The following is a 136,749-nucleotide window of genomic DNA, read 5'->3' as shown; positions in this document are numbered from 1 at the left end:
ATGTTCTGACAGGTTTGTGTCCACAATGATGGTAAAAGTCGTTTCAGAGCCAGGAAAACTTTTCTGACTGTCCTCCATACAGTTGTCTTACTCTGGATCTCCGACATCATATAAAAACTTTCATTTGCAAAGAACCGCAGCGCAACACACAATATCTGCTGGATGTGAGAGCATGACTGGTTGGTAATGTAAATGTAAGGACGGATTAGGTTGTTTATGTAGATTATGGACTTGAAACGATTATGAAACGGTACCGCTCAAACCGATAATTGTCCGGAAATGCGAGAACATTTATGCTCGGTCTGATAACAATCTACCGACGAATATTTAATGATCTGTGCAGTAATGCTGCTCCTTTATCCACTGGATCGTTAATAAAAGCTGTTCTACGCCAAAACTCGCTCGCTTACTGACTGAATGAATGAGGAAATGAAACAGCGTGTGGCTGAAAGAGGGCGGAGACGGAGAGAAACTGGAGGTTTTCTCAGATAAACCTGCTGGTGACCAGGTTAGAGTCATAGAGTCTGTTACTGCGGTAACTGACCGAGAGTTGAAGTTACCCCTCTTTGTGAAACAGGCTAGAGTTACCCCTCTGTCTCAGGGTTAAGTTACCTCGCTTCGTGAAACGGAAAACTCTGAGTTTCCCTCATTTTAGGGTTAACAAACTCAGAGTTTTCAGTAAATCTGCTTCGTGAAACAGGCCCGTGGTGTGTCTGTTCCAGTCCTCACCTGATTGAGCCAAACCCGTGATCTAGTAACTCAGCTGCACTAAATGTGCCCCACTTCCATTCAAACGGGTCGTGTGGAGCTCCAGCAGCATGATTCTGGGTTTTGGTTTTGGTGTTGAATGCCCATTTGATTGGTTTGCGTGACAATAAACCATTTTTAGTCGCCACACCATCGCTGTCTCTTGGTTTTGTTGCGACTTTTGGAGCTGAGTTGTTACGTCGTTCAGAACATGACCAAAAATGTCAGACGTTAGTATGTCTTCCAAAATATGAAAATAAATGTCGTAGTTTAATATGTCGTCCAAAATATGATATTTTGGTCACATTTCGGACGACATACTAAACCAGGGGTCGGCAACCCGCGGCTCTTTCATCCCTCTGTTGTGGCTCCCTGTAACTTTGGAAAATAAATAATCAGCAGGCTATTTAATTAAAAATTCTTTTATTTTAGATTGTTAGTTTTAAAAATTTAATTCTAAATTTGAAGATTATGGTGATCTTGAAACATCAAAATAAAACGTCCTAATTTTTGTCTGTTAAAATACGCGTCCCAGCCGTCGATCTCTGACACTCACCGGCCTGCAGGTATTCATTTGGAGTCCTGTTGATCTTCAGATCCCAGTGTTTGCTCTGCATTCATTCAGCAGCAGCGGGCCACCATTCCTAAATCCTAGCCATCGCTCCTTCAAATTTCTTTCTTTTTCTTAATGTTGCAAATACACCACCGCCGCACGTCTCCGCCTTCACAGCAGAGTCCTGCATTGTGTCGGGTACTCATGAGTACGAAGGCAAACTATGGATAACTGTCTTGCTCAGTATCTACTCTTTGATATGTCAGGTTAATATGACGTTACTAGCAAGAGATCGATTTCATGTCCAGCATCCAGGCAGCAGGTCAGAGAGTCAGAGGAGTGTCGTCTTGGAAAATAGGACAGCGACTTACCGGAGAAAAGTTATTAGCTTAAGATAAATGGATTTTACAAGTTAAATAGACATTCGCAAAATATTGATTTCCAGCTAACATTACGTAACATATGAGGTCCAGGAGTAAATATTAGTGGTAGGACGCAATTAAAAAAATGAATCTATCTAATTAGAGGCTTTGTAATTAATTAATCACGGCTGATTAACAAGGACATAGAGGTAAAAAAGTGATATATGCAGTGTTGTCTTCATTTTAAATGCCAAAAGGATTTTGCGGCTCCCGGTGTTTTCTTTTCTGTGGGAAACTGGTCGAAATGGCTCTTTGAGTGTTAAAGGTTGCTGACCCCTGCTCTAAACTATGACTTTTTTTCCATATTTTGGACGACATACTAAACTATGACGTTTTTGTAATATTGTGGACGACATACTAAACTATGACGTTTTTGTAATATTTTGGACAACAAACTAAACTGTGAAGTTTTTGTCACATTTTGGAGGACAAACTAAAAAATTTTTATTATTTTTTGAGCATTTTCTAGGCTTTATTGGTTAGGGCAGATAAAGAAAAAGATTAAATGGGGAGAAGAGTCTGTCGAAGACGTGCAGCATAAGTCCGCAAGCAGGAATCGAACCCGGGCCACTGCGTCGGAGAAGACCATGTATACGTGGTTTACTTACTTAACCCATTGAGCTATACAGGCGCATGGATGACCTGCTTAACGATGATGTTCTTGTTATATTTTGGACAACATACTAAACTATGACGTTTTTGTCCACATTTTGGACGACATACTAAACTATGATGTTTTTGTCAAATTTTGGACAAAATTTTGTCAAATTTTGGACGACATACTAAACTATGACGTTTAGTATGTCAAAAACTATGACGTTTTTGTCCTATTTTGGACGACATACTAAACTATGATGTTTTTGTCATCATGTGGACAAATGTCATAGTAAACTATGACACATAGTTTACTATGACGTTTTTGTCACATTTTGGACGACATACTAAACTATGACATTTTTGTCACATTTTGGACGACATACTAAACTATGACGTTTTTGTCATATTTTGGACGACATACTAAACTATGACATTTTTGTCATATTTTGGAAGACATACTAAACTATGACGTTTTTGCCACATTTTGGACGACATACTAAACTATGACGTTTTTGTCATATTTTGGACGACATACTAAACTATGACGTTTTTGCCACATTTTGGACGACATACTAAACTATGACGTTTTTGTCATATTTTGGAAGACATACTAAACTATGACGTTTTTGCCACATTTTGGACGACATACTAAACTATGACGTTTTTGTCACATTTTGGACGACATACTAAACTATGACGTTTTTGTCCTGTTTTGGACGACATACTAAACTATGACGTTTTTGTCCTATTTTGGACGACATACTAAACTATGACGTTTTTGTCACATTTTGGACGACATACTAAACTATGACGTTTTTGTCACATTTTGGACGACATACTAAACTATGACGTTTTTGTCACATTTTGGACGACATACTAAACTATGACGTTTTAGTCATATTTTGGACGACATACTAAACTATGACGTTTTAGTCATATTTTGAACGACATACTAAACTATGACATTTTTGTCCTGTTTTGGACGACATACTAAACTATGACTTTTTGTCCACATTTTGGACGACATACTAAACTATGACGTTTTTGTCACATTTTGGACGACATACTAAACTATGACTTTTTGTCCACATTTTGGACGACATACTAAACTATGACATTTTTGTCCTATTTTGGACGACATACTAAACTATGACTTTTTGTCCACATTTTGGACGACATACTAAACTATGACGTTTTTGTCACATTTTGGACGACATACTAAACTATGACTTTTTGTCCACATTTTGGACGACATACTAAACTATGACATTTTTGTCCTATTTTGGACGACATACTAAACTATGACTTTTTGTCCACATTTTGGACGACATACTAAACTATGACGTTTTTGTCACATTTTGGACGACATACTAAACTATGACGTTTTTGTCATATTTTGGACGACATACTAAACTATGACGTTTTTGTCACATTTTGGACGACATACTAAACTATGACGTTTTAGTCATATTTTGAACGACATACTAAACTATGACATTTTTGTCCTGTTTTGGACGACATACTAAACTATGACTTTTTGTCCACATTTTGGACGACATACTAAACTATGACATTTTTGTCCTATTTTGGACGACATACTAAACTATGACTTTTTGTCCACATTTTGGACGACATACTAAACTATGACGTTTTTGTCACATTTTGGACGACATACTAAACTATGACATTTTTGTCCACATTTTGGACGACATACTAAACTATGACGTTTTTGTCACATTTTGGACGACATACTAACCTATGACGTTTTTGTCCACATTTTGGACGACATACTAAACTATGACGTTTTTGTCCACATTTTGGACGACATACTAACCTATGACGTTTTTGTCCACATTTTGGACGACATACTAAACTATGACATTTTTGTCCTGTTTTGGACGACATACTAAACTATGACGTTTTTGTCCTATTTTGGACGACATACTAAACTATGACATTTTTGTCACATTTTGGACGACATACTAAACGATGACGTTTTTGTCATATTTTGGACAACATACTAAACTATGACGTTTTTGTCATATTTTGGACGACATACTAAACTATGACGTTATTGTCATATTTTGGACGACATACTAAACTATGACGTTTTTGTCCTATTTTGGACGACATACTAAACTATGATGTTTTTGTCATATTTTGGACGACATACTAAACTATGACGTTTTTGTCACATTTTGGACGACATACTAAACTATGACATTTTTGTCATATTTTGGACGACATACTAAACTATGACGTTTTTGTCATATTTTGGACGACATACTAAACTATGACGTTTTTGCCACATTTTGGACGACATACTAAACTATGACGTTTTTGTCATATTTTGGACGACATACTAAACTATGACGTTTTTGTCATATTTTGGACGACATACTAAACTATGACGTTTTTGTCATATTGTGGACGACATACTGAACTATGACGTTTTTGTCACATTTTGGACGACATACTAAACTATGACGTTTTTGTCCTATTTTGAACGACATACTAAACTATGACGTTTTTGTCACATTTTGGACGACATACTAAACTATGACGTTTTTGTCACATTTTGGACGACATACTAAACTATGACGTTTTTGTTATATTTTGAACGAGATACTAAACTATGACATTTTTGTCCTGTTTTGGACGACATACTAAACTATGACTTTTTGTCCACATTTTGGACGACATACTAAACTATGACATTTTTGTCCTATTTTGGACGACATACTAAACTATGACTTTTTGTCCACATTTTGGACGACATACTAAACTATGACGTTTTTGTCACATTTTGGACGACATACTAAACTATGATGTTTTTGTCATATTTTGGACGACATACTAAACTATGACGTTTTTGTCACATTTTGGACGACATACTAAACTATGACGTTTTTGTCACATTTTGGACGACATACTAAACTATGACGTTTTAGTCATATTTTGAACGACATACTAAACTATGACATTTTTGTCACATTTTGGACGACATACTAAACTATGACTTTTTGTCCACATTTTGGACGACATACTAAACTATGACATTTTTGTCCTATTTTGGACGACATACTAAACTATGACTTTTTGTCCACATTTTGGACGACATACTAAACTATGACGTTTTTGTCACATTTTGGACGACATACTAAACTATGACATTTTTGTCATATTTTGGACGACATACTAAACTATGACGTTTTTGTCATATTTTGGACGACATACTAAACTATGACGTTTTTGTCATATTTTGGACGACATACTAAACTATGACGTTTTTGTCACATTTTGGACGACATACTAAACTATGACGTTTTTGTCACATTTTGGACGACATACTAAACTATGACGTTTTAGTCATATTTTGAACGACATACTAAACTATGACATTTTTGTCCTGTTTTGGACGACATACTAAACTATGACATTTTTGTCCTATTTTGGACGACATACTAAACTATGACTTTTTGTCCACATTTTTGACGACATACTAAACTATGACTTTTTGTCCACATTTTGGACGACATACTAAACTATGACGTTTTTGTCACATTTTGGACGACATACTAAACTATGACATTTTTGTCATATTTTGGACGACATACTAAACTATGACGTTTTTGTCACATTTTGGACGACATACTAAACTATGACGTTTTTGTCACATTTTGGACGACATACTAAACTATGACGTTTTTGTCATATTTTGGACGACATACTAAACTATGACGTTTTTGTCACATTTTGGACGACATACTAAACTATGACGTTTTTGTCATATTGTGGACGACATGCTAAACTATGACGTTTTTGTCACATTTTGGACGACATACTAAACTATGACGTTTTTGTCATATTGTGGACGACATACTAAACTATGACGTTTTTGTCAAATTTTGGACGACATACTAAACTATGACGTTTTTGTCATATTTTGGACAACAAACTAAACTGTGAAGTTTTTGTCACATTTTGGAGGACAAACTAAATTTTTTTTTATTATTTTCTGAGCATTTTCTCGGCTTTATTGGTCGTTAGGGCAGATATAGAAGAAGATTGAATGGGGAGAGGAGTCTGGCGAAGACGTGCAGCATACGTCCGCAAGCAGGAATCGAAACCGGGCCACTGCGTCGGAGAACACCATGTATACGTGGTTTACTTACTTAACCCATTGAGCTATACAGGCTCATGGATGACCTACTTAACGATGATGTTCTTGTTATATTTTGGACGACATACTAAACTATGACGTTTTTGTCCACATTTTGGACGACATACTAAACTATGACGTTTTGGTCATATTTTGGACAACATACTAAACTATGACGTTTTGGTCATATTTTGGACGACATACTAAACTATGACGTTTTTGCCACATTTTGGACGACATACTAAACTATTACGTTTTTGTCATATTTTGGACGACATACTAAACTATGATGTTTTTGCCACATTTTGGACGACATACTAAACTATTACGTTTTTGTCATATTTTGGACGACATACTAAACTATGATGTTTTTGCCACATTTTGGACGACATACTAAACTATGACGTTTTTGTCATATTTTGGACGACATACTAAACTATGACGTTTTTGTCACATTTTGGACGACATACTAAACTATGACGTTTTTGTCACATTTTGGACGACATACTAAACTATGACGTTTTTGTCATATTGTGGACGACATGCTAAACTATGACGTTTTTGTCACATTTTGGACGACATACTAAACTATGACGTTTTTGTCATATTGTGGACGACATACTAAACTATGACGTTTTTGTCAAATTTTGGACGACATACTAAACTGTGACGTTTTTGTCATATTTTGGACAACAAACTAAACTGTGAAGTTTTTGTCACATTTTGGAGGACAAACTAAATTTTTTTTATTATTTTCTGAGCATTTTCTCGGCTTTATTGGTCGTTAGGGCAGATACAGAAAAAGATTGAATGGGGAGAGGAGTCTGGCGAAGACGTGCAGCATAAGTCCGCAAGCAGGAATCGAAACCGGGCCACTGCGTCGGAGAACACCATGTATACGTGGTTTACTTACTTAACCCATTGAGCTATACAGGCTCATGGATGACCTACTTAACGATGATGTTCTTGTTATATTTTGGACGACATACTAAACTATGACGTTTTTGTCCACATTTTGGACGACATACTAAACTATGACGTTTTGGTCATATTTTGGACGACATACTAAACTATGACGTTTTTGTCACATTTTGGACGACATACTAAACTATGACGTTTTTGTCATATTGTGGACGACATGCTAAACTATGACGTTTTTGTCACATTTTGGACGACATACTAAACTATGACGTTTTTGTCATATTGTGGACGACATACTAAACTATGAAGTTTTTGTCCACATTTTGGACGACATACTAAACTATGACGTTTTGGTCATATTTTGGACAACATACTAAACTATGACGTTTTGGTCATATTTTGGACAACATACTAAACTATGACGTTTTTGTCATATTGTGGACGACATACTAAACTATGACGTTTTGGTCATATTTTGGACGACATACTATACTATGACATTTTTGTCACATTTTGGACGACATACTAAACTATGACATTTTTGTCACATTTTGGACGACATGCTAAATTATGACGTTTTTGTCATATTGTGGACGACATACTAAACTATGACGTTTTTGCCACATTTTGGACGACATACTAAACTATGACGTTTTTGTCATATTGTGGACGACATACTAAACTATGACGTCTTTGTCACATTTTGGACGACATACTAAACTATGACATTTTTGTCACATTTTGGACGACATACTAAACTATGACGTTTTTGTGACATTTTGGACGACATACTAAACTATGATGTTTTTGTCATATTTTGGACGACATACTAAACTATGACGTTTTTGTCACATTTTGAACGACATACTAAACTATGACTTTTTGTCCACATTTTGGACGACATACTAAACTATGACGTTTTTGTCACATTGTGGACGACATCTTAAACTATGACGTTTTTGTCACATTTTGGACGACATACTAAACTATGACGTTTTTGTCACATTTTGGACAACATACTAAATTATGACGTTTTTGTCATATTGTGGACGACATACTAAACTATGACATTTTTGTCCTATTTTGGACGACATACTAAACTATGACTTTTTGTCCACATTTTGGACGACATACTAAACTATGACGTTTTTGTCACATTTTGGACGACATACTAAACTATGACATTTTTGTCATATTTTGGACGACATACTAAACTATGACGTTTTTGTCATATTTTGGACGACATACTAAACTATGACGTTTTTGTCATATTTTGGACGACATACTAAACTATGACGTTTTTGTCACATTTTGGACGACATACTAAACTATGACGTTTTTGTCACATTTTGGACGACATACTAAACTATGACGTTTTAGTCATATTTTGAACGACATACTAAACTATGACATTTTTGTCCTGTTTTGGACGACATACTAAACTATGACATTTTTGTCCTATTTTGGACGACATACTAAACTATGACTTTTTGTCCACATTTTTGACGACATACTAAACTATGACTTTTTGTCCACATTTTGGACGACATACTAAACTATGACGTTTTTGTCACATTTTGGACGACATACTAAACTATGACATTTTTGTCATATTTTGGACGACATACTAAACTATGACGTTTTTGTCACATTTTGGACGACATACTAAACTATGACGTTTTTGTCACATTTTGGACGACATACTAAACTATGACGTTTTAGTCATATTTTGAACGACATACTAAACTATGACATTTTTGTCCTGTTTTGGACGACATACTAAACTATGACATTTTTGTCCTATTTTGGACGACATACTAAACTATGACTTTTTGTCCACATTTTGGACGACATACTAAACTATGACGTTTTTGTCACATTTTGGACGACATACTAAACTATGACATTTTTGTCATATTTTGGACGACATACTAAACTATGACGTTTTTGTCATATTTTGGACGACATACTAAACTATGACGTTTTTGTCATATTTTGGACGACATACTAAACTATGACGTTTTTGTCACATTTTGGACGACATACTAAACTATGACGTTTTTGTCACATTTTGGACGACATACTAAACTATGACGTTTTAGTCATATTTTGAACGACATACTAAACTATGACATTTTTGTCCTGTTTTGGACGACATACTAAACTATGACATTTTTGTCCTATTTTGGACGACATACTAAACTATGACTTTTTGTCCACATTTTTGACGACATACTAAACTATGACGTTTTTGTCACATTTTGGACGACATACTAAACTATGACGTTTTTGTCACATTTTGGACGACATACTAAACTATGACGTTTTTGTCACATTTTGGACGACATACTAAACTATGACATTTTTGTCCACATTTTGGACGACATACTAACCTATGACGTTTTTGTCCACATTTTGGATGACATACTAAACTATGACGTTTTTGTCCACATTTTGGACGACATACTAACCTATGACGTTTTTGTTCACATTTTGGACGACATACTAAACTATGACGTATTTGTCACATTTTGGACGACATACTAAACTATGACGTTTTTGTCCACATTTTGGACGACATACTAAACTATGACATTTTTGTCCTGTTTTGGACGACATACTAAACTATGACGTTTTTATCCTATTTTGGACGACATACTAAACTGTGACGTTTTTGTCACATTTTGGACGACATGCTAAACTATGTTTTTGTCACATTTTGGACGACATGCTAAACTATGTTTTTGTCACATTTTGGACGACATACTAAACTATGACGTCTTTGTCATATTTTGGAGGACAAACTAAATTATGACGTTTTTGTCATATTGTGGACGACATTCTAAACTATGACATTTTTGTCACATTTTGGACGAAATACTAAACTATGACGTTTTTGTCACATTTTGGACGACATACTAAACTATGATGTTTTTGTCATATTTTGGACGACATACTAAACTATGATGTTTTTGTCACATTTTGGACGACATGCTAAATTATGACGTTTTTGTCACATTTTGGACGACATACTAAACTATGACGTTTTTGTCATATTGTGGACGACATACTAAACTATGACGTTTTTGTCAAATTTTGGACGACATACTAAACTGTGACGTTTTTGTCACATTTTGGACGACATGCTAAACTATGTTTTTGTCACATTTTGGACGACATGCTAAACTATGTTTTTGTCACATTTTGGACGACATACTAAACTATGACGTCTTTGTCATATTTTGGACGACATACTAAATTATGACGTTTTTGTCATATTGTGGACGACATACTAAACTATGACGTTTTTGTCACATTTTGGACGACATACGAAACTATGACGTTTTTGTCACATTTTGGACGACATACTAAATTATGACGTTTTTGTCATATTGTGGACGACATACTGAACTATTACGTTTTTGTCATATTTTGGACGACATACTAAACTATGATGTTTTTGCCACATTTTGGACGACATACTAAACTATGACGTTTTTGTCATATTTTGGACAACATACTAAACTATTACGTTTTTGTCATATTTTGGACGACATACTAAACTATGATGTTGTTGCCACATTTTGGACGACATACTAAACTATGACGTTTTTGTCATATTTTGGACGACATACTAAACTATGATGTTTTTGCCACATTTTGGACGACATACTAAACTATGACGTTTTTGTCATATTTTGGACGACATACTAAACTATGATGTTTTTGCCACATTTTGGACGACATACTAAACTATTACGTTTTTGTCATATTTTGGACGACATACTAAACTATGATGTTTTTGCCACATTTTGGACGACATACTAAACTATGACGTTTTTGTCATATTTTGGACGACATACTAAACTATGACGTTTTTGTCACATTTTGGACGACATACTAAACTATGACATTTTTGTCACATTTTGGACGACATACTAAACTATGACGTTTTTGTCATATTGTGGACGACATTCTAAACTATGACATTTTTGTCACATTTTGGACGAAATACTAAACTATGACGTTTTTGTCACATTTTGGACGACATACTAAACTATGACGTTTATGTCATATTTTGGACGACATACTAAACTATGATGTTTTTGTCACATTGTGGACGACATACTAAACTATGACGTTTTTGTCACATTTTGGACGACATACTAAACTATGACGTTTTTGTCACATTTTGGACGACATACTAAAGTATGACGTTTTTGTCATATTGTGGACGACATACTAAACTATGATGTTTTTGCCACATTTTGGACGACATACTAAACTATTACGTTTTTGTCATATTTTGGACGACATACTAAACTATGATGTTTTTGCCACATTTTGGACGACATACTAAACTATGACGTTTTTGTCATCTTTTGGACGACATACTAAACTATGACGTTTTTGTCACATTTTGGACGACATACTAAACTATGACATTTTTGTCACATTTTGGACGACATACTAAACTATGACGTTTTTGTCATATTGTGGACGACATTCTAAACTATGACATTTTTGTCACATTTTGGACGAAATACTAAACTATGACGTTTTTGTCACATTTTGGACGACATACTAAACTATGACGTTTTTGTCATATTTTGGACGACATACTAAACTATGATGTTTTTGTCACATTGTGGACGACATACTAAACTATGACGTTTTTGTCACATTTTGGACGACATACTAAACTATGACGTTTTTGTCACATTTTGGACGACATACTAAATTATGACGTTTTTGTCATATTGTGGACGACATACTAAACTATTACGTTTTTGTCATATTTTGGACGACATACTAAACTATGATGTTTTTGCCACATTTTGGACGACATACTAAACTATGACGTTTTTGTCATATTTTGGACGACATACTAAACTATTACGTTTTTGTCATATTTTGGACGACATACTAAACTATGATGTTGTCGCCACATTTTGGACGACATACTAAACTATGACGTTTTTGTCATATTTTGGACGACATACTAAACTATGATGTTTTTGCCACATTTTGGACGACATACTAAACTATGACGTTTTTGTCATATTTTGGACGACATACTAAACTATTACGTTTTTGTCATATTTTGGACGACATACTAAACTATGATGTTTTTGCCACATTTTGGACGACATACTAAACTATGACGTTTTTGTCATATTTTGGACGACATACTAAACTATGACGTTTTTGTCACATTTTGGACGACATACTAAACTATGACGTTTTTGTCACATTTTGGACGACATACTAAACTATGACGTTTTTGTCATATTGTGGACGACATGCTAAACTATGACGTTTTTGTCACATTTTGGACGACATACTAAACTATGACGTTTTTGTCATATTGTGGACGACATACTAAACTATGACGTTTTTGTCAAATTTTGGACGACATACTAAACTATGACGTTTTTGTCATATTTTGGACAACAAACTAAACTGTGAAGTTTTTGTCACATTTTGGAGGACAAACTAAATTTTTTTTATTATTTTCTGAGCATTTTCTCGGCTTTATTGGTCGTTAGGGCAGATATAGAAGAAGATTGAATGGGGAGAGGAGTCTGGCGAAGACGTGCAGCATACGTCCGCAAGCAGGAATCGAAACCGGGCCACTGCGTCGGAGAACACCATGTATACGTGGTTTACTTACTTAACCCATTGAGCTATACAGGCTCATGGATGACCTACTTAACGATGATGTTCTTGTTATATTTTGGACGACATACTAAACTATGACGTTTTTGTCCACATTTTGGACGACATACTAAACTATGACGTTTTGGTCATATTTTGGACAACATACTAAACTATGACGTTTTGGTCATATTTTGGACGACATACTAAACTATGACGTTTTTGCCACATTTTGGACGACATACTAAACTATTACGTTTTTGTCATATTTTGGACGACATACTAAACTATGATGTTTTTGCCACATTTTGGACGACATACTAAACTATTACGTTTTTGTCATATTTTGGACGACATACTAAACTATGATGTTTTTGCCACATTTTGGACGACATACTAAACTATGACGTTTTTGTCATATTTTGGACGACATACTAAACTATGACGTTTTTGTCACATTTTGGACGACATACTAAACTATGACGTTTTTGTCACATTTTGGACGACATACTAAACTATGACGTTTTTGTCATATTGTGGACGACATGCTAAACTATGACGTTTTTGTCACATTTTGGACGACATACTAAACTATGACGTTTTTGTCATATTGTGGACGACATACTAAACTATGACGTTTTTGTCAAATTTTGGACGACATACTAAACTGTGACGTTTTTGTCATATTTTGGACAACAAACTAAACTGTGAAGTTTTTGTCACATTTTGGAGGACAAACTAAATTTTTTTTTATTATTTTCTGAGCATTTTCTCGGCTTTATTGGTCGTTAGGGCAGATACAGAAAAAGATTGAATGGGGAGAGGAGTCTGGCGAAGACGTGCAGCATAAGTCCGCAAGCAGGAATCGAAACCGGGCCACTGCGTCGGAGAACACCATGTATACGTGGTTTACTTACTTAACCCATTGAGCTATACAGGCTCATGGATGACCTACTTAACGATGATGTTCTTGTTATATTTTGGACGACATACTAAACTATGACGTTTTTGTCCACATTTTGGACGACATACTAAACTATGACGTTTTGGTCATATTTTGGACAACATACTAAACTATGACGTTTTGGTCATATTTTGGACGACATACTAAACTATGACGTTTTTGTCACATTTTGGACGACATACTAAACTATGACGTTTTTGTCACATTTTGGACGACATACTAAACTATGACGTTTTTGTCATATTGTGGACGACATGCTAAACTATGACGTTTTTGTCACATTTTGGACGACATACTAAACTATGACGTTTTTGTCATATTGTGGACGACATACTAAACTATGAAGTTTTTGTCCACATTTTGGACGACATACTAAACTATGACGTTTTGGTCATATTTTGGACAACATACTAAACTATGACGTTTTGGTCATATTTTGGACAACATACTAAACTATGACGTTTTTGTCATATTGTGGACGACATACTAAACTATGACGTTTTGGTCATATTTTGGACGACATACTATACTATGACATTTTTGTCACATTTTGGACGACATACTAAACTATGACATTTTTGTCACATTTTGGACGACATGCTAAATTATGACGTTTTTGTCATATTGTGGACGACATACTAAACTATGACGTTTTTGCCACATTTTGGACGACATACTAAACTATGACGTTTTTGTCATATTGTGGACGACATACTAAACTATGACGTCTTTGTCACATTTTGGACGACATACTAAACTATGACATTTTTGTCACATTTTGGACGACATACTAAACTATGACGTTTTTGTGACATTTTGGACGACATACTAAACTATGATGTTTTTGTCATATTTTGGACGACATACTAAACTATGACGTTTTTGTCACATTTTGGACGACATACTAAACTATGACTTTTTGTCCACATTTTGGACGACATACTAAACTATGACGTTTTTGTCACATTGTGGACGACATCTTAAACTATGACGTTTTTGTCACATTTTGGACGACATACTAAACTATGACGTTTTTGTCACATTTTGGACAACATACTAAATTATGACGTTTTTGTCATATTGTGGACGACATACTAAACTATTACGTTTTTGTCATATTTTGGACGACATACTAAACTATGATGTTTTTGCCACATTTTGGACGACATACTAAACTATGACATGTTTGTCATATTTTGGACGACATACTAAACTATGACGTTTTTGTCATATTTTGGACGACATACTAAACTATGACGTTTTTGTCATATTTTGGACGACATACTAAACTATGACGTTTTTGTCACATTTTGGACGACATACTAAACTATGACGTTTTTGTCACATTTTGGACGACATACTAAATTATGACGTTTTTGTCATATTGTGGACGACATACTAAACTATGACATTTTGTCCACATTTTGGACGACATACTAAACTATGACGTTTTTGTCACATTGTGGACGACATACTAAACTGTGACGTTTTTGTCACATTTTGGACGACATGCTAAACTATGTTTTTGTCACATTTTGGACGACATACTAAACTATGACGTCTTTGTCACATTTTGGACGACATGCTAAACTATGACGTTTTTGTCATATTTTGGACGACATACTAAACTATGACGTTTTTGTCACATTTTGGACGACATACTAAACTATGACGTTTTTGTCACATATTGTGGACGACATACTCAACGATGACATTTTGGTCACATTTTGGACGACATACTAAACTATGACGTTTTTGTCACATTTTGGACGACATACTAAACTATGACGTTTATGTCATATTTTGGACGACATACTAAACTATGATGTTTTTGTCATATTGAGGACGACATACTAAACTATGACGTTTTTGTCACATTTTGGACGACATACTAAACTATGACGTTTTTGTCACATTTTGGACGACATACTAAATTATGACGTTTTTGTCATATTGTGGACGACATTCTAAACTATGACATTTTTGTCACATTTTGGACGAAATACTAAACTATGACGTTTTTGTCACATTTTGGACGACATACTAAACTATGACGTTTTTGTCATATTTTGGACGACATACTAAACTATGATGTTTTTGTCACATTGTGGACGACATACTAAACTATGACGTTTTTGTCACATTTTGGACGACATACTAAACTATGACGTTTTTGTCAGATTTTGGACGACATACTAAATTATGACGTTTTTGTCATATTGTGGACGACATACTAAACTATTACGTTTTTGTCATATTTTGGACGACATACTAAACTATGATGTTTTTGCCACATTTTGGACGACATACTAAACTATTACGTTTTTGTAATATTTTGGACGACATACTAAACTATGATGTTGTTTCCACATTTTGGACGACATACTAAACTATGACGTTTTTGTCATATTTTGGACGACATACTAAACTATGATGTTTTTGCCACATTTTGGACGACATACTAAACTATGACGTTTTTGTCATATTTTGGACGACATACTAAACTATTACGTTTTTGTCATATTTTGGACGACATACTAAACTATGATGTTTTGCCACATTTTGGACGACATACTAAACTATTACGTTTTTGTCATATTTTGGACGACATACTAAACTATGACGTTTTTGTCACATTGTGGACGACATACTAAACTATGACGTTTTTGTCACATTTTGGACGACATACTAAACTATGACGTTTTTGTCATATTTTGGACGACATGCTAAACTATGACGTTTTTGTCACATTTTGGACGACATACTAAACTATGACGTTTTTGTCATATTGTGGACGACATACTAAACTATGACGTTTTTGTCAAATTTTGGACGACATACTAAACTATGACGTTTTTGTCATATTTTGGACAACAAACTAAACTGTGAAGTTTTTGTCACATTTTGGAGGACAAACTAAAATTTTTTTATTATTTTCTGAGCATTTTCTCGGCTTTATTGGTCGTTAGGGCAGATATAGAATAAGATTGAATGGGGAGAAGAGTCTGGCGAAGACGTGCAGCATAAGTCCGCAAGCAGGAATCGAACCCGGGCCAGTGCGTCGGAGAACACCATGTATACGTGGTTTACTTACTTAACCCATTGAGCTATACAGGCGCATGGATGACCTACTTAACGATGATGTTCTTGTTATATTTTGGACAACATACTAAACTATGACGTTTTTGTCCACATTTTGGACGACATACTAAACTATGACGTTTTTGTCCACATTTTGGACAACATACTAAACTATGACGTTTTTGTCCACATTTTGGACGACATACTAAACTATGACGTTTTTGTCCACATTTTGGACGACATGCTAAACTATGACGTCTTTGTCACATTTTGGACGACATGCTAAACTATGACGTTTTAGTCATTTTTTGAACGACATACTAAACTATGACGTTTTTGTCCACATTTTGGACGACATACTAAACTATGACGTTTTTGTCCACATTTTGGACGACATGCTAAACTATGACGTTTTTGTCCACATTTTGGACGACATGCTAAACTATGACGTCTTTGTCATATTTTGGACGACATACTAAACTATGACGTTTTTGTCATATTTTGGATGACATACTAAAATATGACGTTTTTGTCCACATTTTGGACGACATACTAAACTATGACGTTTTTGTCATATTTTGGATGACATACTAAAATATGACGTTTTTGTCCACATTTTGGACGACATGCTAAACTATGACGTTTATGTCATATTTTGGACGACATACTAAACTATGATGTTTTTTTCACATTTTGGATGACATACTAAACTATGACGTTTTTGTCACATTTTGGACGACATACTAAACTATGACGTTTTTGTCATATTTTGAACGACATACTAAACTATGACGTTTTTGTCATATTGTGGACGACATACTAAACTATGACGTTTTTGTAAAATTTTGGACAACAAACTAAACTATGATGTTTTTGTCACATTTTGGAGGACAAACTAAAAAAAAATTTATTATTTTTTGAGCATTTTCTTGGCTTTATTGGTTAGGGCAGATATAGAAAAAGATTAAATGGGGAGAGGAGTCTGGCGAAGACGTGCAGCATAAGTCCGCAAGCAGGAATCGAAACCGGGCCACTGCGTCGGAGAACACCATGTATACGTGGTTTACTTACTTAACCCATTGAGCTATACAGGCTCATGGATGACCTACTTAACGATGATGTTCTTGTTATATTTTGGACGACATACTAAACTATGACGTTTTTGTCCACATTTTGGACGACATACTAAACTATGACGTTTTGGTCATATTTTGGACAACATACTAAACTATTACGTTTTTGTCATATTTTGGACGACATACTAAACTATGACGTTTTTGTCCACATTTTGGACGACATACTAAACTATGACGTTTTGGTCATATTTTGGACAACATACTAAACTATGACGTTTTGGTCATATTTTGGACAACATACTAAACTATGACGTTTTTGTCATATTGTGGACGACATACTAAACTATGACGTTTTTGCCACATTTTGGACGACATACTAAACTATGACGTTTTTGTCATATTGTGGACGACATACTAAACTATGACGTCTTTGTCACATTTTGGACGACATACTAAACTATGACATTTTTGTCACATTTTGGACGACATACTAAACTATGACGTTTTTGTGACATTTTGGACGACATACTAAACTATGACGTTTTTGTCATATTTTGGACGACATACTAAACTATGATGTTTTTGTCACATTTTGGACGACATACTAAACTATGACATTTTTGTCATATTTTGAACGACATACTAAACTATGACGTTTTTGTCACATTTTGGACGACATACTAAACTATGACATTTTTGTCATATTTTGAACGACATACTAAACTATGACGTTTTTGCCACATTTTGGACGACATACTAAACTATGACGTTTTTGTCATATTGTGGACGACATACTAAACTATGACGTCTTTGTCACATTTTGGACGACATACTAAACTATGACGTTTTTGTCATATTTTGGACGACATACTAAACTATGACGTTTTTGTCAAATTTTGGACGACATACTAAACTATGACGTTTTTGTCAAATTTTGGACGACATACTAAACTATGACGTTTTTGTCATATTTTGGACAACAAACTAAACTGTGAAGTTTTTGTCACATTTTGGAGGACAAACTAAATTTTTTTTTATTATTTTCTGAGCATTTTCTCGGCTTTATTGGTCGTTTGGGCAGATATAGAATAAGATTGAATGGGGAGAAGAGTCTGGCGAAGACGTGCAGCATAAGTCCGCAAGCAGGAATCGAACCCGGGCCAGTGCGTCGGAGAACACCATGTATACGTGGTTTACTTACTTAACCCATTGAGCTATACAGGCACATGGATGACCTACTTAACGATGATGTTCTTGTTATATTTTGGACAACATACTAAACTATGACGTTTTTGTCCACATTTTGGACGACATACTAAACTATGACGTTTTTGTCCACATTTTGGACAACATACTAAACTATGACGTTTTTGTCCACATTTTGGACGACATACTAAACTATGACGTTTTTGTCCACATTTTGGACGACATACTAAACTATGACGTCTTTGTCACATTTTGGACGACATGCTAAACTATGACGTTTTAGTCATATTTTGAACGACATACTAAACTATGACGTTTTTGTCATATTTTGGATGACATACTAAAATATGACGTTTTTGTCCACATTTTGGACGACATACTAAACTATGACGTTTTTGTCATATTTTGGATGACATACTAAAATATGACGTTTTTGTCCACATTTTGGACGACATGCTAAACTATGACGTTTATGTCATATTTTGGACGACATACTAAACTATGACGTTTTTGTGACATTTTGGACGACATACTAAACTATGACGTTTTTGTCATATTTTGGACGACATACTAAACTATGACGTTTTTGTCATATTGTGGACGACATACTAAACTATGACGTTTTTGTCATATTGTGGACGACATACTAAACTATGACGTTTTTGTCACATTTTGGACGACATACTAAACTATGACGTTTTTGTCATATTGTGGACGACATACTAAACTATGACGTTTTTGTAAAATTTTGGACAACAAACTAAACTATGATGTTTTTGTCACATTTTGGAGGACAAACTAAAAAAAAAATTTATTATTTTTTGAGCATTTTCTAGGCTTTATTGGTTAGGGCAGATATAGAAAAAGATTAAATGGGGAGAGGAGTCTGGCGAAGACGTGCAGCATAAGTCCGCAAGCAGGAATCGAAACCGGGCCACTGCGTCGGAGAACACCATGTATACGTGGTTTACTTACTTAACCCATTGAGCTATACAGGCTCATGGATGACCTACTTAACGATGATGTTCTTGTTATATTTTGGACGACATACTAAACTATGACGTTTTTGTCCACATTTTGGACGACATACTAAACTATGACGTTTTTGTCATATTTTGGACGACATACTAAACTATGATGTTTTTTTCACATTTTGGATGACATACTAAACTATGACATTTTTGTCACATTTTGGACGACATACTAAACTATGACGTTTTTGTCATATTTTGAACGACATACTAAACTATGACGTTTTTGTCATATTGTGGACGACATACTAAACTATGACGTTTTTGTCACATTTTGGACGACATACTAAACTATGACGTTTTTGTCATATTGTGGACGACATACTAAACTATGACGTTTTTGTAAAATTTTGGACAACAAACTAAACTATGACGTTTTTGTCACATTTTGGAGGACAAACTAAAAAAAAATTTATTATTTTTTGAGCATTTTCTAGGCTTTATTGGTTAGGGCAGATATAGAAAAAGATTAAATGGGGAGAGGAGTCTGGCGAAGACGTGCAGCATAAGTCCGCAAGCAGGAATCGAACCCGGGCCACTGCGTCGGAGAAGACCATGTATACGTGGTTTACTTACTTAACCCATTGAGCTATACAGGCTCATGGATGACCTACTTAACGATGATGTTCTTGTTATATTTTGGACGACATACTAAACTGACGTTTTTGTCCACATTTTGGACGACATACTAAACTATGACGTTTTGGTCATATTTTGGACAACATACTAAACTATTACGTTTTTGTCATATTTTGGACGACATACTAAACTATGACGTTTTTGTCCACATTTTGGACGACATACTAAACTATGACGTTTTGGTCATATTTTGGACAACATACTAAACTATGACGTTTTTGTCATATTGTGGACAACATACTAAACTATGACGTTTTTGCCACATTTTGGACGACATACTAAACTATGACGTTTTTGTCATATTGTGGACGACATACTAAACTATGACGTTTTTGCCACATTTTGGACGACATACTAAACTATGACGTTTTTGTCATATTGTGGACGACATACTAAACTATGACGTCTTTGTCACATTTTGGACGACATACTAAACTATGACATTTTTGTCACATTTTGGACGACATACTAAACTATGACGTTTTTGTGACATTTTGGACGACATACTAAACTATGACGTTTTTGTCATATTGTGGACGACATACTAAACTATGACGTCTTTGTCACATTTTGGACGACATACTAAACTATGACATTTTTGTCACATTTTGGACGACATACTAAACTATGACGTTTTTGTGACATTTTGGACGACATACTAAACTATGATGTTTTTGTCACATTTTGGACGACATACTAAACTATGACATTTTTGTCATATTTTGAACGACATACTAAACTATGACGTTTTTGTCATATTGTGGACGACATACTAAACTATGACGTTTTTGTCACATTTTGGACGACATACTAAACTATGACGTTTTTGTCATATTTTGGACGACATACTAAACTATGACGTTTTTGTCATATTTTGGACAACAAACTAAACTATGACATTTTTGTCATATTGTGGACGACATACTAAACTATGACGTTTTTGTCACATTTTGGACGACATACTAAACTATGACGTTTTTGTCATATTTTGAACGACATACTAAACTATGACGTTTTTGTCATATTTTGGACGACATACTAAACTATGACGTTTTTGTCATATTGTGGACGACATACTAAACTATGACGTTTTTGTCACATTTTGGACGACATACTAAACTATGACGTTTTTGTCATATTTTGGACAACAAACTAAACTATGACATTTTTGTCATATTTTGAACGACATACTAAACTATGACGTTTTTGTCATATTTTGAACGACATACTAAACTATGACGTTTTTGTCATATTTTGAACGACATACTAAACTATGATGTTTTTGTCATATTGTGGACGACATACTAAACTATGACGTTTTTGTCATATTTTGAACGACATACTAAACTATGACGTTTTTGTCATATTTTGAACGACATACTAAACTATGATGTTTTTGTCATATTGTGGACGACATACTAAACTATGACGTTTTTGTCACATTTTGGACGACATACTAAACTATGACGTTTTTGTCATATTTTGAACGACATACTAAACTATGACGTTTTTGTCATATTTTGGACGACATACTAAACTATGACGTTTTTGTCATATTGTGGACGACATACTAAACTATGACGTTTTTGTCACATTTTGGACGACATACTAAACTATGACGTTTTTGTCATATTTTGGACAACAAACTAAACTATGACATTTTTGTCATATTTTGAACGACATACTAAACTATGACGTTTTTGTCATATTGTGGACGACATACTAAACTCTGACGTTTTTGTCATATTGTGGACGACATACTAAACTATGACGTTTTTGTCACATTTTGGACGACATACTAAACTCTGACGTTTTTGTCATATTTTGGACAACAAACTAAACTATGATGTTTTTGTCACATTTTGGAGGACAAACTAAAAAAAATTATTATTATTTTTTGAGCATTTTCTAGGCTTTATTGGTTAGGGCAGATATAGAAAAAGATTAAATGGGGAGAAGAGTCTGTCAAAGACGTGCAGCATAAGTCCGCAAGCAGGAATCGAACCCGGGCCACTGCGTCGGAGAACACCATGTATACGTGGTTTACTTACTTAACCCATTGAGCTATACAGGCGCATGGATGACCTACTTAACGATGATGTTCTTGTTATATTTTGGACAACATACTAAACTATGACGTTTTTGTCCACATTTTGGGCGACATACTAAACTCCGGCCTGGCCCGAATAGTGATATTCAAATGTCACTTCTTTTGATTTTACATTCATTTTTATATTTTTATATGAATTCATGGTTTCAGATCATTATTACACATTGAGAGGTTATTGTTTTTGTGTATGTGCATATATGTATATTTGTATGTATGCAGGCTATGTACTGCATGTGTCTCCTCGGTTTTTAGAGACTCTTGTGACAGTTCTGGTGTGAGTGTGAGGTAGATATTTGTGTTTTTTGCATTATTTATATGAAAAGAGGACTTTCTGTCACTGTTTGACAATAGGCAACTAAGCACAACTCACTCTTTGCTGTGTTGTTACCTTATGAATTTTTATGAAAAATTGTCCAAATTAACTTGAAACTAGCCCAAAATGTCCAGAAACTTGCCTCGACTGAATGATATTCTGGTCCAGCCCTTACTCAGCTATGACGTTTTTGTCACATTGTGGACGACATACTAAACTATGACTTTTTTTTCCCATATTTTGAACAACAGACTAAACTATGATGTTTTTGTCACATTTGTAAGACAATGACTAGTAAGAAGGGGAACCATGTCTGGGGCTGGTCTCTGACGCTTGCGACCCTTTGCTGCGTGTCTTCACCCAACTCTTCTCCCCATTTCCTGTCTCTCTCTATCTCTCCTTTCCAATTAAGCCTCAAAAAGGCAGAAAAAAATATTTTAAAAAAATTAGCAAGTCGTCCAAAATGTGACAAAAACGTCATAATTTAGTACGTCATCTGTGTGCCTTCATAGCTCAATGGGTGAAGCAGGGGAACCATGTCTCGGGGCTGGTCTCTGATGCTGTGGCCCAGGTTCAATTCCTGCTCGTGGACCTTGTCTCATGGCTTCTCCCCGTTTCCTGTCTTTTTCTCTCTCTGTCCTATCCAATAAAGCCAAGAAAAGGCAAAAAAAAATTCAGTATGTCATTCAAAATGTGACGATAACTTCACATTTTACTATGTCGTCCAAAATATGACAATAACTTCATAGTTTAGAATGTCGTCCAAAATGTGACAAAAATGTCATAGTTTAGTATGTGGTCTAAAATATAAAAACATCATTGTTTAGTCTTCTTCTTCTTTTCCTTTCGGCTTTTCCCTTCAGGGGTCACCACAGCGAATCAATTGCCTCCATCTAACCCTGTCTGCTGCATCCTCTTCTCTCACACCAACTACCTTCATGTCCTCTTTAACCACATCCATAAACCTCCTCTTTGGTCTTCCTCTAGGCCTCCTGCCTGGCAGTGGGAAACTCTGCATCCTTCTACCAATATATTCACTCTCTCTCCTCTGGACATGTCTGAACCATCTCAGTCTGGCCTCTCTGACTTTATCTCCAAAGCCTCTAACATGTGCTGTCCCTCTGATGTTCTCATTCCTGATCCTATCCATCCTGGTCACTCCCAAAGAGAACCTCAGCATCTTCTTGTTTTGTGTGGTCTAAAATGTCATAAAACATCATAATTTAGTGTGTTTGAAATGTGGACAACATCATAGTTGTTGAGTGTTTTTTTTTTAGATAGAAGACAGACAACTTCTGTCCAATTAAGTTGTTTATTTTAAAAAATGTCAGCGTCTCAAAGTAATCTTGTACAAGGACCTTTTGTGTTTGTACCATCCTCCCAGAAAAGGACAAAGTCTGCTATGAACAGAGCATTTTATTCTGTATGGTGAAATGTGAATGTTTATAAAACATATCATTCAAATATTGAAATGTGGTTGGCTAAAGGTGGGGATAACCATGGTATAGAAGACTTTGTTCTCTCATTTGTTGGGGCACACCATCCATCCAACCTCGAGGAGCTGCACCCTGTGAAAAGAACCCTCCTGTAAACTTTTCCCACTTTCTACCAGTTGTACCTTTGTTAGCGTCGATGTGATGCAACTACTGGTGGCGTCTCATATGGAGGATTATCACGGTTTCCACCCTTAAACGACCTTGAGTTAGCAGTTTCAGTAAAATTAATTGTTACATCATGAGATAGCAGGAATGTGTTGTGTATCAAGGCCATAGCTCTGTCTTTGTTAGCTCTGTGTGTATACGTGCAGAAGAAAAAGCATTTTTAGTTAGCGGTTGTAACTTTCCAGCCTGACCTGTCTGTGTCCACCAGCTCCCAGGAACCCTCTGGTTGCTGCGTCCTTCCTCCGTCTTCAAGTGTCGGAACTCACCTGGTTTGTCTCCTCTGTCTTCAGGACGTCTTTCCACCCCTGTTCCTCTTTCTGTTGGTTCGAGCTAAGTCACATCACGAGCATTCCTGACTCGCCAGTCGTCCTCCAGCTTTCTGTTGTTTAGTTCCTGAAATTTGTTGTGAGCTTAAGTCACTCTTAGTGTAATTTCTGGCTCCCCAGCTCGAGTTATTTTTTTGTATGTAGTACTTTTTGTAGTTTTCACGCTGCAGCATAAACATGTAATTTCTGTGTAATTTCTGTTTTCCAGTTTAGTCTGGTTGTGCAGTTCACTAAACTTGTTAGTATTCCTCGAATTAAATTTTACATTTTGTTATTTACCGTTGTGCTCTCCTGCCTCGGTTTTACCTGTAGTGGGTCAGTCTTATTCTGTGGTTGTGTATACCTCCAGCCCTCTAGGGGAACTACTGAGTTCTTTAAGTGTTCTGAGTCGTGAGTATTCCACGTCATTTCTGGTCGCAGTCTTCCAGTTTGATTTGTGGTTTTCTCTAACCTGAAGTTTGTGTAATAAATGTCTTTTTGTGAACTCATTTATCTTCCTCATCCCTGCGTTTCAGCCTCACTGAAACCGTAACACATAGTTCAGTACATGCACATGCATAACACAAAGGTCATTTTATTAAAGATTTCATCCATCGGAAATGATACGTCACCTGAGCATCCTTGGAGGAGGACTGCTTTTCTAGTTCTACATGGAACATGAACAGCATGTTAGCATGACCCGTTGATGACGTGTGTCATTCTCTGTTTTGTCATTTTGTCTTGTTTTTGTCGTTTTGTGTCTAGTTTTTGTCATTTTATTTTGTATCGCATTTTTGTCATCTGTCTTGCTTTTGTTGTTCCATCTCATTTTTGTGTTTTCTGTCTTGCTTTTGTCTTGTCTTTTGTGTCCAGTTTTGGTCGTTTTGTCTCGTTTTTCATCAGACGGTGTGTGGAGGTTCTCGTCATCAGGTCCTGGTCGTCGTAGGAGCTTGAGGAGAAACCAACCAGACTTCTGGAAGATGTTTCTAGAAACCGTTTCATCAGATGACAGAAGTATGAAATGATCAGTGTGTGTCGCTACGTTCAGCAGCAACAACCTTCAGTGTGAATGAACTTAAACAGAAAGACGACACAGCGCCACCACCTGGATGCAAAAGTCATATCCACAAACAGTTTTATTAAATATCTCTCTTCTACCTTAAATACATCAACTCTGATTCAGTTTCACTTTGCTGTATTTTGAGGTAGAATCTTTTTTTGTACAAACTATTTCCTATTGATCTTCAGTTATTGATTAGTGGGATCAAACACTGATCCATCTTCCTCTATTTTTAACTTCACTCTAGTGCAGTGAAATAAAACTACATCGTCATCATCATCACACAACGAGACGCACAACCACAGTAGAGCCCTAAACGTCACGTAGCACCACGATTAGAGAGAAAGTCGTATGAAATGTTTGGTCAGAGTTTGTGAAAAAGGCACATACTGACAACGAAACACCGCTACATCACACAGCTACACCCCCACACACAACTACGACTACGACACACACAACCTCCTCGGGTTCACACCAACGCATCTCAATGTACAAGAAGACCAGCAGAACAAACTGACGGGTTAGTCCCTCAGAGCTGGACTGAAGATCCAGGAGAGTGCAGCATCACAGGAGGAGGATCCAGGTGGAGGTTCCAGGAGGTTCCAGGTCTCACTGACATTTCCAGACGAACAGACTGCAGAGGAAACAGCAGAAGTTCAGTTAAAGAACCTGAAGACTCATCTTCCACAGTTGTTTAACATCTGCTGCTCTGAGGCTCCAACTCTTTGTTTTTATGAATCGTTTTATCTGATTCTGTCCAAATTGTCAAAACACCGAAATAATAAATGTTCTTTCGTAAAAAACTAAGGAATCATCCCATTGCAGAACCTGGTAGAACATTTCATCATGTTGCTTGCAGGTTGATGCAGGTTTGATGAAGGGTTTATCTCACCTGCAGTCACTGCCGCCGGCGCTAATCACATATTTATCATCACAGGAGAAGCGAATGTTGGTCACATGAGCAGAGTGACCGAAGTAGCGCTTGTGTTTGGCCTGCAGACGACCAGAAGGAGGCGACAGAGATCAGTTTGGACTCTAAGCTGCAGGACTCAGGTTTATCAGACAGGAAGTTCACTTACGAATTTGTCGCTGCACGGGAAGTCAAAGAGCTTGATGAGGCCGAAGTCATCTCCGGTCACCAGGTTGAGGCCGGCGTGGGAAACACAAGCACAGTTCACGTCGGCTTTCTCAGCGTTACGAGGCCAAACACCGAGAACCTCATCACCAAGGATGCTAGAACACGAAACAACACAGTCAGTAACCCATGTTCCCAAAACCCCAGGAAGTTCCACAACATGTTCCAGACTCAGGGAACCAAGAGCCCTGCAGTACGTCCATGGTTCACGGAGTCCCATTGTTCTACAGTTAATCTGAGGAGTTCTCTAGTTTCCCTGTGATCTATGATTGGTTCCTAAAGGTCTACATGTTCCCTTAGCTGCTCTGTGTATCCTAAGTTTGAGAAAATGTTCCACGGGTTCTACATTTAGTTCGCTAATATTTGAAGCCAAAGTTTAGAGGTCAATAAGTTCATCCTCTAAGTTCTCAGGCTAGTTCCTGAGTCTCCAAAGTTAGTTCCTCTGTTGTCCTGATTCTCTCTAGTTATTTTTTTACCCTTTGTGGTCATGTTCTAACTGGACTGTCACATGGGGATCTTCCCGGTCAACAGATAGAATATCTGAAATATTCAGTGTCGGGTTACGGTTATGTCTTACCTGGTCCAGGAAGCCCAGGTGATCCTTTCAATGGCGGTCAGCTCCGTGACGATCTTCCCTGAGGGAACTTCGTGGACCTGACGGGTGTAGGTGCTGGTGGAGACCTGCCACAAAAACAAAGGACAACTTAACCTCCTATTAGAGACTTAAAGGTCACAACAATGAGGCCACTGAGAATCAGGACATGTTTCAAACCTGAATGTGTTTGCTGTCAGCAGAAAAGTCAATCTGGATGACGAAGCCGGGGATGTCCTTACAGTAACCAATCCGATTGAGAGATGGTCCGAGGGAAAGGTCGTAGAAGTCCACAGCACTTTCAACTGAACCCACCGCCAAGAAGCGGTTGTCTGGACTGAACCTGGACCACAGAAATCCACAACAACATGAGTGGACTGAAGGACAACCCATAGATGTTAGCGGGTGGCGACCTACCGAATGTCCTGGATGGCCACGCTGCGATCTCTCTTCTTTCCCCACACGGTGAGCGAGTTGACCAGCAGGACGATGAACTCTCCGTTCTCCATGCCGATGGAAACCATTTCTCCGTTGGGACTGTAGGACGTACACTTGGCAGGATGACCCAGACTCACCTTGTTCAGGAGTTTCTAGTGCAGAAAGATGACAGGAATGTTGCATCACTGCAGCCTGAAGCTGATCAGGTCTGAAACATGGAGTACGTCCTACCTTATCAGCCAGGTCCCAGATCCTGATGGTCCCGTCGTCGCTGGCCGAGATGAAGACGTCTTTGAAAGGGTGAGTTGCTAGACCCCAGATCCCCCCCTGGGTGTGTCCATTGATCATGGTGTTGGAGGCGGCGTTCTTCTCTCCAACCTCTATGATCTCCCCGTCTTTGGTTCCCACCAGGATTTTACCCTGGATCAGAGACACAGAACTGTTCCACTGCAGAGAACTAAGAAACTATGAGGAACCTCAGACCTGCCACTGTTAACAGGAGAACATGGAGGCAGCTAAACAAACTGCACTCAACCAGCCAATACCAACAAATTAAAAGCATTGCTACCAGACTGGTAGCAGTTAATCTGAATTGAGCTGGCAGCTAACTGAGGCTCTGATTTGTCGAATGATGTGAATGGTCAATGAAAATGCAATTCAGTGGTCAGAAGTTGTGATTCTGGTGCAGAAGCTGCTCAGATTTGACCATCGACTGTCTTATTATTGGTTTCGTAGAACTTGAGAGTTCAACTCCAACCTTCCCTCTGCAGACGGATCGGACGTTCTCCACCGGCTGGCCAGTTTCCAGCTGGAACGCTCTGCAGCGCTTCATCTCCTGGTCCCAGAGCTTCACAGCGCCCCCCTCTTTAGTCCTGTCAGACACCAACAAACATCCTCATTTTGTTTTTAGAATTAAAATTCCAAAATACTCCAAGACTGGTGGAACCCCAAAATGGATCAGTCTAAACCCTGGTTCTTACCTATGGATAGGTAACAACAGGCCCTGCAGCCAAATTATTAAAGACAGAGGATCAACCAGATGTAGAATATGTTCCATGGGGTCTACACTAAGCTTGGTTCTACTGTATTAGTTTCTTTGACTCCAAACAGCCATGAGTTGACCTGGTGTTATTATCTAGTGGAGGAATCTGGGGAATTATTCCCAAAGGCTGACATTAAAACAAACCTCCCTGGATGAGCTTTTATTGGTGACCCTTGTGATAATATGTGAACTACTCACGGTCGCTCTTTGCCCCCGGTAACGATGAGTCCGTCCCTCAGGGTGGTGTACATGGTGAACACCGGGCCGCTGTGGGCCTTCGCCACGACTCGCACCAGGAAGTGCTCCCTCCAGACATACACGTCTCCATTGATCGCACCGGTGAAGGTCAGGTTATTCTGGAGGACATAAACACAGATTTAGTGCAACTCTATTAAATTCATTCGAAAGTTGTGTTTTGGAGTTTAAAATCAGATTTCCTTACAGCACCAAATGCGACAGACAACATGGTCTGCATGCGGCCGTCCTCCACCGAGCCAATCACTCCTTTCTTGTACAGGAGCGAACCTCCAACCAGAGTCCAGAACTTGATGTGTTTGATTCCCACTGACACAAACTGGGTATCAGAGTCTGGTCTGAACTCCACGACAAAGATCCGCTCAGCGTGGCCACCTTTACTGGTCACCTTGGTGCCTGGCAGAGAGGTAAGAGGTCACCTTCCAAATATAAGTAATGTATGGTAAATGGATTGGCTTTGGTTTGGTCAGCAGGTCCTTGATATTGATACCTGCATCTTTTCATCCAGTTTAAGATTCTAAAAGCATTCCTGCTCTGAATTACTACACCATCATTAGACAGGTACAGATCTAGATCAATAAATGTTAAGGAGAGACCAGGGAACCTGTTCAAGAAATGCTTCTCAGCTCATTACATAATTGAAAATTTCGTTTGTCAGAAGTTTTTGGTACCTTCCTGCCACCTCCACACCGTGATGGTGTGTTCAGGCTCCACCCCCACAGACAGGAGCAGCTTCCCTGTAGCGCTGAAGTTGACGTAGCCGACACCCTTAGCATGGGAACAACGCAGGATGGACAGTGTCTGCTTGGTCATGGCATCCCACACATGGATGGAAGGAGCAAGGCCTGCAAGAAGAGACCGACACCATAGGAACCACAATAACCGAAGAACAGAGGCAGCACAGAGCTCAGGAGTTGGGGAACTGCGGAACCTTGGAGCTGAAAAACTGACGTACCGACCAAGGAGTTGAGGCTTTAAACAGCATAGGACCTAAAGAGTCCAGGAACTGTGGTCCCTAAAGCATGAAGGTAGCCCAGGCACCTAAGAACCAGAGGAGCATGGAACTGTGGTGCTGAGTAGGCATGGGCCGGTATGAGATTCAGACGGTATGATAACCTTAGGCAAAAATATCACGGTTTCACGGTATTATGATTGCAGCTCTAAAATGTTAGAGAGTAAACTAGCTGTTGTTATCCATCTTAGCAATAAAGATTGATGAAAGAAAAAAGTTGTGGATAACTTTTTTTTTTTTTTTTACTAAGGCAGATATGGTAACTAGCATGCTAAGATAAATCCTTAGCAAGCTAGTTACCATATCTGCCTCAGTTAAAATATAAAAAAAGTTACTAAAAGATAGAGATGAAGAAAAGATAAGATATGGTAGTTACCATATCTGCCTCGGTAACAAGCTCATTTCACTAATGTCAGACGCTAATACGCTCGTTCATTTCAAGACAGCACCTTTAATTTAGCATACAGCGATGGGTGGTGCTCCCGTAGATGCGCTGTCATATTCGATGTATTGCCTCCTCGGGCTGCCACTGTCCTCAAGCATGTTTTGCACGTCGGGCGACCTTCTTCCTCCAAGCCGTGGCCGTCTGGCTTTTTACGGTAGCCGAAGTATTCCCAAACAGCCGACTTAGTCCGCTTGGACGGCGGAAAAAGTTCAGGGGGTTCGCCTCCTTCAGCCATCGCACAGCCTGCAGAGCTGCCTGCTTGTCACTCACAACAAACGCAGGTGAGCGGGGGAGGGGCGCTTTAGGCTGCAGCTTCACACAGCGTGAGGGACCTCTACTTTCTCCCTGATGAGACGTCACAGTAAAAAAACGCTCATACCGCAGGAATGGTATGACGGAAAATTTTAGTGGTTTTGAAACCTTGACTTTTTCATACCGTGGTATACCTTAAAACCGGTAACCGGCCCATGCCTAGTGCTGAGTGAGCTATGTCTTTAACATTCTATCAACTGCAAGCCGAGAACCTTAATCATAGAAGTGGCCACAAAAATAAAGAACCTTTGGCCTAAGAAACCGAAGAAAGAGGCTATGAAGATCTGTGGACCTGTGGAACCGAAGACCTAATGCATTCAGGGAACCAAGGCACTAAAATTTCGTTCAACCAAGGACCTTTGCTTCTAGACACTGACGAGTCAAGGCTCAAAGTCAATAAGGTAGAAGAAAGACTGGGAATGACAGAACCAAAGCAGCTGAGAACCCCAGCATCAGTAGGCCAAGTAGTAACAGGTTCAGGGAATTGTGATACTGAGGATCAAAGGCACTAAGGCAGTCAAATAGGCCACAGTCTGTTGGAAACAAAGGTAATAAAGTGGCCAAGGAACCAAGGAATCAGAACACCAAGGACTCAAGACACGACAGGACCAAGCAAAGTAGGAATCACAGTATCAGGAAGTAAAACAACAGATTTTTACCACGACCTGTAGAACAAACATGCAAGGGAAGGAATTATGAGATCTAACAAAAAAAAACAACTCGGATCTAAGGTAGCCAAGGAATCACAAAGAACAGGGAAGAAATAAAAAGGGAAACACAAAATCAAGGAATCAAGGTAGAAAAACACCAAAGAATGGAGAAACCAATGGAATGAGGAGCATCACAACCTTGAATACGAGGTGGACTGGAGCCAGGAAGTGCAGATGCTGAGTATCAGGTGGAACAAACCCAGATTCAGCAGTTCAGGAGGGACATAGGCAGGTAGAGGACCAGTCACTAAACCTTATTCGACTTAAGGATCATTCGGTACTTCCATTTTGTTAAAGAGTAAGCGGAAACTGCCAGTGACATGCTGATTCGACAGAGCAGGACTGGTAAGTGACTGCGAGTTAGATTCAGAGTCGTGAAAGTTCAACTGCGTCTTTTTTAAACCTATTTTCACACTTTAACAGCAACCGTTATTAACACCTTCAGCCATGATCACAAAGGATGTCCTTCTAAAGTCAAACTCACCCAAACGCCCAAAACACTGAGAACAGTCGACTGAAGAGAGACAATAACATTGAAAAGTACAACCCAGACGTCCATCCATCTTCTTCTTCTTCACACTGTGGACCTGATGATTGCAGACTAAGCAGGTCTTTGTAGATGTTCTTCTCTTCAGCAGTGTTTTCTGGAGGCGAGGCATTCCCAGGGAAGATGAGATATGTATTCCTTTCAGAGGTCTGGATCTACCCCGGTTCTCCTCTCAGCAGAAAACCTCCAAAGGAAGGAGGATCCTGATTCGGTGATAAACCACCTCAATGGTTCTACAGCAACGTTGACCTCCACTTTGATGGTCCATTTCATGCCCAACATCACTCTAGTAATCTAGACTAAAAGGTCAGGGTCACCAACATCATGAGGACTCATTATGAGCATCTACAGGAAAGTTCTTGAAGAATGTGCAGTGAAAGTGTTGGACAGACCCCTGGATATCCAGAGCGATCTCCACAGCATGGTTTGCATTTCTTTAAACCAATCACAGTAATCAGTTATGGTGGGTAGCCCAGGATGCAGCAGCAGTGTCCCAGGGAAATTCTCATGGTGGGACATTAGCATGGGACAGTTCTCTGAAACCTTTATGCTGAAGTTCACATCCAGAGAGTCAGACCAGACAGACCCATGTGATCATGACTGTGGAGGTTAATGTAACAGGGTCCAGGTCCAGCAGATAAAGATGCTCATGCCTGCTGATCATGCCCTGATGTCCAAGCATAAACAGTAGATAGGAAGCTTCTGAAGCAGCCTCTGAATCACAGTCTTACCAGGAGCAGCACAGACACATAAGACTAGCTTGGCTAGTCTAACATGCTGGTAAGAGGTGCTAAGCAAGGCTTTGCTCTCAGTTCAACTTGCTTCAGTTGAAATCTGCTATAATCACCCTAATATGGAGACATCTGAAAACACTGTTTCTGGAGGCTTTAGGTCCACACTAAAGTCTGGTTGTCAGGTCTGATGGCTGGAAAAAGATGTGATGCAGTTCTTCTAAAACACCTGATGGAGGTTGGTCATTCACTTCCTCATTAGTCTTTGTCATGGTGCCTGTTGCTGCTAAACTCCCACAATGCTCTCTGTTTTAACTGTAGTCTGAGTGACGCCTCCTCTGGTCTCTACAGGATTAAAAAGGAAAAGGCTCCACCTGGTGGAACAACCAGGAACTACAGCTGATCTACATTTACTGACACCATGGAGAGAAAACTGGTTTTATACAGTATATCCTACCCTCTAATACTACATTTACCCTCTAATGCTATTTTTACCCTCTCGTACTACAGTTACCCTTTAATACCATATTTCAGTGTCCTGGTCCAGTCATGACCTCATTAGGAGCGACGTATCTTGTGTCTATTAGAGAATCTGGTTATTGCCAATGGTTTATTTTTTTACCAGTTAGTAAACAAGCCATGTGGACGACAGATATTTTAAACAATATAACATTTTGAGCTAAGACTTGACATCACATGAGTAGTTTGTGGACCATTTGAAAGTTGTTTCTGGCTTTTAAGTTTACGGCTGATAGATGTTATTGTGGTGACTTTTTTTAAAGACAGCATGTCTCTGAAACCTGCCCTTTAGAAGGTCACACAAATACAGCTTTTAAGTTATTATTATGTGGAATAAGACTTTTAAAAAAGCTGCTGTTCGTAATAAATCCCAGAGCCGCCATCCCCGGGCTCTAGTGCTGATCAGTGGAGACTTCAACCACGCCTCCCTCTCTGCCTTTCTCCCAACTTTCACACAGTATGTCACGTGTCACACACGGGGCGACTAGACACTGGACTTACTGTATGTGAACGTGAAAGGCGCCTACACCGCTGCCCCCTCCCCCCACTGGGCCGCTCGGACCACAACCTGGTTCATCTGCTCCCCCACTACACACCCAAGGTGAGAAGAGGACCTGTGCAGAAGAGAACTGTGCAGGCATGGACAGATGAGGCCAGTGAGAGACTCAGAGACTGTTTCCAGACCACAGACTGGAGCTGCTCTACAGTCCTCATGGAGACGACATCGATGGCCTCACGCATTGCATCACAGATTACATCAACTTCTGCGTGGACAGCACTGTGCCAACTCGGACGGTACGGTGCTTCTCCAACAACCACCCCTGGGTCACCCCTGAGCTCAAAGCCCTCCTGAACCAGAAGAAACGGGCTTTCATCTCAGGGGACAGAGAGGAGCAGAAGAGAGTGCAGCGTGAGCTCCAGTGGCGGATCAGAAGGGCCAAGAAGGACTATGGGAAGAGGCTGGAGGAGAAGCTGGTTCAGAACAACGCGCGGGACGTGTGGAGAGGACTTAAGAACATTTCTGGACATGGACAGAGTGCCAGAGGGACAGCTGATGGAGACCAGCGCAGGGCGGACGAGCTGAACTGTTACTTTAACAGATTTGACTCTCCCCCCACCCCCTCTGCCCCCTTCCTGCTCCCCCCTCTTCACACATCCCCAGCCCAGCAGACCCTCCCCTTCCTGCGACACCTTCACCGGCCCCCAACTCACCCACACGGACTACTCCCACCCCCTGCAGCCCACCTCACTCCCCCCCTCACTCCCCCCTCTCCTTCACACCGGACCAGGTGAGGAGAGAGCTGAGGCGACTGAAGCAGAGGAAATCTGCTGGACCAGACGGCATCAGTCCCAGGCTGCTGAGGACCTGCGTGGACCAGCTCTGTGAGGTCCTCTGCCACCTCTACAACCTGAGCCTCAGCCTGGAGCGGGTCCCCGTCCTGTGGAAAACCTCCTGCGTGGTCCCAGTCCCTAAAACAGCTCACACCAAGGAACTGGCCCACTACAGACCTGTCGCCCTCACCTCCCACCTCATGAAGACCATGGAGAGGCTCCTCCTCCACTACCTCCGCTCAGTGGTGAGCTCCGACCTGGACCCGCTGCAGTTTGCCTACAGGCCCAACATGGGGGTAGAAGACATCTACCTGCTGCAGCGAGCGCTCACTCACCTGGAGAGCACCGGCAGCGCTGTGAGAGTCATGTTCTTTGACTTCTCCAGCGCCTTCAACACCATCAGGCCGGCGCTGCTGAGGGGGAAGCTGGTGGACGTGGGAGTTGATGGACATCTCGCTGCCTGGACCACTGACTACCTCACTGACCGTCCACAGTACGTGCGGCTGCGCGGCTGTGAGTCAGAGGTGGTAGTCTGCAGCACGGGGGCGCCCCAGGGCACCGTCCTCTCACCCTTCCTCTTCACCATCTACACCTCGGACTTCACCTACAACACGGACAGCTGCCATCTCCAGAAGTTCTCCGATGACTCCGCCATTGTGGGCCGTGTGTCCGAGGGGAACGAGCTGGAGTATCGGTCGGTCATCATGGACTTTGTGGACTGGTGTGAGCGCAACCACCTGTGCCTCAACACCAGTAAGACGAAGGAGATGGTGGTCGACTTCAGGAGAAGGACACTCCCACATCCACCAGTGAACATCCAGGGGCAGGACATTGAAACAGTGGACAGTTTCAAGTACCTGGGTGTTCACCTCAACAATAAACTGGACTGGTCCCACAACACCGATGCTCTGTACAAGAAGGGCCAGAGTCGCCTCCACCTTCTGAGGAGGCTGAGGTCCTTCGGAGTGTGCAGACCTCTACTAAGGACTTTCTACGACACTGTGGTAGCCTCTGCTTTCCTCTACGCTGTCGTCTGCTGGGCCCCGGGCAGCACAGAGCGGGACATGAAGAGACTGAACAAGCTGACCAAGAGGGCCAGCTCTGTCCTGGGCTGCCCACTGGACTCTGTGATGGATGTGGGTGAGAGGAGGATGTTGACCAAGCTCTCATCCATCATGGACAACAGCTCCCACCCACTGCACCGGACTGTAGTGGAGCTGAGCAGCTCCTTTAGCACGAGACTCAGACACCCTCAGTGCAAGAAGGAGCGCTACCGCAGGTCCTTCATCCCCACTGCCATCAGACTGTATAACACTACTGTGTAGTTGTTATTATGTGCAATATCTTATTTTATAACAATGTATATAAGAAAAGTTTTCTATCCTTAGATGTGTATATTTTTACTATTTTACCATTTCTTACTATCTTTATTATCTTGTACTTGCGCCTTTCGTGACTTTTGCACCCCTCTGTTTGTTCCTAAGAGCTCTGTAACAGTAAATTTCTCCTTTGTGAGATCAAGAAAGTCTATCTTATCTTATCTTATCTTATCTTAAAGTAAAGTGGTTCAGTGCGGATGTTCTAAACAAAGTGTTTTCATCTGAGTCCATGTTAGTGCAGTCATGGCCTCGGTGTGCCGGGGTGGGGGTGGGGGGCAACAGACAGAAGAACCAGATCAGACCTATGACTAATACTCACCGGACACTTCAGCCTCTGCACACCAACGACAGCAAACAACACCAACAGGTTAAACACATGGAAGCCGACAGAACGGCGGTGAATGGATCAGTGATGAGCGATGATGAGCTCAGACTCACCTGGCAGGTCAGTGACGTCACCTGTGGGTGAGGTGAGGCGGTGACAATGAGAAGGCAGTGGAAAAGAAAAGAGATGTGATGGACAAAAAGCAGCCAGTCATGCATGAGAACAACCTGGTGATCAGTTAAATCGGTTAGAACAGCTGAGTGTTGGCATGGACAGCGTCCTGCTGAACAGTTCAGGTTAAACAACAGATGAAGAGCAGCTTTCCTCAAGGCTGGCTGGGTCCTAACCAGAGGAAAGTTTATCTTGGATTGTCTTTTTAGTTTTTGGTCTTTCTATATCTGTCTGCTGTAGTTTTTTTGGTCTTTGTTCTTGTTTTTAATAACTTTGTGTCTTTTTTGAAGGTTTGTCATTCACACCAACAACTCTGTTGACCGATATAGTAAAACTAGTCTAGACTTTAACAACTAGTTCTGTGACTTCTACAGCTAGTTAGAGACCTCTACAACCAGTCCTCAGATCTTCTTTAAAATGGTGTCAGTTAGTTTGGAGCAACTACCAGTAAGTGTTCAGTAAACGTTCAGAAACGTTAAATAAGTTAGACCTTGCAGTCATCATCAGTTTGGTCCAATCCAAAGTTGTGGAAACCCAAGGGTGTTCAAAGGTAGTCAGTTCCTCCAGTTGCCAAAAATAATAAATGAATGGAAGGAACCAATCAACCAGAACACCTGGAGAGTACTGACCAAAGAGTGACATCTTTAAGAAAGTCCACATGAAATCAGAACTTCTGACTGTTTGAATGAAACAAACAAACTGATGCACTTTTTCCAGAAGGAGGAGCTTTAGCTGGACCTGGTGATGAGGGTTCTGCTACAGTTCTGGTCAGAGACTCACCAATCTGTCCGGTGGCAATGATGTTCTGGTATTTGGGGTGCTGGTTGACGGTCAGACAGAGGATGTCATCGGTGTGTTCCAGATAGAAACTCTGAGTTCCTGTCAAGGCGGAGAGCAGAATGGAGTCAACATCAGCAGGTGGTTGGAAGGTGGGAGTAAGAGCTCTACTGACCGGCAGACAGGTTCTGGATGACCACGGCGGCGGCGGTGTGGAAGATTATGTCAGCGCCATCATTGAGGTAATGCAGGTTGTTGCGACAGTCAAAGCCTCGGTAGCCGAAGACGTGCTCCAACACCAGCTCCTGACAGCAAACACCAACAGTTTGACAGTCATCAGAAGTCTGACGTCGACAGACTGATGCTAACCGGATGTCTTGTACTGACCTCCACCACCTTCTTCTTCTTGGTCACGTTGTTCTTCAGTAGTTTGTCGGGCAGCGGTGCAGCTCGGCTCACAGGAGGCCTGAACAGGATGACCAACATTATAGACGAACTGTGTCTGAGCTCACGTAAGTGAAATATTGACTCCACGGTACCTCTCCTCCACAGGAAGCTCTTTGTGCTGCTGGTGAGGTTTGGTTCCTGACATGTTCCTGATGCTGGCTGAATAGATCTTGGTGACGTAGTCCACCGCCTTCTCCCGAGCGACGTCACTGTCGTACCCTGAAAACGCAGCAAGTCACAAATCATCCTGAATCCAGACCACTACTCGTCCTCAGACCGCTACAACTAGTCCTCAGGCCTATGCAATTAGTCCTCAGATCTCTACAACTAGTCCTCAGACCTCTACAACTAGTCCTCAGGCCTATGCAACTAGTCCTCAGGCCTATGCAACTAGTCCTCAGATCTCTACAACTAGTCCTCAGACCTCTACAACTAGTCCTCAGACCTCTACAACTAGTCCTCAGATCTCTACAACTAGTCCTCAGGCCTATGCAACTAGTTGCTCTACTAGTTTACATCCCCCTCTGGTCTACACTTGCTGATTGGAGGGTGTTACCTCCATCCTCCTCGGTGTCGTCGTCTGACTCCTCACTGTCCACAGCTTTGCTTTCTTTGTGGCCTGGTGCTTCTCTGGTCCAGATCATCAGCGCCGTGTCAGCTCCGCCCACCGACAGCAGCATTGAGTCGTCATTGGACCAGCGGACATTGGTCACATTGGTGCTGTGACCCACATACTTCTTAAATTTGGCGAACTGGCCCTGAGTTTAAACAGAAAAGAGTCAGAACGAGAAACTAAAAAGGGATTTGAACACATTTCAGTCGCAACTCTGTCCGGTCTCACCCTGGACGGGAAGCTGAACAGCTTTAGGAAGCCGAAGTCGTCTCCGGTGGCGAGCAGTTTGCGATCTTTGGTGAGCGAGGCGGCGTTGACGAAGCTGAGTGTCGGCCATATTCCTTCGCAGGTCGGACCCAGAACAGACGTCCAGCTGGCCCAGTCCAGCTTTTCAAACTAAACACAGAAACACCATGATGATTCAGACATGTTTACATAAAAGAACTCAAACTGACAACTTTCAGAGTGTTTCTGACCTCCGCCATGCTGATGTTCTGTTTGCGTCCCCGCGGAGCTTCAAAGAACAGCTGCTCCTTAGCCCCAGTATTCACCTGCAGCAGTTTACCTGTACAGCAAACAGAAGGAAGAGTCTGGAGGCGTAGACTGGATAAAACTAAGACTAAAACTAAACTAACGTTAGCATGCTGATCATGCTACATGCCAGATACTTATTTTGATTTGTTTTGACTAGATGTCATATTTAGCCTTTCAGCTTACTAACAGTTTAGCAAACATGATAGCATGACTGGCTAAAATTTCACCTGTAATATAAAGGTATGTTATGTATGATGTTGTTGGCTCAGATAATTTCAGCAAAAGATGCTACCATTTCACACAAAATTATTTACCATTTATTTCTAAACACGCTAACATGCTAAGGTTCATAGGACATGAGGTCTAGATGTTCATAGAGGTCTAGGTGTTCATAGAGGTCTAGGTGTTCATAGAGGTCTAGGTGTCCATAGAGGTCTAGGTGTTCACAGAGGTCTAGGTGTTCATAGAGGTCTAGGTGTTCATAGAGGTCTAGGTGTCCATAGAGGTCTAGGTGTTCATAGAGGTCTAGGTGTTCATAGAGGTCTAGGTGTCCATAGAGGTCTAGGTGTCCATAGAGGTCTGGATGTTCATAGAGGTCTACGTGTTCATAGAGGTCTGGGTGTTCATAGAGGTCTAGGTGTTCATAGAGGTCTAACTGTTCATAGAGGTCTACGTGTTCATAGAGGTCTGGATGTTCATAGAGGTCTGGGTGTTCATAGAGGTCTAGGTGTTCATAGAGGTCTAGGTGTTCATAGAGGTCTACGTGTTCATAGAGGTCTAGGTGTTCATAGAGGTCTACGTGTTCATAGAGGTCTGGATGTTCATAGAGGTCTGGGTGTTCATAGAGGTCTGGGTGTTCATAGAGGTCTGGATGTTCATAGAGGTCTACGTGTTCATAGAGGTCTAGATGTTCATAGAGGTCTAGGTGTTCATAGAGGTCTAGATGTTCATTGAAGTCTTGGTGTTCATATATTTTCTAAACTAATCTTTTAGATCTTGTAAATCAAAGTGAGGAATGAACTTGTGTACTGTAACTGAAATTTACAGAATCTAACTACCTCCTAAATACATTTTATTCTTGTAAAATGATGAACAGGTGAGCTGCACCTTTTCCAGGGAGCACATGTTCGTACTTATTGCAGACAGTTAAGGCCAAAATGCTTCATATCCAAGTCAACTTTAGATTTCAGTGAGTTCAGGTGAGTGTTCACCTCTGGAGTCCCAGTCGACGTGGGTGATGCAGCTCCCAGCTCCTTTACAGATGCCGACTCTCTTACTGGTCAGGACGTTGTAGATGTCTACAAAGGAGTCATGTGAGGCCACGGCCAGGTACTTCCCTGCATCTGAAACAAGCACCTGACCAATCAACAACATGCCAGTCACGGCCACCATGCGCTGCACCCGTCTGTGTGTTGAGTTCAGGTACCTTGGGAGAAGCGAATGTCTGAGATGAGCTCTCTGCGGTGGTGGAAGGTCACCATGTCCTCCAGCGTGTCAGCGTTAACCACTAAGAAGCTGCCATCGTTCAGACCAACTGCCAGAGCTTTACCATCTGGAGAGAAGGCGCAGCACCGCCCACCTGATAGGCAGCACACAGGTAGTGTAGGTAACACACAGGTAACACACAGGTAACGCACAGGTAACGCACAGGTAACGCACAGGTAACGCACAGGTAGTGTAGGTAACACACAGGTAGTGTAGGTAACGCACAGGTGTGTAAGTATATAAAGGGGTTTTATCAGCTCATCTCACCTTTCTTGAGCTTGCGGACGGCGACCATGCGGTGATTGGCCGACAGCTCCCAGATCTTCAGAGTTTTGTCGTCACTGACGGTGGCGCAGACGGGCAGCAGAGGGTGAGCTGCCAAACCCCACACCTCACCCTCCATGTGACCCTGAACACAGCACACACAGGTCAACGTTTACCTGCAGGTGAACACTTCTACACACCTGTTGGTCTGGGACTCAGGACTGTGCAGATAGTTGGCAGTAGGGATGCCGGAATATGGTGACTACAAGCAGCAGATAGCTTTGTGGGAGTTTAACTAGCAACGGGGACCATCACAAAGACTTCTGTGGTAGTTAATGACCTGAGATGTTCCACCTTTTAATTGTAGGCTTGAATGTTCTCTGATGGACCTCTGACCTGAACCAGCAGCGTCATCGGACCACTCTTATCGATCTCGAGGATTTCTCCGTTCTTGGTTCCGAGCAGGATGTGGCCGTGTCCTAGAGTGATGGCTCTGATGGACGGGTTGTCCTCCAGCAGCAGACCTGACCACAAACAGACCAATCAGACACCAGGCGGCGAAGGAAACGTAAAGTCTGAGCGAACACAAAGCAGGAAGTGACCTTTAGAGGACGGAGACAGGGCGGCTCTTTTGATGGCGTACGTCTTCAGACATCTCTCGAACATGTCGTCCCACAGCTCCACGATCCCGTCCTTCCCCCCCGTCACGAAGCCCTGGACAGTCAACGCAGCACAAGGAGGAAAAAAAACTTCATCAATGACGCAGGAACCTTGTTTGCACCTGGCTCGGGTCTAGATGTTGGTGTTTCTGACCGTAATATTTTACCCCAAAACATAATTTTTCTTGTGATTTTACAACTTAATCTCATAATTTAGCTCTTTTAAATCAAAGTGAGGAATGAACTTGTGTATTGTAACTGATCTATAAAGAATCTAACATTAGAACAACCTCCTAAATACATTTTATTCTTGTAAAATGATGAACAGGTCACCTTGTCCAGGGAGCACATGGCGAACACCGGCCCATCGTGGGCCTTGATGGTCTTGATGAGCGTCGTGTCTCTCCAAATGTAAACGTCTCCATTGGTGGCACCGGAGAACACCAGGTCCTCCGATCTGCCGTAACACGCCGACATCATCGTCTCCTGCTTCCCCAGGTTCCCGAAAATCCCCCGTTTGAACGTCAGACCGCCCCCTGCAGGACGAGACCGCACATGACCTGATCAGCCAACAGGAAATCTGCTCCGACATTTAGTTACATTTCTTATTCAAGAAGCAGATCTTGATTGATATAGTGCTAATAATGATGTTTTAAACACCTGAGCTCTGGTTGGAGGTCATCAACCTCCACGTGAGTCTTTGTCATTGTGCCCATTGCTGCTAAACTCATCCAGGTCCTGTTGATCGTAGGAGCTTCAGAAGAAACCAACTGGACTTCTCTGGAAGACGTTTCAACAAACATCTTCCAGAGAAGTCCAGTTGGTTTCTACTGAAGCTCTTACAATTAAAAGGTGGAACATCTCAGGTCATTAACCTCCACAGAAGGCTTTGTCATGGTGCCCGTTGCTAGCTAAACTCAGAGGAAAACACAAAAGTATTTCGCGTTTTTTTCACTTCAGAATAATTTTCTTGTGATCAGAAAAAGAAAAAAATCAATCAAACATTGACCTAAGATCAGTTCCACTGCAAGTCACTTGTCCATCAGGTGTGTTTCAGGTAAACAGGAATGAGGGTGTACCTGAGTGCTGCCAGAACTTGATGTGTTTCATCCCCACAGTCACCAGTTTGTCCATCCTGAAGGGGTTACTCTTCACCACGAAGATCTTCTCCTTATGACCCCTGAACACAGAAGGAAGAACCTTCTGACTGATGGATCATGTTTAGATGTTGCTATCATCTGTGTATCCAGGTGTACGTACCTGGCCTTGGCTAGTCTCTCTCCTTTCTTCCAGTCCCAGATGATGATGGAGTGAAATTCATCGATTCCCACCGAGATCAAATTCTTGCCATCCGCTTAAGAACACAGATACAGGAGGAGGGTTAAGGATAATAAACGGTGATCTGGTGAGTCCACAAACGAGGTCTACCAAAGATGGTTAACGGTTTAGAAGGACTAGTTAAGGATAACAAACGGTGACGTAAGGATTACAGATGATGACTTATGGTTTCCTCTCAGAGATTTAGTGATAACAAATGGCGCCTGCTTGATTGACATATGGTGATTCTGACAGAACAAATGCCAATTTAATGATTAATGGTCATAATTTAGGGACAACAAACAGTGATCTATGAAAATACATGAGTGAGTCACAGACAAAAGCTGATCTAAGGTGTACAAGTGATGACAGAGGGATAACAAATGGTGCTTTAGAGGCTAAAAAGGACAATTTAAGGATTACTGGTGATGAATACAAACGAGTGATTCTGGGATAACCAATGTTTTAGGGATTACAGGTGAGGATTTACGGATAACCAATGTTGTTCTAAAGGATATCAGGTGAGGACTTAGGGATAACTAATGTTGTTTTAAAGGATATAAGGTGAAGATTTGGGGATAACCAATGGTGACTTGGGTACCTGTAAACTCCAGAGAACAGACCCCTCTGCTGTGGTGTCCTTTGAGCAGCGACAGACACTTCAGGGTCTGCATGTCCCAGACGTGAATGGCCGGGTCTCTGCCCACCTGAACACAGAGCAGCCAATCAGAAACGCTCTCAGGCAACCCGTCACTAGTGTGCCGCGCTCTGATTGGCCGACCGTACCTGAGCGGAGGCCACGTAATCTTTGAGTGGATGGACGGCGAGGCTGAGGATGTCGTCGTCGTGGCCGAGGTAAAACCTCTGACTGTGCTGCAGCCGGTTGTAGACGACGGCGACGGCGGCAACGTGGTACACCACCTCACCTGTCTGACTGTAGAACAGGTTGTTACGGCAGTCGAAGCCCCGGTACCTGGAAAACACAGGTGGACACGAGAATGAGCTTGGTCAAACAGGGTTCAAACATCCCAGTTTAATCTCCAGAGGACCAGTAAAACCGCAGCATAATAACCAATAAATAACCACAACTCCCAATGGTTCCTTTGTTTTAGTGTAAAAAAATACATTAAAGGAATTATCTTTTCACTCAACTTTATGAACAACCTGAAATTTATAAAGAAAAATAACAGCAACCTTCATCCTCAGTTTATCATTTCCTCATTACAACTTCCAGTTCACAGAGAGTCTACAAAGGAACACATTTAGTCACCTAGAACTGAAGTATATACGATCTACTTTAAAAAAGACAAGAAACAACAAAAACAAGACAAACTACTACAAAAATTAAACACAAAACAACAAAAATGTGACAAACGACACGAAATAAAACAAAACGAGATGCAAAACAAAAAAACGACAAACTATCACAAAATTAAACAAAATGACAAAAATGAGAAAAACGATATGAAACAAAACAGAAAAAAAGACAAAAAAGTTACAACGTGGCAAAAATGGATAAACGATAAGTAAAAGACACAAAACAATGAAAAAACAAGACAAAACGTCAATAACAAGACGCAAAATGACAAAAAAGAGACCAAGGCCAAAAACCAAACCAAAGAAGAGATGAAAGTGATCAGTGTTAGTGGTTTAGGGTTTGGTTTTTACCCATGAACAAACTGCAGACGGAGGCCTTCATCGGGAGCTTTTTGCCGCTTCAGGGAGCCAATCAACTTCTTCCTGAGCTGCGGCAGGTCCTCCTTGTACACCTGCAGACAGACACAGGTGAGTCAGACAGCGGGTAAGACAGGTAATCTGGTGACGGTGTCTGTTTCCTGGTCACCTGGCGCTCGTAGCTGGTCTGAGCTTCCTGCTCGATGTCCGAATCCAGCTCTGGGACGTCCGACACGTCCGAGTCCGACTCGCCACTGTTGGAGTCGGCATAACCCTCTGGACAAACAGAATATCTCACTGAGTGACAAACGGAGGTTTAAGAAGAGATTCAGAAGATAAACTAAACAGAACATCTCACTGAGTGTCTGGATTAACACCTGGAGATTTAAAGATCACACATGGACCAGTAGGAACTTGTCTGTGGTTCAGTGGTAGACCTCTACGTTACCTTGGAGAAGCGGTTCCAGGACTCCGTTCATGACTCCTTCAGGCAGGAACCTCCACTGGAAGACAGCGTGGTCGGCGCCGCCGGTGCTGACGACCCACTGCAGATCATTGGACCAGCGAACGTTGGTCACGTGGGCGGAGTGGCCGATGTACTTCTTAAATTTGGCTCCTGTTGGAGGAAGACGATCATCAGCAGCCGTTAGAAGACAAGTCAGGATCATCTGGTTCCTCAGGGGGAAATCAATCTGTTCCAACACCCGGAAGGAGCTAAAGCTGTCCTAAAGCTCAAAGAATCTGAGCTAAACTCAGGCCCTGGTTCTTCAGATGAGTTCCTGCAGTACTAAGAATGTTCTGGACCACTGACCTTTCTTCAAGCAGGGGAACCTGAACAGTTTGACGAGGCCGAGGTCGTCTCCAGTCACCAGCACGGCGCTGCTGTAGTTGGCGTCCACCGAGTTTACTGAGGTGACGGTCGAGTATTTGGGCCAGATGCCGTTCACCTCCGGCCCGACAACACCTGTCCAGGTCATCCAGTGGATCCCCTTCGCCTCCTCCTTGGGAACCAGTTTCCCCGCTGCACAAACACCAAGAAGGCAGGTAAGTTCCACTGCTTGACAGGTGATTTCCATAACTAGACAGCTGAGTATGAAGACTAGACAGGTAACAAGTCCAGTTGTAATTCTGTATGGATAAGTCCCAAGTCGCTGCACAGTGGAGTAGTGGTTAGCACTTTCGCCTTGCAGCAAGAAGATCCCCGGTTCAAATCCCGGCCTGGGCCTGGGATCTTTCTGCATGGAGTTTGCATGTTCTCCCTGTGCATGCGTGGGTTTTCTCCGGGTACTCCGGCTTCCTCCCACAGTCCAAAAACATGCTGAGGTTAATTGGTTACTCTAAATTGTCCGTAGGTGTGAGTGTGATTGTGTGTCTGTATATGTAGCCCTGTGACAGACTGGTGACCTGTCCAGGGTGTCCCCTGCCTTCACCGAGTCAGCTGGGATAGACTCCAGCACCCCCCATGACCCTAGTGAGGATAAAGCGGTGTATAGAGAATGGATGGATGGATGGATAAGTCTTCACTAAAGGCAGGTAAGCTCCAAATCTTGTCCCAGGTCAAGTCCCCATTCTAGACAGGTAACAAGTTTCAGGTCTGGTCTCTAGTCTGTACAGGTCAGTCAAAGGACTAGTCTAAAGTCTAGTCCCAGGTGCAGACAGGTGCACCCTCTGCCCGGTACCTGGCATCCGGTAGAAGAGTCTTTCTCCGGCTCCATCGTTGGTCTGCAGGAAGCGGCTGTCGACGGACCAGTCCAGGTGAGTGATGAAGGAGGCAGAGCGACTGCACTCCCCCACCTTCTTGTAGCGCTGAGCCACGGCGTAGACATCCACCAGCCCGTCGTTAGATCCCACTGCCAGGTAGGAACCGTCCGGAGAGAACTTCAGCTCGTGGATCACCTCCTTCCTGTCCTTGATGTGGACGACCTCCGTCATGTCCCTGCAGAGAAGATCGATTACCTCCAGGTACTGAGAGCATCTACAGGGTAAATCTGGAAATGATGGACTGGTCGTTGGAGTTCCTCAGAACCCGAGAACATTTAATGTAACATTTATACGCCTCGCCATATGTCTGCGGAGGTTCTCTGTCATCCAGGTCCTTGTAATCATAGAATAATCTTTCTAGAAGCTTCTCCCATCTCCTCATCCTGTAGATGTTTTTCTATCTCCATGTTTCCTCTCCAGACTTTTCCTCGCTACTCATTGGTCGCTTTGGTTGTTTTGTGTCTAGTTTTGGCCGTTTTGTGTTTCATTTTTGCCATTTTGCTTGTCATTTTGGAGGCTTTGTGTCTGGTTTTGGTGGCTTTGAGTCTCGTTTTGGTGGTTTTGTGTCTCGTTTTGGTGGTTTTGTGTCTCGTTTTGGTGGTTTTGCATGTCATTTTGGTCGTTTTGTGTCTCGTTTTGGTGGTTTTGAGTTTTGTTTTGGTGGTTTTGTGTCTCGTTTTGATGGTTTTGTGTCTCATTATGGTGGTTTTGAGTCTCGTTTTGGTGGTTTTGTGTCTCGTTTTGGTGGTTTTGCGTCTCGTTTTGGTGGTTTTGCGTGTCATTTTGGTCGTTTTGTGTCTCGTTTTGGTGGTTTTGAGTCTTGTTTTGGTGGTTTTGTGTCTCGTTTTGATGGTTTTGTGTCTCGTTTTGGTCGTTTTTTGTCGTTTTGGTGGTTTTGAGTCTCGTTTTGGTGGCTTTTTATCTCGTTTTGGTGGTTTTGAGTCTCGTTTTGGTGGCTTTGTGTCTCGTTTTGGTGGCTTTGTGTCTCATTTTGGTGGTTTTGAGTCTCGTTTTGGTGGCTTTGTGTCTCGTTTTGGTCATTTTGAGTCTCGTTTTGGTGGTTTTGCGTGTCATTTTGGTGGTTTTGTGTCTCGTTTTGGTGGTTTTGTGTCTCGTTTTGGTGGTTTTGCATGTCATTTTGGTCGTTTTGTGTCTCGTTTTGGTGGTTTTGAGTCTTGTTTTGGTGGTTTTGTGTCTCGTTTTGATGGTTTTGTGTCTCATTATGGTGGTTTTGAGTCTCGTTTTGGTGGTTTTGTGTCTCGTTTTGGTGGTTTTGCGTCTCGTTTTGGTGGTTTTGCGTGTCATTTTGGTCGTTTTGTGTCTCGTTTTGGTGGTTTTGAGTCTTGTTTTGGTGGTTTTGTGTCTCGTTTTGATGGTTTTGTGTCTCGTTTTGGTCGTTTTTTGTCGTTTTGGTGGTTTTGAGTCTCGTTTTGGTGGCTTTGTGTCTCGTTTTGGTGGCTTTGTGTCTCGTTTTGGTGGCTTTGTGTCTCATTTTGGTGGTTTTGAGTCTCGTTTTGGTGGCTTTGTGTCTCGTTTTGGTCGTTTTGAGTCTCGTTTTGGTGGTTTTGTGTGTCATTTTGGTCGTTTTGTGTCTCGTTTTGGTGGTTTTGTGTCTCGTTTTGGTGGCTTTGTGTCTCATTTTGGTGGTTTTGAGTCTCGTTTTGGTGGTTTTGAGTCTTGTTTTGGTGGTTTTGTGTCTCGTTTTGATGGTTTTGTGTCTCGTTATGGTGGTTTTGAGTCTCGTTTTGGTGGTTTTGTGTCTCGTTTTGGTGGTTTTGCGTGTCATTTTGTGTCTCGTTTTGGTGGTTTTGAGTCTTGTTTTGGTGGTTTTGTGTCTCGTTTTGATGGTTTTGTGTCTCGTTTTGGTCGTTTTTTGTCGTTTTGGTGGTTTTGAGTCTCGTTTTGGTGGCTTTTTATCTCGTTTTGGTGGTTTTGAGTCTCGTTTTGGTGGCTTTGTGTCTCGTTTTGGTGGCTTTGTGTCTCATTTTGGTGGTTTTGAGTCTCGTTTTGGTGGCTTTGTGTCTCGTTTTGGTCGTTTTGAGTCTCGTTTTGTGTCTGTCTGAGCTCCATTAATGGTTTGTTCCACAGGACTTTCCCAGTCCTTGTCTCTGTAATCTTTCTGACAATGCTGCAGTAAGGTTTTGAGAGACGAAGTGTCTTGTTGCTGACTTTATGTTAATCAGAGGCGTCAAGTTTTGACTCGACCTCTGGAAACTCCTGACAACCTGTTAAACATGTTCCTGAAGCTGTTTTAACCCAACTAAAGGTGAAGCTGACTTCTAGTCTCAGAGTTAGTGTCTAGAATCCACATGAACAGGTGAAAACAGGCCAGATGCACTGAAGTTTTTACCGATAATTTAAAACGCTTGTTGAAAATGAGCCTCCTGCTTTAGCAGCTCACGGATCTACTGTCAGGCCAGTCCTCTGGTCGAACCAACCAGCTGTCTGGTCATCCTGAGGAAGGTCACCTGACTCGCAGCACTGTGAAGGAACCGTCCTTCATGCCCAGAGCCAGCTGAGAGCCATCGTTGTTGAAGGAAACACTTCGGACCGACTCCTCCATGTTACAGCGAGCCAGCAGGGTGTGGTCAGGTAGACTCCACAGCCTGAGGGGACAGGAGAGACAGACAGGTGAGGACCACAGACAGGTGAGACAGACAGGTGAGGTGTTGGTGGTTCAGACCGACCTGACGGAGCGGTCGTCGCTCCCGGTAACGGCGACCGGCTGTTTGGGGTGTAGGTCCAGCGCCCACAGCTCCCCCTCGCTGTGACCCTGCATCAGCAGAACCGGTTTGTCCCGGTCCCGGACCATCACCTCGAAGATCTCGCTGTCCTGAGTCCCAGCCAGAATACGGTCGGCCTTCCAGCAGACGCTGCGGATCGACAGACCTGAAACACACGGAGATAGGGGCGCAACGGATCAAAAAACTCTCGGTTCAGATCGTATCACTGTTTTAAGTCACAGATTGGATCAGCAAAAAAAAAAGACACAATCTTCTCACTGAAGTGGGTGCATGATGGGATCTAACGTGGTTCAAGCGTGTTCAGCATGTTTAACCCTCGCTACCCTAAAAACGCTCTGGAGCGTTTTCTTGTTGCGCCGCTGTAATCAAAACAAAGCAGGAAAATGAAGCGTCGGCGAGTCTCTCTTTAATCGTGTGCTGAAATTGCAGATTTTGAACTTTCTACCAGTTTTTGAATCATGTTGATTGGCCAAGTAAAACCAGAGATATGATCAATAATAAACGCCACATTTTTTACCGAACTTCACCGGAGCTATTTCCAGCGTCTTTTATGCGCGGCGAAACTTTGAACTTTGGACTCAGCGGAGAGTCCTCTCTGCTGAAAGCATCCGGCAGAAACACAGACCTTTGGAGTTATGCTTGGTGTAGGAAGGAAAATGTGGACCAGATTTTCACAAACCTGGAGTTCTCTGGAGTAAAAACTGGATTTCCCCAAAGGCGACTGAGAAACTTGGAGCTGAGTGACAGAGACGCTCTGACGGGGAGCGGCTGCACAGACACGCCCACAGACACGCCCACAGACACGCCCACAGACACGCCCCCAGTCTCTGTGTTCATAGTAAGAGAGTGGAATGTTCTAGAAATACACAGAGGAGAGATGGCCAAAGTGCGGATTTGGAACTTTCTATCTTTTTTTTTAGTCAGGGGATAGTTATAACTCTTTGGGAGAGCAGCACGTCCTTCACTGGCTTTGGCCACAGATCACTCTCTGCTCGACACCAAAGATGCACAGAAAATGAAGATTTTGTTTCAGATGTAATATATTACTACTACTAATAATAATAATAATGATAATAATAAAACAATAATAATAACAATAATTATAATAAAAATAGATTAATAATAATAAAACAATAACAACAACAATAACAATAATAATAACATTCATAATAAACATATTCTAGCAATGGAGAACACCAGGACTCTGGATTCTCCCCATGGTCCTAAAGCCTGTTTCTATTGTTTTTGTCATTGGATAGATTGTGGTGAACAGAAAAAGCTTTTTGGAATGGTACAAATTCATTTATTTAAAATTTTATTGTGACTCCTCATGATTTTGTAAATAGTTGTGCAAAAACACCTAAAAAATTCCTGCATTTTAGTGCAAACAGTGGTATATAACTGTGTTAACTGCTAAATTTGTACATTATTTTATGACAAACAATTTATATTTACATTATAAGTTCTGAAAAAGATTCATTACACATGTTTATGGTGTCCACAGCAAAAAAAATCTAACTTTTTTCTGCTCGGATTTTGTATTTTTTCTGCTATTTTAGGTCAAGTGTGTCCATACATTATATCAAAATGTATAAATAATTATAGAATCACACAGGTGAGGTTGTGCTGAAAAAAAGATACCAAGCAAAGCAAAATCAACAGCTTTTAAGGTGAAATATAAAGGGCCCTAAGGGTTAAACCCCGTGTTTTGCACCACAGAATATGGCCTCATGTCTGCAGCTGTAAACACCCCAACAGCTTCTGTAACAGCTTTAGCCCGGTGAGATTCTGCAGCAAGAGGCCGTTTAAATGCCGCGGTGATCAGGTTGTTTAGCAGCCTTCATCTTGGCTCCTGTCACTGACACATCCAGGTGATGTCGCTTCATATGGCTGGTCACGCTCGATGTGTTTCCTCTCATACGGCTTTCTCTGCCACAGTGCCTACACACCGTTATAGTTTTGTCCACCACCTTTCTTCCATCATCACTGTATTTTACAGGAAACCAAAATGCTCCCATACGGGCGACTTAAATGACGCAGAAGGTTTTTCAAGTTCCTCTGCTCCTCTGCTAGCCATGACTTCCACTGCACTCAGCTAGTGTGGATTAAACATGCGCTCTCCACGTGATCACGTACAACTTTTTTTCATCAACCAGTCCGTGGACCACGTGGAGAGCGATCCATACGATCAACGATGATCCGTTGCACCACTACACGGAGATACACCTGAACGAGACACATCTGAGGGGTTGCAGGTGTGTCTCATTTTAGTCATTTTCTGCCTTGTTTTTGTTGTTTTGTGTCTCATTTTAGTCAGTTTGTGTCTTATTTAAGTAGTTTTGTGTCTCATTTTTGTTGCTTTGTCTCTCATTTTAGTAATTTTGTGTCTGGTTTTTGTCGTTTGTGTCTCCTTTTGTCACTGCCTGTTTCGTTTTCGTCATTCTGTGTCTTGTTTTGGTCATGTTGTGTCTTGTTTTAGTCGTTTTGTGTCTTGCTTTTGTCGTTTGTGTCTCCTGTTTGTCGCCGTCTGTTTCGTTTTCGTCATTCTGTGTCTTGCTTTGCTCGTTCTGTCATGTGACGCTACCTTTGTATCCCTGCTCGGCCTCTCTCAGGTCGATCTTGGTGATGGGTTTGAAGTCAACGTCCCAGAGTCGGATGCAGCCGTCTCGTCCTCCGGTGGCGAATCCTTCCTCGCAGGCGTGCATGCTGAAGATCCCGGCCTGGAAATACATTTCCCATCATGCTCCTTTGCTGTCCAGGACTGAACCTTCTAAAGCTTTTTTCTTTAAGCTTGTGTCTACCTTCATTCACTTCATACATTAATTTTACATCCTTTACTTCTTTTAATTGAAGTTTAAACATTCTGTTATGTAAAATGAACAGTCCTACAACTCCCACAATGCATCAGTACCCCATGAGCAGCCTGCACAGTCCTGATCAGAGTGATTCCTTTCCAGACGTAGACATCTCCGTTCAGAGCTCCGGAGTACGTCAGCTCCTCTTTGGCCACAGAAACACACAGGATGGTCTGGAGGTCGCCCGTCTTCCCGAAGATTCCTCTCTTTGGCGTCAGAGCGTTTCCACACAGAGTCCAGAACTGCACAAACACAACGACAGCATCACCTGACCAGGTAGCTCCACCCTCTGGACTTAACGGTTAGGAAGAGATGGTAGGAGCTTCAGGACAAACATCTTCCTCAACCTCCAGTCAGTTTCTCCTGAAGCTCCTGCCATCACCAGGACCTGACGACTGAGAACCTCAAGAGAAGTGTAAGCAACAAACAACAAACACAAGACACAAAACAACAAAAACGAGACACGAAACAACAAAAATGAGACACGAAAAAACAAAAACGAGACACGAGAAAACAAAAACGAGACACGATAAAACAAAAACGAGACACGAAACAACAAAAACGAGACACGAAACAACAAAAACGAGACACGAAACAACAAAAACGAGACACGAAACAACAAAAACGAGACACGAAACAATAAAAACGAGGCACGAAACAACAAAAACGAGACACGAAAAAACAAAAACGAGACACGAAAAAACAAAAACGAGACACGAAACAACAAAAACGAGACACGATAAAACAAAAACGAGACACGAAACAACAAAAACGAGACACGAAACAACAAAAACGAGACACGAAACAACAAAAACGAGACACGAAAAAACAAAAACGAGACACAATACAACAAAGACAGACACAATACAACAAAAACGAGACACGAAACAACAAAAACGAGACACGAAAAACAAAAACGAGACACAAAACAACAAAAACGAGACACAATACAACAAAGACAGACACAATACAACAAAAACGAGACCCAAATTGACAGAAATGAGACTGCAGCTGGTTTCTCCTGAAGCTCCTCATCCTGCAGATGTTCTTCTATCTCCATTTATCCTCTCTACTCTGCTCATCATCTGCAGATGTTCCTCCATACTGGATCTCCAACTACCTGCTCCTCTGTTCTCTGTTTCTGGTGGTTTTATTTTATTGGTTTTACTCTTAAATTAATTTTTAACAAGTTTTAGAACATTTAGAATCATTTTTTAACAATTCTGCACAGATTTATGCCATTTTAGACCATTGTCAATGTAATTTTTGCACTTTTTTTGCACAGCTTTAAGTCATTTTGGACAAATTTTTATGTTTTTTTAAACTACTGCAGACAAGTTTATGTCCTTTTTGACTTTTTCCAAGTTCATTTGTGCAAGTTTATGTAATTTCAGGCAGTTTTTGAGTTATTTTTAAACATTTTACATGAATTTTGCACAGATTTATGTCATAGTTTGTCTCATGTTTGGACCATTATTGTCTCTAAATCAGAAACAGATGAAGAACAAAGCCGTCACCAAGCCGTCGCACAGAGCTCAGCAGGTGACATCACAGGTCACCTGACACTGGAGGCGGTCTCACCTTGATGTGTTTGACTCCACAGCTGACCAGCCGGCTGGCCTGGAACGGATCCCAGCAGACGTCAAAGATCTGAGAGGACACAGAGAGTGAGAGGCTGCTGCAGAGCTCCACATACCTGCACAGGTGAGCCCATCGGCGGCCTTACTCTGTCCGAGTGTCCGGTCGCCGTGGCGAGGACTCGTCCTCTCCTCCAATCCCAAACGCACAGCGTGTTCTTGGCGTCCAGGCCGACCGAGGCCAGTCGCTATGGCAACAGAAACAAAACGGTTAGTTTCCCAGGTGTAGCTCCGCCCACCGTGTTTTCTGCTGTCCCGGTCTCACCTGTCCGTCAGAGTCGAAGGCCAGACAAGCGACTCCGTGGGTGTGGACGTCCCTCAGGATGGACACCGTCTGCATGGCGTAGGTGTCCCAGATACAGATGAACGGGTCCTTACCCACCTGACCCGTCGCCACCTGGATCTTATCTGGATGGATGGCCAGGCTGGCAGACAGACAGGTAAGAGACAGACAGACAGGTTAGAGACAGACAGAAAGGTTAGAGACAGACAGGTTAGAGACAGACAGACAGGTAAGAGACAGACAGACAGGTAAGAGACAGACAGAAAGGTTAGAGACAGACAGACAGGTAAGAGACAGACAGACAGGTAAGAGACAGACAGACAGGTAAGAGACAGACAGGTTAGAGACAGACAGGTTAGAGACAGACAGACAGGTAAGAGACAGACAGACAGGTTAGAGACAGACAGACAGGTAAGAGACAGACAGACAGGTTGGAGACAGACAGAAAGGTTGGAGACAGACAGAAAGGTAAGAGACAGACAGACAGGTAAGAGACAGACAGAAAGGTTAGAGACAGACAGACAGGTTAGAGACAGACAGACAGGTAAGAGACAGACAGACAGGTTAGAGACAGACAGACAGGTAAGAGACAGACAGACAGGTAAGAGACAGACAGAAAGGTTAGAGACAGACAGACAGGTTAGAGACAGACAGAAAGGTAAGAGACAGACAGACAGGTAAGAGACAGACAGGTAAGAGACAGACAGGTTAGAGACAGACAGGTTAGAGACAGACAGACAGGTTGGAGACAGACAGAAAGGTTGGAGACAGACAGACAGGTTGGAGACAGACAGACAGGTTGGAGACAGACAGACAGGTAAGAGACAGACAGACAGGTAAGAGACAGACAGACAGGTTAGAGACAGACAGACAGGTAAGAGACAGACAGAAAGGTAAGAGACAGACAGACAGGTTAGAGACAGACAGAAAGGTAAGAGACAGACAGACAGGTTAGAGACAGACAGGTTAGAGACAGACAGACAGGTAAGAGACAGACAGACAGGTAAGAGACAGACAGACAGGTAAGAGACAGACAGACAGGTTAGAGACAGACAGACAGGTTAGAGACAGACAGAAAGGTTAAGAGACAGACAGACAGGTAAGAGACAGACAGGTTAGAGACAGACAGGTTAGAGACAGACAGACAGGTAAGAGACAGACAGACAGGTTGGAGACAGACAGAAAGGTTGGAGACAGACAGACAGGTTAGAGACAGACAGACAGGTAAGAGACAGACAGGTTAGAGACAGACAGGTTAGAGACAGACAGACAGGTAAGAGACAGACAGACAGGTTAGAGACAGACAGACAGGTTAGAGACAGACAGACAGGTAAGAGACAGACAGGTTAGAGACAGACAGACAGGTAAGAGACAGACAGACAGGTTAGAGACAGACAGAAAGGTTAGAGACAGACAGACAGGTAAGAGACAGACAGGTTAGAGACAGACAGAAAGGTTAGAGACAGACAGACAGGTAAGAGACAGACAGACAGGTTAGAGACAGACAGACAGGTAAGAGACAGACAGACAGGTTAGAGACAGACAGAAAGGTTAGAGACAGACAGACAGGTAAGAGACAGACAGACAGGTTAGAGACAGACAGAAAGGTTAGAGACAGACAGACAGGTAAGAGACAGACAGGTTAGAGACAGACAGACAGGTTGGAGACAGACAGACAGGTTAGAGACAGACAGACAGGTTAGAGACAGACAGACAGGTAAGAGACAGACAGAAAGGTTAGAGACAGACAGACAGGTAAGAGACAGACAGACAGGTAAGAGACAGACAGACAGGTTAGAGACAGACAGACAGGTAAGAGACAGACAGGTTAGAGACAGACAGACAGGTTGGAGACAGACAGGTTAGAGACAGACAGGTTAGAGACAGACAGACGGGTTAGAGACAGACAGGTAAGAGACAGACAGACAGGTTAGAGACAGACAGACAGGTAAGAGACAGACAGACAGGTAAGAGACAGACAGACAGGTAAGAGACAGACAGGTTAGAGACAGACAGACAGGTTGGAGACAGACAGAAAGGTTAGAGACAGACAGAAAGGTTAGAGACAGACAGACAGGTAAGAGACAGACAGACAGGTAAGAGACAGACAGACAGGTTAGAGACAGACAGACAGGTAAGAGACAGACAGAAAGGTAAGAGACAGACAGACAGGTTAGAGACAGACAGACAGGTAAGAGACAGACAGAAAGGTTAGAGACAGACAGACAGGTTAGAGACAGACAGACAGGTTGGAGACAGACAGAAAGGTTGGAGACAGACAGACAGGTAAGAGACAGACAGACAGGTAAGAGACAGACAGACAGGTTAGAGACAGACAGAAAGGTTAGAGACAGACAGACAGGTAAGAGACAGACAGGTTAGAGACAGACAGACAGGTTGGAGACAGACAGAAAGGTTAGAGACAGACAGAAAGGTTAGAGACAGACAGACAGGTAAGAGACAGACAGAAAGGTTAGAGACAGACAGACAGGTTAGAGACAGACAGACAGGTTGGAGACAGACAGAAAGGTTGGAGACAGACAGACAGGTAAGAGACAGACAGACAGGTAAGAGACAGACAGACAGGTTAGAGACAGACAGAAAGGTTAGAGACAGACAGACAGGTAAGAGACAGACAGGTTAGAGACAGACAGACAGGTTGGAGACAGACAGACAGGTTAGAGACAGACAGACAGGTTAGAGACAGACAGACAGGTAAGAGACAGACAGACAGGTTAGAGACAGACAGACAGGTTAGAGACAGACAGACAGGTAAGAGACAGACAGACAGGTTAGAGACAGACAGACAGGTAAGAGACAGACAGGTTAGAGACGGACAGACGGGTTAGAGACGGACAGACGGGTTAGAGACGGACAGACGGGTTAGAGACAGACAGACAGGTAAGAGACAGACAGACAGGTTAGAGACAGACAGACAGGTAAGAGACAGACAGACAGGTTAGAGACAGACAGGTTAGAGACAGACAGGTTAGACACAGACAGACGGGTTAGAGACAGACAGGTTAGAGACAGACAGACGGGTTAGAGACAGACAGACAGGTAAGAGACAGACAGAAAGGTTAGAGACAGACAGGTTAGAGACAGACAGGTTAGAGACAGACAGGTAAGAGACAGACAGGTTAGAGACAGACAGGTTAGAGACAGACAGACGGGTTAGAGACGGACAGACGGGTTAGAGACAGACAGACAGGTTAGAGACAGACAGACAGGTAAGAGACAGACAGAAAGGTTAGAGACAGACAGACAGGTAAGAGACAGACAGACAGGTTAGAGACAGACAGACAGGTTAGAGACAGACAGACAGGTAAGAGACAGACAGGTTAGAGACGGACAGACGGGTTAGAGACGGACAGACGGGTTAGAGACAGACAGACAGGTTAGAGACAGACAGACAGGTAAGAGACAGACAGACAGGTTAGAGACGGACAGACAGGTTAGAGACAGACAGACAGGTAAGAGACAGACAGGTTAGAGACGGACAGACGGGTTAGAGACGGACAGACGGGTTAGAGACAGACAGACAGGTTAGAGACAGACAGACAGGTAAGAGACAGACAGAAAGGTTAGAGACAGACAGACAGGTAAGAGACAGACAGACAGGTTAGAGACAGACAGACAGGTTAGAGACAGACAGACAGGTAAGAGACAGACAGACAGGTAAGAGACAGACAGGTTAGAGACGGACAGACGGGTTAGAGACGGACAGACGGGTTAGAGACAGACAGACAGGTTAGAGACAGACAGACAGGTAAGAGACAGACAGAAAGGTTAGAGACAGACAGACAGGTTAGAGACAGACAGACAGGTTAGAGACAGACAGACAGGTAAGAGACAGACAGACAGGTTAGAGACAGACTGACAGGTAAGAGACAGACAGGTTAGAGACGGACAGACGGGTTAGAGACGGACAGACGGGTTAGAGACGGACAGACGGGTTAGAGACAGACAGACAGGTAAGAGACAGACAGACAGGTTAGAGACAGACAGGTTAGAGACAGACAGGTTAGAGACAGACAGACGGGTTAGAGACAGACAGGTTAGAGACAGACAGACGGGTTAGAGACAGACAGACAGGTAAGAGACAGACAGAAAGGTTAGAGACAGACAGGTTAGAGACAGACAGGTAAGAGACAGACAGGTTAGAGACAGACAGGTTAGAGACAGACAGGTAAGAGACAGACAGACGGGTTAGAGACAGACAGACAGGTTAGAGACAGACAGACAGGTAAGAGACAGACAGACAGGTAAGAGACAGACAGACAGGTTAGAGACAGACAGACAGGTAAGAGACAGACAGAAAGGTTAGAGACAGACAGACAGGTAAGAGACAGACAGAAAGGTAAGAGACAGACAGACAGGTTAGAGACAGACAGACAGGTAAGAGACAGACAGAAAGGTTAGAGACAGACAGACAGGTTAGAGACAGACAGACAGGTTGGAGACAGACAGAAAGGTTGGAGACAGACAGACAGGTAAGAGACAGACAGACAGGTAAGAGACAGACAGACAGGTTAGAGACAGACAGAAAGGTTAGAGACAGACAGACAGGTAAGAGACAGACAGGTTAGAGACAGACAGACAGGTTGGAGACAGACAGAAAGGTTAGAGACAGACAGAAAGGTTAGAGACAGACAGACAGGTAAGAGACAGACAGAAAGGTTAGAGACAGACAGACAGGTTAGAGACAGACAGACAGGTTGGAGACAGACAGAAAGGTTGGAGACAGACAGACAGGTAAGAGACAGACAGACAGGTAAGAGACAGACAGACAGGTTAGAGACAGACAGAAAGGTTAGAGACAGACAGACAGGTAAGAGACAGACAGGTTAGAGACAGACAGACAGGTTGGAGACAGACAGACAGGTTAGAGACAGACAGACAGGTTAGAGACAGACAGACAGGTAAGAGACAGACAGACAGGTTAGAGACAGACAGACAGGTTAGAGACAGACAGACAGGTAAGAGACAGACAGACAGGTTAGAGACAGACAGACAGGTAAGAGACAGACAGGTTAGAGACGGACAGACGGGTTAGAGACGGACAGACGGGTTAGAGACGGACAGACGGGTTAGAGACAGACAGACAGGTAAGAGACAGACAGACAGGTTAGAGACAGACAGACAGGTAAGAGACAGACAGACAGGTTAGAGACAGACAGGTTAGAGACAGACAGGTTAGACACAGACAGACGGGTTAGAGACAGACAGGTTAGAGACAGACAGACGGGTTAGAGACAGACAGACAGGTAAGAGACAGACAGAAAGGTTAGAGACAGACAGGTTAGAGACAGACAGGTAAGAGACAGACAGGTTAGAGACAGACAGGTTAGAGACAGACAGACGGGTTAGAGACGGACAGACGGGTTAGAGACAGACAGACAGGTTAGAGACAGACAGACAGGTAAGAGACAGACAGAAAGGTTAGAGACAGACAGACAGGTAAGAGACAGACAGACAGGTTAGAGACAGACAGACAGGTTAGAGACAGACAGACAGGTAAGAGACAGACAGGTTAGAGACGGACAGACGGGTTAGAGACGGACAGACGGGTTAGAGACAGACAGACAGGTTAGAGACAGACAGACAGGTAAGAGACAGACAGACAGGTTAGAGACGGACAGACAGGTTAGAGACAGACAGACAGGTAAGAGACAGACAGGTTAGAGACGGACAGACGGGTTAGAGACGGACAGACGGGTTAGAGACAGACAGACAGGTTAGAGACAGACAGACAGGTAAGAGACAGACAGAAAGGTTAGAGACAGACAGACAGGTAAGAGACAGACAGACAGGTTAGAGACAGACAGACAGGTTAGAGACAGACAGACAGGTAAGAGACAGACAGACAGGTAAGAGACAGACAGGTTAGAGACGGACAGACGGGTTAGAGACGGACAGACGGGTTAGAGACAGACAGACAGGTTAGAGACAGACAGACAGGTAAGAGACAGACAGAAAGGTTAGAGACAGACAGACAGGTTAGAGACAGACAGACAGGTTAGAGACAGACAGACAGGTAAGAGACAGACAGACAGGTTAGAGACAGACTGACAGGTAAGAGACAGACAGGTTAGAGACGGACAGACGGGTTAGAGACGGACAGACGGGTTAGAGACGGACAGACGGGTTAGAGACAGACAGACAGGTAAGAGACAGACAGACAGGTTAGAGACAGACAGGTTAGAGACAGACAGGTTAGAGACAGACAGACGGGTTAGAGACAGACAGGTTAGAGACAGACAGACGGGTTAGAGACAGACAGACAGGTAAGAGACAGACAGAAAGGTTAGAGACAGACAGGTTAGAGACAGACAGGTAAGAGACAGACAGGTTAGAGACAGACAGGTTAGAGACAGACAGGTAAGAGACAGACAGACGGGTTAGAGACAGACAGACAGGTTAGAGACAGACAGACAGGTAAGAGACAGACAGACAGGTAAGAGACAGACAGACAGGTTAGAGACAGACAGACAGGTAAGAGACAGACAGAAAGGTTAGAGACAGACAGACAGGTAAGAGACAGACAGACAGGTTAGAGACAGACAGACAGGTTAGAGACAGACAGACAGGTAAGAGACAGACAGGTTAGAGACGGACAGACGGGTTAGAGACGGACAGACGGGTTAGAGACGGACAGACGGGTTAGAGACAGACAGACAGGTAAGAGACAGACAGACAGGTTAGAGACAGACAGACAGGTAAGAGACAGACAGACAGGTTAGAGACAGACAGGTTAGAGACAGACAGGTAAGAGACAGACAGGTTAGAGACAGACAGGTTAGAGACAGACAGGTAAGAGACAGACAGACGGGTTAGAGACAGACAGACAGGTTAGAGACAGACAGAAAGGTTAGAGACAGACAGGTTAGAGACAGACAGACAGGTAAGAGACAGACAGGTTAGAGACAGACAGGTTAGAGACAGACAGACAGGTTAGAGACAGACAGACAGGTAAGAGACAGACAGAAAGGTTAGAGACAGACAGGTTAGAGACAGACAGGTTAGAGACAGACAGGTAAGAGACAGACAGGTTAGAGACAGACGGGTTAGAGACAGACAGACAGGTAAGAGACAGACAGACAGGTTAGAGACAGAAAGGTTGGAGACAGACAGACAGGTAAGAGACAGACAGACAGGTTGGAGACAGACAGACAGGTAAGAGACAGACAGACAGGTTAGAGACAGAAAGGTTGGAGACAGACAGACAGGTAAGAGACAGACAGACAGGTTAGAGACAGACAGACAGGTAAGAGACAGACAGACAGGTTAGAGACGGACAGACGGGTTAGAGACGGACAGACGGGTTAGAGACAGACAGACAGGTAAGAGACAGACAGACAGGTTAGAGACAGACAGACAGGTAAGAGACAGACAGACAGGTTAGAGACAGACAGGTTAGAGACAGACAGGTAAGAGACAGACAGGTTAGAGACAGACAGGTTAGAGACAGACAGGTTAGAGACAGACAGACGGGTTAGAGACAGACAGACAGGTTAGAGACAGACAGAAAGGTTAGAGACAGACAGGTTAGAGACAGACAGACAGGTAAGAGACAGACAGGTTAGAGACAGACAGGTAAGAGACAGACAGACGGGTTAGAGACAGACAGACAGGTTAGAGACAGACAGACAGGTAAGAGACAGACAGAAAGGTTAGAGACAGACAGGTTAGAGACAGACAGGTTAGAGACAGACAGGTAAGAGACAGACAGACGGGTTAGAGACAGACAGACAGGTAAGAGACAGACAGAAAGGTTAGAGACAGACAGACAGGTAAGAGACAGACAGACAGGTAAGAGACAGACAGGTTAGAGACAGACAGGTAAGAGACAGACAGACGGGTTAGAGACAGACAGACAGGTAACAGACAGACAGAAAGGTTAGAGACAGACAGGTTAGAGACAGACAGGTTAGAGACAGACAGGTAAGAGACAGACAGGTTAGAGACAGACGGGTTAGAGACAGACAGACAGGTAAGAGACAGACAGACAGGTTAGAGACAGACAGACAGGTAAGAGACAGACAAACAGGTTAGAGACAGACAGACGGGTAAGAGACAGACAGGTAAGAGACAGACAGACGGGTTAGAGACAGACAGACAGGTAAGAGACAGACAGACAGGTTAGAGACAGACAGACAGGTTAGAGACAGACAGACAGGTTAGAGACAGACAGGTTAGAGACAGACAGACAGGTAAGAGACAGATAGGTTAGAGACAGACAGACAGGTTGGAGACAGACAGGTAAGAGACAGACAGACAGGTTAGAGACAGAAAGGTTGGAGACAGACAGACAGGTAAGAGACAGACAGACAGGTTAGAGACAGACAGACAGGTAAGAGACAGACAGACAGGTAAGAGACAGACAAACAGGTTAGAGACAGACAGACGGGTAAGAGACAGACAGGTAAGAGACAGACAGACGGGTTAGAGACAGACAGACAGGTAAGAGACAGACAGACAGGTTAGAGACAGACAGACAGGTTAGAGACAGACAGGTAGGTAAGAGACAGATAGGTTAGAGACAGACAGACAGGTTGGAGACAGACAGACAGGTAAGAGACAGACAGACAGGTTAGAGACAGAAAGGTTGGAGACAGACAGACAGGTAAGAGACAGACAGACAGGTAAGAGACAGACAGACAGGTTAGAGACAGACAGACAGGTTAGAGACAGACAGACAGGTTAGAGACAGACAGACAGGTAAGAGACAGAAAGGTTGGAGACAGACAGACAGGTAAGAGACAGACAGACAGGTAAGAGACAGACAGAAAGGTTAGAGACAGACAGACAGGTAAGAGACAGACAGACAGGTAAGAGACAGACAGACAGGTAAGAGACAGACAGGTTAGAGACAGACAGGTTAGAGACAGACAGACAGGTAAGAGACAGACAGGTTAGAGACGGACAGACGGGTTAGAGACGGACAGACGGGTTAGAGACAGACAGACAGGTTAGAGACAGACAGACAGGTAAGAGACAGACAGACAGGTTAGAGACAGACAGACAGGTTAGAGACAGACAGACAGGTAAGAGACAGACAGAAAGGTTAGAGACAGACAGACAGGTAAGAGACAGACAGACAGGTTAGAGACGGACAGACGGGTTAGAGACAGACAGACAGGTAAGAGACAGACAGACAGGTTAGAGACAGACAGACAGGTAAGAGACAGACAGACAGGTTAGAGACAGACAGGTTAGAGACAGACAGGTTAGAGACAGACAGACGGGTTAGAGACAGACAGGTTAGAGACAGACAGACGGGTTAGAGACAGACAGACAGGTAAGAGACAGACAGAAAGGTTAGAGACAGACAGGTTAGAGACAGACAGGTTAGAGACAGACAGGTAAGAGACAGACAGGTTAGAGACAGACAGGTTAGAGACAGACAGGTAAGAGACAGACAGACGGGTTAGAGACAGACAGACAGGTTAGAGACAGACAGAAAGGTTAGAGACAGACAGGTTAGAGACAGACAGACAGGTAAGAGACAGACAGGTTAGAGACAGACAGGTAAGAGACAGACAGACGGGTTAGAGACAGACAGACAGGTTAGAGACAGACAGACAGGTAAGAGACAGACAGAAAGGTTAGAGACAGACAGGTTAGAGACAGACAGGTTAGAGACAGACAGGTAAGAGACAGACAGGTTAGAGACAGACAGGTTAGAGACAGACGGGTTAGAGACAGACAGACAGGTTAGAGACAGACAGACAGGTTAGAGACAGACAGAAAGGTTAGAGACAGACAGGTTAGAGACAGACAGACAGGTAAGAGACAGACAGACAGGTTAGAGACAGACAGACAGGTAAGAGACAGACAGGTTAGAGACAGACAGGTAAGAGACAGACAGACGGGTTAGAGACAGACAGACAGGTTAGAGACAGACAGACAGGTAAGAGACAGACAGACAGGTTAGAGACAGACAGACAGGTAAGAGACAGACAAACAGGTTAGAGACAGACAGACGGGTAAGAGACAGACAGGTAAGAGACAGACAGACGGGTTAGAGACAGACAGACAGGTAAGAGACAGACAGACAGGTTAGAGACAGACAGACAGGTAAGAGACAGACAGACGGGTTAGAGACAGACAGACAGGTAAGAGACAGACAGACAGGTTAGAGACAGACAGACAGGTAAGAGACAGACAGGTAAGAGACAGACAGACGGGTTAGAGACAGACAGACAGGTAAGAGACAGACAGGTAAGAGACAGACAGACGGGTTAGAGACAGACAGACAGGTAAGAGACAGACAGACAGGTTAGAGACAGACAGACAGGTAAGAGACAGACAGACGGGTTAGAGACAGACAGACAGGTAAGAGACAGACAAACAGGTTAGAGACAGACAGACAGGTAAGAGACAGACAGGTAAGAGACAGACAGACGGGTTAGAGACAGACAGACAGGTAAGAGACAGACAGACAGGTTAGAGACAGACAGACAGGTAAGAGACAGACAGACGGGTTAGAGACAGACAGACAGGTAAGAGACAGACAGACAGGTTAGAGACAGACAGACAGGTTAGAGACAGACAGACGGGTTAGAGACAGACAGACAGGTTAGAGACAGACAGACGGGTTAGAGACGGACAGACAGACGGGTTAGATACAGACGCTCCATGATAATAACAGCACTAACAGTAATACATCTTCCTGCCACCAGAGGCAGCGCTGAGCATGCTCAGACCCCTGCATGTGATTGGTGGACAGTTCTGAACCAGCAGAAACTGTACCTGCTGTGTCATCACTGTGACCTCATCAGTCAGGGTGACCTCACAGCGACAGCTGCTGACACAGACGCATGCTGCGCTGTGATTGGCTGACGGACAGCTGCGTCTGACACGTACTGACGAACACGCATTTATGTTCAGCAGCACGCCTCGGGCTTGGTGTGAAGAAACACCGAAGGACTGACGGTTTTTCATTGCTGTTTATGAGTAAACAAAGACTCTGATTGGATCCACATCTGTTCACCTTGAAAGCAGCAGAACCAATCAGAGCCTAGAACAGTGGTCGGCAACTGGCGGCCCGTGGGACAAAACTGGCCCGTCAGCAATAATATCTGGCCCGCCAGATGATTTTGAAAATTTGATTTGGCACAGAGCCAAGCCAGTCCGTCACCGCAACACGAAACTCTCGTGGTCGGCTGCTGCCGGGCATTTCCGCGTTTGTGCTACTGGTCGGACACGGTTGTAGCCAGATTTCACTGAGCAACAGTGTGTGCAAAATATGTGTGTGTCTCGGGATTCATTTTTAATACATCTATGATCAGAACTGAGACGTGTGTCCCAAGCAGCAGCGATCAGCTGCAGAAGCTCCACTGCTAGCGGTATCGCCCCCCCCGCTAGCGGAATCGGAGCTGTTCGATTGTTTACAAACATTTTGGCCCGAAGCCAAGTCTACTTGCCGACCCCTGGCCTAGAGGCTCTGAACAGGTCCCAGTCAGGTTTAGAGAGTTCTACTTTGTGCCTGTATGAGGGAACCAGCTGGACCATGACGTGGTCCGAGTGTCCCAGTGCATCCTGGGACAGTAGACCTGCTGACTGTAGTGTAACTGATCCAAAACGTTGTCCTCTCTGGGTTGGGGATACCTTGGTTAAAGTCACCAAGGACAACACCTAAACAGACTGGGGATGAGGATAGGGCTGCACCAAACGACGCGTCGACGAGTCGTCTGAGAACGATACGTCATCAAAAGCGGAAGTGAGCGCGCAATGCACCAGAAATTCCCTTCCTTCACAGATGAACGTCGCCTCGGCATCGTGCATATATTATGTATGCACGCTGCAGCGCGGATGTCCGCGTTCTATCGTAAACATGGATGTCAGCGTTTACTATACAGCTGTATCTAAACGCGGACGTCCGCGCTGCAGCGTGCATACATAATACATGCACGATGCCGCGCCGACGTTCATCCGTGTTCCGCGCTCCGGTCGGAAGGGAATTTCTGGTGCATTGCGCGCTCACTTCTGCTTTTGATGACGTATCGTGCTCAGACGACTTGTCGACGCGTCGTTTGGTGCAGCCCTAGATGTGGACTCCACCCCGTATCTGGTCCTTGAACCTTCATGTTGGCCTGTAAGCACCGACCGGTGAGAATGAGGCGAACTCAGCGGAGTCAAAAGGTTTGCAGCTGATAGAATAAAGACTCCAGATCTATAGAGCAGTGTTTCTGGACCAGAACACTTCACAAAGTCCAAGAACCAAACAAGATACTGGCACATAGAGGTCACATGACCGATCTTTGACTTGACAAGCCGATGTCGGTTGCAAACTTTCTCTGTAATTACGAAAACAGTTCAGCAAAAAGTATTTCTAAAAGCATTTGAAGAGAAATAAGCAGCCGAATCTGTCCTGGTTTTAGTTCACCGGCAGCTAGTTTAGATGTTTGACCAAAGTGTCACGATGTGTCGGATCTCGGCACGCTACATCAAATTTCCACAAAATAGGCTTAAATGTGAACGATCGCGAGATTCTTAGAAATGAATCTGAGAAACAAAGATCTGTTTCCTGTTTATTTTTCATTTCTCTGTTGATGATTCTTATAAACTCGATCCTGAACGTTCTCTGTAAAACTAACTGATTGGCAGTTGTTGACCAGATCAATAGCTAATCTATCAGACTTGTTTGGGCCGACGTCAAGCCCCGCCCACTCACCTGATGATGTCATCGTTGTGTCCCAGGTAAAACTTCTGAGTATGTTCCCGGGTGTTGTAGACCACGCCCACTCCGGCCACAAAGTACACCAGCTCCTTGCCGGCCGTGTAGAACAGGTTGTTACGGCACTGATGTCCTCGGTAGCCGTGGATCCACTCCAGCCTCAGCTGGCAGCGCGGCGCCGTTTTATCCGACATGGCGGCTCACAGTCCGCTCAGTCCGCCGCCGTAGTCCCTCTAACAGGCCAGCAGCCGACTACACTTCCCATAATTCCAGACTACAGCCTCAGCGCCGCTAGCTAACATTAGCTGAGGAGCAGGAAGTTCATGGAGCTGCCTCAGGAAGGGAATGAATTTAGTTTTAACTCGGCCTCGTCGTCATATAAGCAGCTTTTTGTAGATTTGTTGAATATTACAGCTTCTAATGACGATATCTGATGAATATTTTAGTTTCTAGTCTTTTAGAAAATTCCTGCACGGTTTAAAAAGCTTCAGTAATAAATGTTAATGATTAGAAATATACGTAATATTTGTGATTTTACAGATCTTCATTTAAATTTTAGTTTAGAAAAACAGAGTTTTAGAAGCGGATAAAAACATAAACCCAATAAACTATCAGATGTTTTAGTTTGTATTTGTTTATAAAGTTAGGTGCAGTTTTAAAATTTATTTCTAATTTACTTTGTAGTTTTACACAAACATGTTTTTTAATTTTATTACTGTAAAAATATACTTTATGGCAGAAATGTGATTTAAAGTTAATTTTAAGTTTCTGTGAAATTAGTAAATTTTACAATAGATAAATAAGTAAATGACTGAAACTCTGTAAATGAAAACAATAATGTCATTATTTTAATTTAATTATTTAAATGCATTTTTCTGACCGAACCTGCAGGTCCGCAGATAAGATGACGGTTTCTAGGACCAGGACCAGGACCAGGACCAGGACCAGGACCCTCCTTGTGTCGGTCCGTAGGGTCAGCCTACAGCCTCCAGTCCGGTAATAAAATACCGGATTTATCTCCAGCAGCGGAGGACGGAGGCTGAAATCTCAGAAATCCCTCCGCCGTCTGTTCGCGGTTTCAGGCTGAAATCCGGAGATTACGGCCGCGGATTTGCAGTTGTCGCTTCGTAGCCAGAACCGGACGAACACCCGACCGTCCGACACCGACCCGTAGCTGCAGCGGCAGGCCGGTGGACGCACACCCGCTGCGGCTCCGCGGCTCTAAAACCGCCCGGAGAAGCCCGAAAAACGGTGCAGAAAAGACGGAATATTAACGGAATAAGGATCACCGAGGGAGTCAAGATGGCGGAAATGACCGGAGCACTTCCTCCGGAGACCTTCACAATAAAACTTCTACCGCTTTAAAGTCCGGCACCGATGAACGGATTGAAACCAGCTTTAACCTCTTTAATGAGGAAAGTTTGTCTCAAAAACAGACATGAAAGTCTTCTTCATCATCACAATAAACGCTACATATGTTTAATCTGTTAAAATCCATTGAAATAAATTTTTAAAAAGACCAAAACTAAAAGTTATTTGTTCCCTTGTTGTGCTGTAGAACAATAACAGTTCCTATTTTGATAATTGATTTATCATAGATGGGAACCAGTGGGGCCCCTTTCCTCATGTTTTAGTAGCACTCATCTTAATAGTAACCTGATTAGTTTTATCTTAAAGGCCATGATCACCACTTCCTGTCTCAGTCGCACTCACCCCCGCGCGCTTGTCGCCGCTGTCAAAGCGGCTGCGCAAACTGAGCTGTTGCGCCGCGGTGCACGCTGGGGGCTGTAGTGTGATCCTCTCTGACTAACAACTGATTTCTTTGTCTCACATATATATACATATAGCTGGGAGTCTATCCCAGCTGACTCAGGTGAAGGCAGGGGACACCCTGGACAGGTCACCAGTCTGTCACAGGGCTACATATATGTCTTATTTCGGGACCGAAACTACGTTGAAATGAGTGGCCGTTTGGTATTAACTCACAACTATTTTATTCAGAAGACTGCACATGTTAGATAGCCAGCTTCGCGTAACAAAACATATCCCACAAGGCACTGTGGATACACACGTGATGCAAACAACCAATCACAACGTCCCAGGGGTGCTGCATTCAAGATCATTATCACTGGTCGTTAATGTGCACTAAATCATCAGTGAATATTACATCCCCCTTTTTCTCAAAAACGCTACAACATTAAGTAAACAAGTAAACAGAATCTAACAGTCTAAATCCTTATGTCCTGTAACCTATTAGGTGGCTAAATACTGCAGCTTAATAAACTCATTCCAACAGATGCTTTCAAGCTATGATTACTCTGTAAATGCACTTGAACATGACATTCTCAGAATATTCGGTAGCAAATATGACAACCAGGACATTGTAACATTTACCATTATGGTTTCTGAACATTGTTAACATTGCAGTTACAGGTCCATAACTGTTCGGGGTCTGACTTCCCGTCCCGAACGGGTTCTGTATGGGGTTGCATGGGATCTGTCCTCTGTTGGACTGTCCAGTGTCTGTGTGTGTTGCTGAATGTCGGTGTGTGTATTTTGTGTCCCTTCAGTGTCCATCAGGTGTTGTCTGTTGCGGCGATACTCGCAACCATCTTCTGTGCGCACGTGGTATGACCTCTCTGTGTCAGCAGGTTTTATGATGACTGCAGGTTTCCAGCGGCCATATTCCTGCATTCTCACATTCTGTCCTGCACGTAGCTGCTTCAATGGCTTGGATGCTCTGTCGTAGTATCTTTTTTGGGACTGCTGCTGTAGGACTCGGTGTTGGTGTATCATCTTATGATTGATAACTTCAGGCTGAAGTTGTTGGTGGGTGTTTGGGAGGATAGATCTTAGTCTGCGACTCATTAGAAGCTGTGCTGGTGATCTGAAGTTGTCAATAGGTGTATTCCTGTACTCCAACAAACCCAAATAGAAGTCCTTTTGATCTTTTTTGCTCTTTTCCAGGAGCTGTTTTGCTATTTGCACGTACTTCTCAGCAAGGCCATTGCTTCGTGGATAGTATGGGCTTGTAGTAGTGTGGGTGAAACCCCAGGTGCGTGCAAATGCTGAAAACTCTCCGGATGCATATTGAGGTCCATTATCTGAAACGAGAGTCTCTGGTATGCCGTGTCTGGCGAAAGTTGCTTTCAGTTTCTGTATGATGGCATGTGATGTTGTGCTACTGAGTTTGTCAATCTCGACATACCTGCTGTAGTAGTCAACTGTCACCATGTAGTCTTCATGGTTCCAAGTGAATAGATCTGATGCGATGACTTGCCATGGCCTGTCTGGAATAGTGTGGTTGATCATAGGCTCTCTCGTGTTAGCAGGTTGTTGTTCGAGGCAGGTGGAGCATCTTTTAACCATGTCCTCGATTTGTTTGTTCATCCCAGGCCAGAACAGTATGTCGCGAGCTCTTTGTTTGCATTTTTCCATGCCCATGTGTCCTGTGTGAATGCGTGATAACATTTCTGCACGTAGTGAAGCAGGAATGACGATCTTCTCACCTTTGAACACTATGCCATTTATCACAGACAGCTCATCTCTGTGATTCCAGAAGTCTGTTATGCTGTGAGGACATTTTTTCCTCTGCTCAGGCCATCCGTCTCGTATCACCTGTTGTAATGCTAAAAGCTGTGCATCCTTTCCAGTTTCCTCTTTGATTTCTGTGAGCCTGGTGTCACTGACTGGCAGGCTGCTGTATACAGTATGTACCTGAATGTCCATTCCCTCACTGAGGCTGTTATCCTGGTCTGATAGTGACTTTCTTGATAGTGTGTCTGCGACAGGAATTTCTTTACCAGGTTTGTGGGTGATGGTGAAACTGTATCTTTGGAGTTGCAGGATCATTCGTTGGAGCCTTGGGGGCGCTGCTGCAAGTGGTTTCTGGATGATGAACTCAAGTGGCTTGTGATCACTCTCCACTATGACGTGCTGGCCATAGACATAATGATGGAAACGCTTGAAGCCAAATAGGATAGCATATAGTTCTTTCTCTATCTGTGCATAGTTGATTTCACTGTCATTAAGTGATTTTGAGGCGTAGCTGATGGGCTTTCCATCCTGTAACAGGACTGCACCTAACCCATACTTTGATGCATCCACTTGCAGTTTCAGTGGTTTTGCTGGGTCAAAATATGCCAAAACAGGTCCTGGTTCCTGTGTGATGAGCTCTTTCATTTTCCTGAATGCTTCATCATGCTGTGCATCCCAAAGAAACTCGCTAGACTCCTTGAGTAGTTGTCTCAGGGGTACATTTATGTCTGAAAGGCAGGGTGCAAACTTTGACAGGTAATTAACCATTCCTAAAATGGTTTCAAGCTCACCTTTGTCCCTAGGTGGCTCCATCTCTCTGATGGCTTTGAGCTTGTCCGGATCTGGCTTGATGCCATCACCTGTGAGACGATGACCAAAGTAGCTAACCTCTGCAGCACAGATGGTGCTCTTTTCTGGGTTAAGTTTGACACCTCGCTCTCTAGTGCGTTGCAGCATAGCACGGAGATTCGTATCATGTTCAGCTTTTGTTTTTCCATAAATTAAGATGTCGTCAACAATGGCTGTGACCCCTTCAAGCCCTTCATATGTCTCATCAATCTTTCTTTGAAACTCATCCTGTGCTGAAATAAGGCCAAAAGGTAACCTCAGGAATCTGTAACGTCCAAAGATGCTGTTAAAGGTTGTCAGTTTTGATGATTCCTCTGTAAGCTTAATGGCCCAATAACCGGATCTGGCATCCATGACAGAAAAGTAGCGGGCTCCTGCTAGCTTGGCTGTGATGTCATCAAAGGTTGGCAGAGGATAATGCGGGCGCTTGATCGCTTTATTCAAGTCTCTGGGGTCAAGGCACACTCTCAGTTTTCCTGTGCGCGGCTTTTCTGCTGCCACCATGGAGTTAACCCATTCAGTAGGTTCTGTGACTTTTGCAATAATCTGTTGCTTCTCCATGCTTTGTAGTTCTTCTTTAAGGCTTTTGCGTAGTGCATGAGGGACTCGTCTGGGTGCATGTATGACAGGTGTCGCCTTGGGGTCAAGGTGGATGGTGCATTCTCCAGGAAACAGTCCTATACCTGTGAATACGTCGGCAAATTCGTCCATGATGCTTGTCGCAGGTGTCTGTGATACGGACATCACCAGCTGGATGAGACCAAAGTCCAGACATGCTTTTAGGCCTAGCACCGGGGGTGCTTGTGTGTCAACAATGTGCATTTTGAGCTTTAATGTTGTGTTCTTGTATTTACATTTAAGGTAGCATTTGCCCTTTACAGCTAGGCGTTCTCCTCCGTAGCCAAAGAGCGGATGTCTGACAGGCTGCAGTGGCTGTATTCTTTCTAGTGTATTAAACACATGTGTGGGAATGACATTGGCAGAAGAGCCTGTATCTAACTTGAAGGTAACTGTTGCTTTGTTGGGGCCAACTTGTAGGTCTGCAAAAGCTTGTTCATTTTTACTGGTTTGCCTATTTTGTTTTATGGCATCAATGTATAGCTCACTGCTATCTGGATCAGTCTGCATTTCTTCTTTATGGATTGTATGCACATCTTTATTCTGTTTAGAGCGACACACCTTTGCAAAGTGGTTCCATTTTCCACATCCTTTGCATTGTTTTCCTTTTGCCGGACAATTTTCGGCGCTGCCATGGGCTCTGTTCCCGCAATAGTCACACCCTTTAGAGCGCTCGCTGATTCCTCGTGGCCTGTTGTCAGTAGCTGTATTTCTCCATTTAAACTGACGATCGTTCCGAGCAGGATTCTTCGATGACTGTCGTCTAACTGCATGCACAGTCTCTTCTCGGTGGCTGCTGGCGCTGCTCGCTATAGTTTTTAGCTGGGCCTTGGCTATCTCGTGTGACCGGGCTATGTCCACCGCTTTCTCGAGCGTGAGGTCAGAGCCAATGTTTAGCAGTTTCTCTCTCACAGCAGGTGAATGTATACCAAAGACAATGCGGTCCCTGATCATTTCTTCACTGTTAGCGTATGCACAGTCTTTCACAAGCAGTCTCAAATCTGTCACAAACTGTTCAAAAGGTTCATTAGCCCCTTGTATTTTCTCATGGAACTTGTCGCGGGCAAATATCACATTGGCCTTCGGCATCACGTAAGCCTCATATTTTTCATAGTATGTCTTAAGAGATATCGCTTCATCTTCAGTAAGCGACCACGTGTTATAAATGTCTCTACCTTTTTCTCCGACCCAAAGAAGGAGATAGCTGCATTTTTCCTCTTCACTCTTCCTCTTGAGCGGTCCGGAAAACATGAGGTCCACATGTAACTTGAATTTGCGCCATGCTTCGGGCAGGTTGCTGGCGTCCCAGTTCAATGTGGGTGGCGGAACGCCGGTAAAGTCCATGCTTCGCGTCGGGTTCGGCAAGGTCTGTTTATTCTGACACCATGTCTTATTTCGGGACCGAAACTACGTTGAAATGAGTGGCCGTTTGGTATTAACTCACAACTATTTTATTCAGAAGACTGCACATGTTAGATAGCCAGCTTCGCGTAACAAAACATATCCCACAAGGCACTGTGGATACACACGTGATGCAAACAACCAATCACAACGTCCCAGGGGTGCTGCATTCAAGATCATTATCACTGGTCGTTAATGTGCACTAAATCATCAGTGAATATTACAATATACAGACACACAATCACACTCACATTCACACCTACGGACAATTTAGAGTAACCAATTAACCTCAGCTGCACAGTGCTGTAGTGGTTAGCACTGTCGCCTTGCAGCTAGAAGATCCTGGTTCAAATCCCGGCCTGGGATCTTTCTGCATGGAGTTTGCATGTTCTCCCTGTGCATGCGTGGGTTTTCTCCGGGTACTCCGGCTTCCTCCCACAGTCCAAAAACATGCTGAGGTTAATTGGTTACTCTAAATTGTCCGTAGGTGTGAATGTGAGTGTGATTGTGTGTCTGTATATGTAGCCCTGTGACAGACTGGTGACCTGTCCAGGGTGTCCCCTGCCTTCGCCCGAGTCAGCTGGGATAGACTCCAGCACCCCCCATGACCCTAGTGAAGATAAAGCGGTGTATAGAGGATGGATGGAAGGATAGATCTTCGTCCCATAGACATACATAGAAAGGCTAGATGGCTGATGGGACTTTCGCCGGTGTCGTCAGCGGTCGGCCATCTTACCTCGGGGGACTGTTCTGGAGCGCTCTATAGTAGTGGATGGAAGGTGAGCGACCTACACACACAAAAACACACTTAACTTGCTGAATTCTTGACGGATTTACAAACGGTTTGGTTTATTAAAAACCTTAATAACGTGGCTATGATTCAGGCTGTGCAGACCTGTTGAAATTGCAGTTTTTCTTTTCGAAAATCGCTGCATAGTTGTGTGTTTGTTACAGCCATTTACAAGGCTGCAATCTGGGAGTTTCAATTATTATACAGGTTTCCGTGAGACCAACAATAATTTTGTGACAACAACATATTTTGTCTAAATGACAATTTGTGTGGATGCAGTTGGGCATTAGCTAGCAAAGAAACAAGAGGTTGTGAATGAGACATGTGAGCCACTTGGACTATTACAAAGTAACCTGGACTTAATTCTATACAGGTGGGAAAGACATAATTACTCCTTCGTTTTAACATGATTCCCAAGCTGTTTCATTAGTGAAATATATCCTAGATTTAGATTCATTGTGATACAGTAACTGGCTGGCTTTGTGTTTGCAAAAATACCCCCCTACAGTGCAGGATGCTACACTGTTGTGCAGCATATGGATGCTCAAAAGAACGTTCCTTCAAAACAAGAGCCTGTGGAATCACCTTTCACTGAAGAGAAATGACCTGAGGGACATATTTAGGATAATTGTTACTGACTTAGTGGATTTGTACTTTCATAATACAAGTTATTTTGACCCTGACGTTTTAGAAATGTTTGTTTACATAATAATCATTGAATATTTCTTTTAACATATTACTGTTATTTCGGTTTTCATAACGGCATTCAAGCATGAATTACCCCAACAATATCATCATTTAGCTCAGTATTTTTGTCCTTACATTAATGTTAAAGGTAAGAAGGGTGTAAAATGTTGTCAATAATTCATATATCTTGGGTATCTTCTCATGTTTTTAAGGTTTCCCCAAAAGGCAGAGAAGAGGAGGAACTTGCTCTAAGGTTTTGACTGTTTATTTGGAGTGAATGCTGCATGATTTAGTGTTACTGTTGGTTTGGAGTGAATGTTGAATTGTTTTGTAATTGTGCGCACCTGTTAATAAAAGAAACCTTGATGTCATGTTACTGAATGTGTTTATTTAAAATGTATAATAAAATATATGTAGGGGAGAACAGGTAAGATGAACCAACCATCCCCTTGATCTTTAAAACTACACAGGAGTTGTCACGAGACCCTAAAATAAGAACACAAACATCATTTCCAGCTGGCTGTGGAATTCTTTGACTTTTGTGGTATAATTATTTTTATGCTAAACCAAATGGACCCAGGTCTAAACTTATACATTATGCATGTTAGTGATATTCAATGTATAGAACTATGTGAATCATTTAGCAAAAGATCATTCTGAATCATTAAATTAATTAGGTTTTATCAAAACGATGGCCATGGGGCAAGATGAACCAAAAGCTTTGGGGTAAATGGAACCAATATGAATCATAATTCATATAATGTACATTATTTGTTCAGTTTAAGTTTAAAATATCATGTGGGTCAACTTACCCCTTTATATTTGATATATGGATTAATTAGAAATATAAAATATCAAACTATTAAACGTTTAACATAAACACTGACGATTTAATTTCACTGTGTGTGTGTGTGTGTGTGTGCAGCTATGGCAGCTAATGCTCTACTAGCTACTTGTTTAATTTAATATGAAAGTCCATGGTTATAATTATCCGTAAATATGCAATAACATAACGACATCTCTGGCGTTTATAACAAATCAAACCGTTTAAAAATCGGTTGAAAATTGAGCAAGCTATGATTAATTAAATAGTACATTCTCCACAGGCATTAATGTTATCAGTGATCCAGCAGCCCCTAGGAAAGATGGCCGCCGCGTAGTGACGTCAGCCCTCATTGGCTCACAGCGTCTGGAAGCTAGCTAGCCTTTCTATGTATATCTATGCTTCGTCCTGCCAAGAAACCTTTTCTTAGAGAAACACTTCCTGTGCCGCTGGAATGGTTACAAAATAAAAGCTCGTACCATTAAAAATACGCGTTCAAAATAAAAGCCGAGAGGGAACGGTTATTTTAACACTAGCAAAACAAAGGCTTGCCAAAACTGATTAACGGATCAACACACCTTTATAAGGGTAATTTACACTTTTTATTAAAGATGTAATCTGTCGGAAATGATACATCAACTGAGCAGCTTTGGTGGAGTACTGTGTTTTCTGACTGCTTTTCTTATTATGTTGTGCCAACTGCTGCACAATCAAATGTGAATTGAAAACATAGTTTCTGCATTTATTGTGCAAGTATTTATCAGTAATACAGTGAAAATGAGAGGAAATGTGAATATTTACTTTGCAAGTCGATGTTGGTGTGCGCCCCTAAATTTTCTGCTTGTACTCCTAAAATTTGAAGTTAGGGACCACTGTGCTCCTAGGAAAAAAGCTAGTCTGGAGCCCTGCCTTTAACTTCATCTCTGCTGTTGTAGCATAAATACAATATGTCCTTCTTCTGACATATAAAGCTCTTAATAACCAATCTCCATCATATCTTAAAGATCTGATAGTACCTTATTATCCTAGTAGAACTCTTTGCTCTCAAGCTGCAGGCTTACTTGTTGTTCCTAGAATTTCTAAAAGTAGAATGGGAGGCAGAGCCTTCAGTTATCAGGCGCCTCTCCTGTGGAACCTGCTCCCAGTTTGGGTTCTGGAGGCAGACACCCTCTCTATTTTTAAGACCAGGCTTAAAGCGTTCCTTTTTGACAAATCTTATAGTTGGGGCTGACTGGGTGACCCACAGAGGTTCGGCTTGTGTCTTCATTGTACAGCTGACTCCTTCTTGGACGTCCCTTCGTTCTGCCTCTAGTCATGCTGCTATAGGCCTATAGGCTGCTGGGGGACTTTTCTTGACGCACTGAGCCCTTCTCTATCTACCTTTACATTTAATATGTATACCGTTATTGCAGTACATTCACTCTGTTTCCCCCTGTGCTATTTCTCCGAGTGTCCCTGGTCCCAGAGCTGGATGCTTCAGATCTGCGGTTGATGTTCCACCAGCTGGTCCAGTCTCCATCATGTCCACTGTGGGATGCTGCTGCTGACCTTCCTCCAGCCCTCTGCTTCCAGCTCCCTTTTTCCACCAGTCAACTCTGCATTGCCTTCACTATACTGTTATGCTAACTTACATACTGTTTGAATTTTACTGCTAGCTATATATGGAGTATGTTTAATGTCAGAGCCGTACATCATCAGAGTAAACTATGAGTCAGTTTTCAATGTTAGCTTATACTTTGTCTGTGTCACATATCCTGTCATACATGTATCCAAATGTGTGTTGTGTTTTCCTTGCTTTCTCACCCCTCCCTCTTCTCCCATCCCTCCCCCTTCCCCTCCTCTGTCCTTCTCAACCCGCCCGGCCAGCAGGCAGATGGGTCCCCCCTATATAGAGCCGGGTTCTGCTCGAGGTTTCTTCCCTGTTAAAACGGTGTTTTCCTGCCACTGTCGCCTTTGGGCTGCTCTGGGGGTCAGGCATTTGGGTTCTGTAAAGCGTCTTGAGACGATTTGACTGTAATTGACGCTATATAAATAAAATTGAATTGAATTGAATTGAATTGAATATAAAAAGTCCACATTATTTATAGCAGATACGCAGCATTAAAACATCAACACATTCAGAGCTTCATTATTTCCTTTATTGCACATTTAAAAACTGCGTTATTTAACAATTCTGAACTGTAAAGATGTGTAAACACGTAATAAATGGTCTAAATAAATAATGTGTTGCTGACAATGAAGTGTAAAAACTGAACAGTCACAAGACAAGTTGTATTATGAAGGGAGGAGCTGAATCTGCAGCATTGTTGTTACTTGAAGGATGAGGAGGACATCAGTGCTGCTTTTCCTCACAGTGATGAAGGACAGAAGACTCTTCAGACGACCACAGCTGGATGTTCATGTTCTCTGCAGCTCTCAGTCCATCAGACTAGATGTTCCTGATGATCCAGACCAAGGCTGGAAGCAAAAGACACAGTGAGGAAAAGACCTCCAAGGTTCTTTCAGTCCAACGGAGGGAACTTCAGCTATCAGAGTGAAGACATCAGGATATGAATGGAACACAATAGTGTTGTGTTTTGTCATATTTTTTAACCTCATGGAAATGTTTGTTTTCCTGGTTGAGGCCAAAGAATATTTTACTGCCTTAGATGGACAATAAAGTTTATTATTTTTATTCTAATGTATCATTAGCATTACCATGAGCTCCACAGTTATCTGACCGTACACTGTTGTAGAGAAAAAAATGTCTGAAGCAAAGAACAGATATATGAACTCAGAACTGAACTGAGAGATTAACATTCATCAGTAACAGAGTTCTGTTCAGGAACATTAATGAGGATTTATTTCTATCTGCTGATCATTAATGAACTGCACCTCGAGACAGCAGTTATTGATCCCTTATGACTGATCAGCTGTGACCTGCAGGACACTTAGCTACAGCTAACAGTTAACTAATTTATGACACTGACAAACCTGATTTAGCCTCAGTGCGAACACAAAGTTAGGAAACGTAACCTGAGATTTACAGACCAACTTTAAAACACGATGTTAGAACATGTTTATATCAGAGGTTACAGTCTGATGGTAACTTACAGTAACTTCACTGCTTTATATGTGATATGCTCCAGTTGTGGAGAAGAGTACAGCTAGTTACAAAGATACTTTAACACTTACCTGTACAGTTTAGCTCGACTTTTGGAAGCTAATGCTGTTAGCCGCAGCTTCGGTAAACAGCAGATCCTGTAAATGAAGGCGGGACAGGAAGTCCTCAGCTCTCAGCCAGTCTGACCCATAGACTGTGTTCATTAGTCAGTATTTTGTTTATATATGTATATATAGCGTAATCATATATTGTCTGTTCAAATTATTAAAATAATTGACTTTACTGCCATTATCTGCTTCTCTAACATTTATTAGTGTGTGTGTTTACAGTGTTTGCAAAATACCTGTCTACAGTCGAGCTTAATATCTGAATATTCTATTACCTATTATTATTATTATTATTATCATCTATTATTCCCGCTATGAATATTAAAATACGCTGAACCATCTGTCCTGTATCATAGCTACATGTATGACGTTTGCTGCAAAAAATAAAAATAAAAACGCGTGAAAATCAGTTTAATATTCAGAGTTAAGATGGATTAAATGCGCTGTGAAACAGCGCTGAGTGGAGCGGCTGACTGGACCAAGATGGCGGCCCCACATCTCGTCAGCTCCAATGGGCAGCAGCGGTCGATGCGGCGTCTGCTCTTTATTATGTCTATGGTCTGACCTGACCAATCACTGCTCTCTGGCTCCGCCCTTGTTGAGGTCACTGGCTCCAAAAATACAAGATGTCAACCAGGAAGTAGCACTTTTTTTTTTTTTTGGAAGTAGCAAAATCCGGGCTTCATTTTCTCAGTGCAGAAACCAACAGGTGACGTCACAGTAGCTACATTGATCTTTATATACAGTCTATGGTCCCAGTTTAACTCCAGTTAAACCAGTTTGGTCCAGCTTCATGTCACCATCACTACCACTAGTGATCTTTACCTGTCAGCTAACTGGTGTTAGCATGGACCTGGAAGCTGATCTAATGTTCCTGCGTCAAGTAATAAAAAAATGATTATCAGAATTTAACAGAAATGAGGTCTGATTTAGCTTCTTTCACATCTTTAGCATCAAGCTGATCTGTGAAACATTAAACAATAAAAAAGGTCACTGGAAAACTGGAAAAACTCAGGATTGTTTCTATTAGCAGCTAAAAGTAGCTGAATGTAGCTAACTAGGTCCAAAGCTATCAGCTGCTAACTATCTTCCAGCTAATGCAGTGGATATATGATCAGCTAAAAGCAGCATGCCGGGCTAAGTAGCCAAAGGTGATAGTTAGCTAAATTAACAGATTAAATGCTGAGCTAGCAAGCTAACAGCACAACCAGTCTTTGAGGTAAGCTAGCTGATACATAGCTAGCAGGCTAAAAGCAAGCCATTACTAATCATTAGGCTGTTTTAGAACCTTCATTAGTGTTCAGGAACCTGAAGAACCTTTTCTATTTCACCTTCTTCTGATTGTTTTCCAGGCGAGGAGGGGAACGTTAGACGGAATAAAGTTTTCTCTGGTTTCAACCTTGTTGAAAACATTTAAAATAATTGAAGATGTGACATTCTTCCTGCTGATGTGAAGCTCACCCGAGAACACAGGTGAGGTCAGCTGACTTCACACGTCACTGTCAATCCACGTTTTCGACTCTCGACTTCTTTCAGTTTGTGACAAATTGTACCTCATCCAGTCTGCTGTTGTTCAGGTGAAGGTGTGTCCAGATGTTGCAGGTGTTTCAGGCGTCGTAGTAAAAGAGCAACAGTTTACCTAACCGTCACCTGGTTGCACCGCTGATGTCATCACGGTCCAGTTTGTGACCAAGTAAACAAGTCAACAACCACCTGGTTAATTTCATACATTTTAATGTTCTTTAAACGAGGACAGGAAGCCGGAGCGTGAAGTTTAAAAGCTTTAATGACATCGCACAGATCGGACAGAGAGCTTTAGAGTCTACAGGTGCAGGTTCATACATGAGGAAAGCTTTTATGATCTAACTTCTGTTTAAATATTCAGCCTCAGACAGCTTCTTCTTCATTCCTATAGATGCAGTTCTGATTGTGCAGTAAGATGGCGTTAACTTCCATACATGTTCAGTACGATAGATATACAGTGACGGAGCAACACGAGTATCAAAGAGCAGAAAATCTGAGCGACGGCAAGCAAGCGACCTTCATCGGTCTGCAGGACCACTTCCTGTCTGCAGGACCACTTCCTGTCTGCAGGACCACTTCCTGTCTGCAGGACCACTTCCTGTCTGCAGGACCACTTCCTGTCTGTACACAGCGAGCTACACCTCCAACCGAAGAAAACCGAGAAAAGGTTTAGAAAACAAGAGTTTTAGTTTGGGGTGAGTTTTCAGGCGACGCTCTGAGGAAGCATGCAAGTGGACGTTTCTACATCATACACCTCCTCAAAGGTGATTGGTTGATTTCAACCAACACAAGACGGTTGCAGAGCAGCAGAAGTAAAAAAAATGTAAAAAATAAAAGTAGAAATAACAATAAAACTAAATGCACTGTTGGTCCAATTTGTCAGCGGCAGAAGAACGCAGGTCGTCTCTTAAGACTCAGAACTAAACAAACAACTCAGAGCTGGTAGAAAAACAGGAAATAAAAAGAAACAACGACATAATAAAAAGTGTGGTCACCGATGATGTCACCGAGGAGCTGTGATGTCACCAATCACCAAGTCAGAGCAGGTTCTGTTGTGATGTTGCAGCTTTCATCATCAGAACCAACCAGCCGGTTTCCACGACGATGAGCCGTGTTTATATCACATCACATGACCAACCACCGAACACCACGAACACGTGTAGCAACACGCCAAGTCAGTCTGCGTGTCGTCATAGAGGCTGAACTCGCCCGTTTCACGTGTCATTTTAACGCCATAAAATGACACGTGAAACGTTTTCACGGCATCCTATGATGTCACAATGACACATTAACCACACGGAGAAAACAAACATCGAAAATAAGAAAAAAACAAACTGCATTAAGAAAAAATAAAAGAAACAATCTAACGTCGCACTTTGGTGAAACTTTTACAGCGTTCAGCTCCTCGCTTGAACTTTCTCAGCTGTCAGCTTCTCTCATTGGCTGTACAGTAGTGACATCAGAGTGATGTCACCACCAGGTGTGCTTCTTTTGTTCATCTTAAAAACCTCACTATGGTAAAAAAAAAAACAAACTTAATTTCATTGAAATAAATTTGAACTTGTGTTTCATGTTCCTGGAGCCTCACTGAAGGCTGTTTGTCAAACAGGAAGTTGCGGCTGAGAAAGTTCTGACAGCTTCCTGTCAGAGGTTTGACCTGCGAGTCGCTGAATGCAGCAAAAACCGCCGCTCTGAAGCAGGTTCCAGTTCTGAAGGTTCCAGCTGTGATGAGATGTTTACAAAGAAGCAAAATGTTTCAGAGCGTCGTTTCACCAAAGTGCTGAGTCTGATGTTCTACTGACGTTCTACTGTTTCTTCTTGCTGAACAGGCTGAAGCGTTTCTCTTTGTCCTTCTCTTTGTCCTTCTCTCTCTTGCCGGGACTTGACTCGCTGGTGAGCGTGACGGCGGCCGGCAGCGTCTGAGCGCGCCCAGAGGCGGGCGTGCCGGGGTGACTGCCCTGAACGTCAGTGGCGTTCAGGATGGCCTGGATCCAGGTGCTCATCTCCTCCTGCAGGTGGCGACAGCAGCTACAGTCAGCACCGTTCTGCTAAGTACTTTCCACCTTTAATGGCACCACCATGTGGTGGCACAATGAGGATTAAAAACGTCTGGGCTCATATCTCAGCTGAACAGAACAAACATTAGCGTGAATATTGTGTGGAATTCTTTTTAAATTTCTTTTCTCGATCTTCACCAAAAGTGAAACTAATTCACAGCATCCAGAACTTCAGAACATCTGGAAGGGTTGAGGTAAGTAGATTCAGATGTTTTAGGGTTGAGGTAAGTAGATTCAGATGTTTTAGGGTTGAGGTAAGTAGATTCAGATGTTTTAGGGTTGAGGTAAGTAGATTCAGATGTTTCAGTCTCTGCTTTCGTCTTCAGCTTCGGTTTGGTGGTTTTCAGCAATCAGAATTTTTATCAGTAAACTTACTCTCTAGTTTTTCTTATTATTCTCATCTTATTTACTTTTTATTTTCATCGAGACCAACTGGACTTCTCTGGTAGGTTCTGGAAGATGTTTCACCTCTCATCCTCAGAGACGAACTACAGACTCAATAAACATCTTCCAGAACCTACCAGAGAAGAGCAGTTGGTTTCTACAACCTGGATGACTTATTCTTTGTGCAGTTTGAACCCTTTCATGGGTAAATAAAACCTCATCTAAGAAAAGAATCATACTCACTTCATCTTTGGCTTGGAACAGATACTCGTTTCCATCAGCGACTCTGAAACAGAAAAGAGAGAAACAGTGAACAGGAAGCATCAGATTATTTCAGAGTTTATCTGGTAAACAGTCTGAAGGAGCCGAAAGAACCTGTCAAAGAGGAAATTTGTGTATCTGAAAAGACAGATCTGTTTGGACCAACATGAACCTCTGAAGTCAAAGTTCAACCAGTCCACGCCAACATTTAGTCTGAACATCTAAAACTGGAGCCTTGTCTGGTCAGACTTAACCCATCAGTTTCTACTGCTGTTAGATCTTCAACAGTTGGTGACACGTCGACCAACGACTGTATTTCAGTAGAAATATGGATCCATCCATAGATATAAACACTTACAGGAACTCTATGGAGACCCTAGACCAGCCTGGACTGGTGTTTGTACTTTTTTCCATCTTCTAAGTCCAATAATTGAACTGTGTTCTCTGTTGGATCCATTCAAGGATTCTGATCTGATGAAGCTGTTCTGCCTGTTCTCACCACATTTCTTATCTGGTATTTTTATTTCTGGAGATACTAACCTTTAAATAGTTTGTTTAAGGATTTAAATAGACAATTTTTCAGGTCTGAAAACATGAAATCCTCAGAATTCATTCAAAATATTAATAGAACTAAGCTTCAGGTCCCACAAATAAAAGTTTGGTTACCGGAGCTTGAAGACGTGTTTCTTCTTCTTGTAGTCCGACGCCACGTCACAGGTGGCGTCCTTCAGGCTGATTGGCAGCTCGTTGTGGTACGGGACGCCCTGATTGGCCGCTTTGCTGTCCTTGTAGAAGCACATTTCCTGGTTGTTGATGACACAGTACACGTTGTGCCACGACCTGCCAATCAGAGAGCAGCGGGGTCACATGATGCAGGGACAGCAGGGCGGCGTCCCGTTAGCAGGATGTCTGACTTACCTGTTGGACGCCTTCTTGTTAGGCCCCTCCCACTCGTGCTTGCGGTGCAGCAGCGCCTCCAGCTGCGACGCCGTTTCCTGGTTCTTGGCTGGCAGCGTCGATGATTGGCTGCTCTTACTCTTCCTGCCGGTGGTAGGCGAGGGGGCGGGGCTTGGCTCCTTGGAGCTGCGCTCAGCGACACCGTTCACCAAACCGCCGCCGTCCACGCCGTCCTGGACAAATCCGGGAGCACAGACAGATCAATACCATCGATCAATACCAACCAATACCATCAATCAGTCCCAGCCATTACCAATCAATCCCAACCAATACTAACCAATCAATATCTACCAACACAACATGAGCAGCTGAAGGAAAACAAACAGTGAAGCTCTGATTCGAGATTCTGTTTTTGACAAATAATACACTAAGAAATGTTCAGAATTCTGAAAGACACCAAAACATGATGGACGAAGGACAGCTGATTGTGAGTACTGACCCGAGGAGAGTCCTGGTCAGATGGGAGTCCGTTCTGAGTGACGGTGCTGCAGAAACAAACAGACTGAATGAGTACTTCCTGTTAGACCTGGCTCCGCCCACAACCTGCTGATCACAGTCTCACCTCTGCTGCTGGACTTCCTCCTGATGGACCACCGGCTCTGGAGATGGAGGCTTCTTCATCCGCTCCTCCTCCTCCTGCTGCCTCCTCACCTCCAGAAGCTCCAGCTGCAACACACACCTTCATCACTATCATCACCATCATCACCATCATCATCATCATCACCACCTTCATCATCACCATCATCATTACCATCACCACCTTCTTCATTACCATCATCATTACCATCACCACCTTCATCATTACCATCGCCACCTTCATCATCACCATCATCATCATCATCACCAGCTTCATCACCTTCATCATCACCATCATCATCATCATCACCAGCTTCATCACCTTCATCATCACCATCATCACTTTCATCATCACCGACTTCATCATCATCACCTTCATCATCACCATCGCCACCTTCATCATCACCAACTTCATCATCACCATCATCACCATCATCACCATCATCATCATCACCATCATCACCATCATCACCTTCATCACCTTCATCATCACCATCACCACCTTCATCATCACCATCATCATCATCATCATCACCAGCTTCATCACCTTCATCATCACCATCATCACTTTCATCATCACCAACTTCATCATCATCATCATCACCTTCATCATCACCATCATCATCAACATCATCATCATCACCATCATCACCACCATCACCTTCATCATCATCAACATCATCATCATTACCATCACCACCTTCATCATCACCATCACCACCTTCATCATCACCATCATCATCATCATCACCAGCTTCATCACCTTCATCATCACCATCATCACTTTCATCATCACCAACTTCATCATCATCATCATCACCTTCATCATCACCATCATCATCACCACCATCATCTTCATCATCATCATCATCATCATCACCATCATCACCACCTTCATCATCACCATCATCATCGTCCTTACCGTGGTCAGCCTCTCCAGAGCAGAGAACCTCTCCTCCCAGGTGGCAGCTGACTTCTCGAAGGCCTCGTGTCGTTTGATGAGCTTCTCCACCTCGTCCACACTCTGCCCCACCTCCCTGCTGGACAGGTAAGGCTCCTGGCCCAGCAGCCAGGCCTCGGCCACACCTGCATCCCGTGAGAACTGGTGCACCTCCAGGACTGAGGAGGAGGAGGGAGGAAGGTCAGGAAGGAACAGGAATGCTGCAGGACACTGGAGGACACCCCCCCAACAGGTACAGCCTCACAGGTGTGTCTAGTGTCTACTGGTGTGTTTACAGGTGTGTCTAGTGTCTACAGGTGTATCTCAGTGTACTTTAGGTATAAATGGAACTCCCTTTGAGACGGACACGTATTTCTAAACTACCGTTCTGCTTAGAGAATGTTGTTCTGGTGTTCTGCTGAGAACCTTCACTTCAGTTATTTGCTGCAGAACTACAGATGCAGAGAGTTCGGTAAGAACAACGTGGACCTTGACAGCAGACTCATGAGGTTCTGTTCATGTTTAATAGATGGTTCTGCTGCTACCAGTCCTGTAGAACATTTGAGCAGGTTCTGGAGCAGGTTCGTCTCCATCTCTCTAACCTTCTGTTGTTTACTTCCTGTTTATCGTTCACTCCTTGCCCTTGGCCATGTTGACCGTTTACGGTTGGAGCTGTGACTCTTCAGAACATTCCGGTTGGAAATGTTTGATCTGAACTAAGCGCAGCAGAGGGAGACGTTCTGCCTTCAGGACAAACTCAGGGAACAACTGACCCGAAACGAGTCGATGATGAAGAGACTTGAGTCCCGGGTTGGTCCTCCGCCGGTCGCAGGATGAACCCGGGACTCACTGCTCTGACTCAGCCTCCTGCGGCGCTTCCTGATTGGTCACAGGAGATGCTCGGCCGACTTTGTTAAAGGACGCCGACAGCCTGAAGTGTCTTCATCATCGGCGACTCATCACCGCAGCATCCAATCAGCTGCAACTTCCAACCCCCCATCAGACTTACTGAGTCGGAGCCACTCCCAGCGGTCCTCCCACTTATCGATCATCTCCTTCCTCTTATCGGTCAGCTGCAGCAGCTTCTCCTTGATCTGAGACACAGGACAAAACTGTATTTACACCAGCAGGGATTCATTGCTACAGTTTTCACCTCCTTAGAAGTTTTCTCCTTTTATTGCTTTTCAACATCATATTATGGTTAATTAAATTTAGCTTTATTAAACACCTGAGCGTTTCACCTGTAAACTACCTGAGCGTCTCACCTGTAAACTACCTGAGCGTCTCACCTGTAAACTACCTGAGCGTCTCACCTGTAAACTACCTGAGCGTTTCATTTGTGCAGGAACTCACCTCCTCTGAAGCGTAGTGTTTGCGGGCCAGCAGCGCCTTCCCGAGCTCGATGCAGGCGGTGAAGCTGTCGTTTCGGGCGTCGATCTCGGCCTTGATGCCCTGATGGTTGTTCATCAGCAGCTCTACTGAAGACACGTCTCTGAAAACACCAACAGCTTTTGTCAGTTACGATTGGCGGCGGCAGCATCACCTTCTGCGGACCGAAGCCTACCTGGGTTTCTCCTGCGCCTCGATGAGCCGGATCACGTCATCCATCCACAGCAGCAGGTCTCTCACCATGCTGAAGAAGCGGAACTTGTCGCCGGTGTCGAGGAGGCGGAGTCGGCGTCCGTCGCTGGCCTCCAGCAGGCTCCTCCAGGCCTCCAGCACTTCGCTCTCCCTGCGCTGGATGTCGTCGGCTTTGTCTCCTGCGTACGCCGACTGCAGGCGCACCGCGTCCTCCTGCAGCTGCCTCACCTGCCAGGATGCCATGTCTTTTTAATTGTCATGTATGTGTGAGTGTGTGTACATGTCGACTTTTAAGAGTGTGTGTGTGTGTATAATGTTTTGATTCACTGTCATGTATTTTAGTCTAGCAATGTTCTTTTAATTGGCATTTTTGTGAGTGTCTGTGCTTTTAAGTGTGTGTGTGTGTGTGTGTGTGTGTGTGTGTGTGTGTGTAATATTTTGTTTGACTGGTCATGTACTTTTTTATAACATAATGTTGTGATGTTTTTATTGTGACTTGCTGGGGGACTGCAGATGAAAATTAGCTTAAAGCTATCTCTGGTACAATGCATCAAATGGAAACATTTATGTTTAATATTGTAAATGGTCCCTTCTTAAATAAACTCATAATAATAATAATAAAGGATGAAGGTTAAAGCACGTTAGCATGAAAACATCTGATGTTCTCTGGTCACATGATGCTGATTGATGGATCAGAGTACTGACTGTCCCTCAGGAGGCCGGTCGGTCCTGTTCTTAAAGACCTGATCCTCAGCGACCAATCAGAACGTTCTCCTTAAGGCGGACTCACCTGTGTCCCCAGGGCCTGGATGTCGTGTTCGAAGGTGGTGTGCATCCTCTGCAGTGTCTCCACCGTGTTCTGGTCTCGGCCCACTTCCTCCGGCAGCTTCTTCTGCTTGTCCACGATGCGCCCCAGGATCTCCTTGGCGTCATGGTAGAACTTGTGGAGCTCAAAGGAGGCGGCGAGGATCTGCGTCCGGGTGTCGATGAGCTCCAGCAGGTCGGCCCAGGCCTCGTTCAGACCGTCCTTCCACTCCGCCACCGTGGCGGCGTCGCCGTGACCAGCGTTGATTAGCTCGTCCGCCAGGCGGTTGACGGCGTCCACACGCTCCTGTCCGATGTTCCCGGTGTCACGGGCGAACTCACGGAAACGCTCCTGCAGCATCTGAGAGCCGAACGAACATCAGAGGTCAGAACACGGGACGGCACACAGAACAGGAACATGTAGAACTGACTGTAGTACCCGGTAGTCATTAACCTCCTCATTAGTCTTTGTCATGGTGCCCGTTGCTGCTAAAACTCCAGCAGCTCTCTGCTTTAACATGCAGGACATCCTGGTAAACTCAGTAATACTATAGCGAGTGAGTAGGTGGCAGGAGTAGTAATAAGTGAGTACTACTTAGTAGTAGTAAAGTACTAGTATCTAGTAGGTAGTAGTATAGTAACTAGTAGTCTTAGTCTGTACGCCGCGTCGCTGTTCGTAGTCCTGTCCCAGTTCATGGGCGGATCCGGCCACCACCTCCCGCTCAGCGATCCACTGCTCGAGGTCGTTCGACCTTCTCGGTTGAGCTGAAAGAGGCGGAGCCTCTCATCTAGTTTGCCCCGCCTCTCTCCTCTGACAGGTCCTTCAGGCCCGCGTTACAGTGTTGTCCACTTGAGACTGTGCCGTCTGATGCTACGAGTCGCTCCCCCACTGAACACAGAGCTGCTGTTACTGGTTGTACTGGGAGAACTGGTCCCTCCACAGTTAGCACCCTAAGCAGACCAGATCAGTACCAGCGGTTTCTGCTTCCTTCTGTTCCTCTGAACACCGGGTAGTTTGTTTGTTGGTAGTTTTCCTCACTGTGGTTCATTTTTCAGTCTGAAGTCAGAGGAAATCAGCTCGTTTTTAATTTGCTCGTGCTCCAGGAAAACTGAGCCACAGTGAGGAAAGATGAAGCAGAAACACCCAGAAACCGAGAGCTTCAGAAGGTGATGAGTTTGCTGGAATATCTGTGTTTAACTGAATGTGTTAGTCTAATGAGATTGACGTATTTCAGGTGTGCTCTACAGGTGACCTGTGCTGCAGGAGTGTACAGTGATGCAGGTGAGTGTGAGCACCTCTCCGGGTGTCCGTCGGCCACCAGTCCTCTGCTGGTCTGTGGACAGCGAGTGGACGGTCTCGGCGTAGTCCTCCACCGCCTGCTCCACGATCTGGTGCTTCTTCAGCATGGTGACGGCGCTCTGCTCGTCTTTCGCCTTCTCCTCCGACATCATGTAGAGCTCCTGCTCGCTCATCCAGCTCGGCTCAGCGGCATCGAAGTAGTACTGCTGGGCCTTGTGGGCCTCCTCCAGCCGGCCGTGCCAACGCTCCGCCTCCTCCATCAGCTGCCTCCACAGCCGCTGCAGGTCAGCCAGGCGCTGCCGGATGCCGTCGCGTTGGAGGACTCGTCCCGCAGGAGGCTCTGGCTGCGCTCCAGGATGTCGTCGATGCGAGGCTGGTGGCCCTGGATCTCCTTCTGCAGCGTCTGAGGAGGAACACAGAGACACAAGGAACGTCAGAATGCTAGCAGGAAAACTGAAACTTCTGAAGCTAAAAAGTTTGACGTTCTCTCACCTGGTTCTTTTTGATGAGCAGCTGGACAGTCTGCAGGTTGTGTCGTGGTCGGTGGAGGTGGCCACGGCCATCCTCTCCTGAACCCACAGCTGAAAGACAGAAACAGAGAGGTTACAGGGAGGTTCTGAGGGTCGGATCGGTTCCGGTCAGTTCTACGTACGATCTCATCCTCGACGTCGCGGTTGAACTGGTGAACTTCTCGGGACGCCACAGAAAGTTCCGGCGGCATCTCAGCGGCTCCAGCAGCTCTTGGAACTTCCTCTCCACCACCTGCCTCCGACCGTCCCACCTCGTCGGTGTCCTTCACCTCCTGACCCAGAGCCTTCACCTGGCTCTGCAGCTCCCAACTCCCTCTGACGCACCTCCACCTGGTTCTCCAGCATCTGCAGGGAGAACGACTCACGTTACTACAGGACAACCTCAGACCGCTGGTACTACTAGAACCCAGATCTGTGGTAGCTTCTCAGTATCAGCAAAAGATGCTTCAAGTATTCAGAGACAGATTACATTTACCCTCTAGTACCACATTTACCTCTAATACTATTACCTCTAGTACTACATTTACCCTCTAGTACTACATTTACCCTGTAGCACCACATTTACCCTCTAATACTTACTTACAACCTCAAACGGCTGGCAACTACACAACCCAGATCTGTCTTAGCTTCTCAGTATCAGTAAAAGAATACTTTAAGTATCCAGAATAAAAGTACTTTCACGTCCGAAAGTAGTCGGACTGTTTCTGTGAAGTATCTGGAGACTGGGGACCGACGACCTGCTGCTTCTTCAGCAGGATGTTGACGGACGTCAAGTCTTTCCCGTAGTCGTCGGACTGGATCTGGCCCTCCAGGCTGCCCAGCCACTTGTCCAGGTCGGCGCAGCTCTGAGTGAACAGCTCGGCCTTGTTGGCGTCGAACAGACACTGAGCTTTGGTTCTGCGTGGTCAACTCCAGGTCCTCCCACATGGAAGTGGAGCGCCGACAGCTTCTCCTCACCACCGCCTCCGTCTCCGGCTTCTCCGACACCAGCAGCATGCCATCCGGAGGCAGCGGGAGTCGGTCAGAGGAGAACCAAACGACCCGGAAACTAACAACACTCTGAATGTCAGCTCATTGTACTACTGCATGTAATACTATGCATGTATTACTATGAAGAATACACTCTGGCTGTGAACTTATTGTACTACCATATGTATTAATGCAATGAGAATTAATTTAATTTAGAATTCACAGATTATTGACTCTTTAGAAAATACTAAACAAACTAAAAAATAATTTATTGAATAAAAAACATAATTAAGCTAACATTATCAGATATTAGCCTTTCACACTTGCAGCAGCTAATACAGTTTACATTAGCATTGCTGTAAGTAATTTCTCCAAAGTGCTAACAAGTCAAAGCCATGCTAGGTAATTAGCTAACATTTTCTGATAAAAACTTTCTAAATTTGCAACAATCAGAGAAATTAGTGACAACATTAAATGCTATGTTGTCACTAATTTCTCTGTTGGTGCTAACTTAGTACACATTTGTTTTAGCTAGCAAGCTATTAGGCTAAACGTACCCAATATAAAGCCATTAAACTGGCAGCAATCATTACATTTTATGTTAGCATTGTTGTAAATATTTAAGCTAAGCTAAACATGTTAGCCAGCGAGTAAATTAAGCTTATGCTATCAGATTAAGCTTTACACTGGCAGCAGTAAACAGTTTACATTAGCATTGCTGTAAGTCATTTCTCCAAAGTGCTAACAAGTCAAGGCCATGCTAGCTAGTGAGCTTATTAAGCTAACGTTTTCGCTAACTTTTTTAAACCTGCAGCAATCAGAGAAATTAGTGACAACACTTACATGTTTGTTAGCTAGCAAGCTAATTAGGCTAAACGTATCCAATATAAGCCATTTAAAGTGACAGCAATCATTACATTTTTATGTTAGCACTGTTGTAAATATTTTAAGCTAACTAAACATGTTAGCCAGTGAGTTAATTAAGCTAATGCTATCTAGATATTAGCCTTTCACCACTGGCAGCAGCTAATACAGTTTACATTAGCGTTGCTTGTAAGTCATTTCTCCAAAGTGTAACAAGTCAAAGACATGCTAGCTTTATAAGCTAACTTTCTGCTAATACTTTTTAAACCTGTAGCAATCAGAGAAATTAGTGAAACACTTTATACGTTTGTTAGTTAGTAAGCTAAGTAGGCTAACTTACCCACTGCAACAATCATTACATATTATGTTAGCACTGTTGTAAAATTTTCTCTTATGTGCTAAGCTAAACATGTTAGCTGGCGAGCTAATTAAGCTAACGTTTTCAGATATAGTCGATTAAACTGGCAGTAATTACTTTTACATTCCAGTGATTCAGATCACTTAATTTGATGCTTTAATTTGGTGTTGCTAATATGCTAAACAAGCTTTTGTGTGCTAGTGAGCTAAAGCTAACATGGAGTCATAAAGGGTGTGGAAGATTATGTCAGCGCCATCATTGAGGTAATGCAGGTTGTTGCGACAGTCAAAGCCTCGGTAGCCGAAGACGTGCTCCAACACCAGCTCCTGACAGCAAACACCAACAGTTTGACAGTCATCAGAAGTCTGACGTCGACAGACTGATGCTAACCGGATGTCTTGTACTGACCTCCACCACCTTCTTCTTCTTGGTCACGTTGTTCTTCAGTAGTTTGTCGGGCAGCGGTGCAGCTCGGCTCACAGGAGGCCTGAACAGGATGACCAACATTATAGACGAACTGTGTCTGAGCTCACGTAAGTGAAATATTGACTCCACGGTACCTCTCCTCCACAGGAAGCTCTTTGTGCTGCTGGTGAGGTTTGGTTCCTGACATGTTCCTGATGCTGGCTGAATAGATCTTGGTGACGTAGTCCACCGCCTTCTCCCGAGCGACGTCACTGTCGTACCCTGAAAACGCAGCAAGTCACAAATCATCCTGAATCCAGACCACTACTCGTCCTCAGACCGCTACAACTAGTCCTCAGGCCTATGCAATTAGTCCTCAGATCTCTACAACTAGTCCTCAGACCTCTACAACTAGTCCTCAGGCCTATGCAACTAGTCCTCAGGCCTATGCAACTAGTCCTCAGATCTCTACAACTAGTCCTCAGACCTCTACAACTAGTCCTCAGATCTCTACAACTAGTCCTCAGACCTCTACAACTAGTCCTCAGATCTCTACAACTAGTCCTCAGGCCTATGCAACTAGTCCTCAGGCCTATGCAACTAGTCCTCAGATCTCTACAACTAGTCCTCAGACCTCTACAACTAGTCCTCAGATCTCTACAACTAGTCCTCAGACCTCTACAACTAGTCCTCAGATCTCTACAACTAGTCCTCAGACCTCTACAACTAGTCCTCAGACCTCTACAACTAGTCCTCAGATCTCTACAACTAGTCCTCAGGCCTATGCAACTAGTTGCTCTACTAGTTTACATCCCCCTCTGGTCTACACTTGCTGATTGGAGGGTGTTACCTCCATCCTCCTCGGTGTCGTCGTCTGACTCCTCACTGTCCACAGCTTTGCTTTCTTTGTGGCCTGGTGCTTCTCTGGTCCAGATCATCAGCGCCGTGTCAGCTCCGCCCACCGACAGCAGCATGGAGTCGTCATTGGACCAGCGGACATTGGTCACATTGGTGCTGTGACCCACATACTTCTTAAATTTGGCGAACTGGCCCTGAGTTTAAACAGAAAAGAGTCAGAACGAGAAACTAAAAAGGGATTTGAACACATTTCAGTCGCAACTCTGTCCGGTCTCACCCTGGACGGGAAGCTGAACAGCTTTAGGAAGCCGAAGTCGTCTCCGGTGGCGAGCAGTTTGCGATCTTTGGTGAGCGAGGCGGCGTTGACGAAGCTGAGTGTCGGCCATATTCCTTCGCAGGTCGGACCCAGAACAGACGTCCAGCTGGCCCAGTCCAGCTTTTCAAACTAAACACAGAAACACCATGATGATTCAGACATGTTTACATAAAAGAACTCAAACTGACAACTTTCAGAGTGTTTCTGACCTCCGCCATGCTGATGTTCTGTTTGCGTCCCCGCGGAGCTTCAAAGAACAGCTGCTCCTTAGCCCCAGTATTCACCTGCAGCAGTTTACCTGTACAGCAAACAGAAGGAAGAGTCTGGAGGCGTAGACTGGATAAAACTAAGACTAAAACTAAACTAACGTTAGCATGCTGATCATGCTACATGCCAGATACTTATTTTGATTTGTTTTGACTAGATGTCATATTTAGCCTTTCAGCTTACTAACAGTTTAGCAAACATGATAGCATGACTGGCTAAAATTTCACCTGTAATATAAAGGTATGTTATGTATGATGTTGTTGGCTCAGATAATTTCAGCAAAAGATGCTACCATTTCACACAAAATTATTTACCATTTATTTCTAAACACGCTAACATGCTAAGGTTCATAGGACATGAGGTCTAGATGTTCATAGAGGTCTAGGTGTTCATAGAGGTCTAGGTGTCCATAGAGGTCTAGGTGTTCATAGAGGTCTAGGTGTTCATAGAGGTCTAGGTGTTCATAGAGGTCTAGGTGTCCATAGAGGTCTAGGTGTTCATAGAGGTCTAGGTGTTCATAGAGGTCTAGGTGTCCATAGAGGTCTAGGTGTTCATAGAGGTCTAGGTGTTCATAGAGGTCTAGGTGTTCATAGAGGTCTGGATGTTCATAGAGGTCTACGTGTTCATAGAGGTCTGGGTGTTCATAGAGGTCTAGGTGTTCATAGAGGTCTAACTGTTCATAGAGGTCTACGTGTTCATAGAGGTCTGGATGTTCATAGAGGTCTGGGTGTTCATAGAGGTCTAGGTGTTCATAGAGGTCTAGGTGTTCATAGAGGTCTACGTGTTCATAGAGGTCTAGGTGTTCATAGAGGTCTACGTGTTCATAGAGGTCTGGATGTTCATAGAGGTCTGGGTGTTCATAGAGGTCTGGGTGTTCATAGAGGTCTGGATGTTCATAGAGGTCTACGTGTTCATAGAGGTCTAGATGTTCATAGAGGTCTACGTGTTCATAGAGGTCTGGATGTTCATAGAGGTCTACGTGTTCATAGAGGTCTAGATGTTCATAGAGGTCTAGGTGTTCATAGAGGTCTACGTGTTCATAGAGGTCTGGATGTTCATAGAGGTCTGGGTGTTCATAGAGGTCTGGGTGTTCATAGAGGTCTGGATGTTCATAGAGGTCTACGTGTTCATAGAGGTCTGGATGTTCATAGAGGTCTAGGTGTTCATAGAGGTCTACGTGTTCATAGAGGTCTGGATGTTCATAGAGGTCTGGGTGTTCATAGAGGTCTAGGTGTTCATAGAGGTCTAGGTGTTCATAGAGGTCTACGTGTTCATAGAGGTCTGGATGTTCATAGAGGTCTGGGTGTTCATAGAGGTCTGGGTGTTCATAGAGGTCTAGGTGTTCATAGAGGTCTAGGTGTTCATAGAGGTCTACGTGTTCATAGAGGTCTGGATGTTCATAGAGGTCTGGGTGTTCATAGAGGTCTGGGTGTTCATAGAGGTCTGGATGTTCATAGAGGTCTGGATGTTCATAGAGGTCTGGGTGTTCATAGAGGTCTAGGTGTTCATAGAGGTCTAGGTGTTCATAGAGGTCTAGGTGTTCATAGAGGTCTAGGTGTTCATAGAGGTCTACGTGTTCATAGAGGTCTGGATGTTCATAGAGGTCTACGTGTTCATAGAGGTCTACGTGTTCATAGAGGTCTGGATGTTCATAGAGGTCTAGGTGTTCATAGAGGTCTACGTGTCCATAGAGGTCTAGGTGTTCATAGAGGTCTGGATGTTCATAGAGGTCTAGGTGTTCATAGAGGTCTACGTGTTCATAGAGGTCTGGATGTTCATAGAGGTCTGGGTGTTCATAGAGGTCTACGTGTTCATAGAGGTCTGGATGTTCATAGAGGTCTGGGTGTTCATAGAGGTCTAGGTGTTCATAGAGGTCTAGGTGTTCATAGAGGTCTACGTGTTCATAGAGGTTCTGGATGTTCATAGATGGTTCTGAGGCTGGGTGTCATAGAGGTCTGGGTGTTCATAGAGGTCTGGATGGTTCATAGAGGTCTACGTGTTCATCAGAGGTCTGGATGTTCATAGAGGTCTACGTGTTTCATAGAGGTCTAGAATGTTCATAGAGGTCTAGGTGTTCATAGAGGGTCTAGATGTTCATTGAAGTTTGGTGTTCATATATTTCTAAACTAATCTTTTAGATCTTGTAAATCAAAGTGAGGAATGAACTTGTGTACTGTAACTGAAATTTACAGAATCTAACTACCTCCTAAATACATTTTATTCTTGTAAAATGATGAACAAGGTGAGCTGCACCTTTTCCAGGGAAGCACATGTTCGTACTTATTGCAGACAGTTAAGGCCAAATGCTTCATATCCAAGTCAACTTTAGATTTCAGTGAGTTCAGGTGAGTGTTCACCCTCTGGAGTCCCAGTCGACGTGGGTGATGCAGCTCCCAGCTCCTTTACAGATGCCGACTCTCTTACTGGTCAGGACGTTGTAGATGTCTACAAAGGAGTCATGTGAGGGCCACGGCCAGGTACTTCCCTGCATCTGAAACAAGCACCTGACCAATCAACAACCATGCCAGTCACGGCCACCATGCGCTGCACCCGTCTGTGTGTTGAGTTCAGGTACCTTGGGAGAAGCGAATGTCTGAGATGAGCTCTCTGCGGTGGTGGAAGGTCACCATGTCCTCCAGCGTGTCAGCGTTAACCACTAAGAAGCTGCCATCGTTCAGACCAACTGCCAAGAGCTTTACCATCCTGGAGAGAAGGCGCAGCACCGCCACCTGATAGGCAGCACACAGGTAGTGTAGGTAACACACAGGTAACACACAGGTAACGCACAGGTAACGCACAGGTAACGCACAGGTAACGCACAGGTAGTGTAGGTAACACACAGGTAGTGTAGGTAACACACAGGTAACACACAGGTAACACACAGGTAAACAACAGGTAACGCACAGGTAACGCACAGGTAACGCACAGGTAACGCACAGGTAGTGTAGGTAACACACAGGTAGTGTAGGTAACGCACAGGTGTGTAAGTATATAAAGGGGTTTTATCAGCTCATCTCACCTTTCTTGAGCTTGCGGACGGCGACCATGCGGTGATTGGCCGACAGCTCCCAGATCTTCAGAGTTTTGTCGTCACTCGACGGTGGCGCAGACGGGCAGACAGAGGGTGAGCTGCCAAACCCCACACTCACCCTCCATGTGACCCTGAACACAGCACACACAGGTCAACGTTTACCTGCAGGTGAACACTTCTACACACCTGTTGGTCTGGGACTCAGGACTGTGCAGATAGTTGGCAGTAGGGATGCCGGAATATGGTGACTACAAGCAGCAGATAGCTTTGTGGGAGTTTAACTAGCAACGGGGACCATCACAAAGACTTTCTGTGGTAGTTAATGACCTGAGATGTTCCACCTTTTAATTGTAGGCTTGAATGTTCTCTGATGGACCTCTGACCTGAACCAGCAGCGTCATCGGACCACTCTTATCGATCTCGAGGATTCTCCGTTCTTGGTTCCGAGCAGGATGTGGCCGTGTCCTAGAGTGATGGCTCTGATGGACGGGTTGTCCTCCAGCAGCAGACCTGACACAAACAGACCAATCAGACACCAGGCGGCGAAGGAAACGTAAAGTCTGAGCGAACACAAAGCAGGAAGTGACCTTTAGAGGACGGAGACAGGGCGGCTCTTTTGATGGCGTACGTCTTCAGACATCTCTCGAACATGTCGTCCCACAGCTCCACGATCCCGTCCTTCCCCCCCGTCACGAAGCCCTGGACAGTCAACGCAGCACAAGGAGGAAAAAAAACTTCATCAATGACGCAGGAACCTTGTTTGCACCTGGCTCGGGTCTAGATGTTGGTGTTTCTGACCGTAATATTTTACCCCAAAACATAATTTTTCTTGTGATTTTACAACTTAATCTCATATTTAGCTCTTTTAAATCAAAGTGAGGAATGAACTTGTGTATTGTAACTGATCTATAAAGAATCTAACATTAGAACAACCTCCTAAATACATTTTATTCTTGTAAAATGATGAACAGGTCACCTTGTCCAGGGAGCACATGGCGAACACCGGCCCATCGTGGGCCTTGATGGTCTTGATGAGCGTCGTGTCTCTCCAAATGTAAACGTCTCCATTGGTGGCACCGGAGAACACCAGGTCCTCCGATCTGCCGTAACATGCCGACATCATCGTCTCCTGCTTCCCCAGGTTCCCGAAAATCCCCCGTTTGAACGTCAGACCGCCCCCTGCAGGACGAGACCGCACATGACCTGATCAGCCAACAGGAAATCTGCTCCGACATTTAGTTACATTTCTTATTCAAGAAGCAGATCTTGATTGATATAGTGCTAATAATGATGTTTTAAACACCTGAGCTCTGGTTGGAGGTCATCAACCTCCACGTGAGTCTTTGTCATTGTGCCCATTGCTGCTAAACTCATCCAGGTCCTGTTGATCGTAGGAGCTTCAGAAGAAACCAACTGGACTTCTCTGGAAGACGTTTCAACAAACATCTTCCAGAGAAGTCCAGTTGGTTTCTACTGAAGCTCTTACAATTAAAAGGTGGAACATCTCAGGTCATTAACCTCCACAGAAGGCTTTGTCATGGTGCCCGTTGCTAGCTAAACTCAGAGGAAAACACAAAAGTATTTCGCGTTTTTTTCACTTCAGAATAATTTTCTTGTGATCAGAAAAAGAAAAAAATCAATCAAACATTGACCTAAGATCAGTTCCACTGCAAGTCACTTGTCCATCAGGTGTGTTTCAGGTAAACAGGAATGAGGGTGTACCTGAGTGCTGCCAGAACTTGATGTGTTTCATCCCACAGTCACCAGTTTGTCCATCCTGAAGGGGTTACTCTTCACCACGAAGATCTTCTCCTTATGACCCCTGAACACAGAAGGAAGAACCTTCTGACTGATGGATCATGTTTAGATGTTGCTATCATCTGTGTATCCAGGTGTACGTACCTGGCCTTGGCTAGTCTCTCTCCTTTCTTCCAGTCCCAGATGATGATGGAGTGAAATTCATCGATTCCCACCGAGATCAAATTCTTGCCATCCGCTTAAGAACACAGATACAGGAGGAGGGTTAAGGATAATAAACGGTGATCTGGTGAGTCCACAAACGAGGTCTACCAAAGATGGTTAACGGTTTAGAAGGACTAGTTAAGGATAACAAACGGTGACGTAAGGATTACAGATGATGACTTATGGTTTCCTCTCAGAGATTTAGTGATAACAAATGGCGCCTGCTTGATTGACATATGGTGATTCTGACAGAACAAATGCCAATTTAATGATTAATGGTCATAATTTAGGGACAACAAACAGTGATCTATGAAAATACATGAGTGAGTCACAGACAAAAGCTGATCTAAGGTGTACAAGTGATGACAGAGGATAACAAATGGTGCTTTAGAGGCTAAAAAGGACAATTTAAGGATTACTGGTGATGAATACAAACGAGTGATTCTGGGATAACCAATGTTTTAGGGATTACAGGTGAGGATTTACGGATAACCAATGTTGTTCTAAAGGATATCAGGTGAGGACTTAGGGATAACTAATGTTGTTTTAAAGGATATAAGGTGAAGATTTGGGGATAACCAATGGTGACTTGGGTACCTGTAAACTCCAGAGAACAGACCCCTCTGCTGTGGTGTCCTTTGAGCAGCGACAGACACTTCAGGGTCTGCATGTCCCAGACGTGAATGGCCGGGTCTCTGCCCACCTGAACACAGAGCAGCCAATCAGAAACGCTCTCAGGCAACCCGTCACTAGTGTGCCGCGCTCTGATTGGCCGACCGTACCTGAGCGGAGGCCACGTAATCTTTGAGTGGATGGACGGCGAGGCTGAGGATGTCGTCGTCGTGGCCGAGGTAAAACCTCTGACTGTGCTGCAGCCGGTTGTAGACGACGGCGAACGGCGGCAACGTGGTACACCACCTCACCTGTCTGACTGTAGAACAGGTTGTTACGGCAGTCGAAGCCCCGGTACCTGGAAAACACAGGTGGACACGAGAATGAGCTTGGTCAAACAGGGTTCAAACATCCCAGTTTAATCTCCAGAGGACCAGTAAAACCGCAGCATAATAACCAATAAATAACCACAACTCCCAATGGTTCCTTTGTTTTAGTGTAAAAAAATACATTAAAGGAATTATCTTTTCACTCAACTTTATGAACAACCTGAAATTTATAAAGAAAAATAACAGCAACCTTCATCCTCAGTTTATCATTTCCTCATTACAACTTCCAGTTCACAGAGAGTCTACAAAGGAACACATTTAGTCACCTAGAACTGAAGTATATACGATCTACTTTAAAAAAGACAAGAAACAACAAAAACAAGACAAACTACTACAAAAATTAAACACAAACAACAAAATGTGACAAACGACACGAAATAAAACAAAACGAGATGCAAAACAAAAAAACGACAAACTATCACAAAAATTAAACAAAATGACAAAAATGAGAAAAACGATATGAAACAAAACAGAAAAAAAAGACAAAAAAGTTACACGTGGCAAAAATGGATAAACGATAAGTAAAGACACAAAACAATGAAAAACAAGACAAAACGTCAATAACAAGACGCAAAATGACAAAAAAGAGACCAAGGCCAAAAACCAAACCAAAGAAGAGATGAAAGTGATCAGTGTTAGTGTTTAGGGTTTGGTTTTTACCCATGAACAAACTGCAGACGGAGGCCTTCATCGGGAGCTTTTTGCCGCTTCAGGGAGCCAATCAACTTCTTCCTGAGCTGCGGCAGGTCCTCCTTGTACACCTGCAGACAGACACAGGTGAGTCAGACAGCGGGTAAGACAGGTAATCTGGTGACGGTGTCTGTTTCCTGGTCACCTGGCGCTCGTAGCTGGTCTGAGCTTCCTGCTCGATGTCCGAATCCAGCTCTGGGACGTCCGACACGTCCGAGTCCGACTCGCCACTGTTGGAGTCGGCATAACCCTCTGGACAAACAGAATATCTCACTGAGTGACAAACGGAGGTTTAAGAAGAGATTCAGAAGATAAACTAAACAGAACATCTCACTGAGTGTCTGGATTAACACCTGGAGATTTAAAGATCACACCATGGACCAGTAGGAACTTGTCTGTGGTTCAGTGGTAGACCTCTACGTTACCTTGGAGAAGCGGTTCCAGGACTCCGTTCATGACTCCTTCAGGCAGGAACCTCCACTGGAAGACAGCGTGGTCGGCGCCGCCGGTGCTGACGACCCACTGCAGATCATTGGACCAGCGAACGTTGGTCACGTGGGCGGAGTGGCCGATGTACTTCTTAAATTTGGCTCCTGTTGGAGGAAGACGATCATCAGCAGCCGTTAGAAGACAAGTCAGGATCATCTGGTTCCTCAGGGGGAAATCAATCTGTTCCAACACCCGGAAGGAGCTAAAGCTGTCCTAAAGCTCAAAGAAATCTGAGCTAAACTCAGGCCCTGGTTCTTCAGATGAGTTCTTGCAGTACTAAGAATGTTCTGGACCACTGACCTTTCTTCAAGCAGGGGAACCTGAACAGTTTGACGAGGCCGAGGTCGTCTCCAGTCACCAGCACGGCGCTGCTGTAGTTGGCGTCCACCGAGTTTACTGAGGTGACGGTCGAGTATTTGGGCCAGATGCCGTTCACCTCCCGGCCCGACAACACCTGTCCAGGTCATCCAGTGGATCCCCTTCGCCTCCTCCTTGGGAACCAGCTTCCCCGCTGCACAAACACCAAGAAGGCAGGTAAGTTCCACTGCTTGACAGGTGAGTTCCATAACTAGACAGCTGAGTATGAAGACTAGACAGGTAACAAGTCCAGTTGTAATTCTGTATGGATAAGTCCCAAGTCGCTGCACAGTGGAGTAGTGGTTAGCACTTTCGCCTTGCAGCAAGAAGATCCCCGGTTCAAATCCCGGCCTGGGCCTGGGATCTTTCTGCATGGAGTTTGCATGTTCTCCCTGTGCATGCGTGGGTTTTCTCCGGGTACTCCGGCTTCCTCCCACAGTCCAAAAACATGCTGAGGTTAATTGGTTACTCTAAATTGTCCGTAGGTGTGAGTGTGATTGTGTGTCTGTATATGTAGCCCTGTGACAGACTGGTGACCTGTCCAGGGTGTCCCCTGCCTTCACCGAGTCAGCTGGGATAGACTCCAGCACCCCCCATGACCCTAGTGAGGATAAAGCGGTGTATAGAGAATGGATGGATGGATGGATAAGTCTTCACTAAAGGCAGGTAAGCTCCAAATCTTGTCCCAGGTCAAGTCCCCATTCTAGACAGGTAACAAGTTTCAGGTCTGGTCTCTAGTCTGTACAGGTCAGTCAAAGGACTAGTCTAAAGTCTAGTCCCAGGTGCAGACAGGTGCACCCTCTGCCCGGTACCTGGCATCCGGTAGAAGAGTCTTTCTCCGGCTCCATCGTTGGTCTGCAGGAAGCGGCTGTCGACGGACCAGTCCAGGTGAGTGATGAAGGAGGCAGAGCGACTGCACTCCCCCACCTTCTTGTAGCGCTGAGCCACGGCGTAGACATCCACCAGCCCGTCGTTAGATCCCACTGCCAGGTAGGAACCGTCCGGAGAGAACTTCAGCTCGTGGATCACCTCCTTCCTGTCCTTGATGTGGACGACCTCCGTCATGTCCCTGCAGAGAAGATCGATTACCTCCAGGTACTGAGAGCATCTACAGGGTAAATCTGGAAATGATGGACTGGTCGTTGGAGTTCCTCAGAACCCGAGAACATTTAATGTAACATTTATACGCCTCGCCATATGTCTGCGGAGGTTCTCTGTCATCCAGGTCCTTGTAATCATAGAATAATCTTTCTAGAAGCTTCTCCCATCTCCTCATCCTGTAGATGTTTTCTATCTCCATGTTTCCTCTCCAGACTTTTCCTCGCTACTCATTGGTCGCTTTGGTTGTTTTGTGTCTAGTTTTTGGCCGTTTTGTGTTTCATTTTTGCCATTTTGCTTGTCATTTTGGAGGCTTTGTGTCTGGTTTTGGTGGCTTTGAGTCTCGTTTTGGTGGTTTTGTGTCTCGTTTTGGTGGTTTTGTGTCTCGTTTTGGTGGTTTTGCATGTCATTTTGGTCGTTTTGTGTCTCGTTTTGGTGGTTTTGAGTTTTGTTTTGGTGGTTTTGTGTCTCGTTTTGATGGTTTTGTGTCTCATTATGGTGGTTTTGAGTCTCGTTTTGGTGGTTTTGTGTCTCGTTTTGGTGGTTTTGCGTGTCATTTTGGTCGTTTTGTGTCTCGTTTTGGTGGTTTTGAGTCTTGTTTTGGTGGTTTTGTGTCTCGTTTTGATGGTTTTGTGTCTCGTTTTGGTCGTTTTTTGTCGTTTTGGTGGTTTTGAGTCTCGTTTTGGTGGCTTTTTATCTCGTTTTGGTGGTTTTGAGTCTCGTTTTGGTGGCTTTGTGTCTCGTTTTGGTGGCTTTGTGTCTCATTTTGGTGGTTTTGAGTCTCGTTTTGGTGGCTTTGTGTCTCGTTTTGGTCATTTTGAGTCTCGTTTTGGTGGTTTTGCGTGTCATTTTGGTGGTTTTGTGTCTCGTTTTGGTGGTTTTGTGTCTCGTTTTGGTGGTTTTGCATGTCATTTTGGTCGTTTTGTGTCTCGTTTTGGTGGTTTTGAGTCTTGTTTTGGTGGTTTTGTGTCTCGTTTTGATGGTTTTGTGTCTCATTATGGTGGTTTTGAGTCTCGTTTCGGTGGTTTTGTGTCTCGTTTTGGTGGTTTTGCGTCTCGTTTTGGTGGTTTTGCGTGTCATTTTGGTCGTTTTGTGTCTCGTTTTGGTGGTTTTGAGTCTTGTTTTGGTGGTTTTGTGTCTCGTTTTGATGGTTTTGTGTCTCGTTTTGGTCGTTTTTTGTCGTTTTGGTGGTTTTGAGTCTCGTTTTGGTGGCTTTGTGTCTCGTTTTGGTGGCTTTGTGTCTCGTTTTGGTGGCTTTGTGTCTCATTTTGGTGGTTTTGAGTCTCGTTTTGGTGGCTTTGTGTCTCGTTTTGGTCGTTTTGAGTCTCGTTTTGGTGGTTTTTGTGTCTCGTTTTGGTGGTTTTGTGTCTCGTTTTGGTGGTTTTGCATGTCATTTTGGTCGTTTTGTGTCTCGTTTTGGTGGTTTTGAGTCTTGTTTTGGTGGTTTTGTGTCTCGTTTTGATGGTTTTGTGTCTCATTATGGTGGTTTTGAGTCTCGTTTTGGTGGTTTTGTGTCTCGTTTTGGTGGTTTTGCGTGTCATTTTGTGTCTCGTTTTGGTGGTTTTGAGTCTTGTTTTGGTGGTTTTGTGTCTCGTTTTGATGGTTTTGTGTCTCGTTTTGGTCGTTTTTTGTCGTTTTGGGGGTTTTGAGTCTCGTTTTGGTGGCTTTTTATCTCGTTTTGGTGGTTTTGAGTCTCGTTTTGGTGGCTTTGTGTCTCGTTTTGGTGGTTTTGAGTCTTGTTTTGGTGGTTTTGTGTCTCGTTTTGATGGTTTTGTGTCTCGTTTTGGTCGTTTTTTGTCGTTTTGGTGGTTTTGAGTCTCGTTTTGGTGGCTTTTTATCTCGTTTTGGTGGTTTTGAGTCTCGTTTTGGTGGCTTTGTGTCTCGTTTTGGTGGCTTTGTGTCTCATTTTGGTGGTTTGAGTCTCGTTTTGGTGGCTTTGTGTCTCGTTTTGGTCGTTTTGAGTCTCGTTTTGTGTCTGTCTGAGCTCCATTAATGGTTTGTTCCACAGGACTTTCCCAGTCCTTGTCTCTGTAATCTTTCTGACAATGCTGCAGTAAGGTTTTGAGAGACGAAGTGTCTTGTTGCTGACTTTATGTTAATCAGAGGCGTCAAGTTTTGACTCGACCTCTGGAAACTCCTGACAACCTGTTAAACATGTTCCTGAAGCTGTTTTAACCCAACTAAAGGTGAAGCTGACTTCTAGTCTCAGAGTTAGTGTCTAGAATCCACATGAACAGGTGAAAACAGGCCAGATGCACTGAAGTTTTTACCGATAATTTAAACGCTTGTTGAAAATGAGCCTCCTGCTTTAGCAGCTCACGGATCTACTGTCAGGCCAGTCCTCTGGTCGAACCAACCAGCTGTCTGGTCATCCTGAGGAAGGTCACCTGACTCGCAGCACTGTGAAGGAACCGTCCTTCATGCCCAGAGCCAGCTGAGAGCCATCGTTGTTGAAGGAAACACTTCGGACCGACTCCTCCATGTTACAGCGAGCCAGCAGGGTGTGGTCAGGTAGACTCCACAGCCTGAGGGGACAGGAGAGACAGACAGGTGAGGACCACAGACAGGTGAGACAGACAGGTGAGGTGTTGGTGGTTCAGACCGACCTGACGGAGCGGTCGTCGCTCCCGGTAACGGCGACCGGCTGTTTGGGGTGTAGGTCCAGCGCCCACAGCTCCCCCTCGCTGTGACCCTGCATCAGCAGAACCGGTTTGTCCCGGTCCCGGACCATCACCTCGAAGATCTCGCTGTCCTGAGTCCCAGCCAGAATACGGTCGGCCTTCCAGCAGACGCTGCGGATCGACAGACCTGAAACACACGGAGATAGGGGCGCAACGGATCAAAAAACTCTCGGTTCAGATCGTATCACTGTTTTAAGTCACAGATTGGATCAGCAAAAAAAAAGACACAATCTTCTCACTGAAGTGGGTGCATGATGGGATCTAACGTGGTTCAAGCATGTTCAGCATGTTTAACCCTCGCTACCCTAAAAACGCTCTGGAGCGTTTTCTTGTTGCGCCGCTGTAATCAAAACAAAGCAGGAAAATGAAGCGTCGGCGAGTCTCTCTTTAATCGTGTGCTGAAATTGCAGATTTTGAACTTTCTACCAGTTTTTGAATCATGTTGATTGGCCAAGTAAAACCAGAGATATGATCAATAATAAACGCCACATTTTTTACCGAACTTCACCGGAGCTATTTCCAGCGTCTTTTATGCGCGGCGAAACTTTGAACTTTGGACTCAGCGGAGAGTCCTCTCTGCTGAAAGCATCCGGCAGAAACACAGACCTTTGGAGTTATGCTTGGTGTAGGAAGGAAAATGTGGACCAGATTTTCACAAACCTGGAGTTCTCTGGAGTAAAAACTGGATTTCCCCAAAGGCGACTGAGAAACTTGGAGCTGAGTGACAGAGACGCTCTGACGGGGAGCGGCTACACAGACACGCCCACAGACACGCCCACAGACACGCCCCCAGTCTCTGTGTTCATAGTAAGAGAGTGGAATGTTCTAGAAATACACAGAGGAGAGATAGCCAAAGTGCGGATTTGGAACTTTCTATCTTTTTTTTTTAGTCAGGGGATAGTTATAACTCTTTGGGAGAGCAGCACGTCCTTCACTGGCTTTGGCCACAGATCACTCTCTGCTCGACACCAAAGATGCACAGAAAATGAAGATTTTGTTTCAGATGTAATATATTACTACTACTACTAATAATAATAATGATAATAATAAAACAATAATAATAACAATAATTATAATAAAAATAGATTAATAATAATAAAACAATAACAACAACAATAACAATAATAATAACATTCATAATAAACATATTCTAGCAATGGAGAACACCAGGACTCTGGATTCTCCCCATGGTCCTAAAGCCTGTTTCTATTGTTTTGTCATTGTATAGATTGTGGTGAACAGAAAAAGCTTTTTGGAATGGTACAAATTCATTTATTTAAAATTTTATTGTGACTCCTCATGATTTTGTAAATAGTTGTGCAAAAACACCTAAAAAAATTCCTGCATTTTAGTGCAAACAGTGGTATATAACTGTGTTAACTGCTAAATTTGTACATTATTTTATGACAAACAATTTATATTTACATTATAAGTTCTGAAAAGATTCATTACACATGTTTATGGTGTCCACAGCAAAAAAATCTAACTTTTTTCTGCTCGGATTTTGTATTTTTTCTGCTATTTTAGGTCAAGTGTGTCCATACATTATATCAAAATGTATAAATAATTATAGAATCACACAGGTGAGGTTGTGCTGAAAAAAAGATACCAAGCAAAGCAAAATCAACAGCTTTTAAGGTGAAATATAAAGGGCCCTAAGGGTTAAACCCCGTGTTTTGCACCACAGAATATGGCCTCATGTCTGCAGCTGTAAACACCCCAACAGCTTCTGTAACAGCTTTAGCCCGGTGAGATTCTGCAGCAAGAGGCCGTTTAAATGCCGCGGTGATCAGGTTGTTTAGCAGCCTTCATCTTGGCTCCTGTCACTGACACATCCAGGTGATGTCGCTTCATATGGCTGGTCACGCTCGATGTGTTTCCTCTCATACGGCTTTCTCTGCCACAGTGCCTACACACCGTTATAGTTTTGTCCACCACCTTTCTTCCATCATCACTGTATTTTACAGGAAACCAAAATGCTCCCATACGGGCGACTTAAATGACGCAGAAGGTTTTTCAAGTTCCTCTGCTCCTCTGCTAGCCATGACTTCCACTGCACTCAGCTAGTGTGGATTAAACATGCGCTCTCCACGTGATCACGTACAACTTTTTTTTCATCAACCAGTCCGTGGACCACGTGGAGAGCGATCCATACGATCAACGATGATCCGTTGCACCACTACACGGAGATACACCTGAACGAGACACATCTGAGGGGTTGCAGGTGTGTCTCATTTTAGTCATTTTCTGCCTTGTTTTTGTTGTTTTGTGTCTCATTTTAGTCAGTTTGTGTCTTATTTAAGTAGTTTTGTGTCTCATTTTTGTTGCTTTGTCTCTCATTTTAGTAATTTTGTGTCTGGTTTTTGTCGTTTGTGTCTCCTTTTTGTCACTGCCTGTTTCGTTTTCGTCATTCTGTGTCTTGTTTTGATCATGTTGTGTCTTGTTTTAGTCGTTTTGTGTCTTGTTTTTGTCGTTTGTGTCTCCTTTTTGTCACTGCCTGTTTCGTTTTCGTCATTCTGTGTCTTGTTTTGGTCATGTTGTGTCTTGTTTTAGTCGTTTTGTGTCTTGCTTTTGTCGTTTGTGTCTCCTGTTTGTCGCCGTCTGTTCCGTTTTCGTCATTCTGTGTCTTGCTTTGCTCGTTCTGTCATGTGACGCTACCTTTGTATCCCTGCTCGGCCTCTCTCAGGTCGATCTTGGTGATGGGTTTGAAGTCAACGTCCCAGAGTCGGATGCAGCCGTCTCGTCCTCCGGTGGCGAATCCTTCCTCGCAGGCGTGCATGCTGAAGATCCCGGCCTGGAAATACATTTCCCATCATGCTCCTTTGCTGTCCAGGACTGAACCTTCTAAAGCTTTTTTCTTTAAGCTTGTGTCTACCTTCATTCACTTCATACATTAATTTTACATCCTTTACTTCTTTTAATTGAAGTTTAAACATTCTGTTATGTAAAATGAAACAGTCCTACAACTCCCACAATGCATCAGTACCCCATGAGCAGCCTGCACAGTCCTGATCAGAGTGATTCCTTTCCAGACGTAGACATCTCCGTTCAGAGCTCCGGAGTACGTCAGCTCCTCTTTGGCCACAGAAACACACAGGATGGTCTGGAGGTCGCCCGTCTTCCCGAAGATTCCTCTCTTTGGCGTCAGAGCGTTTCCACACAGAGTCCAGAACTGCACAAACACAACGACAGCATCACCTGACCAGGTAGCTCCACCCTCTGGACTTAACGGTTAGGAAGAGATGGTAGGAGCTTCAGGACAAACATCTTCCTCAACCTCCAGTCAGTTTCTCCTGAAGCTCCTGCCATCACCAGGACCTGACGACTGAGAACCTCAAGAGAAGTGTAAGCAACAAACAACAAACACAAGACACAAAACAACAAAAACGAGACACGAAACAACAAAAATGAGACACGAAAAAACAAAAACGAGACACGAAAAAACAAAAACGAGACACGATAAAACAAAAACGAGACACGAAACAACAAAAACGAGACACGAAACAACAAAACGAGGCACGAAACAATAAAAACGAGGCACGAAACAACAAAAAGAGACACGAAACAACAAAAACGAGACACGAAAAAACAAAAACGAGACACGAAACAACAAAAACGAGACACGAAAAAACAAAAACGAGACACGATAAAACAAAAACGAGACACGAAAAAACAAAAACGAGACACGAAACAACAAAAACGAGACACGAAAAAACAAAAACGAGACACGAAACAACAAAAACGAGACACGAAAAAACAAAAACGAGACACGAAACAACAAAAAAGAGACACGAAACAACAAAACGAGACACGAAAAAACAAAAACGAGACACGAAACAACAAAAACGAGACACGAAAAACAAAAACGAGACACGATAAACAAAAACGAGACACGAAAAAACAAAACGAGACACGAAACAACAAAAACGAGACACGAAACAACAAAACGAGACACGAAAAAACAAAAACGAGACACGAAACAACAAAAACGAGACACTAAAAACAAAAACGAGACACGATAAAACAAAACGAGACACGAAAAAACAAAACGAGACACGAAAAAACAAAAACGAGACACGATAAAACAAAAACGAGACACGAAACAACAAAACGAGACACGAAACAACAAAAACGAGACACGAAAAAACAAAAACGAGACACGATAAAACAAAAACGAGACACGAAACAACAAAAACGAGACACGAAACAACAAAAACGAGACACGAAAAAACAAAAACGAGACACGATAAAACAAAACGAGACACGAAACAACAAAAACGAGACACGATAAAACAAAAACGAGACACGATAAAACAAAAACGAGACACGAAAAAACAAAAACGAGACACGATAAAACAAAAACGAGACACGAAACAACAAAAACGAGACACGAAACAACAAAAACGAGACACGAAAAAACAAAAACGAGACACGATAAAACAAAACGAGACACGAAACAACAAAAACGAGACACGAAAAAACAAAAACGAGACACGAAAAACAAAAACGAGACACGAAAAACAAAAACGAGACACGAAAAAACAAAAACGAGACACGAAAAACAAAAACGAGACACGAAAAACAAAAACGAGACACGAAACAACAAAAACGAGACACGATAAAACAAAAACGAGACACGAAACAACAAAAACGAGACACGAAACAACAAAAACGAGACACGAAAAAACAAAAACGAGACACAATACAACAAAGACAGACACAATACAACAAAAACGAGACACGAAACAACAAAAACGAGACACGAAAAACAAAAACGAGACACAAAACAACAAAAACGAGACACAATACAACAAAGACAGACACAATACAACAAAAACGAGACCCAAATTGACAGAAATGAGACTGCAGCTGGTTTCTCCTGAAGCTCCTCATCCTGCAGATGTTCTTCTATCTCCATTTATCCTCTCTACTCTGCTCATCATCTGCAGATGTTCCTCCATACTGGATCTCCAACTACCTGCTCCTCTGTTCTCTGTTTCTGGTGGTTTTATTTTATTGGTTTTACTCTTAAATTAATTTTTAACAAGTTTTAGAACATTTAGAATCATTTTTTAACAATTCTGCACAGATTTATGCCATTTTAGACCATTGTCAATGTAATTTTTGCACTTTTTTTGCACAGCTTTAAGTCATTTTGGACAAATTTTTATGTTTTTTTAAACTACTGCAGACAAGTTTATGTCCTTTTTGACTTTTTCCAAGTTCATTTGTGCAAGTTTATGTAATTTCAGGCAGTTTTTGAGTTATTTTTAAACATTTTACATGAATTTTGCACAGATTTATGTCATAGTTTGTCTCATGTTTGGACCATTATTGTCTCTAAATCAGAAACAGATGAAGAACAAAGCCGTCACCAAGCCGTCGCACAGAGCTCAGCAGGTGACATCACAGGTCACCTGACACTGGAGGCGGTCTCACCTTGATGTGTTTGACTCCACAGCTGACCAGCCGGCTGGCCTGGAACGGATCCCAGCAGACGTCAAAGATCTGAGAGGACACAGAGAGTGAGAGGCTGCTGCAGAGCTCCACATACCTGCACAGGTGAGCCCATCGGCGGCCTTACTCTGTCCGAGTGTCCGGTCGCCGTGGCGAGGACTCGTCCTCTCCTCCAATCCCAAACGCACAGCGTGTTCTTGGCGTCCAGGCCGACCGAGGCCAGTCGCTATGGCAACAGAAACAAAACGGTTAGTTTCCCAGGTGTAGCTCCGCCCACCGTGTTTTCTGCTGTCCCGGTCTCACCTGTCCGTCAGAGTCGAAGGCCAGACAAGCGACTCCGTGGGTGTGGACGTCCCTCAGGATGGACACCGTCTGCATGGCGTAGGTGTCCCAGATACAGATGAACGGGTCCTTACCCACCTGACCCGTCGCCACCTGGATCTTATCTGGATGGATGGCCAGGCTGGCAGACAGACAGGTAAGAGACAGACAGACAGGTTAGAGACAGACAGGTTAGAGACAGACAGAAAGGTTAGAGACAGACAGACAGGTAAGAGACAGACAGAAAGGTTAGAGACAGACAGGTAAGAGACAGACAGACAGGTAAGAGACAGACAGACAGGTAAGAGACAGACAGAAAGGTTAGAGACAGACAGACAGGTAAGAGACAGACAGACAGGTAAGAGACAGACAGGTTAGAGACAGACAGGTTAGAGACAGACAGACAGGTAAGAGACAGACAGACAGGTAAGAGACAGACAGACAGGTTGGAGACAGACAGAAAGGTTAGAGACAGACAGGTAAGAGACAGACAGACAGGTAAGAGACAGACAGAAAGGTTAGAGACAGACAGACAGGTAAGAGACAGACAGACAGGTAAGAGACAGACAGACAGGTAAGAGACAGACAGGTTAGAGACAGACAGGTTAGAGACAGACAGACAGGTAAGAGACAGACAGACAGGTAAGAGACAGACAGACAGGTTAGAGACAGACAGACAGGTAAGAGACAGACAGACAGGTTAGAGACAGACAGACAGGTAAGAGACAGACAGACAGGTAAGAGACAGACAGAAAGGTTAGAGACAGACAGACAGGTTAGAGACAGACAGAAAGGTAAGAGACAGACAGACAGGTAAGAGACAGACAGGTTAGAGACAGACAGACAGGTTGGAGACAGACAGACAGGTTGGAGACAGACAGAAAGGTTGGAGACAGACAGACAGGTAAGAGACAGACAGACAGGTAAGAGACAGACAGACAGGTTAGAGACAGACAGACAGGTAAGAGACAGACAGAAAGGTAAGAGACAGACAGACAGGTTAGAGACAGACAGAAAGGTAAGAGACAGACAGACAGGTTAGAGACGGACAGGTTAGAGACAGACAGACAGGTAAGAGACAGACAGACAGGTAAGAGACAGACAGACAGGTTAGAGACAGACAGACAGGTTAGAGACAGACAGAAAGGTTAAGAGACAGACAGACAGGTAAGAGACAGACAGGTAAGAGAAAGACAGACAGGTTGGAGACAGACAGAAAGGTTGGAGACAGACAGACAGGTTAGAGACAGACAGACAGGTTAGAGACAGACAGACAGGTTAGAGACAGACAGACAGGTAAGAGACAGACAGGTTAGAGACAGACAGGTTAGAGACAGACAGACAGGTAAGAGACAGACAGACAGGTTAGAGACAGACAGACAGGTTAGAGACAGACAGAAAGGTTAGAGACAGACAGACAGGTAAGAGACAGACAGGTTAGAGACAGACAGACAGGTTGGAGACAGACAGAAAGGTTAGAGACAGACAGAAAGGTTGGAGACAGACAGACAGGTAAGAGACAGACAGACAGGTAAGAGACAGACAGAAAGGTTAGAGACAGACAGAAAGGTTAGAGACAGACAGACAGGTAAGAGACAGACAGACAGGTAAGAGACAGACAGACAGGTTAGAGACAGACAGACAGGTTAGAGACAGACAGAAAGGTTAGAGACAGACAGACAGGTAAGAGACAGACAGGTTAGAGACAGACAGACAGGTTAGAGACAGACAGACAGGTTAGAGACAGACAGAAAGGTTAGAGACAGACAGAAAGGTTAGAGACAGACAGACAGGTAAGAGACAGACAGGTTAGAGACAGACAGACAGGTTGGAGACAGACAGACAGGTAAGAGACAGACAGAAAGGTTAGAGACAGACAGACAGGTTAGAGACAGACAGGTTAGAGACAGACAGACAGGTTGGAGACAGACAGACAGGTTGGAGACAGACAGAAAGGTTGGAGACAGACAGACAGGTAAGAGACAGACAGACAGGTTAGAGACAGACAGACAGGTAAGAGACAGACAGACAGGTTAGAGACAGACAGACAGGTAAGAGACAGACAGGTTAGAGACAGACAGACAGGTTGGAGACAGACAGAAAGGTTGGAGACAGACAGACAGGTAAGAGACAGACAGACAGGTAAGAGACAGACAGACAGGTTGGAGACAGACAGACAGGTAAGAGACAGACAGAAAGGTTAGAGACAGACAGACAGGTTAGAGACAGACAGGTTAGAGACAGACAGACAGGTTGGAGACAGACAGACAGGTTGGAGACAGACAGAAAGGTTGGAGACAGACAGACAGGTAAGAGACAGACAGAAAGGTTAGAGACAGACAGACAGGTTAGAGACAGACAGGTTAGAGACAGACAGACAGGTTGGAGACAGACAGACAGGTTGGAGACAGACAGAAAGGTTGGAGACAGACAGACAGGTAAGAGACAGACAGACAGGTTAGAGACAGACAGACAGGTAAGAGACAGACAGGTTAGAGACAGACAGACAGGTTGGAGACAGACAGAAAGGTTGGAGACAGACAGACAGGTAAGAGACAGACAGACAGGTAAGAGACAGACAGACAGGTTAGAGACAGACAGAAAGGTTAGAGACAGACAGAAAGGTTAGAGACAGACAGACAGGTAAGAGACAGACAGGTTAGAGACAGACAGACAGGTTGGAGACAGACAGACAGGTAAGAGACAGACAGAAAGGTTAGAGACAGACAGACAGGTTAGAGACAGACAGGTTAGAGACAGACAGACAGGTTGGAGACAGACAGACAGGTTGGAGACAGACAGAAAGGTTGGAGACAGACAGACAGGTAAGAGACAGACAGACAGGTTAGAGACAGACAGACAGGTAAGAGACAGACAGACAGGTTAGAGACAGACAGACAGGTAAGAGACAGACAGGTTAGAGACGGACAGACGGGTTAGAGACGGACAGACAGGTTAGAGACAGACAGACAGGTAAGAGACAGACAGGTTAGAGACGGACAGACGGGTTAGAGACGGACAGACAGGTAAGAGACAGACAGAAAGGTTAGAGACAGACAGACAGGTAAGAGACAGACAGACAGGTAAGAGACAGACAGGTTAGAGACAGACAGGTTAGAGACAGACAGACAGGTAAGAGACAGACAGACAGGTTAGAGACAGACAGACAGGTAAGAGACAGACAGACAGGTAAGAGACAGACAGAAAGGTTAGAGACAGACAGACAGGTTAGAGACAGACAGAAAGGTAAGAGACAGACAGACAGGTAAGAGACAGACAGGTTAGAGACAGACAGACAGGTTGGAGACAGACAGACAGGTTGGAGACAGACAGAAAGGTTGGAGACAGACAGACAGGTAAGAGACAGACAGACAGGTAAGAGACAGACAGACAGGTTAGAGACAGACAGACAGGTAAGAGACAGACAGAAAGGTAAGAGACAGACAGACAGGTTAGAGACAGACAGACAGGTTAGAGACAGACAGAAAGGTTAGAGACAGACAGACAGGTAAGAGACAGACAGGTAAGAGAAAGACAGACAGGTTGGAGACAGACAGAAAGGTTGGAGACAGACAGACAGGTAAGAGACAGACAGACAGGTTAGAGACAGACAGACAGGTTAGAGACAGACAGACAGGTTAGAGACAGACAGACAGGTAAGAGACAGACAGGTTAGAGACAGACAGGTTAGAGACAGACAGACAGGTAAGAGACAGACAGACAGGTTAGAGACAGACAGACAGGTTAGAGACAGACAGACAGGTTAGAGACAGACAGACAGGTTAGAGACAGACAGAAAGGTTAGAGACAGACAGACAGGTAAGAGACAGACAGGTTAGAGACAGACAGACAGGTTGGAGACAGACAGAAAGGTTAGAGACAGACAGACAGGTAAGAGACAGACAGACAGGTTAGAGACAGACAGACAGGTTAGAGACAGACAGAAAGGTTAGAGACAGACAGACAGGTAAGAGACAGACAGGTTAGAGACAGACAGACAGGTTGGAGACAGACAGAAAGGTTGGAGACAGACAGACAGGTAAGAGACAGACAGACAGGTAAGAGACAGACAGACAGGTTAGAGACAGACAGAAAGGTTAGAGACAGACAGACAGGTAAGAGACAGACAGGTTAGAGACAGACAGACAGGTTGGAGACAGACAGACAGGTTAGAGACAGACAGACAGGTTAGAGACAGACAGACAGGTAAGAGACAGACAGAAAGGTTAGAGACAGACAGACAGGTAAGAGACAGACAGACAGGTAAGAGACAGACAGGTTAGAGACAGACAGACAGGTTGGAGACAGACAGACAGGTTGGAGACAGACAGAAAGGTTGGAGACAGACAGACAGGTAAGAGACAGACAGACAGGTTAGAGACAGACAGACAGGTAAGAGACAGACAGACAGGTTAGAGACAGACAGACAGGTAAGAGACAGACAGGTAAGAGACAGACAGACAGGTTAGAGACAGACAGGTTAGAGACAGACAGGTTAGAGACAGACAGACGGGTTAGAGACAGACAGGTTAGAGACAGACAGACGGGTTAGAGACAGACAGACAGGTAAGAGACAGACAGAAAGGTTAGAGACAGACAGGTTAGAGACAGACAGACGGGTTAGAGACAGACAGGTTAGAGACAGACAGACAGGTTAGAGACAGACAGACAGGTAAGAGACAGACAGAAAGGTTAGAGACAGACAGGTTAGAGACAGACAGGTAAGAGACAGACAGGTTAGAGACAGACAGACGGGTTAGAGACAGACAGGTTAGAGACAGACAGACGGGTTAGAGACAGACAGACAGGTAAGAGACAGACAGAAAGGTTAGAGACAGACAGGTTAGAGACAGACAGGTTAGAGACAGACAGGTAAGAGACAGACAGGTAAGAGACAGACAGGTTAGAGACAGACAGGTTAGAGACAGACAGGTAAGAGACAGACAGACGGGTTAGAGACAGACAGACAGGTTAGAGACAGACAGAAAGGTTAGAGACAGACAGGTTAGAGACAGACAGACAGGTAAGAGACAGACAGGTTAGAGACAGACAGGTAAGAGACAGACAGACGGGTTAGAGACAGACAGACAGGTTAGAGACAGACAGACAGGTAAGAGACAGAAAGGTTGGAGACAGACAGAAAGGTTAGAGACAGACAGGTTAGAGACAGACAGGTAAGAGACAGACAGGTAAGAGACAGACAGGTTAGAGACAGACAGGTAAGAGACAGACAGACGGGTTAGAGACAGACAGACGGGTTAGAGACAGACAGACAGGTTAGAGACAGACAGACAGGTAAGAGACAGAAAGGTTGGAGACAGACAGACAGGTAAGAGACAGACAGACAGGTTAGAGACAGACAGACAGGTAAGAGACAGACAGACAGGTAAGAGACAGACAGACAGGTTAGAGACAGACAGACAGGTAAGAGACAGACAGACAGGTTAGAGACAGACAGACGGGTTAGAGACGGACAGACGGGTTAGAGACAGACAGACAGGTTAGAGACAGACAGACAGGTAAGAGACAGACAGACAGGTTAGAGACAGACAGACAGGTTAGAGACAGACAGACAGGTTAGAGACAGACAGACAGGTAAGAGACAGACAGAAAGGTTAGAGACAGACAGACAGGTAAGAGACAGACAGACAGGTTAGAGACAGACAGACAGGTTAGAGACAGACAGACAGGTAAGAGACAGACAGGTTAGAGACGGACAGACGGGTTAGAGACGGACAGACGGGTTAGAGACGGACAGACGGGTTAGAGACAGACAGACAGGTAAGAGACAGACAGACAGGTTAGAGACAGACAGACAGGTTAGAGACAGACAGACAGGTAAGAGACAGACAGACAGGTTAGAGACAGACAGGTTAGAGACAGACAGGTTAGAGACAGACAGACGGGTTAGAGACAGACAGGTTAGAGACAGACAGACAGGTTAGAGACAGACAGACAGGTAAGAGACAGACAGACAGGTAAGAGACAGACAGGTTAGAGACGGACAGACGGGTTAGAGACGGACAGACGGGTTAGAGACGGACAGACGGGTTAGAGACAGACAGACAGGTAAGAGACAGACAGACAGGTTAGAGACAGACAGGTAAGAGACAGACAGACGGGTTAGAGACAGACAGGTAAGAGACAGACAGACAGGTTAGAGACAGACAGACAGGTAAGAGACAGACAGACGGGTTAGAGACAGACAGACAGGTTAGAGACAGACAGACGGGTTAGAGACAGACAGACAGGTTAGAGACAGACAGACGGGTTAGAGACGGACAGACAGACGGGTTAGATACAGACGCTCCATGATAATAACAGCACTAACAGTAATACATCTTCCTGCCACCAGAGGCAGCGCTGAGCATGCTCAGACCCCTGCATGTGATTGGTGGACAGTTCTGAACCAGCAGAAACTGTACCTGCTGTGTCATCACTGTGACCTCATCAGTCAGGGTGACCTCACAGCGACAGCTGCTGACACAGACGCATGCTGCGCTGTGATTGGCTGACGGACAGCTGCGTCTGACACGTACTGACGAACACGCATTTATGTTCAGCAGCACGCCTCGGGCTTGGTGTGAAGAAACACCGAAGGACTGACGGTTTTTCATTGCTGTTTATGAGTAAACAAAGACTCTGATTGGATCCACATCTGTTCACCTTGAAAGCAGCAGAACCAATCAGAGCCTAGAACAGTGGTCGGCAACTGGCGGCCCGTGGGACAAAACTGGCCCGTCAGCAATAATATCTGGCCCGCCAGATGATTTTGAAAATTTGATTTGGCACAGAGCCAAGCCAGTCCGTCACCGCAACACGAAACTCTCGTGGTCGGCTGCTGCCGGGCATTTCCGCGTTTGTGCTACTGGTCGGACACGGTTGTAGCCAGATTTCACTGAGCAACAGTGTGTGCAAAATATGTGTGTGTCTCGGGATTCATTTTTAATACATCTATGATCAGAACTGAGACGTGTGTCCCAAGCAGCAGCGATCAGCTGCAGAAGCTCCACTGCTAGCGGTATCGCCCCCCCCGCTAGCGGAATCGGAGCTGTTCGATTGTTTACAAACATTTTGGCCCGAAGCCAAGTCTACTTGCCGACCCCTGGCCTAGAGGCTCTGAACAGGTCCCAGTCAGGTTTAGAGAGTTCTACTTTGTGCCTGTATGAGGGAACCAGCTGGACCATGACGTGGTCCGAGTGTCCCAGTGCATCCTGGGACAGTAGACCTGCTGACTGTAGTGTAACTGATCCAAAACGTTGTCCTCTCTGGGTTGGGGATACCTTGGTTAAAGTCACCAAGGACAACACCTAAACAGACTGGGGATGAGGATAGGGCTGCACCAAACGACGCGTCGACGAGTCGTCTGAGAACGATACGTCATCAAAAGCGGAAGTGAGCGCGCAATGCACCAGAAATTCCCTTCCTTCACAGATGAACGTCGCCTCGGCATCGTGCATATATTATGTATGCACGCTGCAGCGCGGATGTCCGCGTTCTATCGTAAACATGGATGTCAGCGTTTACTATACAGCTGTATCTAAACGCGGACGTCCGCGCTGCAGCGTGCATACATAATACATGCACGATGCCGCGCCGACGTTCATCCGTGTTCCGCGCTCCGGTCGGAAGGGAATTTCTGGTGCATTGCGCGCTCACTTCTGCTTTTGATGACGTATCGTGCTCAGACGACTTGTCGACGCGTCGTTTGGTGCAGCCCTAGATGTGGACTCCACCCCGTATCTGGTCCTTGAACCTTCATGTTGGCCTGTAAGCACCGACCGGTGAGAATGAGGCGAACTCAGCGGAGTCAAAAGGTTTGCAGCTGATAGAATAAAGACTCCAGATCTATAGAGCAGTGTTTCTGGACCAGAACACTTCACAAAGTCCAAGAACCAAACAAGATACTGGCACATAGAGGTCACATGACCGATCTTTGACTTGACAAGCCGATGTCGGTTGCAAACTTTCTCTGTAATTACGAAAACAGTTCAGCAAAAAGTATTTCTAAAAGCATTTGAAGAGAAATAAGCAGCCGAATCTGTCCTGGTTTTAGTTCACCGGCAGCTAGTTTAGATGTTTGACCAAAGTGTCACGATGTGTCGGATCTCGGCACGCTACATCAAATTTCCACAAAATAGGCTTAAATGTGAACGATCGCGAGATTCTTAGAAATGAATCTGAGAAACAAAGATCTGTTTCCTGTTTATTTTTCATTTCTCTGTTGATGATTCTTATAAACTCGATCCTGAACGTTCTCTGTAAAACTAACTGATTGGCAGTTGTTGACCAGATCAATAGCTAATCTATCAGACTTGTTTGGGCCGACGTCAAGCCCCGCCCACTCACCTGATGATGTCATCGTTGTGTCCCAGGTAAAACTTCTGAGTATGTTCCCGGGTGTTGTAGACCACGCCCACTCCGGCCACAAAGTACACCAGCTCCTTGCCGGCCGTGTAGAACAGGTTGTTACGGCACTGATGTCCTCGGTAGCCGTGGATCCACTCCAGCCTCAGCTGGCAGCGCGGCGCCGTTTTATCCGACATGGCGGCTCACAGTCCGCTCAGTCCGCCGCCGTAGTCCCTCTAACAGGCCAGCAGCCGACTACACTTCCCATAATTCCAGACTACAGCCTCAGCGCCGCTAGCTAACATTAGCTGAGGAGCAGGAAGTTCATGGAGCTGCCTCAGGAAGGGAATGAATTTAGTTTTAACTCAGCCTAGTCGTCATATAAGCAGCTTTTTGTAGATTTGTTGAATATTACAGCTTCTAATGACGATATCTGATGAATATTTTAGTTTCTAGTCTTTTAGAAAATTCCTGCACGGTTTAAAAAGCTTCAGTAATAAATGTTAATGATTAGAAATATACGTAATATTTGTGATTTTACAGATCTTCATTTAAATTTTAGTTTAGAAAAACAGAGTTTTAGAAGCGGATAAAAACATAAACCCAATAAACTATCAGATGTTTTAGTTTGTATTTGTTTATAAAGTTAGGTGCAGTTTTAAAATTTATTTCTAATTTACTTTGTAGTTTTACACAAACATGTTTTTTAATTTTATTACTGTAAAAATATACTTTATGGCAGAAATGTGATTTAAAGTTAATTTTAAGTTTCTGTGAAATTAGTAAATTTTACAATAGATAAATAAGTAAATGACTGAAACTCTGTAAATGAAAACAATAATGTCATTATTTTAATTTAATTATTTAAATGCATTTTTCTGACCGAACCTGCAGGTCCGCAGATAAGATGACGGTTTCTAGGACCAGGACCAGGACCAGGACCAGGACCAGGACCCTCCTTGTGTCGGTCCGTAGGGTCAGCCTACAGCCTCCAGTCCGGTAATAAAATACCGGATTTATCTCCAGCAGCGGAGGACGGAGGCTGAAATCTCAGAAATCCCTCCGCCGTCTGTTCGCGGTTTCAGGCTGAAATCCGGAGATTACGGCCGCGGATTTGCAGTTGTCGCTTCGTAGCCAGAACCGGACGAACACCCGACCGTCCGACACCGACCCGTAGCTGCAGCGGCAGGCCGGTGGACGCACACCCGCTGCGGCTCCGCGGCTCTAAAACCGCCCGGAGAAGCCCGAAAAACGGTGCAGAAAAGACGGAATATTAACGGAATCAGGATCACCGAGGGAGTCAAGATGGCGGAAATGACCGGAGCACTTCCTCCGGAGACCTTCACAATAAAACTTCTACCGCTTTAAAGTCCGGCACCGATGAACGGATTGAAACCAGCTTTAACCTCTTTAATGAGGAAAGTTTGTCTCAAAAACAGACATGAAAGTCTTCTTCATCATCACAATAAACGCTACATATGTTTAATCTGTTAAAATCCATTGAAATAAATTTTTAAAAAGACCAAAACTAAAAGTTATTTGTTCCCTTGTTGTGCTGTAGAACAATAACAGTTCCTATTTTGATAATTGATTTATCATAGATGGGAACCAGTGGGGCCCCTTTCCTCATGTTTTAGTAGCACTCATCTTAATAGTAACCTGATTAGTTTTATCTTAAAGGCCATGATCACCACTTCCTGTCTCAGTCGCACTCACCCCCGCGCGCTTGTCGCCGCTGTCAAAGCGGCTGCGCAAACTGAGCTGTTGCGCCGCGGTGCACGCTGGGGGCTGTAGTGTGATCCTCTCTGACTAACAACTGATTTCTTTGTCTCACATATATATACATATAGCTGGGAGTCTATCCCAGCTGACTCAGGTGAAGGCAGGGGACACCCTGGACAGGTCACCAGTCTGTCACAGGGCTACATATATGTCTTATTTCGGGACCGAAACTACGTTGAAATGAGTGGCCGTTTGGTATTAACTCACAACTATTTTATTCAGAAGACTGCACATGTTAGATAGCCAGCTTCGCGTAACAAAACATATCCCACAAGGCACTGTGGATACACACGTGATGCAAACAACCAATCACAACGTCCCAGGGGTGCTGCATTCAAGATCATTATCACTGGTCGTTAATGTGCACTAAATCATCAGTGAATATTACATCCCCCTTTTTCTCAAAAACGCTACAACATTAAGTAAACAAGTAAACAGAATCTAACAGTCTAAATCCTTATGTCCTGTAACCTATTAGGTGGCTAAATACTGCAGCTTAATAAACTCATTCCAACAGATGCTTTCAAGCTATGATTACTCTGTAAATGCACTTGAACATGACATTCTCAGAATATTCGGTAGCAAATATGACAACCAGGACATTGTAACATTTACCATTATGGTTTCTGAACATTGTTAACATTGCAGTTACAGGTCCATAACTGTTCGGGGTCTGACTTCCCGTCCCGAACGGGTTCTGTATGGGGTTGCATGGGATCTGTCCTCTGTTGGACTGTCCAGTGTCTGTGTGTGTTGCTGAATGTCGGTGTGTGTATTTTGTGTCCCTTCAGTGTCCATCAGGTGTTGTCTGTTGCGGCGATACTCGCAACCATCTTCTGTGCGCACGTGGTATGACCTCTCTGTGTCAGCAGGTTTTATGATGACTGCAGGTTTCCAGCGGCCATATTCCTGCATTCTCACATTCTGTCCTGCACGTAGCTGCTTCAATGGCTTGGATGCTCTGTCGTAGTATCTTTTTTGGGACTGCTGCTGTAGGACTCGGTGTTGGTGTATCATCTTATGATTGATAACTTCAGGCTGAAGTTGTTGGTGGGTGTTTGGGAGGATAGATCTTAGTCTGCGACTCATTAGAAGCTGTGCTGGTGATCTGAAGTTGTCAATAGGTGTATTCCTGTACTCCAACAAACCCAAATAGAAGTCCTTTTGATCTTTTTTGCTCTTTTCCAGGAGCTGTTTTGCTATTTGCACGTACTTCTCAGCAAGGCCATTGCTTCGTGGATAGTATGGGCTTGTAGTAGTGTGGGTGAAACCCCAGGTGCGTGCAAATGCTGAAAACTCTCCGGATGCATATTGAGGTCCATTATCTGAAACGAGAGTCTCTGGTATGCCGTGTCTGGCGAAAGTTGCTTTCAGTTTCTGTATGATGGCATGTGATGTTGTGCTACTGAGTTTGTCAATCTCGACATACCTGCTGTAGTAGTCAACTGTCACCATGTAGTCTTCATGGTTCCAAGTGAATAGATCTGATGCGATGACTTGCCATGGCCTGTCTGGAATAGTGTGGTTTATCATAGGCTCTCTCGTGTTAGCAGGTTGTTGTTCGAGGCAGGTGGAGCATCTTTTAACCATGTCCTCGATTTGTTTGTTCATCCCAGGCCAGAACAGTATGTCGCGAGCTCTTTGTTTGCATTTTTCCATGCCCATGTGTCCTGTGTGAATGCGTGATAACATTTCTGCACGTAGTGAAGCAGGAATGACGATCTTCTCACCTTTGAACACTATGCCATTTATCACAGACAGCTCATCTCTGTGATTCCAGAAGTCTGTTATGCTGTGAGGACATTTTTTCCTCTGCTCAGGCCATCCGTCTCGTATCACCTGTTGTAATGCTAAAAGCTGTGCATCCTTTCCAGTTTCCTCTTTGATTTCTGTGAGCCTGGTGTCACTGACTGGCAGGCTGCTGTATACAGTATGTACCTGAATGTCCATTCCCTCACTGAGGCTGTTATCCTGGTCTGATAGTGACTTTCTTGATAGTGTGTCTGCGACAGGAATTTCTTTACCAGGTTTGTGGGTGATGGTGAAACTGTATCTTTGGAGTTGCAGGATCATTCATTGGAGCCTTGGGGGCGCTGCTGCAAGTGGTTTCTGGATGATGAACTCAAGTGGCTTGTGATCACTCTCCACTATGACGTGCTGGCCATAGACATAATGATGGAAACGCTTGAAGCCAAATAGGATAGCATATAGTTCTTTCTCTATCTGTGCATAGTTGATTTCACTGTCATTAAGTGATTTTGAGGCGTAGCTGATGGGCTTTCCATCCTGTAACAGGACTGCACCTAACCCATACTTTGATGCATCCACTTGCAGTTTCAGTGGTTTTGCTGGGTCAAAATATGCCAAAACAGGTCCTGGTTCCTGTGTGATGAGCTCTTTCATTTTCCTGAATGCTTCATCATGCTGTGCATCCCAAAGAAACTCGCTAGACTCCTTGAGTAGTTGTCTCAGGGGTGCATTTATGTCTGAAAGGCAGGGTGCAAACTTTGACAGGTAATTAACCATTCCTAAAATGGTTTCAAGCTCACCTTTGTCCCTAGGTGGCTCCATCTCTCTGATGGCTTTGAGCTTGTCCGGATCTGGCTTGATGCCATCACCTGTGAGACAATGACCAAAGTAGCTAACCTCTGCAGCACAGATGGTGCTCTTTTCTGGGTTAAGTTTGACACCTCGCTCTCTAGTGCGTTGCAGCATAGCACGGAGATTCGTATCATGTTCAGCTTTTGTTTTTCCATAAATTAAGATGTCGTCAACAATGGCTGTGACCCCTTCAAGCCCTTCATATGTCTCATCAATCTTTCTTTGAAACTCATCCTGTGCTGAAATAAGGCCAAAAGGTAACCTCAGGAATCTGTAACGTCCAAAGATGCTGTTAAAGGTTGTCAGTTTTGATGATTCCTCTGTAAGCTTAATGGCCCAATAACCGGATCTGGCATCCATGACAGAAAAGTAGCGGGCTCCTGCTAGCTTGGCTGTGATGTCATCAAAGGTTGGCAGAGGATAATGCGGGCGCTTGATCGCTTTATTCAAGTCTCTGGGGTCAAGGCACACTCTCAGTTTTCCTGTGCGCGGCTTTTCTGCTGCCACCATGGAGTTAACCCATTCAGTAGGTTCTGTGACTTTTGCAATAATCTGTTGCTTCTCCATGCTTTGTAGTTCTTCTTTAAGGCTTTTGCGTAGTGCATGAGGGACTCGTCTGGGTGCATGTATGACAGGTGTCGCCTTGGGGTCAAGGTGGATGGTGCATTCTCCAGGAAACAGTCCTATACCTGTGAATACGTCGGCAAATTCGTCCATGATGCTTGTCGCAGGTGTCTGTGATACGGACATCACCAGCTGGATGAGACCAAAGTCCAGACATGCTTTTAGGCCTAGCACCGGGGGTGCTTGTGTGTCAACAATGTGCATTTTGAGCTTTAATGTTGTGTTCTTGTATTTACATTTAAGGTAGCATTTGCCCTTTACAGCTAGGCGTTCTCCTCCATAGCCAAAGAGCGGATGTCTGACAGGCTGCAGTGGCTGTATTCTTTCTAGTGTATTAAACACATGTGTGGGAATGACATTGGCAGAAGAGCCTGTATCTAACTTGAAGGTAACTGTTGCTTTGTTGGGGCCAACTTGTAGGTCTGCAAAAGCTTGTTCATTTTTACTGGTTTGCCTATTTTGTTTTATGGCATCAATGTATAGCTCACTGCTATCTGGATCAGTCTGCATTTCTTCTTTATGGATTGTATGCACATCTTTATTCTGTTTAGAGCGACACACCTTTGCAAAGTGGTTCCATTTTCCACATCCTTTGCATTGTTTTCCTTTTGCCGGACAATTTTCGGCGCTGCCATGGGCTCTGTTCCCGCAATAGTCACACCCTTTAGAGCGCTCGCTGATTCCTCGTGGCCTGTTGTCAGTAGCTGTATTTCTCCATTTAAACTGACGATCGTTCCGAGCAGGATTCTTCGATGACTGTCGTCTAACTGCATGCACAGTCTCTTCTCGGTGGCTGCTGGCGCTGCTCGCTATAGTTTTTAGCTGGGCCTTGGCTATCTCGTGTGACCGGGCTATGTCCACCGCTTTCTCGAGCGTGAGGTCAGAGCCAATGTTTAGCAGTTTCTCTCTCACAGCAGGTGAATGTATACCAAAGACAATGCGGTCCCTGATCATTTCTTCACTGTTAGCGTATGCACAGTCTTTCACAAGCAGTCTCAAATCTGTCACAAACTGTTCAAAAGGTTCATTAGCCCCTTGTATTTTCTCATGGAACTTGTCGCGGGCAAATATCACATTGGCCTTCGGCATCACGTAAGCCTCATATTTTTCATAGTATGTCTTAAGAGATATCGCTTCATCTTCAGTAAGCGACCACGTGTTATAAATGTCTCTACCTTTTTCTCCGACCCAAAGAAGGAGATAGCTGCATTTTTCCTCTTCACTCTTCCTCTTGAGCGGTCCGGAAAACATGAGGTCCACATGTAACTTGAATTTGCGCCATGCTTCGGGCAGGTTGCTGGCGTCCCAGTTCAATGTGGGTGGCGGAACGCCGGTAAAGTCCATGCTTCGCGTCGGGTTCGGCAAGGTCTGTTTATTCTGACACCATGTCTTATTTCGGGACCGAAACTACGTTGAAATGAGTGGCCGTTTGGTATTAACTCACAACTATTTTATTCAGAAGACTGCACATGTTAGATAGCCAGCTTCGCGTAACAAAACATATCCCACAAGGCACTGTGGATACACACGTGATGCAAACAACCAATCACAACGTCCCAGGGGTGCTGCATTCAAGATCATTATCACTGGTCGTTAATGTGCACTAAATCATCAGTGAATATTACAATATACAGACACACAATCACACTCACATTCACACCTACGGACAATTTAGAGTAACCAATTAACCTCAGCTGCACAGTGCTGTAGTGGTTAGCACTGTCGCCTTGCAGCTAGAAGATCCTGGTTCAAATCCCGGCCTGGGATCTTTCTGCATGGAGTTTGCATGTTCTCCCTGTGCATGCGTGGGTTTTCTCCGGGTACTCCGGCTTCCTCCCACAGTCCAAAAACATGCTGAGGTTAATTGGTTACTCTAAATTGTCCGTAGGTGTGAATGTGAGTGTGATTGTGTGTCTGTATATGTAGCCCTGTGACAGACTGGTGACCTGTCCAGGGTGTCCCCTGCCTTCAGTCAGCTGGGATAGACTCCAGCACCCCCCATGACCCCAGTGAAGATAAAGCGGTGTATAGAGGATGGATGGAAGGATAGATCTTCGTCCCATAGACATACATAGAAAGGCTAGATGGCTGATGGGACTTTCGCCGGTGTCGTCAGCGGTCGGCCATCTTACCTCGGGGGACTGTTCTGGAGCGCTCTATAGTAGTGGATGGAAGGTGAGCGACCTACACACACAAAAACACACTTAACTTGCTGAATTCTTGACGGATTTACAAACGGTTTGGTTTATTAAAAACCTTAATAACGTGGCTATGATTCAGGCTGTGCAGACCTGTTGAAATTGCAGTTTTTCTTTTCGAAAATCGCTGCATAGTTGTGTGTTTGTTACAGCCATTTACAAGGCTGCAATCTGGGAGTTTCAATTATTATACAGGTTTCCGTGAGACCAACAATAATTTTGTGACAACAACATATTTTGTCTAAATGACAATTTGTGTGGATGCAGTTGGGCATTAGCTAGCAAAGAAACAAGAGGTTGTGAATGAGACATGTGAGCCACTTGGACTATTACAAAGTAACCTGGACTTAATTCTATACAGGTGGGAAAGACATAATTACTCCTTCGTTTTAACATGATTCCCAAGCTGTTTCATTAGTGAAATATATCCTAGATTTAGATTCACTGTGATACAGTAACTGGCTGGCTTTGTGTTTGCAAAAATACCCCCTACAGTGCAGGATGCTACACTGTTGTGCAGCATATGGATGCTCAAAAGAACGTTCCTTCAAAACAAGAGCCTGTGGAATCACCTTTCACTGAAGAGAAATGACCTGAGGGACATATTTAGGATAATTGTTACTGACTTAGTGGATTTGTACTTTCATAATACAAGTTATTTTGACCCTGATGTTTTAGAAATGTTTGTTTACATAATAATCATTGAATATTTCTTTTAACATATTACTGTTATTTCGGTTTTCATAACGGCATTCAAGCATGAATTACCCCAACAATATCATCATTTAGCTCAGTATTTTTGTCCTTACATTAATGTTAAAGGTAAGAAGGGTGTAAAATGTTGTCAATAATTCATATATCTTGGGTATCTTCTCATGTTTTTAAGGTTTCCCCAAAAGGCAGAGAAGAGGAGGAACTTGCTCTAAGGTTTTGACTGTTTATTTGGAGTGAATGCTGCATGGTTTAGTGTTACTGTTGGTTTGGAGTGAATGTTGAATTGTTTTGTAATTGTGCGCACCTGTTAATAAAAGAAACCTTGATGTCATGTTACTGAATGTGTTTATTTAAAATGTATAATAAAATATATGTAGGGGAGAACAGGTAAGATGAACCAACCATCCCCTTGATCTTTAAAACTACACAGGAGTTGTCACGAGACCCTAAAATAAGAACACAAACATCATTTCCAGCTGGCTGTGGAATTCTTTGACTTTTGTGGTATAATTATTTTTATGCTAAACCAAATGGACCCAGGTCTAAACTTATACATTATGCATGTTAGTGATATTCAATGTATAGAACTATGTGAATCATTTAGCAAAAGATCATTCTGAATCATTAAATTAATTAGGTTTTATCAAAACGATGGCCATGGGGCAAGATGAACCAAAAGCTTTGGGGTAAATGGAACCAATATGAATCATAATTCATATAATGTACATTATTTGTTCAGTTTAAGTTTAAAATATCATGTGGGTCAACTTACCCCTTTATATTTGATATATGGATTAATTAGAAATATAAAATATCAAACTATTAAACGTTTAACATAAACACTGACGATTTAATTTCACTGTGTGTGTGTGTGTGTGTGTGTGTGCAGCTATGGCAGCTAATGCTCTACTAGCTACTTGTTTAATTTAATATGAAAGTCCATGGTTATAATTATCCGTAAATATGCAATAACATAACGACATCTCTGGCGTTTATAACAAATCAAACCGTTTAAAAATCGGTTGAAAATTGAGCAAGCTATGATTAATTAAATAGTACATTCTCCACAGGCATTAATGTTATCAGTGATCCAGCAGCCCCTAGGAAAGATGGCCGCCGCGTAGTGACGTCAGCCCTCATTGGCTCACAGCGTCTGGAAGCTAGCTAGCCTTTCTATGTATATCTATGCTTCGTCCTGCCAAGAAACCTTTTCTTAGAGAAACACTTCCTGTGCCGCTGGAATGGTTACAAAATAAAAGCTCGTACCATTAAAAATACGCGTTCAAAATAAAAGCCGAGAGGGAACGGTTATTTTAACACTAGCAAAACAAAGGCTTGCCAAAACTGATTAACGGATCAACACACCTTTATAAGGGTAATTTACACTTTTTATTAAAGATGTAATCTGTCGGAAATGATACATCAACTGAGCAGCTTTGGTGGAGTACTGTGTTTTCTGACTGCTTTTCTTATTATGTTGTGCCAACTGCTGCACAATCAAATGTGAATTGAAAACATAGTTTCTGCATTTATTGTGCAAGTATTTATCAGTAATACAGTGAAAATGAGAGGAAATGTGAATATTTACTTTGCAAGTCGATGTTGGTGTGCGCCCCTAAATTTTCTGCTTGTACTCCTAAAATTTGAAGTTAGGGACCACTGTGCTCCTAGGAAAAAAGCTAGTCTGGAGCCCTGCCTTTAACTTCATCTCTGCTGTTGTAGCATAAATACAATATGTCCTTCTTCTGACATATAAAGCTCTTAATAACCAATCTCCATCATATCTTAAAGATCTGATAGTACCTTATTATCCTAGTAGAACTCTTTGCTCTCAAGCTGCAGGCTTACTTGTTGTTCCTAGAATTTCTAAAAGTAGAATGGGAGGCAGAGCCTTCAGTTATCAGCTCCTCTCCTGTGGAACCTGCTCCCAGTTTGGGTTCTGGAGGCAGACACCCTCTCTATTTTTAAGACCAGGCTTAAAACGTTCCTTTTTGACAAATCTTATAGTTGGGGCTGACTGGGTGACCCACAGAGGTTCGGCTTGTGTCTTCATTGCACAGCTGACCCCCTCTTGGACGTCCCTTTGTTCTGCCTCTAGTCATGCTGCTATAGGCCTATAGGCTGCTGGGGGACTTTTCTTGACGCACTGAGCCCTTCTCTATCTACCTTTACATTTAATATGTATACCGTTATTGCAGTACATTCACTCTGTTTCCCCCTGTGCTATTTCTCCGAGTGTCCCTGGTCCCAGAGCTGGATGCTTCAGATCTGCGGTTGATGTTCCACCAGCTGGTCCAGTCTCCATCATGTCCACTGTGGGATGCTGCTGCTGACCTTCCTCCAGCCCTCTGCTTCCAACTCCCCTTTTCCACCAGTCAACTCTGCATTGCCTTCACTATACTGTTATGCTAACTTACATACTGTTTGAATTTTACTGCTAGCTATATATGGAGTATGTTTAATGTCAGAGCCGTACATCATCAGAGTAAACTATGAGTCAGTTTTCAATGTTAGCTTATACTTTGTCTGTGTCACATATCCTGTCATACATGTATCCAAATGTGTGTTGTGTTTTCCTTGCTTTCCCACCCCTCCCTCTTCTCCCATCCCTCCCCCTTGCCCTCCTCTGTCCCTCTCAACCCCCCCGGCCAGCAGGCAGATGGGTCCCCCCTATATAGAGCCGGGTTCTGCTCGAGGTTTCTTCCCTGTTAAAAGGGTGTTTTCCTGCCACTGTCGCCTTTGGGCTGCTCTGGGGGTCAGGCATATGGGTTCTGTAAAGCGTCTTGAGACGAGTTGACTGTAATTGACGCTATATAAATAAAATTGAATTGAATTGAATTGAATTGAATATAAAAAGTCCACATTATTTATAGCAGATACGCAGCATTAAAACATCAACACATTCAGAGCTTCATTATTTCCTTTATTGCACATTTAAAAACTGCGTTATTTAACAATTCTGAACTGTAAAGATGTGTAAACACGTAATAAATGGTCTAAATAAATAATGTGTTGCTGACAATGAAGTGTAAAAACTGAACAGTCACAAGACAAGTTGTATTATGAAGGGAGGAGCTGAATCTGCAGCATTGTTGTTACTTGAAGGATGAGGAGGACATCAGTGCTGCTTTTCCTCACAGTGATGAAGGACAGAAGACTCTTCAGACGACCACAGCTGGATGTTCATGTTCTCTGCAGCTCTCAGTCCATCAGACTAGATGTTCCTGATGATCCAGACCAAGGCTGGAAGCAAAAGACACAGTGAGGAAAAGACCTCCAAGGTTCTTTCAGTCCAACGGAGGGAACTTCAGCTATCAGAGTGAAGACATCAGGATATGAATGGAACACAATAGTGTTGTGTTTTGTCCTATTTTTTAACCTCATGGAAATGTTTGTTTTCCTGGTTGAGGCCAAAGAATATTTTACTGCCTTAGATGGACAATAAAGTTTATTATTTTTATTCTAATGTATCATTAGCATTAGCATGAGCTCCACAGTTATCTGACCGTACACTGTTGTAGAGAAAAAAATGTCTGAAGCAAAGAACAGATATATGAACTCAGAACTGAACTGAGAGATTAACATTCATCAGTAACAGAGTTCTGTTCAGGAACATTAATGAGGATTTATTTCTATCTGCTGATCATTAATGAACTGCACCTCGAGACAGCAGTTATTGATCCCTTATGACTGATCAGCTGTGACCTGCAGGACACTTAGCTACAGCTAACAGTTAACTAATTTATGACACTGACAAACCTGATTTAGCCTCAGTGCGAACACAAAGTTAGGAAACGTAACCTGAGATTTACAGACCAACTTTAAAACACGATGTTAGAACATGTTTATATCAGAGGTTACAGTCTGATGGTAACTTACAGTAACTTCACTGCTTTATATGTGATATGCTCCAGTTGTGGAGAAGAGTACAGCTAGTTACAAAGATACTTTAACACTTACCTGTACAGTTTAGCTCGACTTTTGGAAGCTAATGCTGTTAGCCGCAGCTTCGGTAAACAGCAGATCCTGTAAATGAAGGCGGGACAGGAAGTCCTCAGCTCTCAGCCAGTCTGACCCATAGACTGTGTTCATTAGTCAGTATTTTGTTTATATATGTATATATAGCGTAATCATATATTGTCTGTTCAAATTATTAAAATAATTGACTTTACTGCCATTATCTGCTTCTCTAACATTTATTAGTGTGTGTGTGTTTACAGTGTTTGCAAAATACCTGTCTACAGTCGAGCTTAATATCTGAATATTCTATTACCTATTATTATTATTATTATCATCTATTATTCCCGCTATGAATATTAAAATACGCTGAACCATCTGTCCTGTATCATAGCTACATGTATGACGTTTGCTGCAAAAAATAAAAATAAAAACGCGTGAAAATCAGTTTAATATTCAGAGTTAAGATGGATTAAATGCGCTGTGAAACAGCGCTGAGTGGAGCGGCTGACTGGACCAAGATGGCGGCCCCACATCTCGTCAGCTCCAATGGGCAGCAGCGGTCGATGCGGCGTCTGCTCTTTATTATGTCTATGGTCTGACCTGACCAATCACTGCTCTCTGGCTCCGCCCTTGTTGAGGTCACTGGCTCCAAAAATACAAGATGTCAACCAGGAAGTAGCACTTTTTTTTTTTTTGGAAGTAGCAAAATCCGGGCTTCATTTTCTCAGTGCAGAAACCAACAGGTGACGTCACAGTAGCTACATTGATCTTTATATACAGTCTATGGTCCCAGTTTAACTCCAGTTAAACCAGTTTGGTCCAGCTTCATGTCACCATCACTACCACTAGTGATCTTTACCTGTCAGCTAACTGGTGTTAGCATGGACCTGGAAGCTGATCTAATGTTCCTGCGTCAAGTAATAAAAAAATGATTATCAGAATTTAACAGAAATGAGGTCTGATTTAGCTTCTTTCACATCTTTAGCATCAAGCTGATCTGTGAAACATTAAACAATAAAAAAGGTCACTGGAAAACTGGAAAAACTCAGGATTGTTTCTATTAGCAGCTAAAAGTAGCTGAATGTAGCTAACTAGGTCCAAAGCTATCAGCTGCTAACTATCTTCCAGCTAATGCAGTGGATATATGATCAGCTAAAAGCAGCATGCCGGGCTAAGTAGCCAAAGGTGATAGTTAGCTAAATTAACAGATTAAATGCTGAGCTAGCAAGCTAACAGCACAACCAGTCTTTGAGGTAAGCTAGCTGATACATAGCTAGCAGGCTAAAAGCAAGCCATTACTAATCATTAGGCTGTTTTAGAACCTTCATTAGTGTTCAGGAACCTGAAGAACCTTTTCTATTTCACCTTCTTCTGATTGTTTTCCAGGCGAGGAGGGGAACGTTAGACGGAATAAAGTTTTCTCTGGTTTCAACCTTGTTGAAAACATTTAAAATAATTGAAGATGTGACATTCTTCCTGCTGATGTGAAGCTCACCCGAGAACACAGGTGAGGTCAGCTGACTTCACACGTCACTGTCAATCCACGTTTTCGACTCTCGACTTCTTTCAGTTTGTGACAAATTGTACCTCATCCAGTCTGCTGTTGTTCAGGTGAAGGTGTGTCCAGATGTTGCAGGTGTTTCAGGCGTCGTAGTAAAAGAGCAACAGTTTACCTAACCGTCACCTGGTTGCACCGCTGATGTCATCACGGTCCAGTTTGTGACCAAGTAAACAAGTCAACAACCACCTGGTTAATTTCATACATTTTAATGTTCTTTAAACGAGGACAGGAAGCCGGAGCGTGAAGTTTAAAAGCTTTAATGACATCGCACAGATCGGACAGAGAGCTTTAGAGTCTACAGGTGCAGGTTCATACATGAGGAAAGCTTTTATGATCTAACTTCTGTTTAAATATTCAGCCTCAGACAGCTTCTTCTTCATTCCTATAGATGCAGTTCTGATTGTGCAGTAAGATGGCGTTAACTTCCATACATGTTCAGTACGATAGATATACAGTGACGGAGCAACACGAGTATCAAAGAGCAGAAAATCTGAGCGACGGCAAGCAAGCGACCTTCATCGGTCTGCAGGACCACTTCCTGTCTGCAGGACCACTTCCTGTCTGCAGGACCACTTCCTGTCTGCAGGACCACTTCCTGTCTGCAGGACCACTTCCTGTCTGTACACAGCGAGCTACACCTCCAACCGAAGAAAACCGAGAAAAGGTTTAGAAAACAAGAGTTTTAGTTTGGGGTGAGTTTTCAGGCGACGCTCTGAGGAAGCATGCAAGTGGACGTTTCTACATCATACACCTCCTCAAAGGTGATTGGTTGATTTCAACCAACACAAGACGGTTGCAGAGCAGCAGAAGTAAAAAAAATGTAAAAAATAAAAGTAGAAATAACAATAAAACTAAATGCACTGTTGGTCCAATTTGTCAGCGGCAGAAGAACGCAGGTCGTCTCTTAAGACTCAGAACTAAACAAACAACTCAGAGCTGGTAGAAAAACAGGAAATAAAAAAGAAACAACGACATAATAAAAAGTGTGGTCACCGATGATGTCACCGAGGAGCTGTGATGTCACCAATCACCAAGTCAGAGCAGGTTCTGTTGTGATGTTGCAGCTTTCATCATCAGAACCAACCAGCCGGTTTCCACGACGATGAGCCGTGTTTATATCACATCACATGACCAACCACCGAACACCACGAACACGTGTAGCAACACGCCAAGTCAGTCTGCGTGTCGTCATAGAGGCTGAACTCGCCCGTTTCACGTGTCATTTTAACGCCATAAAATGACACGTGAAACGTTTTCACGGCATCCTATGATGTCACAATGACACATTAACCACACGGAGAAAACAAACATCGAAAATAAGAAAAAAACAAACTGCATTAAGAAAAATAAAAGAAACAATCTAACGTCGCACTTTGGTGAAACTTTTACAGCGTTCAGCTCCTCGCTTGAACTTTCTCAGCTGTCAGCTTCTCTCATTGGCTGTACAGTAGTGACATCAGAGTGATGTCACCACCAGGTGTGCTTCTTTTGTTCATCTTAAAACCTCACTATGGTAAAAAAAAAAAAAACTTAATTTCACTGAAATAAATTTGAACTTGTGTTTCATGTTCCTGGAGCCTCACTGAAGGCTGTTTGTCAAACAGGAAGTTGCGGCTGAGAAAGTTCTGACAGCTTCCTGTCAGAGGTTTGACCTGCGAGTCGCTGAATGCAGCAAAAACCGCCGCTCTGAAGCAGGTTCCAGTTCTGAAGGTTCCAGCTGTGATGAGATGTTTACAAAGAAGCAAAATGTTTCAGAGCGTCGTTTCACCAAAGTGCTGAGTCTGATGTTCTACTGACGTTCTACTGTTTCTTCTTGCTGAACAGGCTGAAGCGTTTCTCTTTGTCCTTCTCTTTGTCCTTCTCTCTCTTGCCGGGACTTGACTCGCTGGTGAGCGTGACGGCGGCCGGCAGCGTCTGAGCGCGCCCAGAGGCGGGCGTGCCGGGGTGACTGCCCTGAACGTCAGTGGCGTTCAGGATGGCCTGGATCCAGGTGCTCATCTCCTCCTGCAGGTGGCGACAGCAGCTACAGTCAGCACCGTTCTGCTAAGTACTTTCCACCTTTAATGGCACCACCATGTGGTGGCACAATGAGGATTAAAAACGTCTGGGCTCATATCTCAGCTGAACAGAACAAACATTAGCGTGAATATTGTGTGGAATTCTTTTTAAATTTCTTTTCTCGATCTTCACCCAAAAGTGAAACTAATTCACAGCATCCAGAACTTCAGAACATCTGGAAGGGTTGAGGTAAGTAGATTCAGATGTTTTAGGGTTGAGGTAAGTAGATTCAGATGTTTTAGGGTTGAGGTAAGTAGATTCAGATGTTTTAGGGTTGAGGTAAGTAGATTCAGATGTTTCAGTCTCTGCTTTCGTCTTCAGCTTCGGTTTGGTGGTTTTCAGCAATCAGAATTTTTATCAGTAAACTTACTCTCTAGTTTTCTTATTATTCTCATCTATTTACTTTTTATTTTCATCGAGACCAACTGGACTTCTCTGGTAGGTTCTGGAAGATGTTTCACCTCTCATCCTCAGAGACGAACTACAGACTCAATAAACATCTTCCAGAACCTACCAGAGAAGAGCAGTTGGTTTCTACAACCTGGATGACTTATTCTTTGTGCAGTTTGAACCCTTTCATGGGTAAATAAAACCTCATCTAAGAAAAGAATCATACTCACTTCATCTTTGGCTTGGAACAGATACTCGTTTCCATCAGCGACTCTGAAACAGAAAAGAGAGAAACAGTGAACAGGAAGCATCAGATTATTTCAGAGTTTATCTGGTAAACAGTCTGAAGGAGCCCGAAAGAACCTGTCAAAGAGGAAATTTGTGTATCTGAAAAGACAGATCTGTTTGGACCAACATGAACCTCTGAAGTCAAAGTTCAACCAGTCCACGCCAACATTTAGTCTGAACATCTAAAACTGGAGCCTTGTCTGGTCAGACTTAACCCATCAGTTTCTACTGCTGTTAGATCTTCAACAGTTGGTGACACGTCGACCAACGACTGTATTTCAGTAGAAATATGGATCCATCCATAGATATAAACACTTACAGGAACTCTATGGAGACCCTAGACCAGCCTGGACTGGTGTTTGTACTTTTTTCCATCTTCTAAGTCCAATAATTGAACTGTGTTCTCTGTTGGATCCATTCAAGGATTCTGATCTGATGAAGCTGTTCTGCCTGTTCTCACCACATTTCTTATCTGGTATTTTTATTTCTGGAGATACTAACCTTTAATAGTTGTTTAAGGATTAAATAGACAATTTTTCAGGTCTGAAAACATGAAATCCTCAGAATTCATTCAAATATTAATAGAACTAAGCTTCAGGTCCACAAATAAAGTTTGGTTACCGGAGCTTGAAGACGTGTTTTCTTCTCTGTAGTCCGACGCCACGTCACAGGTGGCGTCCTTCAGGCTGATTGGCAGCTCGTTGTGGTACGGGACGCCTGATTGGCCGCTTTTGCTGTCCTTGTAAAGCACATTTCTGGTTGTTGATGACACAGTACACGTTGTGCCACGACCTGCCAATCAGAGAGCAGCGGGGTCACATGATGCAGGGACAGCAGGGCGGCGTCCCGTTAGCAGGATGTCTGACTTACCTGTTGGACGCCTTCTTGTTAGGCCCCTCCCACTCGTGCTTGCGGTGCAGCAGCGCCTCCAGCTGCGACGCCGTTTCCTGGTTCTTGGCTGGCAGCGTCGATGATTGGCTGCTCTTACTCTTCCTGCCGGTGGTAGGCGAGGGGGCGGGGCTTGGCTCCTTGGAGCTGCGCTCAGCGACACCGTTCACCAAACCGCCGCCGTCCACGCCGTCCTGGAC

The 136,749-nt window shown here is 43.5% G+C and overlaps 1 protein-coding gene, 1 long non-coding RNA gene and 3 pseudogenes across 5 annotated transcripts; 1 reads left to right on the top strand and 4 right to left on the bottom strand.

Annotated features, from left to right (window-relative positions):
* Positions 1-26,556: 26,556 nt before the first annotated feature.
* Positions 26,557-68,470, bottom strand: LOC110970651 (echinoderm microtubule-associated protein-like 6). 3 transcript variants are annotated; one of them, XM_051946133.1, is made up of 43 exons: positions 67,181-68,470; positions 54,484-54,643; positions 54,308-54,406; positions 54,163-54,231; positions 52,638-52,823; positions 52,311-52,446; positions 49,670-49,871; positions 49,451-49,588; positions 46,901-47,157; positions 46,033-46,242; positions 45,670-45,837; positions 45,391-45,497; positions 45,216-45,316; positions 44,334-44,520; positions 44,149-44,254; positions 43,491-43,584; positions 43,310-43,410; positions 42,564-42,766; positions 42,174-42,285; positions 41,968-42,095; positions 41,575-41,716; positions 41,249-41,401; positions 41,034-41,165; positions 39,765-39,853; positions 39,517-39,684; positions 39,232-39,433; positions 38,768-38,894; positions 38,616-38,694; positions 38,404-38,533; positions 38,232-38,330; positions 37,394-37,414; positions 37,275-37,289; positions 30,640-30,813; positions 30,156-30,364; positions 29,912-30,069; positions 29,429-29,543; positions 28,903-29,091; positions 28,651-28,823; positions 28,414-28,576; positions 28,219-28,322; positions 27,586-27,739; positions 27,399-27,499; positions 26,557-27,140 (listed from the first exon to the last, which is right to left on the bottom strand). In XM_051946133.1, the coding sequence occupies exons 1-43, from the start codon at positions 67,375-67,377 to the stop codon at positions 27,116-27,118; spliced, it is 5,883 nt and encodes a 1,960-aa protein (XP_051802093.1). In that variant the 5' UTR covers positions 67,378-68,470; the 3' UTR covers positions 26,557-27,115. The 3 variants fall into 3 exon arrangements, with proteins under 3 accessions (XP_051802093.1, XP_051802094.1, XP_051802095.1); XM_051946134.1 differs by lacking the exon at positions 37,275-37,289; XM_051946135.1 differs by lacking the exons at positions 37,275-37,289; positions 37,394-37,414.
* LOC127533358 (uncharacterized) lies at positions 54,652-65,397 on the top strand. 2 transcript variants are annotated; one of them, XR_007941113.1, is made up of 6 exons: positions 54,652-57,068; positions 59,071-61,352; positions 61,455-61,844; positions 63,401-64,619; positions 64,658-64,839; positions 64,878-65,397. It is a non-coding gene; the product is annotated as an uncharacterized LOC127533358 (long non-coding RNA). The 2 variants fall into 2 exon arrangements; XR_007941114.1 differs by lacking the exon at positions 61,455-61,844 and having other exon boundaries at positions 59,071-60,920; positions 64,237-64,839.
* Positions 68,471-80,866: 12,396 nt separating the features above from the next.
* On the bottom strand, positions 80,867-91,335 carry LOC127533269 (spectrin beta chain, non-erythrocytic 1-like; annotated as a pseudogene).
* A 1,065-nt stretch (positions 91,336-92,400) lies between these two features.
* LOC127533268 (echinoderm microtubule-associated protein-like 6) lies at positions 92,401-120,813 on the bottom strand (annotated as a pseudogene).
* A 12,353-nt stretch (positions 120,814-133,166) lies between these two features.
* Positions 133,167-136,749, bottom strand: part of LOC127533267 (spectrin beta chain, non-erythrocytic 1-like) — a 3,803-nt pseudogene continuing 220 nt past the window's right edge.

This window comes from Acanthochromis polyacanthus, chromosome 3, assembly GCF_021347895.1.
Source record: "Acanthochromis polyacanthus isolate Apoly-LR-REF ecotype Palm Island chromosome 3, KAUST_Apoly_ChrSc, whole genome shotgun sequence".
Lineage (NCBI taxonomy): Eukaryota > Metazoa > Chordata > Actinopteri > Pomacentridae > Acanthochromis > Acanthochromis polyacanthus.
This window is presented reverse-complemented; position numbering and strand designations above follow the sequence as displayed.

Bases quoted from the DNA above. Each gene is read 5' to 3' on its own strand.
- LOC110970651 (XM_051946133.1), bottom strand. From the start codon at position 67,377: ATGTCGGATAAAACGGCGCCGCGCTGCCAGCTGAGGCTGGAGTGGATC. The intron at 44,255-44,333 runs GTACGGTCGGCC...CTCTGTGTTCAG, and splicing joins ATTACGTGGCCTCCGCTCAG to GTGGGCAGAGACCCGGCCAT. The intron at 42,767-43,309 runs GTACACCCTCAT...CTCGTCCTGCAG, and splicing joins CAAGTTCTGGCAGCACTCAG to GGGGCGGTCTGACGTTCAAA.